This window comes from Dendrobates tinctorius, unplaced genomic scaffold, assembly GCF_039654945.1.
Source record: "Dendrobates tinctorius isolate UK_male_01 unplaced genomic scaffold, ASM3965494v1 ptg000102l, whole genome shotgun sequence".
NCBI classification, from domain to species: Eukaryota; Metazoa; Chordata; class Amphibia; order Anura; family Dendrobatidae; genus Dendrobates; species Dendrobates tinctorius.
Window position 1 is genome coordinate 18,773,632 of NW_027361770.1, and position 144,179 is coordinate 18,917,810.

Genomic DNA, 144,179 nt, shown 5'->3' on the forward strand with positions numbered 1-144,179 from the left:
ATGAAGTGCAGATGTATGCTGTAAAGTGCAAGTACCAGGTATTAGTCCACTAAACCATTGGATTTAGCTGAAGTGCTTTAAGAAAAATTTTTTAAAAATTATTTGTTTTATAGAAATCAAAATTCAGCAAAATAACTTGAAGTGGTATTAGAACCTGACTAATAAAGTGCAAGTGCAGGTTGTAAAGTACGAGGTATTAGTCCACTGAACCATTAGAATAAACAGAAGTGGTTTGAAGAACATTAAAGGAATTGTTTGTCAATTTATTTTATAGGAATCAAAATTCAAAAAAACAACTTCAAATGGTATTAGAACCTCGCTCATAGCGGGCTATAAGGTGCAATTACAAGGTATTAGTCCACTCGACTATAAGACTGTAATGATGTTTTTTGTATGTATTAGTCCATTATACCATTAAACTTTAATGATGTTTTTTTTGTAAAGAAATTGTCTTTTCATTTTATTTTGTAGAGAGAAAATCAAAATCGGACATCAGAGAAAAAAAAAAAAAAAAAGGGCATAAAATTGGGTAAAAAGTAATAAAAGTGTATGAAAATCACAATAAGGATAAAATCAAATGAAAGCATCATAGATAATATTGAGGCCATAGGAGCCAATTGTCTTCAATTTATAGATCCAATAGACCTCTTTTCTGTTTAATGCTTGGGTTCTATTGGAAACGTGTTCAGGGATGTGTTCTATAGGAAAAATGATGGCTTTAGAGAAATCTCTTTGGTGAAATGAATCAAAGTGTCGTGACAGACCATGTTGTTGATATCCAATTTTAGTGTTGTGTCTATGTGAGTTCATTCTACAATGAAGGGGTTGTGTGGTTCTCCCAACATACAATTTAGGACAAGGACACAGGATAACATAGATAACAAAGGCAGACACACAGGACAGGTGATTAGTGATGGTGAATTTTTCTGAGGTGAATGGATGTGAAAAGATGAAAGTATTATGGGCAATATTACTGCAAAGGCTACACCTGGGCCTCTGGCATCTAAAAATGCCTGGTGTCAAGCCGGTATGATTGTCGGGAGTATATTGGCTCAATCTGCTAGGGGCCAGATGATTTTTTAGTGATCTGGCCTTCCTAAATGTAACAGTAGGTTTGTCAGGAAGAACTTTATTAAGTACAGGATCTTTTTGGATAATGTACCATAGGTCCCCTAGTATATTTTTAATCTCCTTATGTTGGGAGTTGTAGGTAGTGATAAAATTGGCCTGATAGTTAGCATGTGTATCTTTTTCTTTAGATCTCCCACTTAAAAGAATTTGCTGGTTAAAATTTTTTGAAACATTATTAAAAGTAGAATGAACCAATTGGGAAGGGTATTTTTGAGCCAGGAATCTTCCCTTGAGGACCTCAGCCTGATTATTAAAATCCTCATCTTCTGTACAGTTCTTTCGGATTCTCTGAAATTGATTATGAGGAATGTTAAAAAGCCATTTAGAATAGTGGTTGCTCTTAAAATGGACATAACTATTGGAGTCTACCTTCTTAAAAAAAGTTTTGGTATAGATTTTGGAGTTTTTTATATAAAAGGTGATATCAAGGAAGTCCATCTGGGTATTACTAATGTGGGGGGTGAACTCCAAACCCCATATGTTGTTCTGTATGGAAGAAGTAAAGACATCAACTGGAATAAAACTGGTGTCAAAGATTAAGAATAAATCATCAATGTATCTTTTATATAAAACCACGCCCTCTAGAAATGAATCAATGGTAATAAAAGTATTCTCAAAGACCCCCATAAAAAGATTAGCATAAGTTGGCGCGACCCGTGATCCCATAGCGGTGCCTCTGATCTGATGATAAAAATCCCCCAGAAAAGTAAAAAAGTTATTATGTAAAATAAAATCCATCCCATTAAAAATAAAATCCTTTTGAGGGTCAGACAATCGACTGTCAGTAAGTAGAAATTTTTTAAAACCGCTCAAACCCAGTTGGTGATCAATATTGGAATACAAAGCAGATACATCAAATGAAATAAAAACATAAGAATCTTTCCAAGGTATATTGTTAGTTAGGTTGATCAATTGTGTAGAATCCTTTAAAAAACTGGGGAGCTGTAGGACATGAGGCTGCATGATTCTATCTATATAAAATGATAAATTGCTGGTGAGAGAGTCAATACCAGAAATAATAGGTCTTCCTGGTGGATTAATGGTACTCTTGTGTATTTTGGGTAAATGGTACAGGAAGGGAGTAGAGGGGTTCTTGACTGTTAAAAACTTCCTTTCATGGTCATTAAGAACCCCAGAATCATGCGCCTTTTTGATAAAATCATTGTAAATAACAGTAGCTTGGGGGATGGGGTTCTGGGGGATGGGCAGATAAATTTTTTTGTCAGATAAAATTCTAAAAGCCTCATTCACATAATCAGTTTTATCTTGAATCACTATCCCTCCACCTTTATCTGCAGATTTGATAACTAAATTCGTGTTTTTCTCCAATCTTTCCAATGCCACACGTTCTATTGAGGACAAATTCCGTTTTACTGGTATATTTTGTGTAGGTAGTGTATTAAGACGATCCAATAGAAGATCAGAGAATGTTTCTACATGATGTCCTCTACTTTCTAGTGGGTAGAATGAGGATTTCCCTCTGACATCAAGGTGGAAGGAAGAGACCACTGTGGTGTTAGAAGTGTCAGGGTTAGAATGAACTTTTTTGAGTTCAAAATGTCTCAGTAGGGTAAGTTTCCTAATGAATTTTTGGGCATCAAGATATAATTCAAAACCACTGCTTTTATTTGTGGGGCAGAAGGAGAGTCCCTTGCTTAATAACCCTTCCTCATCCGGGGACAGGGGGTGAGATGATAAATTAAAAACATTTGATTTTATGGATTGTCGCTTTTCCCTTTTTTTCTTTGCTCCTTGGCCTCTGGCTCCTCTATAGGATTTTTTCTTTTTAGTGTGACCTTCTGAAAAAAAGAAGGGATATCTCTTTTTGCTTGGGGAATGGGATTGCATGCAGCTGGTAAAAAGGACACTGCTGCTGATGAACCAGCAGCTGAGTTGTCAATAATGACCTGGTCATTAATGATCAACCTCTTTTCAGTAGAAACAGCAGGGAGTTTGTCTATACAGGAGGTAGTAGGGTTGTCAATATTAAGAACAATGAGATCAGTGGTGACCGGAGGATCAAGATCAAAGACCTCAGTAGTGTCTAATCTTGCAGGGGTGAGCGGGGGGGTCAAAGAAAGGTAGGGGGAAGGAGGAAGACCTCCTTCTATCAATAATTAGTGCTGCCATGTCATTGGCAGAATTAGGAGTGACATTAACAGTGGGTATGGAAGTAGGGATTTCCCCACTTGACTTGAAGGAATTGATGTTGGAGTCCATCAATTCAGAAAGGGTACATGTGGGCATAGTAATGGTGGAAGGAGTAGGTGTAATAGGTACAGCTGGCCCAGGGGGATCCCTCGGTTTGCTTCTAGGGTGCTGGTTTTTCCCTCTATTGCTATTAATAAAGACTCTCCCTGGGTTGGTATTCATGGAGGAGTGAGTCTGAGTGTTAGGAAAAAAAAAGGGGGTGTTTTTTAATGTGAGAAAAATTTTTAAAGTGAGAAGAGTTATTAGGAACTACAGAGCTTTCTTCTAGAATGGGTGAGTCAAGGGTAATGGAGGAAGGGGACTCTCTGTCCCTGCTCAATTTCTTTGACTTTTTTACAATTGTATCATGCTCCAAATTAAGAGCTGCAATAGAAATGCTAGAATTGATTTTTCTAAAGAGAGGGTGATCAGAGAAATTGGATAACATTGCATTAGTTTCCAGTACCTTTTCTGCTGCAATCTGAGCAAGAGTAGTCCTTTTCTTATGTAGGCAATGTAAAAGCCTCTGCATACAGTCATACTGAATATCCTCCCATTCATCTGAGAATGCAAGATCTTGCGGAAAAGGTGTCTGTAAAGAAATCCTGAGTCCTTTAGGACAGATGTGTTCGTCCATATATATAGCTAGAAATCTAGCATGTAGGCTGTTGGAGATTTCTTCTTTGATGGAATCTTCTAAGGTGTGGAAAAGGGTCCTCATGCTCCTGGTGTCGTCCTCCGAAAAGGCTACTTGTGGGGTCTCCTCCTGGTTGACCGGGTGGATTTTGCCAACCACCTGTAATATGAGGCGTTCTCTGGAGAGAAGGCGATGATTGAAATAGTCCATAACGGATCCTGGACAGTGGAGCAGCTCCTGAGAAAATCACCGACCGCTGAGCCCCCGCCAAGGGACACGAGTGAACTGTGAATTGAAAGGAAAAATACAGGGCGCATCCACTGTGTAAAATCCGTATCAAAAAACACATTAACAGAGAAAAAGGAAGGTGCTCACCTATTGGGGTTGTGAGGAAGTCACAACACCCATAAACGCATGAGAAGCAGCAGCAAGTCTGCACAGGGTCCAAGGACAATTTTGCAAAAACGGCGTGAAAGTGCAATGAAGACTGCGCTTGCTTCTGGTGGAGTACAAGGTTCTTTATTCAGCCAACGCGTTTCCTGAGCCTACTGGCTCACTTCATCAGGGCAGATTACATTGAAAGATAGTGAAACATTCTTATAGAGAAAAAAAAAAAAAAAAGGAATTGGCGCCAATGCAGGGTTAAATGACATCAACAAAGGTCAAAGAGAAAAAAAAAAAAAAAACTCAAAAACAATGAAATTTTATTACAAACATAAAAACACTACAATAAAAGTGTATTAAAATGAGAAAAAATATAAAATTATGCAAAAATAAAAATAGAACAGAGTGCTATGGATCACGGGGTAAAAAGTGGCTAAGGTTAATGAAAAAAGGGGGGGGAGGGGGGAGACCTCAAGGAGTATTAGAACCTGGCTCATGAAGTGCAGATGTATGCTGTAAAGTGCAAGTACCAGGTATTAGTCCACTAAACCATTGGATTTAGCTGAAGTGCTTTAAGAAAATTTTTTTAAAAATTATTTGTTTTATAGAAATCAAAATTTGTAAAGTACGAGGTATTAGTCCACTGAACCATTAGAATAAACAGAAGTGGTTTGAAGAACATTAAAGGAATTGTTTGTCAATTTATTTTATAGGAATCAAAATTCAAAAAAACAACTTCAAATGGTATTAGAACCTGGCTCATAGCGGGCTATAAGGTGCAATTACAAGGTATTAGTCCACTCGACTATAAGACTGTAATGATGTTTTTTGTATGTATTAGTCCATTATACCATTAAACTTTAATGATGTTTTTTTTGTAAAGAAATTGTCTTTTCATTTTATTTTGTAGAGAGAAAATCAAAATCGGACATCAAAAAAAAAAAAAAAAAAAAAAGGGGGGCATAAAATTGGGTAAAAAGTAATAAAAGTGTATGAAAATCACAATAAGGGTAAAATCAAATGAAAGCATCATTGATAATATTGAGGCCATAGGAGCCAATTGTCTCTTCAATTTATAGATCCAATAGACCTCTTTTCTGTTTAATGCTTGGGTTCTATTGGAAACGTGTTCAGGGATGTGTTCTATAGGAAAAATGATGGCTTTAGAGAAATCTCTTTGGTGAAATGAATCAAAGTGTCGTGACAGACCATGTTGTTGATATCCAATTTTAGTGTTGTGTCTATGTGAGTTCATTCTACAATGAAGGGGTTGTGTGGTTCTCCCAACATACAATTTAGGACAAGGACACAGGATCACATAGATAACAAAGGCAGACACACAGGACAGGTGATTAGAGATGGTGAATTTTTCTGAGGTGAATGAATGTGAAAAGATGAAAGTATTATGGGCAATATTACTGCAAAGGCTACACCTGGGCCTCTGGCATCTAAAAATGCCTGGTGTCAAGCCGGTATGATTGTCGGGAGTATATTGGCTCAATCTGCTAGGGGCCAGATGATTTTTTAGTGATCTGGCCTTCCTAAATGTAACAGTAGGTTTGTCAGGAAGAACTTTATTAAGTACAGGATCTTTTTGGATAATGTACCATAGGTCCCCTAGTATATTTTTAATCTCCTTATGTTGGGAGTTGTAGGTAGTGATAAAATTGGCCTGATAGTTAGCATGTGTATCTTTTTCTTTAGATCTCCCACTTAAAAGAATTTGCTGGTTAAAATGTTTTGAAACATTATTAAAAGTAGAATGAACCAATTGGGAAGGGTATTTTTGAGCCAGGAATCTTCCCTTGAGGGCCTCAGCCTGATTATTAAAATCCTCATCTTCTGTACAGTTCTTTCGGATTCTCTGAAATTGATTATGAGGAATGTTAAAAAGCCATTTAGAATAGTGGTTTGAGCAGCCATGGTCACACGAAGGCGACGGTGGAAATGTGTCACAAGAGGTGGATGATGTTGAGACACAATTGCCAGAAAGTCAGGAGGAGGACCAGGGTGCGGAAGTGGGAGTCGAGGTGGTGGATGATATTATTATTACTATTATTAGTCATTTTTATAGTGCCATTTATTCCATGGCGCTTTACATGTGAAAAAGGGGCATACATAGACAAATACACTAAACATTAGCAATACAAGGCACACGCAAGTACAGAAGGAGAGAAGACCCTTCCCATGAGGGCTTACATTCTACAGGGGATGGGTGTGGATACACTAGGAGAGGGTAGAGCTGGTTGTGCGTTTCAGTAGACTGAGGATCTCTGCAGGTTGTAGGCTTGTCGGAAGATTTTGTTCTTCAGGTTCATTTTAAAAGTTTCCTTGGTAGTTGGTAGTCTGATGTGTTTGGGTAGAGAGTTACAGAGTATGGGTGAAGCACGAGAGAAGTCTTGTATGCGGTTGGGGAAGAAAAGATGAGAGTAGAGAAGAAGATGTTGAGAGGATCGAAGGTTGTGTGTAGGTAAGTCCAGGGAGACCATGTCACATATTTATGGAGGAGGCAGGTTGTGGATGACTTTGTATGTCATAGTTTAAGTTTAAGGGTTTAGAGAGGACAGGCTTGGGGATAATGGAGAGACAGGTGGATTAGTTGGACAGCATAGTCTAGGATAGACTGTAGTGGTGAAAGAGTGCTAGAGGGGAGGCCAGAGAGTAGAAGGTTGCAATAGTCGAGGCGGGAGATGATGAGAGCATGCAAAATGGTTGTTGCAGTTTCTTTGTCAAGTAATGTAAGGATCTGGGAAATGTTTTTGAGTTGGAGTCGGCTGGAGGAGGTAAGGGCTTGGATATGTGGCTTGAAAGAGAGGGCAGAGTCGAGCATCACTCCGGGGCACCGACCATGTGGGACTGGGGAAAGTGATCAGCCATTAACATTGATGGATAGTTCTGGTGGAGGGATACAGTGAGATCGTTGAAAGATGATGAACTTTGTTTTGTCCATGTTCACTTTTAGAAAGCGAGCCAAACGAAGGACATTGTGTGATTTTGGTCAGTAAGGAGGTGATGTCAGGTCGAGATAGGTAGATCTGCGTATCATCGGCATAGAGATGATATTGCAATCTATAGGATTCTATGAGCTTTCCCAGGCCGAAGGTGTAGATGGAGAAGTAGTGGGTCCTAGAACTGAGCCTTGGGGAACACTGAAAGACAGGGGTCAAGGTGAAGTGGTGGTGTGAGAGAGGTAGACACTGAATGTCCCCTTAACAGTCTGGTTGTTTTTTAAAGACTCTGCCATAAGCCCAAAAAGTCAATTTGCACCTCTGGCCATGCCCGCATCAGCAGGGGTAGCAAAACTACCAGCCTGACCACCACCAGCATGATCAAGCACATGGCATCAAAGTACATGACTTTGTGGGCCAAACAACAAGCTCCAGGAACAGTGTCTGTGGATGATACCACTGCGTGCAAGCCAATCCCCTGTCCATGGTTCATGGGAAGATGCCTCCTGCCCTGCATCTGTCATCGTACACAAACTCAACTACCACCATCAAGAAGCACATCCACGTTCTTGTCCTAGCCCAGCGTTCAGTTGTCCACACCACAGTCCTTTGAATGCAAGTGGAAATACACAGCCAAAGCACCACAGGCCACACTACTAAATTCACACATTTCTTGTCTGCTTGCACTAGAATTGTTGCCTTTTAGGCTTGTGAAGGCAGAAGCTTTCTGCAACAAGGTACTTTGTCCCTAGACGCCACTATTTCTCCGGGACGCAAGTACAAGTTCCAATACATTACCCGGGGCCCCCTACCATGCTGGGAAATTCTACCTAACCAAAGACATGTGGACAAGTGATTGTGGGCATGAACGGTACATCTCACTGACGGCACACTGGGTTAACATAATGGAAACCAGGACCCAGTGGGACCTTGAGATGGAACACGTCCTGCTGATAACCAGGATTGCGGGCCCTACATCAATGAGGCTTGCCGACAGTCTACAGCTCCTGCACCTGCTCCTCCTCCTCTTCAGCCTCCATGTCCGAAATGAACACATCAGTCACAAGCTGGAAGCACTGCAGCACTGCCTCAGTCACGCGGCAACAGGCTGTGCTGAAGGTATTAAGCTTAGGTGACAAAACGCACAACACTAGAGAGTTTTGCGCAGCTCTGAAAGAGCAGGCAGATCTGTGGCTGACATCGCAGAACCAACAGCCAGGCATGGTCGTGTGTGACAATGGCCGGAACATGGTGGCGGATCTGAGGCGAGGCGAGATCATAAACGTACCATGCCTGGCCCATGTGCTTAACCTCATTGTTCAATGGTTTCTGAAAAGAGACCTTAATCTGCCGGATCTGCTTGGGATGGTACACGCAGTGACAGTTTAAATGCATGACGTGCATAGCCCGTCATAGTGCAGGAACTTACATCCTGCCATGATGGGCTATACACATCATTGGACGTTAAGGGGTTAAATCAAAATAAAACAATTCTGCTCGTGACAGCTTACAATCTACAATGAGATGGGGGAGATACCAACTACAGGGGTGTATTTACAATGATGTATTTACAATGTGAAGGGATTCAACTCGCTCACGTGCAGGGGGAGACAATCAGGAGGCAGGTTCCTTTAACGTTCAGGTGGTTTATTACATCATAAACCCATCAGGCAGCAAGTAACAAAGAAAATCGCCTTTAGCTCAGGCAAAAGCAAACAGAAATGTCCGTTAACTCAGGCTCAGACCTAGAGCTTCAGTACACATGGGAGGCTTAGTTCTCCCCACCTACAGCTGCCTGGTTCAGGAGCAGGCCACATTATAAGGGTGTAGCCACACCCACAAACCCAGCAGCTGACTGGTCACGTGACTGTGACCTCACCACAGGTCCTTGCAAAACCATAATACAGCAATATCTGTTATGCCTTACATTACGGAGACAAGCCATCTCTGAGACACATATCTTCCATCGATTATACAACCCTTAGCCACGCCACAAATGATAGTACAGAGGTTAGACGAAAGTCGTGGAGGTCTGCACTGTACTCACGGTCACGGAGCGCACGGCGTCTCGCTCTCTTGCGATCACTGGGCACATGGCGCCTCGCTTTCAGGCTGTACTGCTTTTAGTGTTGGGAGCCGACGGGAAAAGTCTTTTGCAGCACCAGTGCTCTAAGGACGGAGCACGCTGCTCAGCCTCCTACGTGCTGCTTGTCCCTGCCAAAAATCTCTGTTGTGTCCACTTTCTCTTAAGCTGGCCCCCTGCCTCTAGGTCACCACGTCTGTCTGCTGCAGTCTGTCGCAGTGCCCCTTGCTGCTCACATGCTGACAGCGGGGGACTCAGCCCTGCTTTGCATGTTTTTCTCCTCAGCTTCCGGCCAGGTTCCCTGTCTAAACATGCCCCCTCTTCCTGGGTGATGGGGCCTGCCTATTCCCTTATTCCTTCCCCCTGCAAACAGGGGACGCAGCCTTGACATTTCTGGACCCGGGGCAGCGCAGGTACCCGCATCCTGGTCTTCCTGAGTCTGTACATATCTGGCCAATTAGTTCTTTAATGCAAGCATCATAAAAGGCATGTTCTAATTTTCAAAAGCAAATTGTACATTACATCCAGAACAGTTACGCTTTGAAGGAATTTGTGGATCACATGAATCCACAAGAGGATACTAGTCTCATACTTCCAAATTTCGGTGGTAAATCATTGCCACACAGTTAGGTTGTCTCTTCCGACTTCTGTAACATTATTTGGTAAAAATTATGATAATTATTCATACCTATTTGCTTCATAATATATTCACCATCTTATTCAAGGCTTCGGAATATAATGTTCTAAAAGTGAAAGCAAGTTGGTTAAGTATGTGGTAACTCATTTGTGAAAGTAATTGTAATCTTTAATATTTCTCCATTGTGTATTCAGCTAACCACCTCATTGATCTTATTTAGTAGGTAGGAGACAGCAAAGAAAAGTGGAATGTAGGCCTGAATTGCTACAATTTGTAGGCCACAAATAGATCAGGTGTCTGACAGCCATACCAGACTGTTCAATATGTGGCCTGTTTTTGTATTTTTTTTCACCCCAAAATAGTGTATAGACCTAGGGTAGCAGACAGCAAAAAAGTGGAATAGGCCTGAAAAGCAACTATTTGTAGAGCAAGATAGACTAGGCGCCTGACAGAGATAACAGACTGTTCAATATGTGGCCTGGAGTTTTTTTTTAATATTTTTACCCCAAAATAGTTACAGACAGCAAAAACAGTGGAATATAGGCCGAAATGCCACAATTTGTAGACCACAGATAGATCTGGCATCTGACGGAGATAGAACACTGTTAAATATGTGGCCTGGATTTTTTTGGGCCCACCAAAATTGTGTCAATAAGTAGGCTATGACACTATTAAAAAAATTGTTGGAGTACTAAAATTGTAAAATATTTAGTGCAATGATATGCTATGTGTGTGGCGTACAAAGCACAGTGATAAATATATGAACTTTAGCTGAATATTTTTTGGTCAGCAAATGTTAAAAAAACGTTGTAAGACACTCCAAAAAAAAAACTACAGTACCACAAAAAATGCCAGAATTTTCTGCGCACTCAGATGTGAGACCTGGGACAGACAAAGCCGCTTTAAATTGCTGGATTTTCTCGCTGTTGTATTAAAATGATCTGGCTGTAGTCTACAGTGTGAACAAATAAATGTAGAGAAAAAGGGGGGGCAATAACGCAGGAAAGTCGTGCAGATAGGACTACGCGTTTCAGCGGTAGAACCCGCCTTCTTTACGGTCCAGAATCTAGTAGATTGTAGATTCTGGACCGTAGTCCTATCTGCACGACTTTCCTGCGTTATTGCTGTTTTGAACTGTTTTGAACTGCTTGGACCATTGCATTTTAATGGATTTAGGAATAAAAAGAAAAAAATTTTTAACAGCATCCTGGATTGCTCACGTTATTGCTGGACTTTGCTTTGTCGTTGTTCACATTTGTATGGATAGACTCCTACATCCAGATCCGGGCACAACGGAGTTAACCAGGTCAGCTGAGGTTCCAGGTGGTTCACAGGAGTGAGCTGGTCTACATTGTTGGATATATATATATATATATATTATATAGGCAGCACCAGACATTAATGGAACCTTTTGATGTATGCAGTGAGATCTATATACTCACATACAGTGCCTACAGGCCTTGCACTGATGTGGATATGCGCACATAGATACCTAGCACTGCAATCTATATACCCCCTTAATTAGCCCTTAAAAGGACTGTTCGTTTAGCTGGATTTGTGGATTGAACAATGGTAGACCACACTAACTAACAAAAGCACAAATCTAAAGCCTATCTCAGCAGCAGCTCTCCCTACACTATCTGATTCCGAAGCTGAATGCACCGAGCAGTGTGGCGTCCGGTCTCTAATAGACCTGATCATGCTGTGTGGCCAGCCAATCACTGTAATACCACAACAAACATAGCTTTGGCATTACTGTGCATGGCAGACAATCCCTGCATATTGATTGGTGCTCTAAAGATTTCCAAAAATGCAATCTACCGCCGAATAATCCCGGAAATGCTCGGTGCTCGCCGAATACAGTGATATTCGGGTGAGTAACAAGTAGTGACGAGCACGTTCGTTCATCACTACTGTTGAACAATTGTAAGCGATGATCTGATGCAGGAGTACAAGAGACAAGCAAAAAAGAGTTGACACTGAATGAGCACCAAATTTTGTAGTGCAATTTCTGCAATTTCTGTAACTGTTCATAATTCGCAATAGTGTTTACACATGTATTAGTTATTTCAATTATTGCTAAGTTTCCTCGAAAGAAATATCAGACAATTGGCATAACAAAATATTCAGCATCTTTATATTTGTAAAAATAATAGTTTCAAAGTACTGAAACTTTTATGCATTAATTATATGTAGCAGTAAAAGGAAATCTCTTTGGTCTCATAGAAACAAAGGCAAACTTAAAATTGTCATTGTCAGATTTGAATTCTGTGAATTCAGCAGGTCAAAATCATTAAGAAATGGCTAATTTCATAACTAAATCTGACAACTTTAGAAAATATGTGCAGCACTTATTTTTAAAAACTACTTTTTACTTTATTTTTAGTTCCCTTAAGGGATTTTTAGCCTGTAATCATCCAATCACTTATACTATATACTGCGAAACTACTAAACACCAAATTTACAGTCATAGGTGCCAATGGTACCCTGCAATAGCATTATGACGGCAGGCAATGGGAACTGATACAAGCTAGCACTGGCAACAGCTACTCTGAAACACCACTGTCAGAGATTGTCAGCAATATTTAAATGGTTAACAGTAGAGTTGAGCGACTTTTGGTTTTTTAGGGTCGAGTTTCGTTTCGTGAAACCCGACTTTTCCAAAAGTCGGGTCGAGCAAGATCGGCCAATTATAGGGAAAAGTCGGGGTCGTCCCGAAACACGAAACCCAATGTAAGTCAATGGGGAATAAAAGTCGTCAGTGAGAGGAGGACAGGAAACACACCTACAGTGCCCATTTGAATGCCAAAAGCATCAATTCTTCTTACTTAAACTTGTCAACCTTAATTAACTTCATAATACAAGTTACGCACTGAAAAATGGGGGTTATTTGGCTAAAGTTGCGGGGGGTAGGGCTGTCTCCAGGTTTTTATGTGCCCTGGGCGAAAGAGCGCCCCTTTAACACATACCACAACTCATCATGCTCCGATACGGCAGAGAAATAGCGGTATAGTACAATGAAAAATACTTAACTTTTTACATCTCATGACGAGGCCCATCTATTTCTCCATACAGAATCATTGGTCCCATATAATGTTTGAAACAGTATATGATGAGCTCCACATAATGCTACAGTATATGTTGGTCCCCATGGATGAAGCTCCACTGTCTTATGGGCCCAAATAATGCTCCAAACATAATGGGCCCCATTTCTAATGCTCTAGTGTATAATGGGCCCTGTAAATGCTGCTCCAGTGTCTGATGTCCACCTTTGTAATGTTCCAGTGTATGGTAGGCCCCATCTATCATTCTCCAGAGTATAGTGCTCCCCAAAAATTGCTGTCCCAACATTGAAAACAATCAAATAAGTCTCCTCGCTAGGGAATCCCTGTACTAGTCTGGACTCCTCGTCGTCCCCATCTTCCATCTCACTGCACAGTATTTCAACCTTGCAAGTGCTGTGATCCTGAGCAAGCAGGGGGGGCCCACTCGTTGGCGACGGCACTGGCACAGGGCCCCTGATAGTACGGTGGTGTGTCTGATGGCGGGTGGGCCGAACCTGCACTTTCATCTGCAGCTTCCTCTTTGTCACGGTGTAAGATGGAACTGTATATGGGAAGGGTAACCTGAGTTTCATCAGGGTCAGATTCAGGCCGTGTAGCATGCGAGGGGAATGTAGTGGTCTGGGTCAATGTACCAGCAGATTCATCGAGCAGTGGCTGGGCATCAGTGCACTTGTGTCGCCCCCAGGAGTACGGTCGCCACAGTGGCATTACCTTCCTCCTAGGGAGTGTGATGTCATGCTTGGGAGCAACGAAGGATCTCTCTAGCAGGTTAACTGACTGGGCGGCGTTATTCCCACGAGTCATGACCCTCCAAACAGCGTTCATGAAGGCAAAGTGTTTGTTTTACGTGGGCAGTATGGTTGCAAAGCTGAACCTTAAAGGAATGTCCAGAAGGGCACCACCAGGAGTGGAGCCTACGGTTAAATTCGACTCCACCTGCGAAACCTCAACCATGCCAGCTACAGAACAGATGCACACATTGCAAGCTTAATTCCGTTAATGAACGAGACTCCGTCATGCCCCGCGGTCCGAGTCCGGCTTACTAGAGAGACACGTGAGGCTCTGGCACATGAGATTGGCCAATAACTGGTGTGTCATGCCCTTACATGTCCGTGGCTGCATGTGCGCTACACTGAAAAGGCCAGCGTTTGTCGCTTACAGGTGCAGATAACCCGCTGAACAACGTTAGTGATGGGGATCACTGAATACAATTATTACCCGCGAACGATGATTTCCCAGTAAGTGCAGGTCAACTGCAGTTCCAGAATTAGGCCTAACCGTCATTCCTGAAAAAATGAAAAACTTACGTGTGCAAACCACAGGTGCTGTAGCTTGCTTAACAGCTCGCCAGCCGTTATCACGCCCAGTATGGATTACACGTGATTGCGCAAAGGTGAGAAAGGGTACCGTATCCCCGGATAACATGTATGGATAGCGTACACATTCAAAATATATGTCTATACATCAGGAGGCAGGCTCAGACGGTGTTAGGCCCAGTATGGATTGCACGTGATTGCACAAAGGTGAGAAAGGGTACCGTATCCCCGGATAACATGTATGGATAGCGTACACATTCAAAATATGTCTATACATCAGGAGGCAGGCTCAGATGGTGTTAGGCCCAGTATGGATTGCACGTGATTGCACAAAGGTGAGAAAGGGTACCGTATCCCAGGATAACATGTATGGATAGCGTACACATTCAAAATATATGTCTATACATCAGGAGGCAGGCTCAGATGGTGTTAGGCCCAGTATGGATTGCACGTGATTGCACAAAGGTGAGAAAGGGTACCGTATCCCCGGATAACATGTATGGATAGCGTACACATTCAAAATATATGTCTATACATCAGGAGGCAGGCTCAGACGGTGTCAGGCACAGTATGGATTTGACGGCCCAGACTACACAGCGGAGGAGCAGGGAGAGGTAAAGATTGCAAATGCTGGGGCCCTGCCCAAGCAAGGGGGGCCCACTCGTGGGCGTCGGTACTGGCACTGGGCCCCTCATAGTACGGCGGTGTGTCTGAAGGCGGGTGTGCACCACCACCGTCAGAGACACTTGATTGCACTATGAGGGACCCTGTGCCAGTGCCCGCGCCCAAGAGTCGGCCTACCCACCTGTCCAGGGCAACGGCACTCGCACGGTGTCGTGCGCTAGGTGGTGACCCCGGCCATGGGGGGGGAGGCAGCACAGTTAGGGAGTTTTAGAAAGTGGCATATGTTGATGCTGGACATTCAGCTGATGCAAAAGGCGAAATAGGTCAAGTCCCAGGAAGAGGTGGACCAAAGCAAGCCATTTTTCTGTCACCCTATGTGTCATCAGGGGAAGGTGGGACAAAATCCTTGGAACCCATGCATGGTTCATTTTAATGAAGGTTAGATCATCCACATTTTGGGTTGACAGACTGGTCCTTTTTTCTGTCAGGATTGATCCAGCTGCACTGAAGACTCTTTCTGATAGACAATTGCAGCTGGGCAAGCGAGCTCCTGTAAGGCATATTGTGCCAATTCAGGCCAGGTGTCCAGTTTAGCGGCCCAATAGTCAAAGGGGAATGACCTGTGTGGGAGAACATCGATATGGGAGGAAAAGTAGTTTGTAACCATAGTTGACAACTGCTGTCTCCTGTCACTTTCCATCGATGCAGTATTACCAGTTGTGTGAGCGGTCCGTGAAAAATCAGTCCACAACATTGTCATGAAACCCCTGTCTCCAACGCCACTTCTGCTGTGTGCACCATGAACACCTCTGCCAAGCTGCCCCCGGCCCGTACGGCTCGTGTGAGAACCATCACCGCTGCTGTGTGCTGGGAATGCCTCAAGCAACCGATTTACCAGAGTTGCTTGTTTATTAGCCAATATTAGGTCAAGGTTCTCCTGTGGCATGATGTTTTGTAATTTGCCTTTATAGTGTCTATCCAGGATGCTGGCCAACCAGTAGTCGTCATCGTTCATCATTTTGGCAATGCGGGGGTCCCTTTTTAGGATCTGCAAGGCATAATCTGACATGTGGGCCAATATTCCCGGTGTTAATGATGCACTACAAGTGCTGGGTGGAGGAGCACTTTCTGGCAAATCCACATCCCTCCAGTCATGCACAAACCCTGTACCAGACCTTGCCACGCCAACATTTTCACTTGCCCCACGAGATGCATCCTCCTCCCCTAAGTAATCATCCCCATCATCATCCTCCTCCTCCTCTTCTTCCTCCACCTCGTCCAGGAGAGGTCCCTGAGCAGACAATGGCTGAATGTCATCAAGGATTCCCTCCTCCTCTTCCTCCTCATCAACATTGGCTGCAGACGCCTGCTCCTTAAGGTGCGTCAAAGTTTGCATGAGCAGACGCATAAGTGGGATGCTCGTGCTTAGGATGGCGTAGTCTGCGCTTACCAGCCGTGTGCATTCCTCAAAACACTGAAGGACTTTACAGAGGTCTTTCAGCTTCGACCACTGCACACCTGTCAACTCCATGTCTGCTCTCAAAGTGCCTGGCCGTGTATCCTCCCACAAATGCATTATGGCCTGCCTCTGCTCGCACAGCCGCTCCACCATGTGCAGGGTGGAGTTCCACCTTGTTGCAATGTCGATAATGAGGCGGTGGTTGGGAAGGTGGAGCAATCGCTGCAGCTTCTGCATACGAACGGAGTGTACAGGCGACCGGCGGATGTGCGCGCACAGTCTTCGCACCTTCTGGAGCAGGGCTGTTAACTCCGGATAATTTTTGAGGAAGCACTGCACCACCAGGTTCAAGGTGTGAGCCAAGCAAGGTATGTGGCTGAGTTTTGAAAGGGCTATGGCTGCCACAAAATTACGGCCGTTATCACTAACTACCTTGCCTGCCTCAAGATGTACACTGCCCAGCCATGACTCAGTTTGTCGCTTCAAATACTCGGCCAGCACCTCGGCGGTGTGTCTGTCGCCCAAACACATCATCTGCAACACAGCCTGCTGATGCTTTCCACTAGCTGCTCGATAGGGGGACACCTCGTGTGCAACAGTGGCAGCTGCAGATGGAGTGCTCGTACGACTGCGCTCTGTGGACGAGCTTTCGCTTCTGGAGGAGGAGGAGGGTCGAACGCCTACAGCCAACTGTTTACTATGCCATGGGCTAGGCAGCACTGTCCCACCACTGCTGTCCCCTGCGGACCCTGCATCCACCACATTAACCCAGTGCGCAGTGATGGACACGTAACGGCCCTGGCCATGACGACTGGACCATGCATCAGTTGTGAGGTGCACCTTTCCACTCACTGACTGCTTGAGTGCATGGACAATGCGGTCTTTTACATGATGGTGGAGGGCTGGGATGGCTTTGCGAGAGAAGTGGCGACTGGGTAGGTCATAGCGTGGTACTGCATAGGCCATGAGTTCGCGGAAAGCTGCGCTTTCCACCAACCGATAGGGCATCATCTCAAACAAGATTAGTTTGGCAATGTGGGCGTTCAAACCCAGTGTACGCGGATGAGAGACTGAGTACTTTCTTGACCTACTCATAGTGTCTGGGAGGGTGAGCTGGACTTGAGAGCTGCATATGGTGGAAGTAGCGGTGGACAGGGCAGACTGAGAGAGGGTTGATGATGGTGATGGAGTTGGTGTTCTTTCTGATGACCTAGATTCAGTATTTCGTTGATATAACAGTGGGATTCCCTGACTGCTGTGGCCTTGCAACAACACCTCAACATTTGCTGCTGTGCTAACTGGTGGGCTTACAGTGGGGGAAACAATGTAGCGTTGTTGACTACCTTCTTTGTGATCAGTTGCACATGTGGCACTTGAGGTTTGGTGTTGTGTCCACGCTTGCAAGTGCATGCTGGTTAATTGTCTAAACATGCAACTGGTATTCAAATTTTTCAGATTTTTCCCTCGGCTAAAGGTCTTTGCGCACTTCTTACAGATAACCTTGGCCTGATCATGAGGATTTTGTTTAAAAAAGTGCCACACTGCACTCTTCCTACTTTGGCAGACATTTTGTGGCCTAGCATGCTGTGATCTTTTGACCGTCTGGACAAGCTGTCCAGCAACTCTTTTGATTTTTGGAACCTGTCTTTGGAGTGCTCCGGGCCTGCCAGATAACAACTGTTGCGATGTCGATGTCTGCTGTGGATGCTCCTCCTCATCTGAGCTATTGGAAGCAGCACCCTCTTCCCCCAATGGATGCCAATCTGGGTCAACAACTGGGTCATCTTTCACCTCCTCTTCAATGTCATGTGCACCTTCCTCTGTGTCACCGTGTATGGTGGTATAGTGTGCGGGAAGGGGCACCTGAGTCTCATCAGGGTCAGAATCTGGCTCTGTACACTGCGAGGACAATGTAGTGCTCTGAGTGAATGTACCAGCAGAATCATCTATCAGCGGCTGTGCATCAGTGCACTCCATGTCAGATTCATCTTGGCCTGGGTAATTCACCATTTCACTTGATAATCCAGGCATGGGATGTGAAAACAGCTCCATGGAGTAACCAGTAGTATGGCCTGCGTCATCCTTCAATCTTGGTTGGGGTGAAGGACACAAGGAAAGGTGTGGTTCATGAACATGGGCCTCCAATGACGACTCAGTGCTTTTATTTTTTACAACTTCAGAAGAGGAGGCGATAGAGCTGGAGGCTGAGTCAGCAATGTAAGACAAAACTTTTTCCTGAAGCTCTGGCTTTAAAAGCGGTTTGCCAACTCCTAGAAAACTAAGCCTTCGAGGCCTTGTGGAGCCAGATGATGACGCAGGCTCAACACCTCCTGCATTCGGTCCTATTTTGCTTTTGCCACTACCATCAGATCCACCACCAACACCATCATTACCAGCTGCCAACCCCCGCCCAATTCCACGGCCTCTTCCACCAGCCTTCCTCATTTTCTGTAGAAATGTAGACAAAATCCAACAAACTATATAGTAATGTAAAACAAGGTACAAGGTGTCTATAGGACAGGGGAGATTTTGAATTTCTGCAGACACTTGTGGACACTGGACACTTTTGGATTGTGTGAGGCCCACTGAATATCAGAGCGCTATGTCACAGGCTCGATGGCACAGGTGTGAAAAAAGTGACTACAGGATAAGGGAGATTTTGAATTTCTGCAGACACTAGTGGACACTGGACACTTTTGGATTGTGTGAGGCCCACTGAATATCAGAGCGCTATGTCACAGGCTCGATGGCACAGGTGTGAAAAAAGTGACTACAGGATAAGGGAGATTTTGAATTTCTGCAGACAATAGTGGACACTGGACACTTTTGGATTGTGTGAGGCCCACTGAATATCAGAGCGCTATGTCACAGGCTCGATGGCACAGGTGTGAAAAAAGTGACTACAGGATAAGGGAGATTTTGAATTTCTGCAGACACTAGTGGACACTGGACACTTTTGGATTGTGTGAGGCCCACTGACGCTGTATGGTGTGAAAAAATGCACGCTCAGTACCTCTGCAGGACAAAAAAAAAAGTTGGGATTGCTTTTAAAAGCAGTTTGCAGAGCAGTGGGTAAACAGCAATGCAGCTGTCAGGAAGCCTTAGAAGGCAGCCTAACAACCAACACCGCTGATCCACCACAATATAGCCTCCCCTTGCACTGCACACACAGTGACTGGTGTGTTGTACAGGCAAAATCGCTAGCAGCAGAAGCAGTTTTTTTTTCTTCTTCCCTGCCTAACGCTCTCCCTACAGAATCCGCAACCTCTCCCTATGCTAAGATCGGCAGTAGTAAGATGGCGGTCGGCGTGCACGCCCTTTTATAACCCCTGTGACGCCCACCAAAGCAAGCCAATCACTTGCATGCCCTTCTGAAAGATGGTGGTGACCCCTGTCTATGTCATCACGTTGCCCACAGTGTCCGTGGATCCTGATTGGCTGAAAAAGAGCGCAAAACAAACTTTTGAAATGCGACTTTGGCGCGTAAGTCGCCGACCTCGTGGCCGACCTCATCCTAGGGTCGGGTTTCGTTTCATGAAACCCGACTTTGCCAAAAGTCGGCGACTTTTGAAATTTTTCGACCCGTTTCGCTCAACTCTAGTTAACAGTAGTGATCTCAGTTTGGCTCCAGCAGCTGCTGTAGGACAGAGAGGCTAGCTATATTATAGCCACCATCTACTACATGTGGAAACAGCTAAGCTCTAGAACCATCTCTACACACAGGCACCTCAGCAGTCATCATCTTCACCAGTTTCCAGAGGTGGTGCAGTCTAATGGGCAGCTTTCCCAGGACACACAGTGTCTACTATGTGATTCTATAGCTGCTTTCCCAGTGTAAGTATACTAGACTCAGAATGAGACTCCATAGACTTACACTGAGAAAGCGACTTCCGGTTTACACATAAATAGGGATGAACGAGCATACTCATGAGGATTCGGTACTCGGCGAGTAATGCGGTACTCGAATCCTCGTGAGTATTTCACTACTCGCCTCGCAATATTCGCAACAGTCCGCACAGTCCCCGCACAGCCCTGCACAGTCCCGCACAGCACGGCACAGTCTTTGCACAGTCCCCGTACAGCCCAGCACGGCCCACCACAGTCCCACACAGCCCAGCAGAGTCCCGCACAATACCTGCAAAGCCCTGCACAGTCCCGCACAGCACGGCATAGTCCCCGCACAACAGCCCAGCACGGCCCACCGCAGTCCCACACAGCCCAGCACAGTCCCGCACAGTACCTGCAAAGCCCTGCACAATCCCGCACAGCATGGCACAGTGTTCGCACAGGCCAGCACAGTCCCACACAGCCCAACACAGTCCCCTCACAGGCCAGCACAGTCCCGCATAGCCTGGCACAGTCCCCGTACAGGCCAGCACAGTCCTGCATAGCCTGGCACAGTCCCTGCACAGGCCAGCATAGTCCTGCATAGCCTGGCACAGTCCCCGCCCAGTCCATCACAGTCCCCGCTCATTAATCGCATTTCCCATAGACTTACATTGGACTCGGTACTCGTTACGAGTACCAGAGTATTAGGAGATAATCGTAACGAGTACAGCGAGTCCGAATACTACAGTACTCGCTCATCCCTACACATAAACCCTAGAGTGAGCCGGATAGTCTCATTTCAGGTCACATGGGCCAGTAGAGGACTTCAACAACTCTGGAAACTGGGGAAATTAGCGATTTTAATACACTTACATACGATCACATGTAAAAAAACAAATGACAGAATAAACATTTTGGTTAGACTTTTAATAAAACAATGGTTACTATGTCTGATGTAGAGAAATGAGAAAGAAAAAAACCTTTTAAAGAGTGATATGGATAAGAGGCTGCAATGGGTTAAGCCAGAAGTGGATTGGCTTCTTTCTAGTAAATATGGTTTGTCTAACACAGATATTCTGCAGCAGAAATTTACTGAATTCACTGCAACAAACAACAAACCTTTTGTGAATTCCTCTTCTTGGAGAATCAGTTTTATATCCAGGGTGCATCTCGACTGTGCATACAAATAGGATGAGCTGATATCGACATTCACAGCAACATGCAAACAAAGTTTATCCAACCCTGCCTAAAATCCCTGCCAAGGATAATAATGATACAATTACCTTGCCTTCCATTAAGGAAAAGAAAATGAGTTCTTCAGATGGATGACCTTCTCTTTTATGAAAATGTTTATTTTAAGTTTGGAATAAAAAGTAAAACCGCAACAAGAAAAAAATCATAGCCTGCTGCTCCGCTCCATTCATATTGAAGGACCCAGCAAGGCAGAGACTTTTCTAGGCTCCAGTTCAACTTTAATTCTGCATAATAACATGGAGACGAAAAGCGGGCAGACATTTCAATGCAGTAATCCAATGTGCAAAAACAGCAAGACGTACTTCCATCATAATGAAGGAAGAAAGCAGATGTGATTAGTTTACCCTGAGATATTTTCTAGCATTTATTAAAGCCTTTTCTGAAGGTAATTTTGGGTGTTTAAATTCATGTTGGGTAAGTAAAAGCGGTTGTATATAGGGAAATTAAAATGATTGCAGCTGAGATGTGATGTAATAAAACTTCAACTAAATTTCTTAAAATAATTTTGATTGAAAAATGTGTCACACTGTTGAATAGCTATAATGAGATATTTGATTGAGAAACACTAAATTATCAATTTATACACTTTATTCAATGTAAATACTTATGCCCCCCCCCCCCCAAAAAAAGAGAAAAGTATTCAAGGAGTGATACCTTTATTGGCCAACCAGAGAAATTATATTTGCAAGCTTTCAGGGCTCAAAAGGCCCCTTCATCAGGCTATATAAATTCTCTGGTCAGCCAATAAAGGTATCACTCCTTGAATACTTTTCTCTTTTTTGGGGGACTTAAATATTTACATCGATTTTTCTGGCTAACACGGTACCACAATATTATTTTGTATTGTACAACACACTTTATTCACAATTCATACAAAAGCAGTGTACCTCACATAGAGGACAGTTCAGGCTACCAGAAACTATAAGGCTGAGTTCACACGTGGCGTTTTTTTCGCGTTTCCGCGGCAGTTTTAACCGCGCGATTTTGCCGCGAAAACGCGAAAAATAAGCCTCCCATGCATTCCTATGGGATTCCGCAATGCTGTACTAATGCTGCGGTTTTTACCGCGGCGGAATCGCTTCGCGGTAAAAACCGCAGCATGCTCATTAATTTGCGGAATCGCGGCGATCCCGCACCCATAGGAATGCATTGTTCCGCTTACCTCCCGCATGTGGCTGTGCACACCATGCGGAAAGTAAGCAGAACATTTGCGGATGGTACCCACTGTCCGGAGGAGAGGAGACTGTCCTCCGGGCTTTGGGTACCATATCCCTGTAAAAAATAGAATTTAAAAATAAAAAATATTGTTATTCTCACCCTCCGACGTCCCGCGCAGCCTTCCCACTTCTCTTCAAGCTCTCGTTCCCAGTAGTCCTTTGCGAAAATGCCCGCGATGGCGTCCGTTCTCGCGGGATCGCGAAGTCTCGCGGTCATTCGCGCGACGTCATTGCGAATAATAATAATAATAATCTTTATTTATATAGCGCCAACATATTCCGCAGCGCTTTACAGTTGAACAGTTTCAAACACAACAGTCATAAGTAACAACGTTAACAATACAATAATTAAAGCGAAATAAGACGACCCTGCTCGTGGAGCTTACAATCTACAATGAGGTGGGGGGGATACAAAGCACAGGTTTGTATTTACAATGATGTATTTACAATGACGGTCCAGCCATCTTCAGGGGGTGGGGGTTAGATGGAGATAGTGAATGGGCTACACACACACAAACATGACTTTGATTACTGAATGTGATAGGCCGCTCTGAACAAATGTGTTTTGAGCGAGCGCCTAAAACTATGCAAATTGTGGATGGTCCTAATATTTTGGGGTAGAGCATTCCAGAGGATTGGCGCAGCACGGGAGAAGTCTTGGAGTCGGGAGTGGGAGGTACGGATTAGGGCAGAGGTTAGTCGAAAGTCATTTGCAGAGCGCAGCGGTCGGTTAGGCCGATAGACAGAAATGAGGGAGGAGATGTAAGGGGGTGCCGCACTGTGGAGAGCTTTGTGGGTGAGAACAAGTACTTTGAATTGTACCCTGTAATGAATTGGCAGCCAGTGTAACGACTGGCGAAGAGCGGACGCGTCTGAGAAACGATTAGCCAGATGGACAACCCTGGCTGCTGCATTAAGGATAGACTGGAGAGGGGAGAGTCGAGTGAGAGGGAGGCCAATTAATAGAGCATTACAGTAGTCTAGGCGGGAGTGGATCAGGGCGACAGTGAGAGTTTTTGTTGTTTCCATGGTGAGAAAAGGGCGGATTCTAGAGATGTTCTTTAGGTGTAAGCGGCATGAGCGGGCAAGAGATTGTATATGGGAGGTGAAGGAGAGATCGGAGTCGAACATAACACCCAGACAGCGCACCTGCTGTCGGGGTGTTATTATGGTGCCACCCACAGAGAGGGAAATGTCAGATTTAGGGAGGTTAGTAGATGGTGGGAGCAGAAGAAGTTCAGTTTTGGAGAGGTTGAGTTTCAGATAGAGAGCAGACATGATGTTGGAGACTGCAGACAGACAGTCAGTGGCGTTCTGTAGTACAGCGGAGGTAAGGTCAGGGGATGATGTGTACAGTTGTGTGTCATCAGCATAAAGATGGTACTGAAAGCCAAATCTGCTGATGGTCTGTCCAATTGGGGCTGTATAGAGAGAGAAGAGAAGGGGGCCAAGGACTGAGCCCTGAGGTACCCCAACAGTGAGAGGAAGAGGAGATGAAGTGGAGCCAGAAAACAGAACACTGAAGGAGCGGTCGGAAAGATAGGAGGAGAACCAGGAAAGAGCAGTGTCCTTAATGCCTAGTGACTGGAGCCTAGAGAGTAGGAGAGGATGGTCAACAGTGTCGAAAGCTGCAGAAAGGTCGAGAAGAATGAGCAGAGAATGGTCACCATTACGTTTTGCTGTCAGAAGGTCATTGGTCACTTTGATGAATGCAGTTTCTGTCGAATGTAGGGGGCGGAAACCGGACTGTGAAGGGTCTAGGAGGGAGTGAGTGGAGAGGTAACGGGTAAGGCGTGAGTATATCAGGCGCTCCAAGAGTTTAGAGATGAAGGGGAGATTGGAGACTGGTCTGTAGTTGTTTGTGCAGGATGGGTCAAGGGTGGGTTTCTTTAGTAATGGAGTAATGATAGAGTGTTTGAAGGAGGAGGGGAAAATGCCAGAGGAGAGGGAGAGATTAAAGATTGTAGTTAGGTGAGTTGTGACGACTGGGGAGAGAGACTGGAGGAGATGTGAGGGAATGGGGTCGGTTGTGCATGTAGTTGGACGAGAAGAGGAGAGGAGCCTGGAGACTTCTTCTTCTGTGATGGGAGCAAATGTGGAGAGTGAGCCAGGGGAAATGCAGGGAGGGATGGGAGTCACTGAACTTGGTGATTGGGAGCGGATTTCCTAACGGATATTGTCTATTTTCTCTATAAAGTGGGAGGCCAGGTCATCAGCGCAAATGTCTGTGATAGGGGCTTGTGCTTTTGGCCTGAGGAGGGAGTGAAAGGTGTCAAAAAGTTTCTTGGGGTTGTTGGATAGTGAGGAGATCAGGGTGGTGAAGTAGGTCTGTTTGGCGAGGTGAAGGGCAGAGTTATATGTCCTTAACATAAATTTGAAGTGTATGAAGTCTTCTGGTGTGTGTGTTTTCCTCCATAAGCGTTCAGCACACCTAGAGCATCGCTGGAGAAATCGGGTTTGCGATGTGAGCCAGGGCTGTTTCACTCTGTGTTTGGAGGTTCTGAGGGTGAGGGGAGCTACTTGGTCAAGGGTGCTTCTAAGAGTGTCATTGAAGTGATGTACAGCCAGATCAGGACAGGACAAAGAAGAGATTGGGGACAATGATGAGTGTAGGGAGTCTGAAAGTGTATGAGGGTTAATGGCTTGTAGATTTCTGACTGAATGGTAGGTAGGAGGGTGCTGGGGTGAGCGAGGATTTGTGAGTGTAAAGGAGAGAATGTTGTGGTCAGAGAGGGGAAGCGGTGAGTTATCTAGGTGGGAGATTGAGCAGAGCCGGGCGAAAACCAGGTCCAGGGTGTTACCGTCTTTGTGTGTTTCAGAGGTTGAGAGCTGAGAGAAGCCTAGAGAAGTGGTTAGTGATAGAAGCTGGGATGCAGATGTGGAAGTGGGGCTGTTAATGGGGATGTTGAAGTCTCCCAGGATAAGGGTTGGTAGTTCTGAGGACATGAAGTGCGGCAGCCAGGCAGAGAAATGGTCCAGGAAGTGGGTGGGTGAGCCTGGGGGCCGGTATATGACCGCTACTCTGAGGGAGAGGGGACGAAAGAGCCTGATGGTGTGGACTTCAAAAGAAGGGAATGAGAGTGATGGAACTGAGGGGATGACCTGGAAAGTGCATTGTGGGGACAGGAGTATGCCGACTCCACCACCAGGTCTATTTGTCGGTCTCGGGGAATGGGAGAATTGTAAGCCACCATGGGAAATGGCAGCAGGAGAGACAGTGTCAGAATCCTGAATCCAGGTTTCCGTGAGGGCCAACAAATTCAGAGAGTTTTTCAGAAAGTAATTGTGTAGGAAAGGAAGCTTGTTGCATACAGACCGTGGATTCCAAAGGGCACAATTGAAAGAAGGAGATGAAGGAGTGCAAGTGATATTAGTAAGATTATTAAGGTTTCGATGTGAGGTAGGGTAGGGGTTGAGGTTGGGGGATGGTGGACCGGGGTTGGGGGAGATGTCCCCTGAAATCAGTAGGAGCAGGAAGATAAAGAGCAAGTAGTTTTTGGAATTGTATGAAGATTTTATGTGCAGTGTGTTTGGGCAAGATGGGCTGAGGCTTTTTAAGAAGGTGAGAAGTGCATGGGAGCTGTACATGGGAGAAGCAAAGAGAGAGGAGCTGATGTATATGAGTCGTGATGGAGGGGGGATTGGTCGGTGAAAGTGGATTGCAAGAGAACATAGGAGGATAGGAATAAAGCACATGGTTAAAAGGGACAGCAGAGTGAGGGTTACCTGACTCCTGTCCTGACTAACTGCCATGTAATAACTGCTGTATCCCGACGCTTATCTTCGTGAGTTTTAAGTACAATGCACCAAATGATTTATAACAAAGAATTAGCAGACACATTAAACTATGTTTCTAGATGGTAAAGCAGCAGATGACACAGCAGACAGCAAGCAGAGGGAATTTTTACCATTAGAGTCTATTGCAGCAGATGAGACAGCAATCAGAGGTGGGAAGTTGTACCATTTGAATATGTTGCAGAAGACAGCAAGCAGAGGGAATTTTTACCATTAGAGTCTATTGCAGCAGATGCTCGCGAATTACCGCGAGACGTCACGATCCCGCGAGAACTGACGTCATCGCGGGCATTTTCGCAAAGGATTACTGGGAACGAATGCGCGGGACGTCGGAGGGTGAGAATAACACCATTTTTTATTTTTTTTTTACATTCTATCTTTTACTATAGATGCCGCATAGGCGGCCTCAGTAGTAAAAAGTTGGTCACACTTGTCAAACACTATGTTTGACGAGTGTGACCAACCTGTCAATCAGTTCTCCAAGCGATGCTACAGATCGCTTGGAGAACGCTAGCATTTTGCAAGCTAAATACGCTTGCAAAATGCTAGTTTTTCCGCGGGAAAATCGCGGGAATTTAAAATGCGATTTTCCCGCAGACTGGAATTCCGGAATTCTCGCGGTAATTTCCGCGAGAGTTCCGGTACGTGTGAACTTAGCCTAAAACTATAAAAATATGGTATATAAATGCCTAATTGAACAAAATCAATAACTAGCAAATCAGTAAAATGACCTACATATATGTTATGATAACAAGCTTAAGATCCCTCAATTGAAGTGTCTAGTGCTTCATAAGTAACAATATTAAAATAAATATATCTCAATCCTTTGCTAAGTAGTGGCCTCACAGTGAGGAAAAAGTCAGACAACTAGCTCCAAACCATAATAAATAAAGGTGTAATACCTATTGAATAATAGCAGAAGTGCGGGGAGAATGGCAAAACCTATTATACTTACCACCTGTAATAATGGCAACATGTGCATGATATTTGGCCCAACAAATTTGTGAGGTAATATCTACTAGTGAGGAGTAGCAAGCCAAATAACATGGACAGAATCAAGAAAAGTGCCCTCAAGCAGTAGAGAATCGTGCCCCAAATAATAGAAGACCAATTCACCTTGGAATCTGGACCCTGGAGTAATGATCTCTCACCCCAATGCATGTTTCACCACTGGCTTGTTCCGGGGGCATGGCTAGGTGAGGGGTGCTAATATATGCGAGTGCGCAGCCTATGAGAGTGGATGACAGACCTGAGGGACGCACCGGCTTGTTGACACATGCTGCTGATTCCACGCCCCCGATATAGCGTAACTTCCTGGAGTATGCAAGGTAACACACAAGAGTGGAATGCAAGCAGTCAACGCACTTGCATTTCCAGAAACTTGCTGGGGTCTGGGAAAACAGCGCATGCATGCTGCCAGCATAAGCCCGGTAACATGCATAGTGCAGTGACGCTGAAAGAACAGAAGAACCTATAACATGGGCGGCATGGTGGCCCAGTGTTTAGCAATATAGCCTTGTATTGCTGGGGTCCTGGGTTCAAATCCCAACAAGAACAACATCTGCAAGGAGATTGTATGTTCTCCCCGTGTTTGCGTGGGTTTCCTCCCGGTACTCCGGTTTCTTCCAACATTCAAAAGACATACTGAAAAGGAATTTAGATTGTAAGCCCCATCTGGGACAGCGAGGATAATGTCTGCAAAGCGCTGTGGAATTAATGGCGCTATATAAACAAGTTAAATAGTTGAATAAAATAACAGTGTGAATAGGATAAACATCCTTCATTAAGGTAAAGTGCCGAAGTGCGATTCATAACCCAAGATTATATGGACAATTATAGCGTAGTGAAACTGTATGTACAAAATATGGAAACATCTATAAAGAACAATAAATTGTAATAAAGTTTATAAAGAGAGGTAGTGTGAATGAATAAAGTGGCAAGTGCAATGTAAACCCTATATGTGCAAGTGACCAGGTTAAAAGGGTGGTGGTAGATGAGCCGAAACTCTAATACTATGATATACCATGATAATATTACCTGTGGATGCAGTACTATAATATAAATGCTGAGAACTTTTGAGCCAAAAGCTAGTGAAGCAGGATGTGATAGGGCGACCTGTTAAATAAACAGGGTTCCATAATAAATAAAAGGGAACAATAAATAAGGGGCAATCCCCAGGTATAGCACAATAAAGAGGGCGTAATAGGTACTTGGAGCCAGTGTACAACAATAAAGAATGGAAAATAGAAAAAAAGGAATGTGTGAACACTAATCAAGAATTAAAAAATGAAATTAAAATAAATAATAGAATAAATAAATGTATCACATGCAATAGATAATAATAACATAATTGAGTTATAATGAATAGACAAAACTAAAATAAAAGTAAAATTAAAAATAAGTCCATAATCACAGATGGTAGTGTCACTCTTGTACATGAAGGGTTCAAACTGTGCTTGAAGGTATCCAGGTGAGTAATGCAGGAACTGTAGGTTGTCTGAGATCCAGATAAGTATTACAGATAATGTGAATGCAGGAACTGTAGATTGTCCGGGATCAAGGTCATTGTCAGATGTTAATATCAATGAGGACGCGAGTTGTCAGATGTTAGTGTCAATCTACTCTATGCAGAGAAAGAAGTCCACAATCAGGAAAAGGCGGCCAAGGAATATAGAATCATAGAATCGTAGAGTTGGAAGGGACCTCCTGGGCCATCTGGTCCAACCCCCTGCTCAAAGCAGGATTCGCTAAATCATCCCAGTCAGATGTCTGTCCAGCCTCTGTTTGAAGACTTCCATTGAAGGAGAACTCACCACTTCTCATGGCAGCTTGTTCCACTCATTGATCACTCTAACTGTCAAAAAGTTTTTTCTAATATCTAATCTGTGTCTCCTCCCATTCAGTTTCATCCCATTGCTTCTAGTCTTTCCTTGTGCAAATGAGAATAAAGTTGATCCTTCTTCAATGTGACAGCCCTTTAGAAATTTTTTTAGACAGCTATTAAGTCTCCTCTTAGTCTTCTCTTTTGCAAACTAAACATTCCCAAATCCTGCAACCTTTCCTCATAAGACATAGTTTGCAGACCTATGCAGACCATTCTGGTCGCTCTTTTCTGAACTTGCTCCAGTTTGTTGATGTCTTTTTTAAAATGTGGTGCCCAAAACTGGACACAATATTCCAGATGAGGTCTGACCAAAGAGGAGTAGAGGGAAATAATGACTTCACGTGATCTAGACTGTATGCTTCTGTTAATACATCCTAGAATTGCATTTGCCTTTTTTGCTACTGCATCACACTGTTGACTCATATTCAATCTGTGATCTATTAATATAACTACAAAGAGTAAAGAATAAAAATAAATAGATATCAACATTAAATATCATAAAAACAAGGTTAAAACAATGCCAATAAATAAAACAAAAGATCCCCACCTCTAAAAATACATGATACCAGATTATAAATACGCCGCAAAACCGAAACTCTCATTAAGACCTTGAAAACTTAAAATAACAAGTAGTGTTGAGCATTCCGATACAGCAAATATCTGGTATCGGCCGATATTAGCTGTATCGGAATTCCGATACCGAATACCGATATTTTTTCAATATCGGAATCGGAAGTTCCCAAAATGCAATGAACCACTGTTGTGGCTCTGATTGGCTGCCGAAATGACGTCATCATGATGCGCGGTCTGTGCGCATCATGATGCGCCGTCAGTTCGGGCCTTCCGGGGGGTCTGTGCCGACTGCCCGGGGGTCTGTACCGGCCTGCCGGTGGTCTGTGCCGACTGTCCGGGGGTCTTTGCCGACTGCCCGGGGGTCTGTACTGGCCTGCCGGTGGTCTGTGTCGACTGTCCTGGGGTCTGTGCAGGCTGTGGGGGTCTGTGCAGGCATCGTCCGATGGGACTACAAGTGTTGAATGTAAAAAAATGTAAAAAAAAAACAAAAACATACTACATACATACTACATGCTACATACATGCTACATACATGCAACATACATACTACATATATACTACATGCATGCAGCATGCATACTACATACATACTACATACATGCTACATACATGCTACATATATACTACATGCATGCACCATGCATACTACATATATACTAAATGCATGCAACATACATACTACATATATACCACATATATTCTACATGCATGCAACATACATACAACATATATACTACATGCATGCAACATGCATACTACATATACTGTATACCACATATATACTACATGCATGCAACATACATATATACTACATGCATGCAACATACATACATACTACATATGTTATGGAATCAAAATCTGTTTTTTCTGACAACTCTATTCATCTGTGCACAAACTATGTCAAATTAATTGAAAGACCCAGTGGATCTTGTCCCATTACCATGTTGACTACAGTCCACAGATGGAATGTAGAACCCTAAGGTCACCTCTACTTTACCAGCATGATGAATTAATAGGAAAAGCATGTGCTTTTGATGGAGCTGTTCTTTTATTGCCAAAATAACAAAATAAGATCAATGACTCACAATGGAGAAATAGTAAAGATTACAATTACTTTCACCAATGAGTTACCACCAACTTCACCAACTTGCGTTCACTTTTACAACATTATATTCTGAAGGAGGATGATTGATGTCATGCTTGGAAGGGAGGGTGATTGATGTCATGCTTGGAAGCAATGAAGGGCCTCTCTGTCAGGTAAATCAGCACACAGCACAGTTCTCACTCCAGGCCAGCAGAGGGAGCTCTGAACCAAACTGGGGGAGGAGCTGCTCTCTGGGGCCAGGAAATGGAAGTTAGTTCATTTCGTGTGGAGAGAGGAGCTGGAGGATTGAGCAGAATTCAGGCTCACTTCTAGCTGTAGCGCATGTTCTGGAGTCCAGTATCCAAGGTTGTATGGATGCTGAAGGTCCTGCAGCAGAAACCGGAGCAACAAGAGGCTGTAAATACTCTGTTCCCAGTCAAGACTCGGAGGCACAGCAGCAACTTGTGTGAGCCAGAAATAGGAGGCTACAGCTGTCTGCCATACGAGGGGAGTTCTAAAGAGAGCAAGCAAGGGGAACTTCAGTGTAACTCAGTACTGCAAGTGCCTCAGATAAGCTCTAGAAAGGAGACTACACAACCCATCTGCATAGAGAGATTCCTAAGTTGCTCCCAGGCTGATCAACTCCTGTTCCATCTGTAATCTGGATCCTGGACTGCACTTACAAAGCAAATTAAAAAGGTAAAGGAAACTGCACCCTGTTGTGTCATTGCCTTCTTCCTGCAACCCCTTCAGCACTGCTACATCTCTGTGCCTAACACTGCACCCTCTTCCTCAACACCTATTACTACTGCCCTGGGACTACAGCTCTACCTGTGGGGAGCTCTTACATCTTGCTGCCTTATACCATCTGTCCCAGAGGATCTGCATGCAGCGCCTGCTTAAGCCATTCATTGCCGAACACCACAGGTGGCGTCACGTATCATCCACCTATAAACTTTATTCCGCTACGTTTCACCCCTTTTGCATGGATGCCCAGGGCCACGGACCGGGTCACCGCCACTTTGACATGTCCCTCTGAGACACCGGCCCGGTACCAAGTAACCCCACTGCGCTGGCGGGCGATCCACATTCACGGCCTTTTTTGTACATTGTGGGCAGCTATTATCTTCATCTTCTTGGTGGGAATTTTGGAAAGTTTCAAGTCGTCATCAAAACCATCATCGTCCATATCTTGTAAAGAGGAAATCTGTTGTTTCACAGATTTGGGGTTAACTACGTTTCTTGGCATTCCTTTAAAAATGCAATAGACTTGTCTTATAAGACACTTGTCTTATCTATTGCATTTTTTCTAGGCTGTATTGTGCATAAATATGTGACTTCAGATTTTGTATTAGTCTAGCCTGATGAAGAGACCTGAGTAGTCTCGAAAGCTTGCAATGTGTTACCATCTTTTCAGTTAGCCATTAAAAGGTATCAACTACAAGAGGACTCTCAATCCTGAATATTTTAAAAATATTATCATTTGTTTATAGTTTAGTAAAATATGAAAAATAATTTTAAAAGGTTTGGTATTTCCACTTTTAAACAGCAGGGGGAGCAGCTACTGAAATTTGACAAACACCTAGTGTTGTGTCCCACGGATGGAACAACCTGTAATGTATATTTCTCTGTGTTTAGTTTTTCATCCAATCAGCAAAATTCCCTGTTGTTGCTAGGTAGAATTAGACTGTGTGAAAATTGTCCCTATGTCCCTCCTGTAGTTGAGGTCTGTATTAGGTTGCTCCTCCCTTCTTCTTCAGTTTATCCTACAGTAGCCATTACTCCAGACGGATGTGTACTCCCCTGTACAGATTACATCTTTTTACCTACTGTCCATTGTAAACTAATATAAGATTTTGGAAGAAAACAGCATCGTTTTTCCTGGTCTTTCTACAGCTGCATTGCCAGTGGAGTTAAAACTTCCTGAGGACACCTGGTGGTGTAAGTACAAGTTACACAATTATCTAAGAAGCTGATAGTTAGAACACTCTGGATTCGCAGCCAGCAGGAAGAGTCAGAATACCTAGTGTACAACCAGCTCACAATACAACTGCAGTAAATAAGGGCTGAGGCTGCTGACATGGGTGCGATGTCACTCCTCTCCTCTCCTCCTGGGTAGTTGCTAAGGAATAAGAGAGGATGACATTTCTCATGAGCGTCTTAGACTATACCCTTTATATGGACATGTGCATCTTTGGCAACCTATTTCTCATGGGCATCTTTTAGGCCGAGCTTCAGACGCGCATCTGTTACACCTGTCTGACGGGCATCAAACGCATTCTGGTAATTGATGGTGGGTAAACGACTAATCATTGTAGGCTGGATCCTGGATCTCATACCTCCCATAGCTCCCCTGTAATTAATCCTGTACATTCCCATTCCTGCCGTCACCATGCAGGTGACTTCATCCAACGACTCGTCCGTCATATTTCTGCTAAAAACCTGCATCTTCCCACCTGCAACTGTGTAGGAAACCATGTTATTGTTTGCAAGGGTGTTTATGATTGCCATAAAAAAATTTTTTTACACAGTATGTTGATGTGTACCCCCCAGGGGGAAATGTTTGTCAGTCCATAAACTTACTGCATGGTCATTACAATTATAGGAGACACGCTCCTTTAAACTAGAAAACATTTTTCGTTGGCCATCCTCTACATTTCTTCCTTGGGGGATTGGAGTGTGTGCAAATTGTGGGCAAGCCTTGTATTCACTCCATGGGCAAACTTTAGTTGACTGTAAAAAATCATAATAATGGGAACTTTGGTTGCATGTGGCCATCCAATACATGGGTTAAAAAATGATTGGGGTGGGGGCGTGGCCTGGGCTCTGAGTATGTAAGCAGCAAGAGCTCTAAGCTCCCACAGTCACATTCTAAAGCTACAAAATAAGCGTGCATAGGGTTAACTAAAATAACCTTGCTGGACCCTATTTTATTTATGAACTTTGGGTGCCCATTTTGAGACAAAAAGCAGGACTCTGGTCCAAAGAGGACTGAATAAATAAGCTTTTACAAGTCTGGATGGCTGCAATGCAGCAGAAGCTGAGGGACATCACCCCACAACCTCTGCCCTCCTGTGAAGAGACCGGAGTGCCAGCGCAGGCTTTACTGAAGCCAGGATTGATCTGGAGGATCATTATTGGTACTGAGGACTTTATTTGGAGCCCCCAGTAAGGCACAATGTAAATCCAGCTGTCTGCACGGCTTTCTGTCTGTGGTGTGTGGAGGATAACAGTGTGGCTGTGGCGGAGGGATACAGACTCTTGCATGTTCATCCCTGCTGATTACACCTGAGTGCTGCTGAATTCTGACTGCTGTAACATCAGGGTGAGGTTAGTGGGGACAGAGGAGCTTCCCTTGACATATTCTAGCGTGGCACGCTGAAGAGGAAAGCAAAGACACCAGAGGGGACTCTTTATTTGCCAAGGAGCTGAAGGGCGGAGGGACACCACCGGACTTCTAGACCCCAGAATCGGCCAAGAACAGCGCTATACAGACTTATAAAGGACCGGATCAGAGGCAACTAGCACCGGGGGAGCCACTAAAAACTGCTGAGGTGAGGCACACCTGAAATCCGGTCACTAGAACCTGACGCTGCACACTGATCACAGCCGCAATAGAACTCAATGGGAAGTAGTTCCGGCTGTGTCCAGCCTGTCAGCATGGCAGAAATCTGACATCACAGGCCCCGCAGCACACAGCAAGTGGCCCCCCGGTACTACAGACTCAGCTATACCCCAGAACTGTGCGGCGCAGCAGGTAGTCATCCCCAAGAGTACTGAGGAGAAGGAAATAGATTGCAGGGAGGGCCCTCACTCTCCTAACACAATAAAGGAATACTTACTATTCTGCACTTACCAGCAGCGCAGACTTATAACACAATAGTGACCGCAGTTTCAGGCTGGTAACCCCGGTGCCCTATACTCATCTGTGCAGTGCACCATAATAGAGGATTATCCATTCTTCAAGCAAGGATCAGAGCTACAGTGGACTGCTTGCATTATTAATGAGGAATTGTGTGATTTTTGGCGCTCTTACTGAGGGTTTCTCAGTTGACTTCTTTTCTGAAACTTGTTTTTAGACCATTTTACTTAACTTGTCTGATTGATCAAGCTAAAATGGTCATAGATCTGAGGCCAGGGAAGGCTGCGTGGCAAATTAAGATGCAGTCAAGCAGGGGCAGAATTAATAATAGCTCACACAGGGTGATGAGGCACAATTTGGGGGCATATTCAAAATCCTATGAGGATATCGCTAATGTGTTAATCCCCACAAAATCTAGGTCACCTTTGAAAAGAGGTGAGCCTAAAACACCTTATATAAAACAATCCCATAACCCTGCACCTGTCAAAGCTGCAAAAGGGGGATCAGGTATCAATAACCCATTGACCAAAACACTTCCTAAAACACAACCTGAAACACTTCAAAAAAAGAAAAATTTGGGGGGACACATTAAAACTCTTCCTCCAAATCAGCTCCTCACAGAGGAAATGGACACTTCCAAATCAAACAAAAGGAAGGGCACAGACGATCAGGAAAACACCGAGAGTCTTTCTTCTGAGAACTCTGACAGTGTCTCAGCTGACTATACCCCAAACACAAGCCCTGAAAGGCAGAGGCCTAGAAGGGACACTGGAGGTCCATTTCCTTTGTTTGAGGTTCCCCCTCCATCCATCAACCTGGGGGAATGCAAGGGGTCCAATAAACAAGCCACCGAAGGATTCATGGTGGATCTCTTCCAGTCCTTCAGTGATGCCGTAAAAATAGGGTTTGAGACTCAGGCTAAAGCCCTACAGGAAACTTGCAGGAATCTTAGCCAAAAGGTTGGGAAATATGAGGTAAAGATGGTACAGGCGGAGAAGGACATAGTCTACCTCTCAAAGGAAAATTCTCTCCTCAAAACTGAGGTTATTTCCCTTAAAAACAAATTAACGGATCTGGAGGACCGAAGCAGGAGAAATAACTTAAAAATACGAGGTATTCCTGAGTCGGTCTCCCAGGCAGATCTTTCAGATTACACTAAAAATGTTTTCAAAAAATTATCGCCAAAATTGACAGAATTAGAAGTAAATATTGATCTTATACACCGCCTCCCACGTCCAAAAGGGGTCCCACAGGAAAAGCCTAGGGACACTATCCTCAGAGTCCATTTTTTTGAAACAAAGGAGAAGGTTCTAAAATCTCTGAGAGAGAGGTTCACCTCCAGAGCCATATAAAGATTTAAAGATTTTCCAAGACTTCTCCAAAGAGACAATGGACGCAAGAAGGTCCTTCAGAGATTTGACCTCTAAACTTAAGGTACTGTCACACTTAGCGATGTACCAGCGATCCCGACCAGCGATATGACGCGGTCAGGATCGCTGGTACATCGCTAAGTGGTCGCTAGTGAGCTGCCACATAGGCAGATCTCACTAGCGACATCGCTGGGGACGGGGGTCGCTACTTACCTGTCACACCAGGCGATCCTGCGTCCTCCCGCCCGGCTCCACGCGTCGCTCGTCCTCACAGCAGGAAGCGCCGCAGGAAGCTGACGATGAGAAACAGTCCAGGACGTTCTCGCGCGATCAGCGATAATCAGCGGGGGAGCGGGTCGTAGGTAAGTATCAGACATAGCGATATCGCTAGCAATATCGCTATAACGTCACTAGTTATAGCGATATTGCTAGCGATATCTCTTAGTGTGACAGGCCCTTTAGAGAGCTCAGAGTGTCATATAGATGGGGTTTCCCTACCAAGCTATTAGTCTGGTATAATGACAAAAACTACCCCATCTACACTCCACACGAGGGTCAGAAGTTCATTAAATTTCTGATGGATGACCCAGCATTTAGGGATAGGGATTAGGACTGATTTTTATCTTATGTTCGAATTTCCATGGTGTATACTATTAATTTCCTTTTCATGAATATGAATATCTTATGACCCATATTTACGGTTTATTGATGTCACTGTGGGAACTTGCCACTTAATTTTTTCTCACTTTTTCCCCCACACTAAGGTGAGACACCAACCGGTTTGGAGTCCTCCAGGAGAACGCTCAAGTTCCTATTTTTTTTTTTCTGTATTTCACTGTTTTGCTTGTTTCCATTTTTCTGTTTTGATATTGCACTCTAACGATGAAAATCTTATCATACAATGTTAGGGGGCTCAACAGTCCGAATAAGAGGTATGCGGTATGGAAGGAGATCAACCGAACCCGTGCCGAATTGGTATGCCTCCAGGAGGTTAAACTGGCCTCCGATCAACACCCGATCTTCCAGCACAAGAACTTTCCACACATGTACAAGTCACTGTCCACAAAGAAAAAGGCTGGGGTCATTACACTGGTAGGTGGCACCGTTCCTTTTCAGCTCATCAAAGAGATACCAGACTCGTTGGGCAGGTTTCATATACTCATATGCTTACTCCATGAAAGGCCATGCACAATAGTGAATGTATACGCACCTAACAAGGGACACATTCATTTCTTGAACAAGCTAATCAAAAAAATAGACAAAGTCAAAACAGGTGATCTGATCTTACTAGGCGATTTTAATATTGTCCCAGATAGTAGCATGGATTCGTCCTCATTAGTTCGCCACAAGGTTCCAGCTTTGAAAAACTGGTTAATTCAAAATGAGCTTTATGATGCTTTTCGTTGCTTGAACACATCGTCTCGTGAGTATTCTCACTTTTCAGATGTACATAAGACAGCATCTAGAATCGATCTACTACTTAATATATTTACTTTAACCAAAATTAAAGATATACGGTTCATGCAAAAGACCATCTCGGATCATACCCCGGTTCTCGCTGAGTTCCTCGTGGGTCCTCCCTCTGACAAGCCATTCTGCTGGAGACTTAACCCAGCCTTGTTATATATAACAGAGTACAAGCAAGAGATAGAAAACGTTCTCTTAAACTACTTCAAGGAAAATGTATCTGGTGAAGTAAATCAGCTCACGGTCTGGAAAGCCCATAAGGCGGTCCTGAGGGGATGCCTTATGCAGATCCTCACTAAACATAAGAGAAATAGGGAAAAAATTACAAACCTACAGGCCCAAATTAATGATCTAGAAAAAAAACAAACCAACTTGAAAGTTCCTTCCCAAACCATCCAGGCTGAGATTTTGAGACTCAGACAGAGTCTGAGATCTGAAATCTACCAGGAATACGATGCAGCCATCAAAGCATCTAGGTATAAATCGTATACATCTCTCAACAAGCCTACCAAGTTTATGATGAGGAAACTAAAAAGAGAAAGAATCAAAAAAAGGATAATTAAGGCTACTTTCACACATCAGGTTTTCGGCGTCAGGCGCGTTCCGGCGTCGTGACGGAGCGCCGGATCCGGCAAATGTTTAGTAAAACCGGATGTGATGGATCCGGTTTTCTGCCGATCCGTCTTCCGCTTGACAGCCCAAACCGGATCCGTCTCATCCGGTTCATCTGGTTTTCAATCCGTTTTTCGACGGATTACGCCGGATCCGGTTTTTAAAATCGCCCCTTGTGGCCTTCCGAAAGGGATTGGCTACTGAAAAACTATATATAGCGTGTTCCTACAGCCCTTCTTTGACAGGTTGTAGAGGAGAACGTGCAGGTTGGAGAGAAGAGCAAGTTACTGGCGAAGATGGATGTTGTGATTGGAAATATTTTGAAGAATTTGGCGGATTTTACAGCGGAGGTGAATCGTTTGAGGGTGATTGTTCTGGAGGAGAGAGCGAGACAGCAGCGCATCAGGCATCGTAGACGACGTTTGTGGATTCACCCCATCACAGCCAAGAGAATGACGCGTGGGGTCTATTCTACACTCTGCATGGACCTTCGACGAAACCCGGATAAATTTTTTGGATAGGTTCGGATGAAAATGGAGAATTTTGATTACTTGGTGGAGCGCATTGCACACCTCATAAGAAAATAGGACACCTATTGCCGCTTCTCTGTTTCACCCGCAGAGCGTCTGATGGTGACTTTAAGGTAAGCCACATTTATTGGATATGCTCGCATCAGAGCACACTTTCACTGCAATCTTGTTGGTGGTAGTTTGCATCTCCAAGTGTTAGAGCTGACTTTTGGTATGTAATGCTGTGATTTTAAACTAATTGATTGTTTTTTAATTCCCCACAGATTTCTTGCAACTGGAGAATCCCTTTCGTCACTGCATTTCCAGTACAGACTCGGGATTTCCACCATATCTGGAATAGTGAAGTACACATGCCGTGCACTGTGGGACTCCTTAGCTGAAGAGTTTTTACCAGAGCCCACAACAGAGAGGTGGATTGAAATTTCAGAAAAGTTTCAACAGATATGTCAGTTTACGAATTGCTTGGGCGCTGTGGACGGGAAACATATCCGCATTGTAAAGCCAGCCGGATCGGGATCGGAATATTTCAATTACAAGAAATATTTTTCAGTTGTCCTCATGGCCATCGCTGACGCGGAATACAAATTTATTGCTGTTGATATTGGGGCCTATGGCCGCTCCAATGACTCTCAAGTTTTCAAACTGTGAGCCATGGGGCGTAAACTATATGGAAACACCTTCCAGTTCCCACCCCCTAGACCGCCTCCGCCAACATCTGGCCCACCTATGCCATTTGTCTGTGTAGGGGATGAAGCCTTCCAGGTGTCAGAACACCTTTTGAAACCGTATGGTAGCAGATGATTGTCAAGAACAAAACGCATTTTTAATTACCGCCTCACAAGAGCAAGAAGAATGGTTGAATGTACCTTTGGTATTCTGACAGCCAAATGGCGGGTCCTATTGACTGCGATCAACCTCAAGACAGAAACTCTGGATGAGGTGATCAAAGCTTGCATGGCACTCCACAATTTTGTTATCTGCAAGGAACCCATTTCCATTGAGGACACCTCTGAAGAAACCACCTTGCAAGATTACCATGACATTACCACTAGAAGTTCTGTGGCGGTTTAAGTAATGAGGGACAATTTTGCACTATACTTTATGTCACCTCAAGGCAGAGTACACTGGCAGGATGACAGAGTGTGAAAGATTTGTGCCCTTAACCAAACTTGTGTACCTTCTGTACCAACAGTATATACCTTTGCCAACCAAAGTTGGCTATCTTGTCATGGTCTTACCTTTAGGCCACAGGTGTGTACCTGGCTGTGTTTTATGCAAAGTATTTCACCTTTTAACAAAAGTTGTGTACATTGTTAGGAAATCACCAACAATAAACACAACTTTTTAGGTGAAATACTTTGCTTCAAACACAACCAGGAACACAACTGTGGCAAAAAGCTAAAATTTACCCACAGTTATATACCTGGTTTTGAATACCTTTTTACCTTTGAAATACTCTGTATTTAACCTTTTTTTTTTAAACATAGTTCGCCGCAGAAAGAAATGACAGACAACCATTGTAAAACGATAATTTAACTTTTATTTAAAATATTTTTTTTGTAAAATGCTTTTAAAGTGAAAAAAACTTTTTTAATAAATGTTTTAAATCAAATGACCATTTTTTATTAAACATATTATAAATCTGTGTAGTGTGGGGTGGAAATACTGCTGGAGGGGCTGCGGGACACTTCGACACTGGGAGTGTGGAGAGAGGACTGGAATCGTGGTGGGGAAGGAACAGTTAGAGGTGAAGGTGTGGAAAAAGCTACAGAATCCGGTTTTTTGAGTCGGAGCATGCTCAGTAGCTCTGCCCACAAGCCACATATATAAAAGCATGACAGTGGGACCCTCAGCCACACCCAACATGCCACCCAAGACAGCAACCAGGTGCAGGAGAAGGCAGGAGACCACTGCAGCACCATCAGCACCACCACCACCACCACCCCAAATGGAGCAGCATGCTGAACAACGGGAGGGGAGTCCAGCAGCAGATGAGAGAAGGTAATTATCAAATCCCCCATTCCTCAAAACTAGGGCCATGGAATATCAAGATATTCATTGGCCCTTTGTTTCTCTTTATTCAACAGCCGCCCAAGAGATTCAGCAGCAGCAGCACTGGCAGCACTGGCAGCAGCAACAGCACCACCCACAGCCATGGAGTCTGGCCAGCAAGAGGACAGCACATCGTCTTCTGGGAGCCCTCCCTCGCATCGTCAGTGTTTGAATGTAAGTTTTTATTTCCAAAATCCATCATCTCTGGAATATATGTATATTCATTGCCTTTTATTTCAAAACAGGATTCACAAGCTGAAGAGGTGCTCCAAGAAGAAGAAGGAAGGGGTGGACAGACACCTGTAGTGGGCTCACAATTGGTAAGTTTTTTGCATCAAACGCAGAAACACAACATCACACTACACACAACACATAGAAAACAATGTTCTGCAGACCACACACAGCAAACAAATGCCTACATCCAAACACATAAATTTTTTTCTTTTCTTCTCTAGTCTTCACAATCTGGTGCTCGGCCAAGAGGTCCTCGCAGTGCCTCCCAGGGTCGTCGGCGACAGCAACGCGGCGGTTACCAGCGTGTAAGTATAATATTTAAGTTAAATTTTGGTACACTTTTTATTTCATGTCTTAAGTGTGGTGACTAATTTTGCTATTTTTCTCTTTTACTTTAACAGCCTTCACAGCGTGCTCCCGACTCAGACGGTGAGGATGGAGGAATAGATGTGGACCACCTCATCGATCTCGTCAGAGAAAGGGAGCCGCTATGGAATATGGCTGACCGCCACCATGCTGACCTGATCGTTACCCGACGACTCTGGGAGGAAATCTGTTCGCTCCTTGTGGCCCGCTGGGAGAACCTCGATGCTCGGGCCCAGATTAAAGAGCGTAAGTATATACAGTACCGGTTGCTTGATGTAAACCAGTGTTTCCCGAACTCCAGTCTTCGTGGTCCCCACGGATCATGTGTTAAAGATTTCTATTTACTATGGAAATCCTGAAAACATGACCCCTGGGGACCATGAGGACTGGAGTTTGGGAAACACTGATGTTGTATACTAACCACTTTGTCCTTTCTCGTTTCAGGGGACAGAATTGTGAAGCGGTGGCGGTCTGTGAGGGATCGTTTCAAGAAGGAGTTCAATAAAGAGATGTGGGCCCCGAGTGGATCTGGAGGACGCAGGAGCAAGTACAAGTACGCACGAGCCCTGTCGTTCCTCCGGGATACAATGGTCACCAGAAGGTAAATATTACACACCACATGTGAAAAAAAAATGTTTAGATGTAACAATTTTTTTTCAGCCAGGGCCATGCCATGTCACTATTTTAATTGTTTTTTTTCTCTTTATTCCACAGCACGGTGAGCAGCACTCGGGAGCCTGCATGATTGGACCCTTCTGAGGCGATCCCTGAGGAGACCGGCACCGAGGGACACTTCGACCGCCCCGGTACATCTGCACCTTCCCAGCCTTCCCACACATTCGACCCATCTGTCCCATCCACCAGCACAGGAGCATCGTGGCCGCCTACATTACATGAAGCTGCTGGTGAGGAGATCGCTTTCCCTTTACCCCACCCTTCTGCCCCTGCCACCTCTAGTACACCTGCGGGTACTGGGCGGCAGCGGCAGAGGGGTCAGGAAAAGACTTATGCGCCAGAGTTCTTGCATCTGAATGCATCTTTCCAGAACTGTCTAAAAGTCTTGTCAGAGCAAATCTCCGCAGGCTTTCAGCAGATCAACTCCAGCATTCTGGAGGTGAAGACACTTCTGCAAACCATGCATTCAGAAGCAAGATCTTCGCCAAACCACACCTTTTTCAGGTCTGTTGTGGAGCGCATGGCAACGCTCTCTCCTACCCAGCAGATGCATGTAATGCATTCGTGCCACGGTGCTCTACAGCACGTTACCTCCCAACCTCCTCCTCCCACCCCAGTAGTTCCTCCACCTGCACCCCCTCCAGCCACTTTCCATCCTCCCCCTTCTATTACATACCAGCCACCTCCCCAGTACCAGCAACCTCCCCAGTACCAGCAACCTCCCCAGTACCAGCAACCTGCCCCGTACCAAACTGCTTCCCCATACAACTTTCCATCAACATCATCTGCTCCTACAGTCCCTGCCCAACCCTCCACTCCACCGCCCACCACCTCTTCTGCCTCCCACATGTCCACCCATTCTGTAGCTTTTTCCACACCTTCACCTCTAACTGTTCCTTCCCCACCACGATTCCAGTCCTCTCTCCACACTCCCAGTGTTGAAGTGTCCCGCAGCACCTCCAGCAGTATTTCCACCCCACACTACACAGATTTATAATGTGTTTTTTAATAAAAATGGTCATTTGGTTTAAAACATTTATTAAAAAAGATTTTTTCACTTTAAAAACATTTTACAAAAAAAAAATATTTTAAATAAAAGTTAAATTATCGTTTTACAATGGTTGTCTGTCATTTCTTTCTGTGGCGAACTATGTTTAAAAAAAAGGTTAAATACAGGGTATTTCAAAGGTAAAAAGGTATTCAAAACCAGGTATATAACTGTGGGTAAATTTTAGCTTTTTGCCACAGTTGTGTTCCTGGTTGTGTTTGAAGCAAAGTATTTCACCTAAAAAGTTGTGTTTATTGTTGGTGATTTCCTAACAATGTACACAACTTTTGTTAAAAGGTGAAATACTTTTCATAAAACACAACCAGGTACACACCTGTGGCCTAAAGGTAAAAATAGTAAGACCATGACAAGATAGCCAACTTTGGTTGGCAAAGGTATATACTGTTAGTACAGAAGGTACACAAGTTTGGTTAAGGGCCCAAATCTTTCACACTCTGTCATCCTGCCAGTGTACTCTGCCTTGAGGTGACATAAAGTATAGTGCAAAATTGTCCCTCATTACTGAAACCGTCACAGAACTTCTAGTGGTAATGTCATGGTAATCTTGCAAGGTGGTTTCTTCAGAGGTGTCCTCAATGGAAATGGGTTCCTTGCAGATAACAAAATTGTGGAGTACCACGCAAGCTTTGATCACCTCGTCCACAGTTTCTGTCTTGAGGTTGATCGCAGTCAATAGGACCCGCCATTTGGCTGTCAGAATACCAAAGGTACATTCAACCATTCTTCTTGCTCTTGTGAGGCGGTAATTAAAAATGCGTTTTGTTCTTGACAATCCTCTGCTACCGTACGGTTTCAAAAGGTGTCCTGACAGCTGGAAGGCTTCATCCCCTACACAGACAAATGGCATAGGTGGGCCAGATGTTTGCGGCAGCGGTCTAGGGGGTGGGAACTGGAAGGTGTTTCCATACAGTTTATGCCCCATGGCACACAGTTTGAAAACTTGAGAGTCATTGGAGCGGCCATAGGCCCCAATATCAACAGCAATAAATTTGTATTCCGTGTCAGCGATGGCCATGAGGACAATTGAAAAATATTTCTTGTAATTGAAATATTCCGATCCCGATCCGGCTGGCTTTACAATGCGGATATGTTTCCCGTCCACAGCGACCAAGCAGTTCGGAAACTGACATATCTGTTGAAACTTTTCTGAAATTTCAATCCACCTCTCTGTTGTGGGCTCTGGTAAAAACTCTTCAGCTAAGGAGTCCCACAGTGCACGGCATGTGTTCTTCACTATTCCAGATATGGTGGAAATCCCGAGTCTGTACTGGAAATGCAGTGACGAAAGGGATTCTCCAGTTGCAAGAAATCTGTGGGGAATTAAAAAACAATCAATTAGTTTAAAATCACAGCATTACATACCAAAAGTCAGCTCTAAAACTTGGAGATGCAAACTACCACCAACAAGATTGCAGTGAAAGTGTGCTCTGATGCGAGCATATCCAATAAATGTGGCTTACCTTAAAGTCACCATCAGATGCTCTGCGGGTGAAACAGAGAAGCGGCAATAGGTGTCCGATTTTCTTATGAGGTGTGCAATGCGCTCCACGAAGTAATCAAAATTCTCCATTTTCATCCGAACATATCCAAAAAATGTATCCGGGTTTCGTCGAAGGTCCATGCAGAGTGTAGAATAGACCCCACGCGTCATTCTCTTGGCTGTGATGGGGTGGATCCACAAACGTCGTCTACGATGCCTGATGCGCTGCTGTCTCGCTCTCTCCTTCTCCCGAACAATCACCCTCAAACGATTCGCCTCCGCTGTAAAATCCGACAAATTCTTCAAAATATTTCCAATCACAACATCCATCTTCACCAGTAACTTGCTCTTCTCTCCAACCTGCACTTTCTCCTCTACAACCTGTCAAAGAAGGGCTGTAGGAACATGCTATATATAGTTTTTCAGTAGCCAATCCCTTTCGGAAGGCCACAAGGGGCGATTTTAAAAACTGGATCCGGTGTAATCCGTCGAAAAACGGATCGAAAACCGGATGAACCGGATCAGACGGATCCGGTTTTGGCTGTCAAGCGGAAGACGGATCCGGCAGAAAACCGGATCCGTCACATCCGGTTTTACAAAACATTTGCCGGATCCGGCGCTCCGGAACGCGCCTGACGCCGAAAACCTGATGTGTGAAAGTAGCCTAACACTTACATACAGATCGGGTTGCTCTGTCAGTGGGGTTATGGGCTCCAGTGTCTTCCGATCTGTATGTAAACTCAAGCTGCAGCAATAATTCACAGTGATCCTCAAATAGAGACTACATTGTGTGACCCTGAACCCGGCTCCAGGATGTCTTGCATTATATATCAGATATACATTATAATGTGAGGTCCTGCAGCCTGGTCAGTGCATGTAACACTATATATGTGCACATAGTATAGTACATAACACCTAGTACACAGATTAGTATACGGCTCATATATAACAGACCTGGGCAAAATGTGGAAATCAGACTGGGCAATTTGAGATAGTCAAACACCCGAAAACACTGGTTTGCAGGCTGCACCATAAGACCAACCTACATCCAGAGTTCACCATCATCTGAATCTTCAAGATGCACATAACAGTGAATATAATGGTGGAGGACAGAACCACTGACTCCTTCCACCAGTCAAGCATGTGTGTCTGAGACTGCAGATGCAATGATGTCACTACATCATTTCTGCTGTGCGGAGCTTCAGTGCACACAGTAAAGCGCCGAAGTAGAGCGCCGGGAAATGGGAGCGAGGTGAGTATGTTTTTTTTTTAATGTGTGTGATTTGTTCCTGTATATAGAGGATATATGATAGCTCATACTGTATATCGGGGGCTATGTGGGAAATCATGCTATATATATTGAGGCTCTATGAGGGCTCCTGCTGTACATAGGAGACTCTGTCAGGGATCCTGCTGTATATAGATGGCTTTGTATGGACTCCTGCTGTATATAGGGGGCTCTGTGAGGGCTCCTGCTGTATATAGGGGGCTCTGTGAGGGCTCCTGCTGTATATAGGGGGCTCTGTGAAGGCTCCTGCTTATATAGGGTGCTCTGTGAGGGCTCCTGCTGTATATAGGGGGCTCTGTGAGGGCTCCTGCTGTATATAGGGGGCTCTGTGAGGGCTCCTGCCGTATATAGGGGGCTCTGTGAGGGCTCCTGCTGTATATAGGGGGCTCTGTGAGGGCTCCTGCTGTATATAGGGGGCTCTATGAGGGCTCCTGCTGTACATAGGAGACTCTGTCAGGGATCCTGCTGTATATAGAGGGCTTTGTATGGACTCCTGCTGTATATAGGGGGCTCTGTGAGGGCTCCTGCTGTATATAGGGGGCTCTGTGAGAGCTCCTGCTGTATATAGGGGGCTCTGTGAAGGCTCCTGCTGTATATAGGGGGCTCTGTGAGGGCTCCTGCTGTATATAGGGGGCTCTGTGAGGGCTCCTGCTGTATATAGGGGGCTCTGTGAGGGCTCCTGCCGTATATAGGGGGCTCTGTGAGGGCTCCTGCTATATATAGGGGGCTCTGTGAGGGCTCCTGCTGTATATAGGGGGCTCTGTGAGGACTCCTGCTGCATATAGAGAGCTCTGTGAATATAGAAGGCTATGTGAGAGCTCATGCTGTACATCTGGAAACTATCTGGGTACTGTATATAGGATGCTATGTGGGGGCACATATTGTATAAAGGGAGAGCTGTGTGGGGGCTCTTCCTGTACCATCTCTTTTGCAGGGTACTGCTGTATGGAATAATGCAGTCTACTACACTAATTCTTACTTTTATTTGTAGTATATAGAGTTGAGCGATACCGTCCGATACTTCAAAATATTGGATCGGAATGGATCGGCCGATCTTTAAAAAAAAGTATCGGTATCGCCGATGCCGATACCGGAAGTCCCATTCAAGTCTATGAGACTTCCGGTATCGGAATTGGAAAAACCCTTTCCTGCCCTTGTACAGCCTCTCGGGGGTCTGTACGGGCCTTCCGGGGGTCTCTGCCGGCCTGCCGGGGGTCTGTGCCGGCCTGCCGGTGGGCTGTGCGGACTGCCCGGGGTCTGTGCACCCTGTGGGGGTCTGTACCGGCCTGCCGGGGGGCTGTGCCGGCCTGCCGGGGGGCTGTGCTGATGTCCGGGGGTCTGTGCACCCTGTGGGGGGTCTGTACCGGCCTGCCGGGGGGCTGTGCCGGCCTGCCGGGGGGCTGTGCTGATGTCCGGGGGTCTGTGCAGGCATCGTCCGATGGGACTACAAGTCCCATCGGGCGATGCCTGCTACCATGACAGTGATTGACACATTAGCCAATGATGGGACAGTAGTAGTCCCATCATCCGGCTGTGTTAAATGTAAAAAAAAAAAAAAAAAAACACTACATACATACATACCACATGCATGCTACATACATACTACATGCTACATGCTACATACATAGTACATATATACTACATATATACTACATGCATGCTACATACATGCTACATGCTACATACATAGTACATATATACTACATATATACTACATGCATGCTACATACATACATGCTACATACATAGTACATATATACTACATATATACTACATGCATGCTACATACATGCTACATGCTACATACATACTACATACATACTACATATATACTACATACATGCTACATGCTACATGCATACTACATACATACTACATGCTACATAAATACTACATACATACTACATATATGCATCATACATACTACATGCTACATACATACTACATACATACTACATGCATGCTACATACATACTACATGCTACATACATACCACATATATACTACATGCATGCTACATGCTACATACATACTACATGCTACATACATGCCACATATATACTACATGCATGCTACATACATACTACATGCTACATGCATGCTACATACATACTACATGCTACATACATACTACATACATACTACATGCATGCTACATGCATACTACATGCATGCTACATACAATACATTCATACAATACATACATAGACATACAGTACATATAACATAGAGTAACATACTTACCAATACTTGTCACATTGTTCCCTGAAGCCATTGTCATCTACGGAATAAATATTAACATAACAAACCACAAAAATACTCACCCATGATCCGAAGCAGTCCACGAGTGTGTCCCACGACGATCTTGGGTAGAGAACTGCAGCATCAGCTGATGCTGCCGCTCTCTACGGGCTGCAGGAATCCAATGACGGAAGGTAGGTATCCTTCCGCACTGTATTCCTCCGCCACTTAAAAAAAAAAAATCCCTAGTCTCACTTTATGGTAAAAGCTGTGTGGGAAATTCTCTTCCGCACTGTATTCCTCCGCCACTTAAAAAAAAAAAATCCCTAGTCTCACTTTATGGTAAAAGCTGTGTGGGAAATTCCCACACAGCTTTTACCATAAAGTGAGACTAGGGACTTTTTTTTTTTTAAGTGGCGGAGGAATACAGTGCGGAAGGATACCTACCTTCCGTCATTGGATTCCTGCAGCCCGTAGAGAGCGGCAGCATCAGCTGATGCTGCAGTTCTCTACCCAAGATCGTCGTGGGACACACTCGTGGACTGCTTCGGATCATGGGTGAGTATTTTTGTGGTTTGTTATGTTAATATTTATTCCGTAGACGACAATGACTTCGGGGAACAATGTGACAAGTATTAGTAAGTATGTTACTCTATGTTATATGTACTGTATGTCTATGTATGTATTGTATGAATGTATTGTATGTAGCATGCATGTAGTATGTATATAGCATGTATGTAGTATGTATGTAGTATATATGTGGTATGTATGTAGCATGTAGTATGTATGTAGCATGCATGTAGTATGTATTATGTATGTAGCATGCATGTAGTATATATGTGGTATGTATGTAGCATGTAGTATGTATGTAGTATGTATGTAGTATGTATGTAGCATGTAGTATGTAGCATGTAGTATGTATGTAGCATGCATGTAGTATATATGTAGTATGTATGTAGCATGTAGTATGTATGTAGCATGCATGTAGTATGTATGTAGTATATATGTGGTATGTATGTAGCATGTAGTATGTATGTAGCATGCATGTAGTATGTATGTAGTATACTGTATATGTGGTATGTATGTAGCATGTAGTATGTATGTAGCATGCATGTAGTATGTATGTAGTATATATGTGGTATGCATGTAGCATGTAGTACGTATGTAGCATGCATGTAGTATGTATGTAGTATGTATGTAGCATGCATGTAGCATGTAGTATGTATGTAGCATGCATGTAGTATGTATGTAGTATGTATGTAGCATGCATGTAGTATATATGTAGTATGTATGTAGCATGTAGTATGTATGTAGCATGCATGTAGTATGTATGTAGTATATATGTGGTATGTATGTAGCATGTATTATGTATGTAGCATGTAGTATGTATGTAGCATGCATGTAGCATGCATGTAGTATGTATGTAGCATGCATGTAGCATGTAGTATGTATGTAGCATGCATGTAGTATGTATGTAGTATGTATGTAGCATGTAGTATGTATGTAGCATGCATGTAGTATATATGTAGTATGTATGTAGCATGTAGTATGTATGTAGCATGCATGTAGTATATATGTAGTATATATGTAGTATGTATGTAGCATGTAGTATGTATGTAGCATGCATGTAGTATATATGTGGTATGTATGTAGCATGCATGTAGTATGCATGTAGTATTTTTTTTTTTTTTTTACATTTAACACATTAGCCAGATGATGGGACTACTACTGTCCCATCATTGGCTAATGTGTCAATCACTGTCATGGTAGCAGGCATCGCCCGATGGGACTTGTAGTCCCATCGGACGATGCCTGCACAGACCCCCGGACATCAGCACAGCCCCCCGGCAGGCCGGCACAGCCCCCCGGCAGGCCGGTACAGACCCCCACAGGGTGCACAGACCACCGGCAGGCCGGCACAGCCCCCCCCGGCAGGCCGGTACAGACCCCGGGCAGTCCACACAGCCCCCCGGCAGGCCGGCAGAGACCCCCAGAAGGCCCGAAATGACGGCGCATCATGATGCGCACACACCGCGCATCATGATGACGTCATTTCGGCTGTCAATCAACTTTGAACTTCCGATTCCGATTCCGGAATCCGATATGACAAAAGTATCGGAAGTCAGTATCGGAATTCCGATACCGCTAATATCGGCCGATACCCGATACTTGCGGTATCGGAATGCTCAACACTAGTAGTATACTATCAGATACCAGACATATAATGTAATATAATATATAAATGGTCGGGCTCTGCCGGTTCCCACAGTAATCACATAAACACAAGGAGGTGCTTTGCACACTTGCTGTCATGTGCCAACTAGAGTGTCAGCCACGTCTGCAGTGTTCTGTTCACTGACAGCTGACAATAGTTGTCACCTGACTGCAAGTTTGAGTGCGCTGGAACCAGCAGAACCATATCTTAACCACGGCTCTCATAATGAGGGCAATCTGGCTTGTTGCACGGAACCAGGTTGCCCTCATCATAAGCAGCATGCTGAGCAGGGAGGGAGCCCAGACACGTTTCTTGCACAGGGGCCCAAAGCTGTCAGTGACCGCCACTGATTCAATGTATGGCAAAAGTGACTCTAAATGATGATTATGCAGGTCAGTATAATAAAAAATGCATCCTTGATTTAATTATAAGTGGTGGACAAAATTCAAAAGTTTGTTAAAGAAATAGTTGGTTTATGCTCATTATTAGACATACATTTTGTGTGGTGATGACAAAAATCTCGGTTCTTGAGTTTTTTTTTAGTTTTATATCTTTGTATGGGTTAGACTAGACCTTTACAGATGTGGCAATACAAAATATACCTATTTTATATTTTGAGTAGAGTTGAGCGAAATGGGTTGGTCAAATTCAAAAGTCGCCGACTTTCGCTAAAGTCGAGTTTCACCGATCGAAATCCGACCATACCTTAAGGTCGGCTATGCGGTCGCTGACCCGAGCGCCAAAGTCACGTTTCCCACAATGCTTCCAGCGCCTTTTCTCAGCCAATGATGAAGGAAGCACACGGTGGGCAATGCGATGACATGGGCAGCGGCCACAACCATCTTAGAGAAGTGCATTCAAGTGATTGGCTTGCTTTGTGTGGTGTCACAGTGGCTATAAAAGCCCTGACCGCCGACCGCCATTTTACTTCTGCCGATCTTAGCATAGGGAGAGGTTGCTGCCGCTCGTTCTCAATAGGGAGAGTGTTAGGCAGGAAAGAAAAAAAAATCTGTGCTTCTGCTGATATAGATTTTCATTGTACAGTTAGTGTGCAGTGACAGGGGAGGATTTATTTGTGTGTAGCAGCGCTGGTGGTTATTAGGCTGCCTTATAAGGCTACCTGATAGCTGCATTGCTTTGTGCACACTGCTGTGCAGATTGCTTTTTTCAAAGCAAAAATACTTTTATTCTTTTTTTCTGCACAGTTACCGAGCATTCATTTTTTCACGCACCATATAAAGGTATACGATCCTCACACACTACCGTGTACCAGCTGGTATCACAGACAAATACATGCTATCTGTGTGTGACTCTGGAAAAAAATACTTAGAGATTTACACTTTTCCATGCATACACCGTATAGAGCTGTCCGCTTCTCAAACAGTATCGTATATCTGTTGTTGAGTCCGGAAAAAATAGACGGAGATTTAAAATTTTCCATACATACATTGTATAGAGGTGTCCGCTTCTCAAACAGTATCGTATATCTGTTGTTTGGATTACGGTCCAATCTATACAGAGACAGCGTGTGTGTGAGACTCCGGAAATACATATACGGACATTTCCATTTTTCCATACACCGTATAGAGCTGTCCACTTCTCAAACAGTATCGTATATCTGCTGTTTGGATTACGGTCAAATCTATTCAGAGACAGCATGTGTGTGTGACTCCGGAAAAAGTAGACGATGATTTAAAATTTTCCATACCTACACCGTATAGAGCTGTCTGCTTCTCAAACAGTATTGTATATCTGCTGTTTGGATTACGGTCAAATCTATACAGAGACAGCATGTGTGTGTGAGACATCGGAAATACATATGCGAACATTTTCATTTTTCCATTAACCGTATAGTCCGCTTCTCAAACAGTATCGTATATCTGCTGTTCGGATTATGGTCAAATCTATACAGAGACAGCGTGTGTGTGTGTCTCCATTAATACATACACGGACATTTCCATTTTTCCATACACCATATAGAGCTGCGTGCTTCTCAAACAGTATCGTATATCTGCTGTTCTGATTATGGTCACATCTATACAGAGACAGCGTGGGTGTGTGAGACTCCAGAAATACATATACGGACATTTCCATTTTTCCATACACCGTATAGAGCTGTCTGCTTCTCAAACAGTATCGTATATCTGCTGCTCGGAACACGGTCAAATCTATACAGAGACAGCGTGTGTGTATGAGTACGTAATTACATATACGGACATTTCCATTTTTCCATACACCATGTAGAGCTGTCCGCTTCTCAAACAGTATCGTATATCTGCTGTTTGGATTACGGTCACATCTATACAGAGACAACGTGTGTGTGTGTGTGTGTGAGACTCCGGAAATACATATACGGACATTTCCATTTTTCCATACACTGCATAGAGCTGTCCGCTTCTCAAACAGCATTGTATATCTGCTGTTCGGAATACGGTCAAATCTATACAGAGACAGCGTGTGTGTGTGAGGCCGTAAATACATATACGGACATTTCCATTTTTCCATACACCGAATAGAGCTGTCCGCTTCTCAAACAGCATTGTATATCTGCTGTTCGGAATACGGTCAAATCTATACAGAGACAGCGTGTGTGTGAGGCCGTAAATACATATACGGACATTTCCATTTTTCCAGACACCATATAGAGCTGTCCACTTCTCAAACAGTATCGTATATCTGCTTTTCGGATTACGGTCACATCTATACAGAGACAGCGTGCGTGTGTGAGACTCCAGAAATACATATACGGACATTTCCATTTTTCCATACACCGTATAGAGCTGTCCACTTCTTAAACAGCATTGTATATCTGCTGTTCGGAACACGGTCATATCTATACAGAGACAACGTGTGTGTGTGTGAGTCCGTAAATACATATACGGACATTTCCATTTTTCCATACACCGTATAGAGCTGTCTGCTTCTCAAACAGTATCGTATATCTGCTGTTCGGATTACGGTCTCATCTATACAGAGACAGCGGGGGGGTGAGTTCGTAAATACATATACAGACATTTCCATTTTTCCATACACCGTATAGAGCTGTCTGCTTCTCAAACAGTATCGTATATCTGCTGTTCGGAACACGGTCAAATCTATACAGAGACAGCGTGAGTGTGTGAGTCCTTAAATACATATACGGACATTTCCATTTTTCCATACACCGTATAGAGCTGTCCGCTTCTGATTCAGTAATGTATATCTGCTTTTTAGATTATGGTAAAATCCATACAGAGACAGCGTCTGTGTGTGAATATAGAAAGAAATAGACATAGATTTTCATTTTTCCATACATACACCGTATAGAGCTGTCCGCTTCTGATACAGTACCGTTTATCTGCTGGTTGTATTACAGTCAAATACATACTGGCAGAGCGTCTGTGTGTGACTCCGGAAACAAATATACAGAGATTGACATTTTCCCCAAAAACATATACAGCTGTACACTTCTGATACAGTACCATATATCTGCTGGTTGGATTATGGTCAAATACATACTGGGAGAGTGTCTGTGACTAAGGAATTATATATGGAGATTTAAATTTTTCCATACACCTTATACAGCTGTACGCTCCTCATACAGTACCATATCTCTGCTGGTATTTTTGGTACATTTTCCCAAACATGAGGAAGTATGGTGGAAGAGGCCGCGTACGTGGGTGGGGGGCACAGCTGGTACTGATGGTGGTGGTGGTGCATCTGCTGGTTATGCCAAAAGCACAATAGCAGCTAAGGCAGGAGGTGTTGAGCCTGCAGCATTGTCTGGCACAAGAAGGCCTGTAAGGTTCCCTTTTCTGGGAGTAAGTAAACCGCTTTTAAAGCCGGAGCATCAGGAACAGGTTTTGGCTTACATTGCCAAAACAGCCTCCAGCTCTATTGCCTCCTCTTCTGAAGTTTCAAAAACTGCAAGCACTGAGTCATCAGTGCAGGATTCTGGTCAGGAACAACACCTTTCCTTGTGTCCTTCACCCACACCAAAAGTGAAGGATTTGGCAGCCCACACTTCAGATTACTCCATGGAGCTCTTTTCAGATACCATGCTCTGTTATCAAGTAAAATCTTGAATTCCCCAGACCAAGATGAATCTGACATGGAGTGCACTGATGCACAGCCACTGCTAGATGATTCTGCTGGTACATTGACCCAGAGCAATACATTTCCCTCGCAGTCTACTGAGCCAGAATCAGACCCTGATGAAACTCTGGTGCCCCTTCCTGCATACTATACCACCTTACATGGTGACACAGAGGAAGGTGCAGAAGAAATTGAAGAGGAGGTAATGGATGACCCAGTTGTTGACCCAGAATGGCATTGATTGGGGGAAGCGGGTGCCACTGGCAATAACTAAGAAGAGGAGAAGCATCGGCAGCAGGCATCCACATCACAGCAGCGGTTATCTGGCAGGCCCGTAGCTGTACAAAAACATGGTAAAAAAACAAAAGAGTTGCAGGACAGCTTGGCCAGATGGTCAAATTAGCACAGCGTGCAAGCCCTGAAAATTTATACCATAGTAGGAAGAGTGCAGTGTGGCACTTTTTTGACCAAAATCTTATTGATGAGGCAAAGGTTATCTGTAAGAAGTGCGGAAGGACCTTTAGCCAAGGTAAAAATCTCCGAAATTTGAATACCAGTTGCATGCTTAGACATTTAATCACCATGCACTTGCAAGTGTGGACGGACTACAAAACCTCAGGTAGCACATGTGCACCTGCTCCGACTGAAGGTAGCCAGCAACGCTCCATCACTTCCCCCACTGAAAGCCCACCAGTAAGCACAGCACCAGCAAGAAATGTTGAGGTGTCGTCGCAAGGCCAAAGCAGTCAGGGAATCACAATGTTTTTGCAACGAATCTAAGCCATCACCACCAACCACCATCACCATCACCAACCCCCTCTCAGTCCGTCAGGTCCACTGCTAGTTCCCCCTTATGCAGCTCTCAAGTCCAGCTCACCCTACCAGACACTCTGAGTAGGAAAAGAAAGTACACATCCTCTCATCCACGTACACTGGCTTTGAACACCTACATTGCCAAACTGATTTCATTAGAGATGATGCCCTTCCGTTTGGTTAAAAGTGAAGCGTTCCGAGAGCTCATGGCCTACGCTCTCCCACACTATGACCTACCCAGTTGGCACTTCTTTTCTCGAAAAGCCATCCCTGCCCTCCACCTGTATATGAAAGATCACATTGTCCATGCACTCAAACAATCAGTGAGTGGAAAGGTGCACCTCACAACAGATGCCAGGGCCGTTACGCGTCCATCACTGTGTACTGGGTTAATGTGGTGGATGCAGGCTCCACAGGAGACAGCGGTGGTGGCACAGTGCTACCTAGCCCATGGTATGGGAAAAAAATGGCTGTAGGCAGTCGACCCTCCTCCTCCTCCAGAAGCGAAAGCTCGTCACCAGAGCACAGTCGCACGAGGACTCCATCCGCAGCTGCCAGTGTTGCACACGAGGTGTCCCACTATCGAACAGCCAGTGGTAAGCGGCAGCAGGCTGTGTTAAAGATGATGTCTTTGGGCGACAACAGACACACCGCGGAGGTACTGGCCGACTACTTGCAGTGACAAACTGAGTCATGGCTGGGCAGTCTACATCTTGAGCCAGGCAAGGTAGTCAGTGATAATGGCCAGAATTTTGTGGCAGCCATAGCCCTTGCAAAACTCAGACACATACCTTGCCTGGCTCACACCTTGAACCTGGTGGTGCAGTGCTTCCTAAATAATTATCTGGAGTTTATACAAAGAATGGTTGCACTCTATCATGCTAAGGCATGTCTATGTGGAATATATGTAATTAGAATTGCAATACAGCTTTAGAATTATAGAAAAAATGTATGAGACTGTTAGCATAAAATTTGGCCAAATATTATCTGCCCACCAGCCAACGTCAAGGCGGCCTCAAATCTGATGGGTACCTACACTGTGTGAATACCTCTCTAAGGCTGATGTCTGAATTCCTGGGTGAATGTGGACACCTCTGTCAGCAATGCCTGCATTTATGAGTAAGTAGGGACCTTCTATAATTACAATCACCACCTGGTGGAGGGCGGAGTGCTCGGTCAATAAGCTAACATACAAGAGACATTTGTCTCTTGTTTATCTGGAGTTAACAGCCCTGCTCCATAAGGTGCGAAGACTGTGTTCGCACATCCGTCGCTCGCCCGTACACTCCAGTCGTTTGCAGAAGCTGCAGAGATCGCTCCACCTCCCCAAGCACCGCCTAATCATAGACGTTGCAACAAGGTGGAACTCCACCATGCACATGGTTGAGAGGTTGTGTGAACAGAGGCACGCTGTAATGCATTTGTGTGAGGATGCACGGGCAGGCAGTTTGAGGGCAGACATGGAGTTGTCAGGTGTGCAGTGGTCAAAGCTGAAAGACCTCTGTAAAGTCCTTCAGTGTTTTCAGGAATGCACATGGCTGGTAAGTGCAGACGACGCCATCATAAGCATGAGCATACCACTTATGCGTCTGCTCATGCAAACTTTGACGCACATTAAGGATCAGGCATCTGCAGCAGAGGAGGAGGAAAAGGAGGAGGGAAGCCTTGATGACAGTCAGCCATTGTCAGCGAGGGCAACTGACCTGGACAAGGTGGAGGAAGAAGAATAAGAGGAGGGGGATGATTATTTTGGGGAGGAGGATGCTTCTCAGAGGGCAAGAGAAAATATTGGTGTGCCAAGGTCAGGTACAGGGTTTGTGCATGACTGGAGGGATGTGGATTTGCCAGAAAGTGCTCCTCCACCCACCACTGGCAGTGCATCATTGACACCTGGAACATTGGCCCACATGTGTGATTATGCCTTGCGGATCCTAAAAAGGGACCCCCGCATTGCCAAAAAGATGAAGGATGACAACTACTGGTTGGCCAGCATCCTCGATCCACACTATAAAGGCAAATTACAGAACATTCTGCCACAGGAGAACCTAGAGATAATATTGGCTAACAAACAAGCAATTCTGGTAAATCGTTTGATGAAGGCATTCCCAGCACACAGCAGCGGTGCTGGTTCTCCCACGAGCCGTAGAGGGAAAAATGGAAGAGGTGTTCGTGGTGCACACAGCCGAAGTGGCGTTGGAGACGGGTTTCATGACCATGTTGTTGACCATGTTGTTGTCGCTCACACGACTGATAATACTGAATCCATTGCAAGTAACAGGAGACATCATTTGTCAACTATGGTTACAAACTACTTCTCCGCCCATATCGATGTTCTCCCTCCCAGGTCATTCCCCTTTGGGCCTGTAAACTGGACACCTGGCCTGAATTGGCACAATATGCCTTACAGGAGCTCATTTGCCCTGCTGGTATTATGCTATCTGAAAGAGTCTACAGTGCTGCTGGCTCAATCCTGACAGAAAAAAGGACCCTTCTGTCAACCCAAAATGTTGATGATCTAACCTTCATAGCACAATATAGTGTCTCTGACGGGGGGGGGCCCTGTGCCAGTACCTCTGCCCATGAGTTGGCCCCCCTGCTTGCTCAGGGCCCCAGCACTTGCAATACTTACCTCTCCCTGCTCCACCGCTGTGTAGTCTGGGCAGTTAAATCCTTCAAAGGGACGGGCACTACAAATTTGGTGAACTGATCGATGATGGTTAAGACGTAGCTATGGACTGTACTGCTGGGCTCTACCTTCAGATGATCAATGGCTACCATTTGTAATGAACGTTGACTCACAATCGGATGCAGTGGTGCTTTATGATCAGCTTTCACAGTTTTCCTAGTCACAGACGTGTGACATTCCTGCCACCAGTTTTCAATGTCTCCTCTCATGCCAATCCAATAGAATCACCTACAACCTGTGGCTTCTGTCTTTTGCACTCCAAAGTGACCATACAGATCATGATAGGCAGTGAGGACCATGTCTACATCTCTCCCTGTGATCACAATTTGATGGAGACAAGTAACGGTGATGGGATCCACGCTACTACGATACAGCAACCCTTTCTTCACAAAGAACCGTTTTCGCAGTCTCCACAGACAAAGTAATTGAGGGTCAGCATTGCCTCTGCAAATTCTCCTGGGAGGTTTTCCCGTGATTAGTAATTCCCAAATTTCTGCAATCACTCCACTTTCCGTCTGTACTTGTATCCATCTAGTTTCCTGTAGCGGAGAGTCTGGACTGGCTTACTAAGACTGAATATATACGAAGATGTAAAAGTACCCCAACACTGTATACTGGTGTATGCTTCGAATACATTTCCCTTTTTCTACTTTTTATATTCTGGTGTAATCCATACTGAGCATGTGAGAGTTTGTGTCTGACTCTGGTAAACTATAAGGAGATTTAAAATGACCCCAACACTGTATGCAGCTGTACGCTTGTAATACTTACCCTTTTTCGACTTTTTATATTCTTGTCTAATCCATACTGAGCCTGTGAGTGTCTTTGTCTGACTCTGGAAATATAGACGGAGATATACAATTACCCCTAGACTGGATACACCTGGTATCTGCTGATACAGTACCTTTTTTCAACATTTTGGATTACGGTTAAATCCATACTGACTGATTGAGCATCTGAGGGTGACTCCTGAAATACAGTGGTTGGACAAAATAATGGAAACACCTGGAAACATCAACAAAAGTTAATTTAATATGGTGTAGGTCCACCTTTTGCGGCGATTACAGCCTCAATTATCCGAGGTATGGATTCATACAATTTGTGAATTGTTTCCAAAGGAATTGTAGCCAATTCTTCAGTTAAAACACTGTTCTTTGAGCGACGATGGCGGCGGAAATCGACATCTAACTTGAATCTCTAAAATCTGCCATAAATGCTCAATAATGTTGAGGTCTGGGGATTGTGGAGGCTAGATGAGATGCTCAACTTCATTACAATGTTCCTTGTGCCATGGGCACTGTAGGGGTGTTTACTGTCCTACACTCCCTGTCGACTTTGCTTCCCCATTGACTTGCATTGGGTTTCGTGTTTCAGTCAGACCCCCGACTTTTCCTGATAGTCGGCCGATTTAGTTCGACTCGACATTTGAGAAAGTCGGGTTTCATGAAACCAGACTCGACCCTAAAAAAGGCAAAGTCGCTCATCTCTAATTTTGAGCAATTCTTTATTTTTAACAGGATAAAAGTGTAATAATTCAAATGTTTATATTTTACTTGCCTTCATGTACGCATCCCTGATGATATCATGTCAGTAAGGCTGTGTGCACACGTTCAGGTTTTTTTTGCGTTTTTTTAGCGTTTTTCCCATGCAAAAATGCTTAAAAATTCATACATTATTACCAGAATGCATTCCGCAGTTTTTGTGCCCATGATGCGTTTTTTTTCCGCAAAAGAAATGCATCGCGGAAAAAAACACATCATGTTCATTAATTTTGCAGAAAATCTGCAGATTTGCCACTATGTTCATTGTATTAGGATGCTCCGGAAAAAAACGCGAAAAAAAGTGCAAAAAACGCAATAAAAATGCGAAAAACAAAACGCGGATTTCCTGGGAAGTAGTCCGGTTTTTCTCAGGAAAAATCTGCTTACGTGGGCACATAGCCTAACCCTGGAGATGCCATGATGGCTGCAGCCAGTCACTGAGCACAGCACTAATATTGGTTTAGTCATCATGAGCATTAGGGTCAGCTATTGCCTGGAGTGGTCATTTGTGCTGCATCATGTAAACATCAGTGCAGTGGCAGAAAGAGAAGGTGAGTAATGCTGGTTACTTAACATAGATGGTGTACATAAGGGTCCCGTTTCACATAACGACGCACCAGCAATCCCGACAACAAGACAACGATACGACCTGGTAAGGATCGCTGGTGCGTTTTCACACAGCAGCTATTCTGAACGATTCCAGCCTGCGTCTCTGAGTTCTGCGTCGCCAACAAGGTCGCTCTTCGGTGTCAAACACAGCGATGCATGCTGGCCAACTGGACACCAATGATCAAAAAATGGCCTAGGACTTTCGAGCACGATCAGCGATATCCAGCGTGGGGGCCGATCGCCGCTATGTGTCACATGTAGCGAGATCGTTGTTGCGTCACAAAATCGGTGACACATCAGCGATCTCGCTATGTGAGACAGGGCCTTAAGATTGAAAGATACAAAAACAAAAAAAAAATCACAAGAAAAAATTGCACTCAAAATCTAAATGAAAAACTGCAACGTAATTTAGTGAATTGTTGCAGGAGATCTTAATTTAAAAAATGCACCAAATACGCATCATGGGAAATTATCCTTAAAGGGGTTGAACATCACCATCTCACACTTTCTTTATGAGGTCAGGGAAGAATGTAATGGTAAATGACCTGGCTCAGGGATAAGGTTTGGCTTAAAATTGTGCCATGGGTATGAAGCACACATCATTATCTGTCCCTCTTTTTCTTCTTTGAATGTTGAGAGGTAAGGGACATCTCCTGAAATCCCCTAGTATTTTTCTTGTACACACACTAATACAGCTGTCAATGTGGGGGAACACAGTTTCCTACTAATTCTGTGAGGAATTGTTCTGCTTTGCAGAGTATCATGATTTTATATAGATATTTGTGTTGAAACAGATATACTGGCAAGAAACACAATTTTGGACATTAGAATCAAAATAGTTTTTGTGTTTCTCACTAAATGTCTTACTTTTTTAATATCTTGTTTTAAAATTGGCAATAATCTAGTAAACATCTTGAATAATTAAAAAATATTTAAAGCAATTTATCCACATTCACATTATCATTGTTCTAAAGTAAATTATATCTGGAGATTAAAGCTAAGTGCTTTTTGTTTATAAATAATTTACTGTAATCCAGGAATTTGTACTTTTTGTTAATGTGTTGTTTGGATTGCCATAAAAAAAGGAATAATTAATTGCCATTAGTTATTAAAACCAGTGACTCAACTTGTAAATTATTTCCAGTCTGAACTCCTTTCATTTTGGTTAAATAAAATATTTGAACAAGACTTAAAAAAGACAAAAGAAACCCAAACCAAAACCAATCGTTGAACTTGTATAACCATATTAAATGCGTTATATTATTTTAGACTGGACCAAGAATGTTCCAGATGATCCTCTGATTGTTCCAGGCTCTTAAACAATAATTTATCTTAACCCCTTAAGGGACCATCATACATATCTTTAGTTAAGGAGCCTTGTTATACTTGTAAGATTGTACAAGCTCAGAAACTGTATCCTTGCAATCACATTGTTAGCCCGGCGTTGATTGATAGTAACTCTCCTGATTTCATATCACATTGAGGTCGCTATCAGGACATGGTTGCAAAGAAACTACCGGAGCAATAGGCGCAGGAGGGCATGACTTTTGGGATGGGCAGATCTTTTAACTCCTGCAGTTTTGTTTGCATAGTGGTGTAGATTTTAAGCAGGAGTGTGTGCCTGGTGTGCCACTGTGAGAAGGGTGGGACTTATTTAGGTTACGTAACTCTGCCTCTTTTGTGAGGATGGTGGAGGCTGGTCTCTCTCTGTGAGGGGGGGGGTTTATATAGAGGAGGTAAATTGTCTTTCTACTTCTTTCTTTCACCAGATGAAATGGAGAAGACATCAGAGAGGGAAGTATAATACTGGGGGTTTATCACTTCATATTATAGCTGACTCCTACATCATGTATGGGATTAATATTACCTCTAAAATTCATGTAGCCACTCATGGGGTCATCATTTCACATTACAGATGTTAGGAGCACATTCACTTCAGACATCGTGTAGTTTCAGCTCTTACATCATGTATGGGATCAATATTACCTCAGAATTCATGTATCCATCACCTCACATTACAGATAATTTTAGGAGAACATTCATCTCAGACATCATGTATTAGTGTAGTATCAGCTCCGACATCATATATGGGATAGTATTACCTCTGAGATTCATGTGGCCACCATGTTCACTAGTGTGGCTGCTACAGGTCTACAGGGTCTGCCATTAACATGGTGGAGCTGGGTTTACTGGACACTGGTGAGAGGAGAGCAGTTGGGGGATGTTATATGTATGAGAGGACAGAGCATGGACACATACATTGTCTGCCATTAGTTGTGAGGGCACATGTTCTGCAGATAAGGGTGAGAGGGCGAAGTGTTGGGGGGATGGTGTGTGTTGAGGAGGAGTGGCTGCACTTCATGGCAAGGCTATGTGAAATAGCCTTGCTGTGCTGATTATTTTCTTTCCCCTTCCCATTTATAAAGTCTTGTGACCTGTATGTGACCTCATCTTTGCTATATTCTGATCAATTTCTGTGTACAGATTCAGTGCAACCAGGTTGCTTTCAATATATATGTGGTATCTGTGTAAAGGCTCCATCCAAATGTGCTGTATACTTATCATGGATACATACCTGAGGTACATGTTATCATTTCTCACTCTGCTATATACAGATCATGCTGTGTATAAAGATGCTGTGTATACAGGTTTTTTCCTTGCTGTACATATAATCTGCACCTGACTTTCAGCTTAGTTCTTTCTTTCTGTAGTTACGGCAGCTTTTAGTCCTCTTTTGTGGCACGCTTTCCTGCCTGATATATCCATCCTGTTTCTGTGTATTGTATCAGTGTATAACCACCAAGTTCTTATTTTATATTATATAAGATGGTGGATAGCACATGCCTGAATGGATTACCTGGAGCTTTAACATATATGTTTCATCATATATAAAATAAATATTCGGGGAGTAACTCAGCACAGGGCAAGGTGGTGAGTGGAGCACTAATAACTCAGCACATGGCGGGCAGTGAGTGGGCACTAATAACTCGGCAGGGCATTCAGTGGGAACTCCTAGTGTGATGATGCACCTTGCTCTAGAGGATATATCATGGGCCCAGTGTTCAGCCCTGTCTCGTCTATTGTATGTACATTGCGTGACTGATTGAGATAGAGGTCTTGCAGTCTGCTACACATACACCTATGGCTGCAGGCAGCTTATACTAGACCTACATATTATATTTCTTACAATTTATGTGCAGCTGGTGATTTGAGAGCCGTGTCTGTCGGTGACTGTTGTAGAGGAGCAGGCGGCTTCTCCTCATTTATTATTGCAGCATATAACATAACATTGCCCATCACTGACTATATCTGACCTTATGATGGGAGATTTTCCAGTATCAACCTGTTGCATACCTTGGTTATAAAATATAACTTATATGTGCATACATGGTGTTTCATCCTCACTTATGTACGTACATTTCAGGAACTGAATTAAAAACAACTATTTGTTTTTGGCATTTGGGGGTGGCATGGTGGAGCTGTTTGTTCTTAAAATTGAAAATGGATCCGTACTGAGAGAGGTCTCAACGTGACAATTTTTGGTATGGGCAACAGTCTGCTGGGTCCCCCTGAGCAATTTGCGGTGCAGCTGGGGGTGACATGGTGGAGTTGTTGCTGCAGTTTCAAAAATGGTGAACCTTCAATTCCTTTTTTTTCAGAGTCAACTTAATGTTGTTTAATGTTGTTCTGTGGAGGGGCAACCATCTTGGGTGGGGAACGGGTCTGTAGAGAGCCAGGTGATGGTAGCAGAAGGGGTAGTAGGGGGCCCGATTGGTGGGGCGGTTACCTACCCCTCCCCTCTTTTTGCTTCATTCGGTGGTCAGAGTATAATTTAAATGAAAGAGGTCTCTACTGGGCTGAGGTCTCAGCAGGACAATATAATTGGTAGCACCATTCAGTAGGTTCCTTCGAACTGGTGCGGTTGATGGCATAAGCAGGTGGGTCCTCGAACCAGTGTGGTGCAGTTGAGGGCCTAAGGTGCGGCTCTTGGTGCAAAAAAGCTGGTGCACGGCTTCCATAGACCCGCTTCCTTATTTGTCAATGTTATATTGATATATTCTTTTTGAAATTTAAATATGTTAATAAACAGGGCTGCTAATGTTGTTTAATGTTGTTCTGTGGATAGGCAACCATCTGTTATGAGTGGCGGAAGGCACTAAAAAAAAAAAAAAATTAAAGTGCCTTCGCCACTCGGGGTCCACCGTGCGGCAGATGGCAAAACCACTGCTAAGGGAGGCAGTGCACTACAGCGGTAGTGTGCACAGGGTTCTAAATCACCCAAGTGCAAAAAAGGCAGTCTCTGTTATGGGACACAGAGCTGCACAGAAAAATAATAAAGAAAAGGTAACGCTGAGCCTGTTAAACACACAGGGACACAGCGGCACACGTACGGTAGCCGAGCACAGGAGTAGTTAAAGTGGCACTACAACCAAACGGACTTACCGTGAATGAGCGTGTGCAACGCGTCGCAACTGCGAACGCCACAGAAGTCTGCAACCACAATAACGCAAGCGCGATGCAGGATGCTTTGCTGCTGAGATGGCTGAAGCTTGAGCGCGCTGGCGCTAGCACTGCTACTGGCTGACCCAATCACTCACACACTCGTAATAACCGAGGGAAGGGGTTTCATAATAAGTCATACACCAGACCAAGCATCCATCAACAAACATACAGCAGCAAGTATCAGAAAATGCTAGCGCATGGCATAACGGCCATGCGCACTTTTTATAGTGACCGGGACCTTCCGGAAATCTCCAGAGACCTGAGCTGAACCAATGGAATCAGGAGCAGGACCTGACTCCTGAACTCCAACCAATGGGAGCTCATTCCAGGAGCATGCTCACAAGCTGGCAGAAAGGACTTAGCCTCTGGAGATGAATGTGAGGATCTGGATCTCTGCATTAGTATGGCAGGACACAGATTCCTAACACCATCTTGGGTGGGGAACGGATCTGTGGGGAGCCAGGTGATGGTAGCAGAATGGGGAGTGGGGGCCGGTTACCTACCCCTCCCCTCTTTTTTGCTTCATTTGGTGGTCAGAGTATAATTTAAATAAAATGGGTCCCTACTAGGCTGAGGTCTCAGCGGGACAATTTAATTGGTAGCACCATTCAGTGGGGTCCTTGAACTAGTGCGATTGAGGGCATATGCAGGCGAGTTCTCGAACTGGTGTGGTGTATTTGAGGGCCTAAGGTGCAGCTTTTGGCGCAAAAAAGCAGGTGGCTTCCATAGATCTGCTTCCTTATTTGTCAATGTTATACTGATATGTTATTTTTGTAATTTAAATATGTTAATAAACAGGGCTGCTGTTGCCTATTTATCCAGGGTGACCATTATGGTATGGTCCCCTGGTCTTCAGAAGCATTTATAGCCTATAAGACCCTGTTAGGGTAAAGTCCCTGGGGTCATGGCAATCAAATTTTGCATGCTTAAAAAATAAATAAATAAATAAATATATTGCAATTGGCTCCTCCAAGCTAGGAACAGTTACTGGAGGGGAGGGAAAAGAAAAGAGAGAAAAAAACATGCTATTCAATACAATCTGTCACTTCAAGGACCCTCTCTTTTGTTCATGTGACTTGAGAATGCTGAGGCACGAATTTTGACTGTTTATATTGACCAACTCTTGTTTGTTTTAAGGTTGTGTTTTGGATAAAGCAGTGCATTAAACTGAAGAACAATATACCTAATCTGTGTGCCCTTGAGTCAGTGGGGAGTGACTAAAGGCCCTGTCTCACATAGCGAGATCGCCGAAGCGTCACTTTTTGTAACGCAACAGCGATCTCGCCAGCGATCTCGCTACATGTGACACATAGCGGCGACTGGCCCCCCTGCTAGATATCGCAGATCGTGATCAAATGTCCTGAGCCATTTTTCATCATCGGCATCCCACTGGCCAGCACGCATGGCTGTGCTTAATGCCGACGAGCGACCTCGTTGACGACGCGGGAGTCATCAGAAAAGCTGCTGTGTGACAAGGTACCAACGACCACTGAGGTCGTTAGGATAGTTTCACACTAGCGTTTCACTGACCTGCGTCAGTCTGCGCACGGCCACCGCTAAGGTCCGCCCCCAGCCGTGCCTCCCCCCAGCTGCTCCGCCTATGAGTGCATGACGCTGCATGCGACCTGCGTACCCTATCTTTAGCATTGGGTATGCAGGCCGTGCACAGGTATGCGTTTGCCAGTGCATGCATCCTTTTGACGATGTGCCGACCTGTGCCAAATGCACCGTGTGTACGCATGTCCCGGCAAACGCATACCTGCGCACGGCCTGTGTACCCAATGCCAAAGATAGGGTACGCAGGTCACATGTAGCGTCATGCGCCCATAAGCGGAGCGGCTGGGAGGAGGCGAGGCTGGGGGCGGAGCTTAGCGGCTGCCATGCGCAGACCGACGCAGGTCAGTGAAGCGCTACTGTGAAACTAGCGTTATACGGATCGCCGTCAGATTGCTGCGTCGTTGAAGAGATCTGCCTGTTTGGCAGCTTACTAGCGACCATGTAGCAATGCATCAGCGATCCTTACCAGGTCGTATCATTGTCGGGATCGCTGGTGCGTCGCTGTGTAAAACAGGACCCTAAAGGTGAAGTAATCAAGCAAGATGTTTTCCCTGATGATTTTAACCCAGTTAGAGCAGTTAACAGAGAATGTCATCAAGTGCATTAAAACAATCAACAATATCAACAATGGCGTGGCAGGGTTATTCATAATGCATTCATACATTTTTCTGCTATAGGTTTATTTCAATTACTATGTTGAAATATTATGAAAGTTATTTTAACCCCTTTACCCCCAAGGGTGGTTTGCACGTTCATGACCTGGCCAATTTTTACAATTCTGACCACTGTCCCTTTATGAGGTAATGACTCTGGAACGCTTCCATGGATCCCGGTGATTCTGACATTGTTTTCTCATGACATATTGTACTTCATGTTAGTGGTAAAATTTCATTGATATAACTTGCGTTTACTTGTGAAAAAAATGGAAATTTGGCAAAAATTTGGAAAATTTTGCAATTTGCAAATTTGAATTTTTATGCCCTTAAATCACAGAGATATGGCACACAAAAAACTTAATAAATAACATTTCTCATATGTTTCCTTTACATCAGCACAATTTTGGAACCAAAATGTTCTGTGTTAGGAAGTTATAAGGGTTAAAAGTTGACCAGCGATTTCTCATTTTTGCAACACCATTTTATTTCTACAGACCACGTCACATTAGAAGTTACTTTGAGGGGTCTATATGATAGAAAATACCCAAAAGTGATACCATTCTAAAAACTGCACCCCTCAAGGTGCTTAAAACCACATTCAAGAAGTTTATTAACTCTTCAGGTGCATCACAGGAATTTTTTGAATGTTTAAAAAAAATGAACATTTAAATTTTTTTCACAAAAAATTTACTTCAGCTCAGGTAACAGGAGAAACTGGAAGCAAAAGTTATTGTGCAATTTGTCCTGAGTATGCTGATACCTGATATGTAGGGGAACCACTGTTTCAGCGCATGGCAGAGCTCAGAAGGGAAGGAGCGCCGTTTGACTTTTTCAATGCAAAATTGGCTGGAATTCAGATCGGACACCATGTCACGTTTGGAGACCCCCTGATGTGCCAAAACAGTGGAAACCCCCCAAATGTGTGGTGAGAACTTTGAACCCCCAAGGGCTTCACAGAAGTTTGTAACGTACAGCCGTACAATTAAAAAATCATATTTTTTCCACAAAAATGATCTTTTCACCCTCAATTTTTATTTTTCCAAGGGTAACATGACCTCAAAAGTTATTGTGCAATTTGTCCTGCATATGCGGATACCCCATACGTGGGGGTAAACCACTATTTGTGCACATGGCAGAGCTCGTAAGGGAAGCAGCACCATTTGACTTTTTTTGGCTGGAATTGGGATCAGACGACATGCCGCGTTTGGAAAGCCCCTGATGTGCCAAAACAGTGGAAACCCCCCACAAATGACACCATTTTGGAAACTAGACCCCCAAGGAACTTATCTAGATGTGTGGTGAGCACTTTGAACCCCCAAAGGCTTCACAGAAGTTTATAACGCCCGGGCGTGAAAATAAAAAAAATCATATTTTTTCCACAAACATGATCATTTAGTCCCGAATTTTTTTTTTTTTGCCAAGGGTAACAGGAGAAACTGGACCCCAAAAGTTGTTGTCCAATTTGTCCTGAGTACGCTGATACCCCATATGTGGTAGAAAACTACCGTATGGTCACACGTCGGGGCTCGGAAGGGAAGTAGTGACGTTTTGGAATGCAGACTTTGATGGAATGGTCTGCCGGTGTCATGTTGCCTTTGGAGAGCCCCTGATATATCTAAACTATTGAAACTCCCCACAAGTGACCCCATTTGGGAAACTAGACCACCCAAGGAACTTATCTAGATGTTTGGTGAGCACTTTGAACCCCCCCAGTGCTTCACAGAACATTATAACGCCCAGGTGTGAAAAGAACAAAATCATATTTTTTCCACAAACATGATCTTTTAGTCCCCAATTTTTTTATTTTGCCAAGGGTAGCAGGAGAAATTGGACCACAAAAGTTGTTTTGCAATTTGTCTTGAGTTGGCTGATACCCCATATGTGGGGGTAAAACACTGTGTGCATGGCAGAGCTTGGAAGGGAAGGAGCACCATTTGACTTTTTCAACGGAGAATTGGCTGGAATTGAGATCAGATGTTATGTTGCATTTGGAGAGCACTTTATGTGCCTAAACAGTGGAAACCCCCAAATTCTAACTCCAACCCTAACCCCAATACACCCCTAACCCTAAATCTCAGCCCTAACCCTAACCCTAGCCCTAACCCTAATCTCAGCCCTAACTCTAGCCATAACCCTAGCCCTAACCCTAACCCTAATGGGAAAATGGAAATAAATAAAAAATTTTATTTTATTATTTTTTCCTAACTAAGGGGGTAATAAAGGGGGGTTTGATTTACTATATATGGCGGATTTTTATGTTTGGCAGCTAACGCACGTTAAAAGACGCTTTTTATTGTAAAAATAGTTTTTGCATCACCACATTTTGAGAGCTATAATGTTTCCATATTTTGACCCACCGAGTATTGTTTGGTCTTTTTTTTTGCAGGACAAGTTGACGTTTTTACTGGTACCTTTTTCAGGCACGTGACATTTTTTGATCGCTTTTTATTCTGTTTTTTGTGATGCAGAATAAACAAAAACCAGCATTTCATGAATTTCTTTTGGGGGGTGCGTTTACACTGTTCCGCGTGTGGTAAAATTGATAAAGCGGCTTTATTCTTCGGGTCAGTATGATTACAGTGATACCTCATATATGTCTTTTTTATGTTTTGGTGCTTTTATGCAATGAAAACAATTTTATATAAAAAATAATTTTTTTTGCATTGCTTTATTCTGCGAGCTATAACTTTATTTTTTCACTGATGACGCTGTATGGTGGTTCATTTTTTGCGGGACAAGATGATGTTTTCACTGGTACCATGGTTATTTACATCCGACTTTTTGATTGCGCATTATTGCACTTTTTGTTCGGCAGTATGATAATAAAGCATTGTTTTTTGCTTTGTTTTTTATTTTTATTTTTAAGGGGTTCGCTAAAGGAGTTAACTGATGGGAAAATTTTATAGGGTGGGTTGTTATGGACACGGCGATACTAAATGTGCACTTTTATTTTTTTTAAGTTTCAAATTAATGAATTTATTAGGGAATATTTTTTTTTTATTTAGCGATTTTTTTTATAAAATACTTTTACACTTTTTTTTTTTTTTTTACTTTGTTACATTGTCCTGGGGGGACATCACTATCAGGTCAGATCGCTGATCTGACACGTCACTCAGCGCTGTGTCAGATCAGCGATCTGACAGGCGCTGCACAAGGCTTCTCCGTGCCTGCTCTCTGCAGGCACTGAGAAAGCTGCCTCTCTGCAGGCCCCCGAAGGCCCCTGCTACCATATTGGATCCGAGGACCTGCAGGGAAGGAGGCCTCCAGAGCAGCGCAGGGGGTCTCAGGGAAGCACAGAGGGGGCCCCTTCCCTGACGATGCTTCCCTAATCCCCGGTACACTGCGATCTTGTTTGATCGCAGTGTGCCAGGGGCGGTCCGTGACTGCCTGAGGTCAGTGATTGTTTCGTGATGTTGGTCTACTAGGCAATGCTCCCACCTAGCCAGAATCCTACTCCACACTGATGAGAAGCAAAACCCCAAAACAGCTGTCTGTGGATGGATACCTGGCCTGGGTATTTCCCTTGTCATATCGGTCAACTCGTAAAGTGCTGGATATTGACTTATAGGGCCACTTAATATGGTGGTAATGGTGGTTTCCGAAAGGAGCCACTCCTTGGCTGGGTCCTTCCCTGGAGGAAGATCTGGCTAGTCCCGTGTTTAAGACTCTTAAATAAGGCTCCACGGACTTTATTTGCATATTAGTTTTTGAGGCATGACAGATGTCATTTTACAGGTATTCAGACTGTGGCTACCAACTTTATTATGGTTTATTTTTCACATTCCCCATGATGGGATCCTCATTGCAGGAAGTCTAGTGACTGTTATTTTGCTTTAGCTACAGTATTATCGATCATAATTTGGTAGAGTTACGTTGATAAGATTATTCTGTTGGAGCTCTGAAATTGTGTTACTTGTAGCCACAGTATTTCCTTAGCATGTAGAAATGGTTGATGGCGGTCGAGTCCATTTAAGGTGTCAAATGGCCTCTTGGTGGTGGTTTAGGAGTCGGGTGAAAGTTGAGGACAAGTTAAGATGGACTCATTTTAACTAATAGAGGAGATAAAAACCTCATGGTGGTGAACAGGCTAGGCTTTGGTGGCCAGCCTCAAGGACGTTGTAATGGTAATGTCAATCAGGGGTGGGCACAGTGGTTAATCACAGGAGTGAGGATAATAGGGTCATTGGTGCCCTGAAAGTTTACTGGCTATGCTTGAATGGCAAGCCAGGGCGTGCCGCCCCTTTTATGGCTGTCTGTCTTGGTGCTATATGTTAGACAGCTGAGGGTATCACAGTACTTGTGAATCCCAATGTGCAAGCACTTTCCCTGACTCCTACTGTGGTTGTTTAAATCTTGTGATTTAAATAAAGCTGTGGCCAGCTGTGGCCAGTTTGACAGTATTTATTCTAGTGCCTAGGTTTACTGTAGTTATTGTGAATAGTCAAGCAAGTTGAAGATTAAATGATCTCTAAAAAGCTTAAAGTTAAAGATTCCACATTTCCTTAGTATTTAAAGGAAAAAATGTATCTCTTTTCATCTTTTACATTTTAAAAATTATGAAAAGGAAAATGAGCTGATACAAAAGTTTAACCACCCTTGGAGATTTGTGTGCTCAGATAACTTTGACCAAAGTTGCAAATCTTAGTTAAGCTGTTAGGGTTATGGCTTGTTCACTACCATGGTTAGGAAAGGTGCAGGTGATGCTAAACTTGGGCCAAAATACAACAGCCATTTGTTCTTCTAAGCAGCTGCCTAACACTCTGAAAATAAAAATGATGGGCAAACACAAAGCAGGAGAAGGCTATAAGAAGATAGCAAAGTGTTTTCAAGTTGTCCTTTCCTTAGTTCAAAAACTAACTAAGAAATGGCAGTTAACAATAACAGTGGAGGCCACGATAAGGTCTGGAAGACCAAGCAAAATTTCAGTGAGGGCTGCTTGTAGAATTGCTAGAGAGGTAAATCAGAACCCCTACTTGATGATTCTGGAGTTATGGTACAGTGTTTTACTGTAGAAACCTTCACAAATATGGCCTTCATGGAAGAGCCATTAGAAGTAAACCTCTCCTGCATCCTCACCATAAAATTTAGCATCAGAAGTATGCAAAAGAATATCTAAATAAGCCTGATGCATTTTGGAAACAAGTCCTGTGGAATGATGAGGTTAAAATTGAAGTCTTTGGCCACAATGATCAGAGGTTTGTGTGGAGAAAAAAAGGAACAGAATTTCAAGAAAAGATCATTTCACCAAACAAATGGGGATGAATCAATTATGCTTTGGGTTTGGAATGCAGCCAATGGTAGAATATATATATATATATGTCAGAGACACCGCATTACACTTGCTCACAGAGCCAGTGCGCATGTCCTGAGTACAGAAACAGTGCTAATAGATACCTGTGGAGCAGGGCAGCAGAGGTGACAATGCGTGCTTCAGACTATTAGTGTCAGGGTCCAGTCAGCGCCGGAAAGTAAAGATGCATAGGATCTGCGGACACAGAAGTTAGCAAGCTGGCACAGGACCTATGGTCAGGTGACTGCAAGGGGGTGGGGCTTAGCGTCCTGCTTTCAGATATGACAGGACACCATACAACAACTCAGAGTCAGGCAAAACAGAGGTCACAACAGTACGGGCAAACGAGGCACAGGAGGGACAAACAGACGGGTAGTCAGACAAAGGCAAAGGTCATACACAAGAGGGCGATGTGGTACCAAGGTGACGATCAGAGAGAAGTCGGGTCACAAGCAGTCATACACGAGAGGTAGCGCAGTACAAGAGGGGCAGGCAGAACTCGTAACAGGGACAGAACCAGATCAAAACCAAACAAGCAAGCAAGATATCAGGCACAAGGCACACGTACGCACAAGGTCAACTAACTCAACCGAGGGCAGGAGTATAACTGACACCGGACCTAGGTCCAGTGAGCATAAAATAGCCGCCCTCTGCCAGAGAGAGGCGGAACAATTAACCCCCAGTCTGATCAGGACCGGCCAAAGAGAAACCACGTCCTGGATCATGACAGTACCCTCCTCTCAGTGGGGGGCCACCGGACCCCCAGGTCTCTCAGGGTACTTGGCGTGAAAGGCCCGAACCAACCGATCCGCATGGACCGATCGAGCAGGAACCCACGACCGTTCTTCAGGACCGTAGCCTTTCCAATGTACCAGATATTGAAGGGCATGACGGACCAACCTAGAGTCGACAATTCGTTCCACCTCATACTCCGACTGCCCGTCTACCAAAACCAGTGGTGGGGAAGCTGATGATCCCTCCCCACCGGACCTCACAGGTTTCAAAAGGGCCTTATGGAAAACATTTGGGATCCGCAGAGATGGCGGGAGCCGCAACCGAAAAGTCACCGGGTTAACTGCTTTGGTAATTACATAGGGACCTATAAACTTGGGTCCAAGATTCGCAGAGGGGACCATGAGCCTTATATTCTTGGTGGACAACCATACCTTATCCCCAATCTGAAACACTGGTCCCGTGGATCATTTTTTGTCTGCAAAAAACTTAAATTTGTCCTGGGCCCTCGTAATGTTACTCTGGACCTCCCGCCATACCTCCCCCAACCGCTGGATCGTCTCATCCGCCCCAGGACACCCAGAATTCAAACGGGAAAATTCTCCAAAATGAGGATGAAACCCATAATTACAGAAAAAGGGAGATGTACCCGTAGACTGGTTAATGCGGTAGTTAAATGCAAACTCGGCCAACGGTAACACAGAACACCAATCATCCTATCAGGCTGAGGTCAAGCAACGCAAAATTTGCTCCAGAGATTGATTGGTCCTCTCAGTCTGCCTATTAGTCTCAGGATGATAAGCAGATGAAAAGGACAGACCAATACCCAACCTCTTGCAAAAAGCCCTCCAAAATCTCGAAACAAATTGCACTCCTCTATCAGACATCACATTCAAGGGTACCCCATGCAACCGCACCACATGCTCAATGAACAATCTGGACAACGTTTCCTCATTAGGTAGAGCTGCCAAAGGTACAAAATGTGCCTGCTTACTAAACCTGTTCACCACAACCCAAACAACGGTATTACCCTTGGAGGGGGGAAGGTTGGTGATGAAATCCATGGACAAATGAGTCCATGGTCTCTCACGAATTGGCAGTGGTACCAATTCCCCGGCCGGCCGGTTATGGGGAGTTTTTGCACGGGCACAAACATCACAAGCAGACACATATTCCCCAACATCAGAGGCTAAAGCAGACCACCAGAATACTCTAGCAATGGCCTTCCAGGTAGCTGAGATCCCTGGATGTCCACCCAGAACTGAGTCATGGAACGCCCGGAGGACCTTGAGACGAAACTGAGCTGGCACGAAAAGCTTATCCACCGGCTTAGTCGGAGGTGCCAGAGACTGAGCCTCCCGAATCTCCCGTTCCGACATATTAGAAATATCTGCCACCACCACCCCAGGCAGAAGAATGGAGGACGGAGGTTCCGGGGGGGATACCGGATCTAGACTGTGTGACAAGGCATCCGCTCTGACATTTTTAGATCCTGGCCGAAAAGTGATCGAGAAATTGAAGCGGGAAAAAAAGTGACCATCTAGCCTGTCTGGGAGTCAACCTTTTAGCTGACTCAATGTAAGCTAAGTTTTTGTGGTCCGTAATTACTGTTATAGGATGGACAGCCCCCTCCAAAAAATGCCTCCATTCTTCAAAGGCCAACTTTATGGCCAGAAGTTCTCGATTCCCCACATCATAGTTTCTCTCCGCAGGGGAGAACTTCTTTGAGAAAAAGGCGCAAGGTCTCAAATTGGTCAAAGTGGCGGGTCCCTGGGACAATACCGCCCCCACCCCCACCTCTGAGGCGTCTACCTCAACAATAAATGGTTCCGACGGGTCCGGTTGAATAAGAACCGGGGCAGACATGAAACATTTTTTTAAAAACTGAAGCGCCGCTACCGCTGTGGTTGACCAATTCTTGATATCGGCCCCCTTTTGAGTCATGTCTGTGAGGGGTTTAACCACCTGTGAGAACCCCCTTATAAATTTACGGTAGTAATTGGTGAATCCTAGGAAACGCTGCAGAGCCTTTAAATCACAAGGCTGAACCCACTCGACAATGGCCTGCACCTTATTAGGATCTATGCAATACCCCTCAGCAGACACAATGAACCCCAGAAAAGACAGTTCCTGGACAAAAAATAAGCATTTTTCTAATTTAGCAAAGAGACAGCTCTCCCGGAGCCTTTGGAGAACTGCCCGAACATGACCAATGTGAACCTGTTTATCAGGAGAGTAGATCAATATGTCATCCAAATATACCACCATAAAACGTTCAATGAAATCGGAGAACACATGATTAATGAAATTTTGGAAAACCGCTGGAGCATTGGTCAGACCGAAAAGCATGACCAAATTTTCAAACAACCCTTCAGTAGTGAGAAAAGCGATTTTCCACTCATCTCCGTCCCGGACTCGGATAAGGTTATACGCTCCCAGTAGATCTAACTTTGAAGACCACTTAGCTCCGGAGAACTGATTGTATAAATCAGGAATAAGTGGAAGGCAAAACTTATTCCTCACAGTTATCTTATGTAACTCACGAAAATCGAGGTATGGGTGTAAACCTCCATCTTTTTTCTTTACAAAAAAGAACCCCGCCGCTACGGGAGAAACAGAAGGGCGAATGTGTCCCTTACGGAGACTCTCAGAAATACATTCTTTCATCGTGGCCCGTTCTGGACCCCAAAGGTTATGCAAGCGGGCTTTGGGCAATTTAGCACCTGGAACCACGTCAATGGCACAATCAAATGGGCGGTGTGGTGGTAAAACCTCAGCCGCCTTTTCTGAGAAAATGTCCGTATAGTCTTTCAGGCACTCCGGAATACCTTCCAGATCCACGGACGACAGACACCGTGACAAGACATTTTTCAGAACAATAGGGACCCTATTTAACAATGTCCTGATATTCCCAGTTAATTACAGGATTATGCAATTGTAACCAGGGGAACCCTAACACCAGTCCCGCAGGCAGGTTGTCCATAACAAAACATGAAATATGTTCCTGGTGTAAGGAACTCACTTTAAAGAGAAACTCTTCAGTGCGAAACATAGCGTTATTCTTAACCAGTGGTGTTTTGTCAATGGCAACAATGTGAATAGGAGTCTCCAACCTAACTGTCCCTAACTTACACCTGGCCACCAAGTCCGAGTCAATAAAGTTCAATGATGAATCGCAATCCACGAAGGCAGAAGTGGATGTGGAGATGCTCCCACAACAAAGTTCCACTTACAACAACATTTTAGAGAAGGCAGAAAAGGGTACCTGAGAGCCTGGGTGACCTCCATGACAATCACCCGGGCTCAGTCGCTTGTTGGTCAGTGGACCGGAGGGGCAATCCTTTTTCCAATGTCCAGAATCGCCACAGTGAAAACAGCATTTTCCCATGCGCCGTTGTCTCCTTTCATTTTCTTTGAGGTCGATGGTTCTCATCTCCGTGACTTCCAATGTATGACTGGCTCCCCTTCCTTGGGAGAATAACGGTCTTTCACTTTGCATCACTCCCCTTGCCCATAGCCTGCGATCCATTTGGATGGCCTGTGTCATAGCCTCTTCCAGGGAATCAGGCGGAGGGTGGAGAGCCAAGGCATCTTTCAGATGTTCAGACAGGCCTCTATGGAACAAACCCCGGAGTGCGGTGTCATTCCAGCAGACCTCAGCAGCCCAGCGTCTGAACTCTGAGCAAAACCACTCGGCTGAGTGCTTCCCCATGTCCTCAGCCATACGCATTCGATCAGGCTCATCATAAATATGCCCCAGGGCTTCAAAAAATGCATCCACATTCATACGCTCAGGGGCCATGGTCGGAAGGGAGAAAGCCCAAAATTGGGGGGCTCCCCTTAACAGACATAATGACCCCCACTCTCTGACCTTCATCCCCAGAAGAGTGTGGTCTCAATTAAAAAAAAAAAAGCTTACAGCCCTCCTTGAAAACTCTGAATTTCCTTTTATCTCCAGAAAAAGTATCTGGTAACTTAACCGGAGACTCAGGGGAAACTAATGTAACATCCCGAGCCCCCGATAAGAATACCCCCTTCACAGTGTCAGCGATCAGCTGCTGAGACTGAGCCAGGACTCGTTCTCCAAGGAGTTTCTGAGACATCTGAGTCAGGTGCCTCACCTGCTCAGAAAGAGCGTGCATAGGATCCATCACATACACAGGAGAATGGGAGCAGAGAAAACAAAATGGTATGGGTCAGTTATAATGTCAGAGACACCGCACTACACTCGCTCACAGAGCCAGTGCGTGTGTCCTGAGTATATAAACAGTGCTAAAAGATACCTGTGGAGCAGGGCAGCAGAGGTGACAATGCGTGCTTCAAACTATTAGTGTCAGGGTCCAGTCAGCGCCGGAAAGTAAAGATGCATAGGACCTGCGGACACTGAAGTTAGCAAGCTGGCACAGGACCTATGGTCAGGTGACTGCAAGGGGGTGGGGCTTAGCCTCGTGCTTTCAAATATGACAGGACACCATACAACAACTCATAGTCAGGCAAAACGGAGGTCACAACAGTACGGGCAAATGAGCCACAGGAGAGACAAACAGACGGGTAGTCAGACAAAGCCAAAGGTCATACACAAGAGGGCGACGTGGTACCAAGGGGACGAGCAGAGAGAAGTCGGGTCACAAGCAGAGAGTCATACACGAGAGGTAGCGCAGTACAAGAGGGGCAGGCAGAACTCGTAACAGGGACAGAACCGGATCAAAACCAAACAAGCAAGCAAGATATCAGGCACAAGGCACACATACGCACAAGGTCAACTAACTCAGCCGAGGTCAAGAGTATAACTGACACCGGACCTAGGTCCAGTGAGCATAAAATAGCCGCTCTCTGCCAGAGAGAGGTGGAACAATTAACCCCCAGTCTGATCAGGATGGGCCAAAGCGAAACCCCATCCTGGATCATGACAGATATATATATATATATATATATATATATATATATATATATATATTTATAGGGGTCGGAAGCACTAAATAGCAAATATATAGAAATGGTAATACAGCTAATGACAAGGGGAACATTTCATGGGTAGAGAGAAGAATGGATTAAGTAAAATGTCAACAAATTCTTGATGCAAACATATCACCATCTGTATTAAAACTAAAGTTGAAAACAGGATGTCTTCTACAAATGGATGATTATCCTGAGCACATGTCAAAATCCACAATAGACTACCTCAAAAGGTGCCAACTGAAGGTTTTACAATGGCCCTCACAGTCCCCTCATCCCCTCAGTGAAAATCTGTGGCTAAAAGTCAAAATAACAGTGCATGCAAGCCGACCCAGAAATCTCACAGAATTTTCCAAATAAGAATGGATGAAAATCCCTCAAAGAAGAAATGAAAGACTCTTGTCTGGTTCAAAAAGCACTTATAAGCTGTGATACTTTCAAAAGGGGTGCTACATGGTGCTAACTATTCAGCGTGCCTAAACTTTTTCATTGGCTCATTTTCCGTTTTGTAATTTTGTAAAATATAAGTGTAAAATATGAAAATATGTGTATTCTTTTGCCTATAATACAAAGGAAATGTGTTGTATTTAAATTTAGGCCTTTCAGAGATGATTTAATCTTCAACCTGCTTAACAGTTCACAATAACAGTAATTTTGACCAGGAGTGCCCAAACTTTTACAAAGTTTTAGTTCATGGCTTACAAAGTAATCTGGCAATCTGCTAATCAGCTGATGTATATCTAATTAATCAAGGTGTGTAAGCTTCTTCAGAGTGACTAAACTAATTACCAAGGAGACACCCCAATATATGTTTAGTTTTTTCTTCACTCCCTTTCTTAAAGAAATCTAGAAGTGAAACATGCTTTGGAGTGTCTCCTGTTTCTTCACACTTGTTGCTCTCTATACAGTATATTTACCCTTGTTATCTTGTTATGTGGTAATATTACAGTATCTTTGTAATTCATATAGTGATTTTCTTTCATCATTAGTTCAATTTTGTTTGTTTTTTGAATCAGATTCCACATGAAGTATTTTTCATTCTTCTTCCATAATTTGTTATCAGTTATAGAGTGTATTGCCTAAAATGAAAGATTTGGAATTGCATCGTGAAAGAAATCTACAATTTATATGTCGCATCCTGTTCTGAATCACTATGTAATAATTGTGGAATTATAAAAGGTCATTGTTCTGAAAAAAAGTTGATTTTAATATTCATTGTTTTGCTCTATCAAATGTGATTGTGTATAACAGTCCGATTAGATTTCTTGAGTTTTTCAAAAATATTTATTGACAATTAATAATCGAATGAAAGAAATTACATATGAAATAGTGTTGTATACGTACCAGTTTCTCTAATACTTTGTGTTGTTCTAGAGTGAGGATAGCATCTGGCAGATTCAAAACTAATGTCTTTCTTTTACTAGATGTCAGTTGTTGTTTTGGATGTCATAACAGTGTTTTGTTCTTTCTGAGTCTTTCCCAATCCCTTGGTATATTTAAAAAAAAATAAAAATATTCCTGTATTTTGAACTTGAATGTCATTAGTGAAAGTGTGCATGGTGTCGTATTCATTTGGAGTGTTAATAAATCTTTATGGATACAGTTGTGGCAATTCTGTCAGATAATACTCAGTTTCTTCCTGAAAATGATTGCAAACACAAATTCTTTGGTATTATTATCTTCATTTAATTTGTCTTAAATGAAAAAACACAAAAAGAATTGTCCTAAAGCCAAATTGGATATAATTCAACACCAAACATAAAAAAGAGGGTGGACAAAAGTATTGGCACTGTTCAAAAAATCATGTGATGCTTCTCTAATTTGTGTAATTAACAGCACCTGTAACTTACCTGTGGCACCTAACAGGTGTTGGCAATAACTAAATCACACTTGCAGCCAGTTGACATGGATTAAAGTTGACTCAACCTCTGTCCTGTGTCCTTGTGTGTACCACATTGAGCATGGAGAAAAGAAAGAAGACCAAAGAACTGTCTGAGGACTTGAGAAACCAAATTGTGAGGAAGCATGAGCAATCTCAAGGCTACAAGTCCATCTCCAAAGACCTGAATGTTCCTGTGTCTACCGTGCGCAGTGTCATCAAGAAGTTTAAAGCCCATGGCACTGTGGCTAACCTCCCTAGATGTGGACGGAAAAGAAAAATTGACAAGAGATTTCAACGCAAGATTGTGCGGATGTTGGATAAAGAACCTCGACTAACATCCAAGCAAGTTCAAGCTGCACTGCAGTCCGAGGGTACAACAGTGTCAACCCGTACTTTCCATCGGCGTCTGAATGAAAAGGGACTGTATGGTAAGTGACCCAGGAAGACCCCACTTCTTACCCTGAGACATAAAAAAGCCAGGCTGGAGTTTGCCAAAACTTACCTGAAAAAGCCTAAAACATTTTGGAAGAATGTTCTCTGGTCAGATGAGACAAAAGTAGAGCTTTTTGGGCAAAGGCATCAACATAGAGTTTACAGGAGAAAAAAAAGAGGGATTCAAAGAAAAGAACACGGTCCCGACAGTCAAACATGATGGAAGATCCCTGATGTTTTGGGGTTGCTTTGCTACCTCTGGCACTGGACTGCTTGACCGTGTGCATGGCATTATGAAGTCTGAAGACTACCAACAAATTGGATAAAAAACCTCGACTAACATCCAAACAAGTTCAAGCTGCCCTGCAGTCCGAGGGTACAACAGTGTCAACTCGTACTATCCATCGGCGTCTGAATGAAAAGGGACTGTATGGTAGGAGACCCAGGAAGACCCCACTTCTTACCCCGAGACATAAAAATGCCAGGCTGGCGTTTGCCAAAACTTACCTGAAAAAGCCTAAAACGTTTTGGAAGAATGTTCTCTGGTCAGATGAGACAGAAGTAGAGCTTTTTGGGCAAAGGCATCAACATAGAGTTTACAGGAGAAAAAAAGAGGCATTCAAAGAAAAGAACACAATCCCTACAGTCAAACATGGCGGAGGTTCCCTGATGTTTTGGGGTTGCTTTGCTGCCTCTGGCACTGGGCTGCTTGACCGTGTGCATGGCATTATGAAGTCTGAAGACTACCAACAAATTTTGCAGCATAATGTAGGGCCCAGTGTGAGAAAGCTGGGTCTCCCTCAGAGGTCATGGGTCTTCCAGCAGGACAATGACCCAAAATACACTTCAAAAAGCACTAGAAAATGGTTTGAGAGAAAGCACTGGAGGCTTCTAAGGTGGCCAGCAATGAGTCCAGACCTGAATCCCATAGAACACCTGTGGAGAGATCTAAAAATGGCAGTTTGGAGAAGGCACCCTTCAAATATCAGGGACCTGGAGCAGTTTGCCAAAGAAGAATGGTCTAAAATTCCAGCAGAGCATTGTAAGAAACTCATTGATGGTTACCGGAAGCGGTTGGTCGCAGTTATTTTGGCTAAAGGTTGTGCAACCAAGTATTAGGCTGAGGGTGCCAATACTTTTGTCTGGCCCATTTTTGGAGTTTTGTGTGAAATGATCAATGTTTTGCTTTTTGCTTCATTCTCTTTTGTGTTTTTTCATTTAAGACAAATTAAATGAAGATAATAATACGAAAGAATTTGTGTTTGCAATCATTTTCAGGAACAAACTGAGTATTATCTGACAGATTTGCAGGGGTGTCAATACTTTTGGCCACAACTGTATCTGATTCTGAAAAATTCATGCTGTCATCTGTAGTGTCATACGCAGATGAAGTAATACTAATTTGATGCACATTTTTTTCTCCCTATTTAAGGATAGGTTTGGGATCAGTATACCATTTAGTTCATTTGAGCAAGTCATAAAACCATCCTTGTATTGTAGCACTTACAGATTCTTATGAATTTAATATGTTGCAACTTTGTAACAGCAATTTACAGTTTGATTATATTTTTTACTTTCTCATCAAGCTTTGGAAATTATGGATATCTTTTACATTTCTTCAATAAATCTTATTTTTTAATAATATTTGCTTTTCGGTTTATCTCAGTTTGATTTCCTCTTGTTTAATTACGAAGTTCATAGGCTTGTAACACCATTCCGATAATATGGCATTCCATTGCCCCTGGAAATCACTAAATGTAGTAGTAGGCTGTTTTCTGATCCACAAATCTCATGAAATGATATCTTCCTTAATATAAGTGCATGATGTGATATGGTCTCACCGTATGCTTAAATCTCTTGTTGTGGCTACTTCTAAATTATTCATGTTAGATGTTACATTATTATTGTTATTTCCAAAATTAATTGTGGTTAAAAAGGGTTCTACTGCAGGACTGAATCTATCTTGCTTTGTAAGCTAGTATTAGGCATGTTGTAATATATTACATCCAATGATTTCTGAAAATAGTATAAACACAGGAAATGTAACTAATTAGGAGGATGATTGATGTAATATACAGTGGGGAAAATAAGTATTTGATACACTGACGAATTTGCAAGTTTTCCCACCTACAAAGAATGGAGAGGTCTATAATTTTTATTGTAGGTACACTTCAACTGGGAGAGACGGAATCTAAGGCCGGAGACGCACTAAATGCATGAAAAATTGGTCTGAGTCTCCCTGCCGAGAGTCACACGAGTGTAATGCGAGTGTCAAGTGAATACAATCTGATTTTTCACATCTAGCATCCGATTTACATCCAAATGCAGTGCGATTGCTATCAGACTGCAATGCAATTTTAACATGAGCTTTTACATACAGCAATTCTTTATGTCAATTACATGTCATTTTCAAAGCAAATATTCTTCACAATACACACTATATATATAGATATTAAATTTAACTACAGTAATTTGCGCACACCCACTGTACTAATTGTATTTGTCACAAACATCTATATATCTACCTATTCTATGTGTATTTACTGTATGTAATCCATCTCTTCTGTCCTGTCAGCTCCTGCAGGGATTTTACAGTACACAGCAGATAAATTGCCGGCTTTTCTTCTGTCTATGTAATATAAATACATATGTATGTGTGTGTGTCACTGATAGAGTATATAGATATATACAGTAGATGTGTATATATCTATTCTATCTATTCTATTCTAACCTGTCACTCTGTGATTTTACTGTATGCGGCACATGAATTTTCGGCTTTTCTTATATCTATCTATTTATCTATCTATCTATCCCATATCTATCCCATCTATCTATAATTATCTATCTATCTATCTATCTATCTATCTATCTATCTGTGACGCGACAGGGATAGGCAGTGTCCGAGAGTGGACCCTCTTGGTCGCGGAACTGAAGAACCCAGGGGTGAGCGCACCAGGTGGAGCCGACCCCTATACAGGGACCGTTTGGGGCAAGCCCACGGGAGTCAGACACCGTGACAGCCGGTACCAAGAGGGGCAGCTCAAAGGACCGGGATATGTTATAGGCAGGACCAGAGTACCACACAGGGCACAGTGGAATGGGACCGGAGTACTGGACGAGGTACAGAGTACAGCAGGTACCGGGAGGTGGGTACAGGACTGGGCACAGGATACTGCGCAAAAGACACGGAGAGGAACACAGAAGAGACAGGCACAAGGCAGGAGAACCAGGGCGAGAACCAGGACGGACACAGGAACGAGAGAACAGGACGAGGAGCGGACACAGGCAGGAACACCAGTACAGGGAACCAGATGGAGAACAGGACAGGAGGAATAGCTTATAGGGTCCCTATAAGTCGGCCGAGATTAGCGCAGGAGTGAGACACGATAATCAGGCAACCCCCATAGGGAGGAGCCGCCTGATAAACCCTGCGCTGATGGATGATTGGCAAGACAAGGCTGTGGATGCCCACTGCAGGGTTAAGAATCCTGCAGTGCACGCGCCAGTGGCCTAAGGTGCATGCGCCCACGGCCTAAGGTGCATGCGCGGCACAGCCGCTGGCCCGGAGGGAGGAGGAGAGGGAGCAAAGAGCGAGACCGCGCAAGGAGAGAGAGCAGCGCGGCAGGACGTGGCCCGGTCAGTGGAGGCAGCGGTGGACTCCGCCGTGGGAGGAGCGGCGGCGGGCACGACCACTGACGTGACAGTACCCCCCTCATTACGTCTCCACTTTCTGAGATTGGCCAAAAATCTTTTCAAAATATTTGGGGCATTAACATTCTTCTGAGGCTCTCAGGACCGAATCCTTTCCAGTCGATAAGGAAATAGGTTCTTCCCCTGACTCATGGCCAGGATGTCTTTTACTTCAAAGATGTTATCGGCCCCCAACTGGCTGAGGGGAAGGAATAGGTGCAGGGTGAAAGCGATTAAGAATGACAGGTTTCAAGAGCGAGACATGGAAGGCATTAGGGACCCAGAGCGAAGCCGGCAACCTCAATTTATAGGCCACGTTGTTAATACGTCCAAGTACCTCAAAGGGTCCGATGTACTGGGGATTTAACTTGTAAGAAGGGACTTTCAGGCGGATATGCTTGGTTGAGAGCCAGACTTTGTCGCCAGGATGATATGGTGGGAGATCCCTCCGTCTCTTGTCTGCATGCTTTTTAATCCGGACACTGGACTTTGCGAGAGCTTCCCTGGTCTCCTTACAAACTTGCGAAAATTCTGAGGCGAGAGCATCTGCTGCGGGAACCCGCAAAGACGTAGAGATGGGCAGCGGAACACCAGGGTTCTGGCCTGAAACCTCAAAGAATGGTGACTTGGAGGTGGATTCATTAGGATGATTGTTATGGGCGAACTCTGCCCAAGGAAGGAGTGAAACCCAGTTGTCTTGATGGGCGTTAGAAAAGTGATGCAGGTAGGATGTCAGTACCTGGTTAACCCGTTCCACTTGCCCGTTGGTCTGGGGATGATAGGCGGAGGAGAAATCCAGAGATATACCCATGAGAAGACTGAGAGCTCTCCAAAGTCGAGAGGTAAACAGGACTCCTCGATCAGATACAATCTGTTGCTGGAGACCATGCAGTTTGAAAATCTGATGAATGAAGATCTCGGCTAACTCAGTTGCCGAACCCAAGCCGGGCAATGGCACGAAATGGGCCATCTTGGAGAAACGATCTACTACCACCAGGATAGTAGTACATCCAGAGGAGCGCGACAAATCAGTAACGAAATCCATAGCGATTTGCCACCAGGGAGCTTCCGGAAGAGGCAGTGGGTGAAGAAGACCGGAAGGTAGGACTCTCTGTACCTTATTCTGAGCACAGGTCGTACAGGAGACTACGAAATCCATCACATCCTGGCGAAGAGAAGGCCACCAGTAATAGCGAGCGAGGAAGATGAAGGTCTTCTTGGTCCCGACGTGTCCTGCAATCTTGGAGGAATGCCCCCAGCTTAGCACCTCCAATCTTTTGCTTTGTGGAACGAAAGTTCTGCCCGGCGGGAGAGAGGAGAGACTCACGGGAGCCACGGTGATAACTTTGGCAGGCTCGATGATATGCGATGGGACCTCCTCCATCTCAGGCGTTTGCAATGACCTGGAAAGGGAATCTGCCTTGGTGTTTCTGTTCCCGGGTCGAAAATGGAGTTTAAAATCAAAGCGGGAAAAATACAAAGACCATCTGGCTTGCCTGGAATTGAGCCTCTGGGCTGACTGAAGATAAGCCAAGTTCTTATTGTCAGTGAAGATTGTAAAGGGGTGGACCGCTCCCTCCAGAAGGTACTGCCACTCCTCCAGAGCCATTTTTATGGCCAGCAACTCCCGATCTGCAATTGAATAGTTGCATTCAGCAGGGGAAAAAGATTTATAAAAGAACCCACAGGGAACCAGATGCCCCGAAGATGCCCGCTGGGAGAGGACCGCCCCGGCTCCAGTGGAGGAGGCATCCACCTCTAGGATGAAAGGCCTACTGGCTACTGGACGGTGTAGGATCGGAGCTGACGCAAAAGAGCGTTTCAGGGCGAGAAAGGCGTCTTCAGCCTCAGGAGGCCAAACGTTCGATCTTGTTCCTTTTTGGGTCAGGGCCGAAATGGGCTTGGTCACCGAGGAAATGTGTGGAACGAACTGCCTGTAGTAATTTGCAAAGCCAAGAAACCTCTGAATGGCTTTTACGCCGGCTGGACAAGGCCATTTGAGCACGGCAGAGAGCTTCTTGGGATCCATCTTCAACCCGGAGTCCGTGATAATATATCCCAAAAAGGGCAACAAAGTTTGCTCAAACAGGCATTTCTCAATCTTAGCGTAGAGCCGATTCTCCCGTAGGCATTGCAGAACCAGACAAACACTTCTCCTAAGGGAGGATAAATCGGGTGAATAGATGAGGATGTCATCTAAATATACCACGACACAGGAGTACAAGAAGTCCCGGAAGATTTTGTTAACAAACTCCTGTAACACCGCCAGGGCATTGCAGAGTCCAAACGGCATGACCAAATATTCATAATGGCCGTCTCGTGTATTGAAGGCCGTCTTCCACTCATCCCCAGCACGGATTTGGATCAAATTATAGGCCCCCCGCAGATCCAACTTGGTAAAGATCCGGGCCCCCCCGCAGGCGGTCAAAGAGCTCAGGAATTAGCGGAAGAGGATATCTATTTTTGACGGTGATATTGTTCCAACCTTGGTAGTCAATACATGGGCGAAGGGATCCGTCTTTCTTCCGCACAAAGAAAAAACCAGCACCCGCAGGGGAGGACGATTTCCAAATGAAACTCTTGGCCAAGTTCTCCCGAATGTACTCCGACATTGCCGAGGTCTCTGCTGGGGATAGTGGATAAGTTCTTCCCCTGGGAGGAGTAGCCCCCGGAACCAAGTCGATTGGATAGTCATGGGACCGATGCGGCGCAGGGACTCCGCCTCCTTTTTACTGAAAACGTCAGCATACAAATGGTAAGACGTAGGAAGCCCCGGAAGATCAGCCGGAATCCGGGGTGGTCGGGGACGGGCAATCGACAGCAGACAGTGTGCATGACAGCAGGGGCCCCAGCGCAGAATCTCCCCAGAGCGCCAGTCAAGAACTGGCTCATGCGACCTGAGCCAGGGAAGGCCAAGGAGCACGGCGTGGAACAAGTTAGGCAGAACGTAAAAGCCTATTCATTCCAGATGAAGTGCTCCAACTTGTAACTCCACTTCGGGGGTAACCATGGTGATGAACTCAGGTAGCGGTTTGACTTCCACAGAGGCGATCGCGCGTGGGTTTTCTAGGGTGACCACCGGAATCCGGAACTTGTCCACTTTTCGGAGCCGAATAAAATTACCAGCCGCGCCCGAGTCCACATACGCCTCCACAGATCTACGCTCCCAACCTAGAATAATTAGACCCAAAATGGTAAGGGGCAGAGAGGAATTAGGGTCACCTAGGGAGGCCTCTCTTACCTTGCCTAGGTGGAGGCGTTTCCCTGTCTCTCCGGGCAAGTACGCAAAAAATGATTGGCTCCGCCGCAATAAAGACACAGGCCCTGTGTCATTCTCTCCCTCCGCCATTGTTCGGACAATCTTATCCGATCTACCTGCAGGGGCTCAGGGACGGAACTAGTAGGCGGTGCAGAGGAATGTGGGATGGAAGCTTGATATAGCCTAAAGGGTCTCTACTCTCTAGCTGACTCGCGAGAGCGCTCAAGAAACTGTAAATCTGTGGCAAGGGATATGAGGTCCTCCAGGGTGGTGGGAGTGTCCTGACCGGCAAGTTCGTCCTTTATTTTGCCAGAGATCCCCCTCCAGAAGGCTCCCACTAAAGCCTCATTATTCCAGCCTAGCTCCAAGGACAGTGTCCAGAAGCGGATGGCGTACTGTCCTACGGTAAGGGAACCCTGATGGAGATTAAAAAGGGCCTCGGTAGTAGAAGCCAACCGTCCGGGCTCATCAAATACCTTGCAAAAAGTATCCAGAAAATTCTGTATACTCGATACCACAGAATCATCCCTCTTCCACAGAGGATTCAGCCAAGCTAAGCCCTACCCCTCAAGGTGGGACACAATAAATGCCACTTTGGCCCGGTCAGAGGGGTATTGTTGGGGAAGGAGTTCAAAGTGCAAACGGCACTGGTTCAAAAAACCCTGGCATAACTTAGGATCCCCGCTATACCTGGGGGGCTTTCCTAAACGTGGTGGCGGGTGAGATGCTGGGTACCGGAGTAGGCCTGAGGCGGCAGCAGAGGACTGCAGGGAGAGCAGTCGATCATCGACAGATGCCATGTAGCTCAGGATGCGTGACTGGGCATCAAGCTGCTGCGTGAGCTCCTGCTGGAGACCTGCTAACAGGGAGGCATTCCCTGGGTCGGAGGTCTGAAAGGTGGAAAGCCGTGTGTCCATGGACTTCATGAAAGACATTATTCGGGTTTGGTTCTCCCGCAAAGAGAGCAATTCATTTTGTGTAGCCGCCGCGGCACCAGCGGGGTCCATGGCCTGATTATTCTGTGACACGACAGGGATAGGCAGCATCCGAGAGTGGACCCTCTGGGTCGCGGAACTGAGGCCCCCAGGGGTGAGCGCACCAGGTGGAGCCGACCCCTATACAGGGACGTTTGGGGCAAGCCCGCGGGAGTCAGACACCACGACAGCTGGTACCAAGAAGGGTAGCTTAAAGGACCGGGGTATGTTATAGGCAGGACCGGAGTACAAGACAGGGCACAATGGAATGGGACCGGAGTACTGGACGAAGTACAGAGTACAGCAAGTACCGGGAGGTGGGTACAGAACTGGGCACAGGATAATGCGCAAAAGACACGGAGAGGAACACGGAAGAGACAGGCACAAGGCAGGAGAACCAGGGCGAGAACCTGGACGGACACAGGAACGAGAGAACAGGACGAGGAGCGGAGCGGACACAGGCAGGAACACCAGTACAGGGAACCAGACGGAGAACAGGACAGGAGGAATAGCTTATAGGGTCCCTATAAGTAGGCCGAGATTAGCGCAGGAGTGAGACATGATAATCAGGCATCCCCCATAGGGAGGAGCCGCCTGATAAACCCTGCGCTGATGGATGATTGGCCGGCAAGGCTGTGGACACCCACTGCAGGGTTAAGAATCCTGCAGTGCACGCGCCCGCGGCCTAAGGCGCATGCGCGGCACAGCCGCTGGCCGGGAGGGAGGAGGAGAGGGAGCAAGGAGAGGGACCAAGCGAGGAAAGAGAGCAGCACGGTAGGATGCGGCCCAGTAATTGGAGTCAGCAGCGGACCCCGCCGCGGGAGGAGCGGCGGGCACGACCGCCGACGTGACACTATCTATCCATCTAATATATATATACATATATACTGTATGTGTGTCACAGACATCTGTACAGTATATCTACCTATTCTATGTGTATATACCGTATGTAATCCATCTATTCTGTCCTGTGGGTTCCTGCTGTGATTTTACGGTACACAGCAGATGAATTGCTGGCTTTTCTTCTATGTAATATACATACATATACAGTAGGTGCAGAAAGTATTCAGACCCCTTTAAATGTTTGTTTCTTTGTTTCATTGCAGCCATTTGGTAAATTCAAAACAGTTCATTTTTTTTCTCATTAATGTACACTCCGCACCCCATCTTGACTGAAAAAACAGAAATGTAGAAATTCCATTCTTCCTTGCAGGTGCTCTCCAGTTCCATCAGGTTGGATGGTAAACGTTGGTGGACAACCATTTTCACGTCTCTCCAGAGGTGCTCAATTGGGTTTAGGTCAGGGCTCTGGCTGGGCCAGTCATGAATGGTCACAGAGTTGTTCTGAAGCCACTCCTTTTGTTATTTTAGCTGTGTGTCTAGGTTCATTGTATTGTTGGAAGGTGAACCTTCGGCCAAGTCCAAGGTCCATAGCACCCTGGAAGAGGTTTTCATCCAGTTTATCTCTGTACTTGGCCGCATTCAGGTTTCCTTCAATTGCAACTAGTCGTTCTGTCCCTGCAGCTGAAAAACACCCCCATAGCATGATGCTGCCAATACTATGTTTCACTGTTGGGATTGTATTGGGCAGGTGATGAGCAGTGCCTGTTTTTTTCCACACATACCACTTAGAATTATCACCAAAAAGTTCTATCTTCGTCTCATCAGACCAGAGAATCTTATTTTTCATAGTCTGAGAGTCCTTCATGTATTCTTTAGCAAACTCTTTGTGGGCTTTCATATATATGCTACTGTGGAGAGGTTTCCGTCGGGCCACTCTACCATAAAGGTCTGACTGGTGGAGAGCTGCAGTGATAGTTGACTTTGTGGATCTTTCTCCCTTCTCCCTACTGCATCTTTGGAGCTCAGCCACAGTGATCTTTGTGTTCTTCTTTACCTCTTTCATCAAGGCTCTTCTCTCACGATTGCTCAGTTTGGCTGGACGGCCAGGTCTAGGAAGACTTCTGGTGGTCCCAAACTTCTTCACTTTAAGGATTATCGAGGCCACTGTGCTCTTAGGAACCTTGAGTACTGCAGAAATTCTTTTGTAACCTTGGCTAGATCTGTGCCTTGCCAAAATTCTGTCTCTGGGCTCCTTGGCCAGTTCCTTTGACCTCATGATGATCATTTGGTCTAACATGCACTTTGAGCTGTGAGGTCTTATATAGACAGGTGTGTGCCTTTCAAAATCAAGTCCTATCAGTTTAATTAAACACAGCTGGACTCCAATGAAGGAGTAAAACCATTTCAAGGAGGATCACAAGGAAATGAACAGCATATAACTTAAATATGAGTGTCTGAGCAAGGGGTCTGAATTCTTGTGACCATGTGATATTTCAGTTTTTCTTTTTTTAATAAATTTGCAAATATTTCCACATTTCTGTTTTTTTCAGTTAAGATGGGGTGCAGAGTGTAAATTAGTGAGAAAAAAATTAACTTTTTTGAATTTACCAAATGTCTGCATTGAAGCAAAGAGTGAAAAATTTAAAGGGGTCTGAATACTTTCCATACCCACTGTATATATGTGTGTGTGTGTCACTGAATATATATCTATTCTATTCTAACCTGTCACTGTGATTTTACTCTACGCAGCACATGAATTGCCGGCTTTTCAAAGGACACGGTTGCGTAAAAATCGGACAGCATTCGCATGGTCCAAGTGCTGTGCAATTTTTTTCTCTCACCCATAGGCTTGCATTGGCGAGTCTCGGACAAGTCTCTCTGACATACGTTTGTATTCAAACATGCTGAATATGCCTGAGAAAATAAACGGTGATGTGAGCTTCCCCATAAATTAACACTGGTTCGAGTACTATGGGATGTTTTCTCACATAGCACTCGCCCGTAGTATTATACGGTAATGCGATGCCGGCCTAAAAATAAAAACAAAGTCACATTGTATGGTTTTTACATAATTAATTTGCAATTTATTGTATGAAATAAGTACTAAATGTAACAGAAAAACAGAACTTAATATTCAGTAAAGAATCCTTTGTTTGCAATTACAGAGGTCAGACGTTTTCTTTGTAGTTCTTGACTAAGTTTGCACACACCGCAGCAGGAATTTTGGTCCACTCCTCCATATAGATCTTCTCCAGATCTTTCAGGTTTCAGGGCTGTAGCTGAGCAAAATTGAGCTTCAGCTCCCTCCAAAGATTTTCTATTGGGTTTAGGTCTGGATTCTGGCTAGGCCACTCCAGGACCTTGAAATGCTTCTTATGGGGCCAGTCCTTAATTTCCCTTTCTGTGTTTCGGGTCATTGTCATGCTGGAAGATCCTACCATGACCCATCTTCAATTCTGTTACCGAAAGAGTGAGGTTGTTGTCCAAAATCTCGCGATACATGACCCCATCAATCCTTCCTTCAATACGGTGCAGTCATCCTGTTTTCTTTGCAGGCAAGCACCCCAAATTTTGATGTTTCCATACTAAGGACCATTGGGCACTCATTACGAATGGAAGAAAGGCAATTCCGACAGTTAAATAGGAAAGGGTTCTTTACAGTTGGAGCAGTCATACTGTGGAATGCCCTACCACATGAGGTAGTATTGGCCGACACTATAACAGCTTTTTAAAAAAGTGCTGGATGATTTCCTCTATACACATAACATTGCGGGTTATAGTTAATTTAGTGACAAAATGCACAATTGGTGGGGAAAGGTTGAACTTGATGAATCTAGGTCTTTTTTCAACCTATGTAAATATGTAACTATGAGTTAATCTGACAAATCCTAAAATTGACTGAAATATTTGGCTCATATTTGCAGCAACATCAATATCTTTTTTATCATTGGCCATAAATATTATTTCACACACATAAAGCAATGTTGGCAAGTTTTATAAAGAAGTCAGTCTAATAAAATCTCATGCTCCTGAAAAAGCTTGAAGCAATATTCTGCCTTGTTTCAGTGTGAAAATCTGATACAGCGTCAAGATGTTGATTGCTTCTGTTTTGTCTTCACTTCACTGACTTCGCTGCAGATACTTTATATGATATAGTAAGTTTCACATGCAATATAAATGTTTGCTTGCTTGCTTAATTCATTCATTTCATTGAAATTATAGATTTATATGATTGCAAGCTTTAACTTATTTGTATGATTCAGTAGGCAGATTGTTTAACACATGTAAGATCTTTCAGCAAGCAAGCATGCTCATATATTATTTTTTATCAGACATTAATGCGGTGTTCTTTATTTAAAGAAGTTCTCCACTGCTTGGACAACTTCTTCTCATACCCCATGCCTGGACCATGAGGCTGTGCGCACACGTAACGGAACTCTCGCGGAAATTACCGCGAGAATTCCGGAATTCCAGTCCGCGGGAAAATCGCATTTTAAATTCCCGCGATTTTCCCGCGGAAAAACTAGCATTTTGCAAGCGTAATTAGCTTGCAAAATGCTAGCGTTTTCCAAGCGATCTGTAGCATCGCTTGGAGAACTGATTGACAGGTTGGTCACACTCATCAAACATAGTGTTTGACAAGTGTGACCAACTTTTTACTACTGAGGCCGCCTATGCAGCATCAGTAGTAAAAGATAGAATGTAAAAAAAAAAATAAAAAATGGTGTTATTCTTACCCTCCGACATCCTGCGCATCCGTTCCCAGTAATCCTATGCGAAAATGCCCGCGATGACGTCCGTTCTCGCGGGATCGCGATGTCTCACGGTAATTCGCGATGACGTCGCGCGAATGACCGCGAGACTTCGCGATCCCGCGAGATCGGATGCCATCGCGGGCATTTTCGCAAAGGATTACTGGGACCGGGAGCGTGGAGAGAGGCGGGAAGGCTGCGCGGGACGTCGGAGGGTGAGAATAACAATATTTTTTATTTTATAATTCTATTTTTTACAGGGATATGGTACCCAAAGCCCAGAGGACAGTCTCCTCTCCTCCGGACTGTGGGTACCATCCGCAATTGTTCTGCTTACTTTCCGCATGGTGTGCACAGCCACATGCGGGAAGTAAGCAGAACAATGCATTCCTATGGGTGCGGGATCGCCGTGATTCCGCAAAATAATGAGCATGCTGCATTTTTTACCGCAAAGCGATTCCGCCGCGGTAAAAACCGCAGCATTAGCACAGCATTGCGGAATCCCATAGGAATGCATGGGATGCTTATTTTTCGCGTTTTCGCGGCAAAATAGCGCGGCTAAAACCGCCGCGGAAACGCGAAAAAAACGCCACGTGTGAACTCAGCCTGAGTGTTTACACCACTGGAGCGGTGCCAGCATGGGAGGTAAGTATAGGCTTTTTATTTTTATCAGGGGCAAACATTTAGATCAAGAAGGGGTGGTCCACGTAGTGGACAACCCCATTTAAAATGTGACTTACACATAAGGTCAAAATTGTTGGCACCCCTTATTTAATGACAGAAAAACCCACAATTGTGACAGAAATAACTTGAATCTGACAAAAGTAATAATAAATCAACAATCTATGAAAATGAATAAATCAAAGTCAGACATTGCTTTTCAACCATGCTTCCACAGAATTTTTTAAAAATAATACTCCTGAAATAGGCCTGGACAGAAATGATGGTACCCTTAACTTAATATTTTGCTGCACAACCTTTTGAGGCAATCACTGCAATCAATTGATTCCTGTAACTGTCAATGAGACTTCTGCACCTCTCGACAGGTATTTTGACCCACTCCTCAAGAGCAAACTGCTCCAGTTGTCTCGGTTGTCTCGGTTTTTAAGATTGGCTTTTCCAGACGGCATGTTTCATCTCTTTCCACAGGTGCTCAATAGCATTTGGATCAGGGCTCATAGAAGGCCATTTCAGAATAGTCCAATGTTTTCCTTTTAGCCATTCTTGGGTGTTTTTAGCTGTGTGCTTTGGGTCATTATCCTGTTGCAAGACCCATGACCTGCGACTGAGACCAAGCTTTCTGACACTGGGCAGCACTTTTCTCTCTGGAATCCCTTGATAGGCTTGTGATTTTATTGTACCCTGCACAGATTCTAGACACCCTGTGCCAGATGCAGCAAAGCAGCCCCAAAACATAACAGAGCCTCCTCCACGTTTCAAAGTAGGGACAGTGTTCTTTTCTTGATATGCTTCATTTTTCCATCTGTGAACATAGAGCTGATGTGCATTGCCAAAAAGTTAAAATTTTGTCTCTTCTGTCCATAGGACATTCTCCCAGAAGCTTTGTGGCTTATCAACAAGTAGTTTGTCAAATTCCAGTCTGGCTTTTTTATGATTTTTTTCAACAATGGTGTCCTCCTTAGTCATCTCCCATAAAGTCCACTTTGGCTCATACAACGACGGATGGTGTGATCCCCTGACGAAGCCGTACAGGTTACGGCGATACGCGTGGGGTAATGGTCTTGGGTATGGCATTCGTGTATCTTTATTTCCATTGCGACCATTGATTGTCTTGGTGAAAGTTTTAGATATTGTTTTGCCTTACTATGTTAAGGGTTAATACTAAAATCAGAGTTGAAGTTTCGTTTTATCCATTCAATGTAAGGTTTCGTTTCTCCGTTTTTGCTGCTGTAAGATAAATTTTTATAATTGGCATGGGCTGTCATGAAACCAGATTGTTCTCATCAGGTGCAAAGATAAAGGAGGTGGGAATGTTAAACTCTGAAGAATATGCCATTATACTACTTTCTATTTGGATACGGACTTATATGTAGTTTCCGGTTTTCTTGCAATATTATTGGCTTATAAAGTGAAATGATGCTATTGGTACTTGAGAACCTTGCATAATTAAGCAAAAGATTATAAAAGATGTGACTAAAATAAAGGGGCTTAGTGATCTGCCTCGATCCTCCCGTACAGAGACCCCCGTCTCCGTGTGGTCATTTGAGTTGCTAGCAACACTGGAATAATTTGGAAATCACTGGCTCAACCGTGAAGGGTTAATTTAGCCCTCCCAAAATAGCTACCTCGACAGTGGCGCCCAACGTGGGGCCCCTGAATAGGGACGCCTCTGCCCCCAGAGGACAACAAGACAAAGGACCCTCGGAGCGGACACAGGTGTTGGAAAATTGGGACTGATCACCCCCCACAACCACGGTAAGTTGGCAGTTATACTGTTCAGACTGACCATTGGTGTGGTTTTCCTGTGCTTGTTGCTGCAAAGAGGATCTGAGGTTTGTCCCCTGGTGGGGTGATTCATGGGTGGAATCATATAGAGGTGTAGTCCCGTTGGGGGCCCAGTGCTCGAACCGTACCTCATAAGGGACGGACACCTGGATTGACCAGTGATTGTGGCTCTCTTTATAGTCAAAATATCCTGAATTCCCGATCATTATTAGTAATTGGGCGTGGTCATGTGATCGAAGATGGGTAGGATACGTAACTCAGGTATATATAGATAGATATATATAACCAGAGGTGTCCGGAGGGATAGTCTGAGACGCCCTCCTTTCACTGAGTACCGCGAATTTTGGGCTTCCCAGAGGGGGTTGACCCTGTGGAACAAACGGAGACGGCCGCTCCAGTATTGTGCACAACTCAAGTAAGGGTATTTAGCTCTAAAGGAGAGAATTATGTTTCAGGTGAAGACTGTGGAAGAAAATGAAAAGTTTGGAGTTGTGTGAAGGATCAGATACTGTTAGTCTTATGATTCAAAGACAAGGAAAGAAATCTGTCAGGAATGCAGGAAAAATATTTTCGATTCTGGGATTTCCTAAGGGCGGGAGGTTGTAGCCTACGCTATGGGATGAAGGAGTTAAAAGGTTGACTGATGATGGATTACTTAAAGGCGCTGAGGAATTCCGTGGCTTGGCACATGAATTGTATAATGAAGGTTATGTGGAAACTGAACAGCAAGTGAATTCTGATTGTTTCTGTTACTGCTATGTTGAAGAAGGAAAAATTGTCTATTATGACAGGGACGGGATGATTTGTGGTTCAAGCAAGTGACTGTGGTTTGACAATGTGATTGATTAAAGAAGGAACTAAGATTGATATTAATGTGTTAGGGAAATAGTTAAAAGTGATGATTTGAAAGAAGAGGTCTCCCTGCTAGATGACAATTGTACAAGGAGACCGAGAGTCGCAGCCCCCACCTCTGCTGATGGCACCTATTATCATTGCTAGTGGTTGAGTATCCACCCCTTCCATTTACCAGCTCCAGAGGAAAAAAAAAAAAGTTTTCAGACTTTAACCTGCTCTGTTCAGGAGAGAGAGAGAAAAAAAAAAAAAAGCAAGCTAGTAGCTGCAGCTGCTTCAGTACCCCCTCCCATCTTAGCCCACACCGCATCTGCGAGCACACAGCAAACTCTGCCCCCTCTCAAACTTCAGCTAGTGGGAATCCTGCTCCTCAGCCCCTCCCTGCTAATTCTCGTTACTGCTCAGTTTGTAATCTCTCTCATATGCCCTGTAAATTTACTAGGGGTAGATTTATTATCACAGTTCCGCTCCTGAATACAATTCCAAGATGATGGTCAGATGGTTTTTTTTGTTATAAAATCTCTATGTAGATGAAGACAGTGAGGAAATCTGTATTTTGCATGCCCTTCTTACAGTTATGATGGCCCTGATAGGCCAAGATCCACCCCCAATATTGCCTGAGGATCAATGACTCACCCCATACCTCTCAGAGATACCATCTAAACTCCTGTCAAAAGGGCCAAATGATATAGGGAAAATGCCAGTAGAACCAGTAAGTGTTTCTCAAACCTGGTGCCTAATCCACATACTCTTTTGTCCCAAATACCCCAGGATGCTGCTTGGTTTACAGTTATTGATCTTACCAAAGCCTTCTTTAGCATTCCATTACACAATGACTGCCAGTTTCTATTTGCATTCACTTAGCAGGAACGACAGTTAATATGGACAGTTATGTCACAAGGGGCCCAAAACAGTCCAAACCAGGTTGCAAAAAATATCAGCAGGTGTCTTTTGCTATTGCTGCCACTGTTAGCCTCCTTAAAGCATCTGGCAGCACTGAACTGTCGGGTTTCGGCCTCGAGACTTCAGTTCTGTCTTGGTCAAGTGATATTCTTGGGTCACTGTCTCCTTCAGGGTGCCAGACACCTCGCAGAAGAAAGTAAAATAGCTGTCAGCTCCCTTCCTTTCCCAAAAGATGAAACTGAACTCCAGCGTTTTCCTATGCACTTATTGTTGTCAGTGGATACCGGATGCATCCCGCATAATGCAACCCCTTTACAACGCCTTGAAAGACGGTATAATGAACTATAAGGAAAGATGGCAGTGATGAGGATTACCTCCAACATGATTGTTCCCAACTTCTGACTGAAGAATCAGCTACTCCACGAAATGTCTGTGAGAATCCACTCCCAAATCCCGATCTGGTGTTATACACGGATGGTCCAAGATATGCTGACGAGTTTGGTAGATTCCACTCGGGATATGCCGTTACCACAGAGGACACTGTAGTGCACGCAGCTGCGCTCCCACCCTCACAGTCAGCACAAGAAGCAGAACTCCAGGCTCTGTCTACTGCATGTACTTTGGCCAAGAACAGACGGGCTAATATATACACGGACTCACGGTATGCATTTGGTATTGCTCACGATTTTGGGGCTCTATGGGCCAATCGAGGGTTTATTACTACTGCCAGAACTCCAGTGAAAAATGCTGAAGATGTTAAAACCCTCATGGACTCAATCAAATTACCTACTCAGGTGGCTATTATCAAAGTTAAGGCGCACGGTCCTAGGACCAGACCACAGACTGTTGGCAACACATTTGCGGATATGCAAGCAAAAGCCGCCGCTCTCTTATCTGTTGAACCAACCATACCAACTATGGTGACCACACACTCTCAGCGTAAACAGTTACAAGAAGCATTGACCCTACAAGAACCTGATGATCTACAACAGACTGAAGTTTTCTGTCGGACCCCGCGAGACCGCTTAATGACGATGCAGAGAATGTCTCCAAAGGAAGAGGTGAAGCAATGGAAGACTGATGGGGCACGAATGGATAATGGTCTCTGGAAAAAGGACCAACTCGTGTGTCTCCCTAAGCGGATGTACCCTGCTATTGCCACATGGGCACATGGACCTACACATCTAGGAAAGAATCAGGCCCTCGCACTGGTGCAAAAATTCTACTGGGCCCTGGTTCTCCAGTTGGAAGCATTCCCTGTTACCAACATGACTGTAAAGACCACATCGAAGAAACTGGTGATGGAAGTTATATGCAGATATGGGGTTCTAGAAGTTGGTGAAAGTGATCAAGGTCCGGCCTTTTCTTCTCATGTGTACTAAGAACTTCTGACAATGCTTGGATCCACTGTAGCCCTACATACTCCGTACCACCCACAAACCAGTGGGGAAGTTGAGAGGTTGAATGGCACACTGAGGGGACAATTGACTAAAATGATGCAGGAGACTACGGCTCCATGGCCAGAGCTCCTACCCATTGTACTATACCACATTCGTACTACCCCTATTGCAAAACATGGCCTGTCCCCATATGAGATATTGTTTGGTACTAGGCCCCCAGTTGCAAATTTCCAGCCTCAGCAGTTATCAGAAGAGACTGACCGTGTTGTTCAATATGTTATTCTGCTTAGTAAAAATCTTGCTAACACCTATGTTCTAGTTTTCTTTTCTTTTCCAGATTCAGCAGAAACTGGCACCTGTCACAACCTGAAGCCTGGTGATTTGGTAGTCGTGAAGAGGCATGTCAGGAAGCACGGACTAGAACCCTTGTATGACGGTCCCTATGAAGTCCTCCCCATCACCCAACAAGCCAATAGCAATTGAGGGGACATAATGTTTTGGTTTTTCGCATTTTCCATATTATTATTATTGGTAGAAGTTAAAGTTACAGTTAGAAGATGTCCAAAGACTCAGATCAATACGATAAAGACAATGATCGTACTAAGGACAGTTGGTGGTCAGACACCTTCTCCTTTCTCAATCCAGCCAATTGATTTAAGGGAATTGGGGGCTGGATAGCTGGGATCTTACAAAGCTTGTTGCACATTGCTGCCTGTATCCTTGTTGTATATGTGATACTAAAACTTGTTCTTTGGTGTATTTCTGTATGTATTATGAAATTCTGCACTAAGCCAGCTAATGATGATACCAAAGGTGTTGTTGCCCCTGCTCTTCTCTGCACCGATCTCAAAAGGCTACTTGATGAAGATGTTGAAGCCAAGCACATGCCTACCTACAAAAGTTCCCTACCACCGTCTTCAAAAATTGTTATTCGTGAACTGCAGTATACAGCGGGGATGGGTGCGCCGCGACAGCCATGACTGGTAACATGGCATCAGTCATGTGAAGACCAGTACCCCTCAAGCTGTTAGCTTGGGATAGCACCTCTGATTCTGCATATGTGTTAAAAAATTTTATCTAGGGGGGAATGTTAAGGGTTAATACTAAAATCAGAGTTGAAGTTTCGTTTTATCCATTCAATGTAAGGTTTCGTTTCTCCGTTTTTGCTGCTGTAAGATAAATTTTTATAATTGGCATGGGCTGTCATGAAACCAGATTGTTCTCATCAGGTGCAAAGATAAAGGAGGTGGAAATGTTAAACTCTGAAGAATATGCCATTATACTACTTTCTATTTGGATACGGACTTATATGTAGTTTCCGGTTTTCTTGCAATATTATTGGCTTATAAAGTGAAATGATGCTATTGGTACTTGAGAACCTTGCATAATTAAGCAAAAGATTATAAAAGATGTGACTAAAATAAAGGGGCTTAGTGATCTGCCTCGATCCTCCCGTACAGAGACCCCCGTCTCCGTGTGGTCATTTGAGTTGCTAGCAACACTGGAATAATTTGGAAATCACTGGCTCAACCGTGAAGGGTTAATTTAGCCCTCCCAAAATAGCTACCTCGACAACTACATGTCCTGGCACCACTGACATGTGGAGTTAACTTCTCTTTCCCCTTCTCCTTGCTATCTGGGCTTATTAGGGTCCTAGCATGAAAACTATATAACATGAATTTTTGTTTGTAACCACAAACAATGGGCTGGGCTTTGTTTAGGGTTATTTAGTCCTCATGAGCCTGGAAATAGGGAGGTATACTGCTATAGTGTCACTGGATTATATGCTCACATTATATGTACTTATACGTATGACATTTTTGTATTGATATGCATTTTAGGTACCATGGATGCCGTAGTTTTGTGATTTTATCATGTTTTTATTGTGTATAACTCTTTTGTATCAATAAAAATTACTTAAATCAGTCGTCACTTTAATTGGTGCAGTGTGTGCTTTTTTTGCAGTGGTGCTTTTTCTTTTCCCTTTTCTATTGTCATTATTCCACTGCAGCGGCACCTGGCCATATCACTGATGTTGCTATCATGCACAGCTGAGTACGCCCACAATTGTATCTTGTATTTTGGATGGTGTGATCTGACACTGATGTTCTTGAGCTTGAAGTTCACCTTTAATCTGTTTAGAAATTTTTCTGGGCTCTTTTGTTACCATTCCTATTTTCCATCTCTTTGATTTGTCATCAATTTTCCTCCTGCGGCCACGTCCAGGGAGGTTGGCTACAGTCCCATGGAGCTTAAATTTCTGAATAATAACATGTGCAACTGTAGTCACAGGAACATCAAGCTGCTTGGAGATGGTCTTATAACTTTTACTTTAAACAAGTTTGTCTATAATTTTCTTTCTAATCTCCTGAGTAGAGTTGAGCGATACCATCCGATACTTCAAAGTATCGTATCGGATGGTATCGGCCGATCTTTAAAAAAAGTATCGGTATCGCCGATTCCGATACCGGAAGTCCCATTCAAGTCTATGGGACTTCCGGTATCGGAATAAGAAAAACCCTTTCCTGCCCTTGTACAGCCTCTCTGGGGTCTGTACGGGCCTTTCGGGGGGCTGTGCCGGCCTGCCAGGGGGTCTGTGCAGGCTCCGGTGGTCTGTGCCGGCCTGCCGGTGGTCTGTGCAGGCTCCGGGGGGCTGTGCCGGCCTGCCGGGGGGCTGTGCAGGCTCCGGGGGGCTGTGCCGGCCTGCCGGGGGACTGTGCAGGCTCCGGGGGGCTGTGCCGGCCTGCCGGGGGGCTGTGCCGGCCTGCCGGTGGTCTGTGCAGGCTCCGGGGGTCTGTGCAGGCATCGTCCGATGGGACTACAAGTCCCATCGGGCGATGCCTGCTACCATGACAGTGATTGACACATTAGCCAATGATGGGACAGTAGTAGTCCCATCATCCGGCTAATGTGTTAAATGTAAAAAAAAAAAAAAAAAAAAAAAAAAAATTACATGCTACATACATACAACATGCATACTACATACATGCTACATTCATACTACATACTACATACATGCTACATTCATACTACATGCAACATACATACTACATATATACTACATGCATGCTACATACATACTGCATACTACATGCTACATACATACTACATATATACTACATGCATGCTACATACATACTACATGCTACATACATACCACATACATACTACATGCTACATACATACTACATATATACTACATGCATGCTACATACATACTACATGCTACATACATACTACATGCTACATACATACCACATACATGCTACATATATACTACATGCATGCTACATACATACTGCATGCTACATACATACTGCATGCTACATGCATGCTACATACATACTACATACATACTACATGCTACATACATACCACATATATACTACATACATACAATACATTCATACAATACATACATAGACATACAGTACATATAACATAGAGTAACATACTTACCAATACTTGTCACATTGTTCCCCGAAGCCATTGTCGTCTACGGAATAAATATTAACATAACAAACCACAAAAATACTCACCCACGATCCGAAGCAGTCCACGAGTGTGTCCCACGACGATCTTGGGTAGAGAACGGCAGCATCAGCTGTTGCTGCCGTTCTCTACGGGCTGCAGGAATCCAATGACGGAAGGTAGGTATCCTTCCGCACTGTATTCCTCCGCCACTTAAAAAAAAAAAAAGTCCCTAGTCTCACTTTATGCCATTGCTGTGTGGGAATTTCCCACACAGCAATGGCATAAAGTGAGACTAGGGACTTTTTTTTTTTTAAGTGGCGGAGGAATACAGTGCGGAAGGATACCTACCTTCCGTCATTGGATTCCTGCAGCCCGTAGAGAACGGCAGCAACAGCTGATGCTGCCGTTCTCTACCCAAGATCGTCGTGGGACACACTCGTGGACTGCTTCGGATCGTGGGTGAGTATTTTTGTGGTTTGTTATGTTAATATTTATTCCGGAAAGACAATGGCTTCGGGGAACAATGTGACAAGTATTGGTAAGTATGTTACTCTATGTTATATGTACTGTATGTCTATGTATGTATTGTATGAATGTATTGTATGTATGTAGTATATATGTGGTATGTATGTAGCATGTAGTATGTATGTAGTATGTACAGTATGTAGCATGCATGTAGCATGTAGTATGTATGTAGCATGCATGTAGTATATATGTAGTATGTATGTAGCATGCATGTAGTATATATGTAGCATGTATGTAGTATGTATGTGGTATGTATGTAGCATGTAGTATGTATGTAGCATGCATGTAGTATGTATGTAGTATATATGTGGTATGTATGTAGTATGTATGTAGTATATATGTAGTATGTATGTAGTATATATGTAGTATGTATGTAGCATGTAGTATGTATGTAGCATGTATGTAGCATGCATGTAGTATGTATGTAGTATATATGTGGTATGTATGTAGTATGTATGTAGTATATATGTAGTATGTATGTAGTATATATGTAGTATGTATGTAGCATGTAGTATGTATGTAGCATGTATGTAGCATGCATGTAGTATGTATGTAGCATGCATGTAGTATGTATGTAGTATGTATGTAGCATGCATGTAGTATGTATGTAGTATGTATGTAGCATGTATGTAGTATGTATGTGGTATGTATGTAGCATGTAGTATATATGTAGCATGTATGTAGTATGTATGTGGTATGTATGTAGCATGTAGTATATATGTAGCATGCATGTAGTATGTATGTGGTATGTATGTAGCATGTAGTATATATGTAGCATGCATGTAGTATGTATGTAGTATGTATGTAGTATGTATGTAGCATGCAGTATGTATGTAGTATGTATGTAGTATATATGTAGTATGTATGTAGCATGCATGTAGTATGTATGTAGTATGTATGTAGTATATATGTAGTATGTATGTAGCATGCATGTAGTATGTATGTAGTATATATGTAGTATATATGTAGTATATATGTAGTATGTATGTAGCATGTAGTATGTATGTAGTATTTTTTTTTTTTTTTTTTTTTTTTAACATTTAACACATTAGCCGGATGATGGGACTACTACTGTCCCATCATTGGCTAATGTGTCAATCACTGTCATGGTAGCAGGCATCGCCCGATGGGACTTGTAGTCCCATCGGACGATGCTTGCACAGACCCCCGGACATCAGCACAGCCCCCCGGCAGGCCGGCACAGCCCCCCGGCAGGCCGGTACAGACCCCCACAGGGTGCACAGACCACCGGCAGGCCGGCACAGCCCCCCGGCAGGCCGGTACAGACCCCGGGCAGTCCACACAGCCCCCCGGCAGGCCGGCACAGCCCCCCCGGCAGGCCGGCAGAGACCCCCGGAAGGCCCGAAATGACGGCGCATCATGATGCGCACACACCGCGCATCATGATGACGTCAGGCCGTCAATCAACTGAACTTCCGATTCCGATGCCGAATTCCGATATTGAAAAAATATCGGAAGTCGGTATCGGAATTCCGATACAGCAAGTATCGGCCGATACCCGATACTTGCGGTATCGGAATGCTCAACACTACTCCTGAGACAACTCTTTCCTTTGCTTCCTCTGGTCCATGCTGTGCGTGATACACATCATGTCACCAAACAGCACAGTGAGTATCTGTAGCCCTCTGTACTCACTGATTCCAAGACTGTAGACACCTGTGACGCTAATTAGTGGACACACTTTGATTTAACATGTCCCATTTGTCACATTATTTTCAGAGGTACCATCATTTCTGTCCAGGCCTATTTCATGAGTTTTATTTATTTTTTTTTTAATTCTGTGGAAGCATGGTTGGAAAGCAATGTCTGACTTTCATTTGTTCATTTTAATAGATTTTTTATTTATTATTTCTTTTGTCAGATTCAAATTATTTATGCCACCATTGTGGGTTTTTACTGTCATTAAACAAGGGATACCAACAATTTTTACCACGTGTGTAAATGGACAGGGATTTCAATTTATATTTACAATATACTATAATACATGAGCACGTAAGCACTAATTTGAAAGTAAATTGGGAGATGATCAAAGAATATCCAAGGTACTATAATCCTGTGGTGGTATGCCTTCAACATAAAGTGAATCAATAAAATATTCCTGTGGGATGAGCGCAGTAGGAATGTGTGAATAAAGCTATGATTTTGGAGAGGGGGCAGCCTCTGAGAAAGAACAGTAAGAATGTTAAGTAACAGATGATGAATAATAAAGTAACTTGGCACTCAACTGAATAATCCTTTGCAAATTAGATTTATTTTATAATTTATTGCAGTCCTGGAAACGTTTCGGCCTATTATCGGCCTTCCTCAGTCTGCCGACTGCTATCGCGAAATACTAATCCGGTACCCAAGTAAGGATTCCTATGGAGATTTCAGAATGTCATGTTGATCTAAATGGTATCTCCTATTATTATAAGAGTGGATATACTGATTTAAATGCCTTGCAAAAAGGAATATATAACCATACATAGAGAAATGTATAAATCTCCTTGGAGGTATCACGGACGCTTAATCTGTTTGAAACTAGTGCTGTATAGTCCAGGAGGTAAATGGGTCCATATAAAGCTTGTTTAGATATGGAGGTGGCATACACAGGTGGGACGCGGACTGGCCAGCTGACGAGCGGGGGAATACCGCGTCCCACCTGTGTATGCCACCTCCATATCTAAACAAGCTTTATATGGACCCATTTACCTCCTGGACTATACAGCACTAGTTTCAAACAGATTAAGCGTCCGTGATACCTCTAAGGAGATTTATACATTTCTCTATGTATGGTTATATATTCCTTTTTGCAAGGCATTTAAATCAGTATATCCACTCTTATAATAATAGGAGATACCATTTAGATCAACATGACATTCTGAAATCTCCATAGGAATCCTTACTTGGGTACCGGATTAGTATTTCGCGATAGCAGTCGGCAGACTGAGGAAGGCCGATAATAGGCCGAAACGTTTCCAGGACTGCAATAAATTATAAAATAAATCTAATTTGCAAAGGATTATTCAGTTGAGTGCCAAGTTACTTTATTATTCACTTTGGTCTGGGTAACCTACTTGCGCACCCTGCGGTAGTGCCACACTATATTTGACAAAGTAACAGATGATGAACCTTTAACTTGTTAGATAATAATAGTATTATGGAATCTGAATAATAATTCAGCATTTGTAAATAGGGATGTGGAGTTAATTTTGCTGTGCACTAGCAGATGAACACTGATTAGGCTATATAAGAGGTGAGTTGGTTGGTGAGCGCCAACATTTTCTCACAAGCACAGGTGCAGCGGTACATCATCTGTCTCTTACTATTCTTACCGGTATATTTATTACAGTGTTTAATTTATACTGCACGTTCACATATGCCACAAGATTCTTTGGTTCTCATTTTTCAACATTTTCTACAGTTTGTATACATATCCCTGGAAAAGGTTGAAATTGGTTGAAATGTTGGATCAACATTATTTGTAAAATTAATGGTCAGATGAATTAAAATAAACAAGAAGCATTTGATTCTTATAAATATTTTGTTGCCTGGGGTTCGCAACATTGTTTTTACAGAATGTAAGGCCTTCGCCAGAAAACAAAAGTCTCAGCGGTAGTGTGTGCTTGCCAAAATAAGAGCAAATGTATATGCAAAGAAAAAATTCTGTCATATAATAATAATATAATTTTATTTCTATAGCGCCAACATATTCCGCAGCACTTTACATTTTAGAGGGGACAGACAATAGACATATTGTACAGACAATAGTCATTACTGACAAACAATCATTACATAAATCAACTGATACCAAAAGGAATAAGGTTCCTGCTAGCAAGATTACAATCTATGAGGAAATAGGGGAGACACGAAAAGTGGGTGGTCATGTAATTTAATCCTATTTTTTTTAACTGTATAGGAAAGCAACCTACTGTTTTGTTACAAAGGGACGCTATGCCACTACATGCTCTTACACTTTTATGTCCGAGCTTTCTGTTATAGGTATACATCATGGATATATGGCTCTGACAAAAGGCTCTGCTCTTGTGAAGTGTAGAAGAAAAAAAAAAAGCTGTGAAAAAGATGTTATAGATCGAAACGCGTCGCTGGGCTTTGAGCCGATTCAGTGAGCATGCCGATTTACCTGATGCTTTTAATGGAAAAATAAAATTGAAAATTTTATGGGAGCCGGAATTAATTTTTGTTCTATGCTGCAACGCGCTTGATCCGGTGGAGTTCCGTGCACCCCTAGCATACCGGTGAGCTGGTTCCTTTTTCTGTTCTCTCTTGTGTAGTGTGCCCATAACCATACTGTTACTGTTTGGTTCTTATAACAGTATGGATAAAGCAAAGATAGTCCCTATCCTAAAGATTTTTCTAGTACTGATTTGCACATGAATGAATTGCTATGTGCCAGCTAATAATAGCATGCATGACGCCATATGTAATGCAACCAAATGTGATTGGCTAACATACAGTTTAGACCAAACAGTTATTTAGAAGTTATCATGGATATAGCAAAACTCTTGCTACACCATCCAAATTGTTTCATATTAAAATCAACCAATATTCTACCATAAATTTGGTTATGATTAACAACACTATTGAACTAAACTTTTTATAAAAAATATAAAACTCTATGAACTATTCTCAAATAAAACTGCTGGAACCTGCCCTTTATGTGGCCACATATTTTTAAAGTGTACTACCCTTTTTTCAATTTGTAATCAGATTTTAGACTGGTCTTTTATTTTAATTGGTCATATATGTTATTTATATGTTATTTATGTGTGTAAGTGGGTAAAATATGAAGTTCTTGCTTACTTTTGCTGATCTCTTGATACACAGTATAGATTATTTCAATATACAAATAAAACTATTTTTTCCTTGCAGTTTTCATACTGTAGAAGCTACGGAGGTAGATAAAAAAGGCTTGTTGTGACCTTTACAAATTTAGCTGCTGAAAGCAAAATTTCCTTTCTCTGTTTACTCCTGTCTTTAGAATCTTTTTGCTCATGTCAAACAAAGCATACAATATGCCTTGGGCAAACTTTATAGGCTTGTGTGATCTGTTCTCACCTTCAAATACCAGTAACAAATTATGTCAAACATCAAAAGCCTGCATTTGGCATATCAAATGTACCATATCTGTAAAGTATAAAATGTTGTTAGGCACAGTAAAAGAAAAAGCATGTGTTTATTATAAATATATATCGAGCCTTGAAAAAGTATCCATACCTCTTGAACTTTTCCACATTTTTCACGTTATACCCACAAGCTTAAATGTACTTTATAAAGATTTTATATGATATACCAACACAAAGCAGTAAGTAGGTTCACCTTCCAGCAGGACAATGACCCTAAACGTTCTGTCAGAGCTATAATGGTTGGTTGAGATCAAACCATATTCATGTGTCTGTCACAGCCCAGTCCTAAATCACACTGAGATCTGTGACAAGACTTGAAGATTGCTGTTCACAGACGTCTCCATCCAATCTCACTGGTCAAGAGGTAGTTATCATAGAAGTATGGGCAAAACTGTCAGCCTCTAGATGTGCAAAGCTGGTAGAGACACCCCGAAAAGACTTACAGCAGGAATTACAGCAAAAGGTGGTCCTACTAAGTATTGACTCGGGGAGGGCTGAATACAAATGCACTTCACAATTTTCAAATTTACATTTTTTTTAAATAATTAAAAAACAAAGTATAATTTCCTTTATACTTCACAAATACTTGATACTTTGTGTTGGTATATCTTCTAGAATCCCAATAAATACAGTTAAGTTTGTGGATGTAGCATGAAAAAATGTGGAAAAGTTCATGGGTGTGAACACTTTTTCAAGGCACTGTATCTATAAAAATATTTATATGGTAACACACACAAAATAGTACCTATGAAAAGTTTGGAAACACCTATTTCTATTATTGAAATGTGCACATTGTAGATTGAGACTGAAGACAGCAAAACCACAAAGGGACACATATGGAAACAAGGAGAATAAAAAGATTTCTAAAACAAACCAGATTATGTTATAAACCTTTGATTCCTCAAAGTACCCTCCTTTTACTCTGATGACAGTTTTAAACACTTTTGGCATTCTCCTCATATTTGTTCCTTTGTGTTTTTACTGCATTAAGTATGAATCTACAGGGTGGACCATTTATATGGATATACCTAAATAAAATGGGAATGGTTGGTGATATTAACTTCATGTTTGTGGCACATTAGTATATGGTAGAGGAGAAACTTTTCAAGATGGGTAGTGACCATGGTGGCCATTTTGAAGTTGGCCATTTTGGATCCACCTTTATTTTTTCCAATGGGAAGAGGGTCATGTGACACATCAAACTTATTGAGAATTTCACAAGAAAAACAATTGTGTGCTTGGTTTTAACATAACTTTATTCTTTCATGAGTTAAGTTTATGACCACTTATAAAATGTGTTCAAATTGCTGCCCATTGTGTTGGATTATCAATGCAACCCTCTTCTCCCACTCTTGACACACTGATAGCAACATCACGGAAAAAATGCTAGTCTAAGGGGGTCAGATTCCATGTAGGAATGACACCCATAATGTGGTGGTGCACCATCATGTAGCAATTTCAGATATCCAGTGGCATTGAAGTTTCTATTAATGAAGAATGGCCCCACTATCTAAGAATGTACTCCATATATCACACCATACCATCAATTATGGGTGTCAGGTCCGAGTATTCCTACATGAACAGTTTCCTAGAAAGTGGATTGGTCGCCATGGGCCAGTTGAATGGCCACCAAGGTCTCCCAATCTGACCCCCTTAGACTTTTATCTTTGGGGTCATCTGAAGGCAATTGTCTATACTGTGAAGATATGAGATGTGCAGCATCTGAAACAACAAATACTGGAAGCCTGTGCTAGCATTACTTCTGCAGTGTTGCTATCAGTGTGTCAAGAGTGGGAGAAGAAGGTTGCATTGACAATTCAACACAATGGGCAGCACTTTGAATAAATGTATAAGTTGTCATAAAGTTACATTAAAACCAAGCACACCATTGTTTTTCTTGGGAAATTCTCAATGAGTTTGATGTGTCACATGACCCTTTTTCCATTGAAAAAAATAAAGTTGGATCCAAAATGGCTGACTTCAAAATGGCCACCATGGTCACCACCCATCTTGAAAAGTTTCTCCCCTCCCATATACTAATGTGCCACAAACAGGAAGTTGATATCACCAACCATTCCCATTTTATTTAGGTGCATCCATATAAATGGCCCACCCTGTACAGTATGCACATTCCAGTAAAAACAAAAAACTTTCAAAACTTCACAATTTATTCAGTATTTGTATTGCCTGTGCTATTGTGAGTAGAAATGAGTGAACTTTTCAGGAAAATGTTCACCAATCTCAAAAACAACATGAACGTAGCACATTCAGATTCGTGTTCGGTTTCACGAGCATTTTTACTCAAAGTCAGCAAAATTTGGTCACAGTTCGGTCACATTTCGGTAAATCTTCAATGCATATGTAATGCACACACCTGATGTATGTAAAAGTAAACAACACAATTTTATTGACACCCTAACACATACAAAAACTAAAACCATTTAACCCCTTAGTGACAGAGGCAATTTGGTACTTACAATTCTGACCATTGTCACTTTATAAGGTTATAGCTCTGGAACGCTTCAATGGATCCCACTGATTCTGAGATTTTTTTTGTGATATATTGTACTTCATGTTAATGGTAAATTTTCTTTGATATGACTTGTGTTTATTTATGAAAAAAATGGAAATTTTGCAAAAGTTTAGAAAATTTAGCAATTTTCAAACTTTTTTTTTGCGCCCTGAAATCAGAGAGACATATCGCACAACATAGTTATTAAATATTTCCCACATGTTTATATTATATCAGCACAATTTTGGAAGAATAGTTTTTTTGTTAGAACATTATAAGGGTTAAAAGTTTACCAGCGATTTCTCATTTTTCCAACAAAATTTACAAAACCATTTTTTTTAAGGACCACCTCACATTTGAAGTGAATTTTGGGGGGTCAATATGACAGAAAATACCCAAAAGTGATACCATTCTAAAAACTGCACCCCTCAAGTTGTGCAAAACTACATTCAAGAAGTTTATTAACCCTTCTGGTGCTTCACGAGAACTAAAGCAATATGGAAGGAAAAAAATGAACATTTTACTTTTCTCACGAAAAATTTACTTTGGAACTTATTTTCACAAGGGTATCAGCAGAAAATGGACCACAAAATTTGTTGTGCAATCTCTCCTGAGTACGCTGATACCCTGTATGTGGGGGAAAGCCACTGTTTGGGCACATGGCAGGACTCAGAAGAGAAGGAGCACTGTTTGACTTTTTGGATGCCATGTCGTGTTTGGAGACCCCCTGATTTACCTAAACAGTGGATATCCCACAATTCTAACTCCAACCCTAACACAGCCCTTACCCCATCCTTAACCCAACAGACCCTTAAACCTAATACCAAACCTAACCATAACCCTAACCACAATCCTAACCCCCACACCACAACCCTAACCCCAATGCAACCCTAACCCCACCGGAGCCCCAACCCTAACACTAGCCCCAACCCAAACCCTAGCCCATGACACTAGAATTTATGTTTTTAGGCTGCAAACTTCCCTTTTCAATATGAATAATTTTTTAGTTTCTGGTGCTTGTTATCATGTCATAATTTTCTCTGTTCCTTGAGAGCAATATGTATTTTTGGTGAAAAGCATTGTGCTTTATAACGGTATTAACCTATATTGTATGTGTCAATTCTGCTGCTTCATGCTTCTAGTTTGACAAGTAGCAACCATTATACATGTTGTATTTATTTGAGGTATTAATAATAAAAACTTTTGATGTCTTTTTCTACACGTTCCTTGTGCTCTGGTCTGTGGGCTCTGAGTTATTGTGCTTCATGCGGAATGTGATCTGCGTTTTTTGAGGACTAATATGTATGCGTGGTCCATGTATCAGTGGCTATGTGGACCTAGGTAGACCTTTACATTGATGGCTTTGCGCAGTGCATACGTTCGTGCAGGGCAGGGGTGCCCCGCCTGGAAAAATATTGGCAGCTGGGAACCACGTACTGTGATTCTTGTGATCCCAACATATTGTTAGTCCTTACTTGGGAAGCCACGTGTAGAATATGGGATCCATTGTTTGGGGGATGTATAGCTGAACACTTCAATGGGATGGTGTGGAGTTGCTCGGTGACACTGCTGGTGGTGTTGTCACATCCTCTGTTTGCCAGTTAGCCCTGTTGCACGGGAGAGAGAGGAAGAAGCTAAGACAGCAGCAGGAGAGGTTCAGATCTTTCCTGGCTTCTCAGTTGTGTACTCCACTGCAGCTTGTGCTTTGCATTCAGATGCTTCATTGTGCATGTGGTGCTCAGGTTAAGAACATTTATGCCTCCCTTCAGTCTCTGTCAGCATAGCATACAAACCAACTGTGTATTGTCTGGGATCTCCTGTGAGCTGGCTTTGGTTTGCTCAATTCATTGGTATGATGGCCAGTAGAAACTGACGTACTGGCTAGAAGCCAGACGTGGTGCTTTTGTACCATGCTCCCTCATTTGCTGTGCAGCTGGGCCAGTGTGACCACCACATCTTCCCCCAAACTGCCCACATCAATTGGATGGCCTTGACTACATGTAGGATCTAGGACCAAAATCATCCTTCATCACATCATTGCACCTCTCCAGTCTAACCGTAATTCTACTGCCCTACTAATCCACTTCTGTCCTCATTACGACTTTGCTTCTCCCTTCTGCAAATCTCTTCATTGTCTCCCAATTTCACAACATATTCTCTTCAAGCTACTGACACTGCCCTACAAAGCCATCCATAATCTGTCTCCCCTGTATTTCTCTGAACTAATTTCACGATATCTCCCACCACGTAATCTCTGGTCCTCCCAAGACCCCATTCTCTAGTCCTGAACAATCATACATTCTCATCCAAACGCCTGCAAGACTTCTCCCGAGTGTCCCCCATCATATAGAATCAGGGCCAGTTATAAGCAAAGTGGGGCCCTGGGAAAAGGTTTAAAATGGGGCCTCAAATGCTATCATATTGCGAGTCCCGAATCTTATGAAAAAAAAAACAAAAAATGGAGTTCTATACACAGTTGTAAAAAATTATCAAAAAAATCTTTATTAAGTATTTTATACATATACTAGCTGAAGAGCCCGGCGTTGCCTGGGCATAGTAACCAACTGTGGTTACTTATAACAAATTATAATGATTATATTGCACATAAAAACATTTCACATCATATATTCAACACAACTGATTTGCAACACAAATTAACTAAACGATTACCCAAGTATTGATAGTAGAGATGAGCGACTTTGCCTTTTTTCGGGTCGAGTCGGGTTTCGCAAAACCCGACTATCGCAAAAGTCGGGTTGAACGAAATCGGCCGATTATTGTGAAAAGTCGAAGTCCGACTGAAACACGAAACCCAATGTAAGTCAATGGGGAAGAAAAGTCAGCAGTGAGTGGAGGACAGGAAACACACCTACAGTGCCCATTTTGCCAAAAACATCAATTCTTATTCCTTAAGCTTGTCAACCTTAATTTACTTTATAATAATAGTTAGGCATTGAAAACTGGGGGTTATTTGGCTAAAGTTGTGGGTGGGTAGTGCTGGCTCAAGATTTTCGTGGGCCCAGGGCCAAAGAGTGTCCCTGGGCTCCTTTAACACATGAGACAATTCATGATCCTTTGATACGGCAGAGAAATAGCAGTACAGTACAATGAAAAATACTTAAATTCTTACATGACGTGACTGCTATCCATTTACATTCTCCAATAGCTCCAAAAACAGACAGTATATTCCTCCATACAGTATTATGGGCACCGCATAGTGCGCCATACAGAGTAATGAGGCCCATATATTTCTCCATACAGAATCATTGGTCCCATATAATGTTCCATACAGTATATGATGAGCTCCACATAATGCTACAGTATATGTTGTTCACCATGGATGAAGCTCCAGTGTCTTATGGGCCCAAATAATGCTCCATATATAATGGGCCCCATTTCTAATGCTCCAGTGTATAATGGGCCCTGTAAATGCTGCTCCAGTGACTGATGTCCCCTTTGGATTGCTCCAGTGCATGGTGGGCCCCAGATATCATTCTCCAGAGTATCGTGCTCCACAAAAATTGCTCCCAACCTTTAAAACAATTAAGTCTCCTTGCTAGGGAATCCCTGTACTCTGGACTCCTCGTCATCCCCATCTTCCATCTCTCTGCACTTGGACTGTTTAGGCAGAGGGCGTACAGACGTGATGTCATCGCGCTCTCTGACCAGAATGTCACTGTCAGGAAAAATGTTTGGTTTCTGGGGGCAGTATGTTTGCAAAGCTGAACCTTAAAGGAATGTCCAGAAGGGCACCACCAGGAGTGGAGCCTGCAGCTTAATTGGACTCCACACAGGCAACCTCCACCATGCCATCCACAAAAAAGCTGCACAGATTGCATGCTTAATTCCGTTAATGACCGAGACTCAGGCATGCCCCCGCGGACCGCGTCCAGCTTACTAGAGGGACACGCGAGGCTCTGGCATGCGAGATCGGCCAATAACAGGTCTGCCATGCCCTTACATGTCCGGGGCTGCACGCATGCTACAATGAAAGGACCAGCGTGTATCGCTTACAGGTGCGGATAACACGCTGAACCCCGTTAGTGATGGGGATCTGGGATTACAATTCTTCCCCGCGAACAAGCATTTCCAAGTAAGTGCAGGTCAACCGTAATTCCGGAATTAGGCCTAAACGGCATTCCAGAAAGAATGTGAAAAAATTAAGTGTCCAAACCACAGGTGCTGTAGCTTTTGCTTAAGAGCTGGGCTCCTCTGCTGAGTAGCACACAGTTCTTACAGAAACAGGCGGCATAGCTTGGTTCACGGGTGGCCAACTCTGCTGAGTAGCATACACAGTTACTAGGCCCAAAGTATTAAGTGGTGTAAATGTAGTCAAAAACTGGTTCTTTCATAAACAGGCAGCATAGCTCGGTTCACGGGTGGGCTCCTCTTCTGAGTAGCAGACACAGTTACTAGGCCCAAAAGGTTTTTCAGGACAAAATGCAGTAAAAAATTATTAGAAACACACACGGTGTAGCTCCTTCACAGGTGTACTAAACCGCTGGCTACCAGACACCGCTACTATGCCCAAAAACTGTCTATTATCATTGAAAACCATTATTAATGTGAAAAAAAAATGCTTTTGTTTAACGAAACGCTCTCGAACGGAAACTCGAACAGCAGAATTTTAATCAAAGTGTTGTAGTTCGACGAATGGATCTAACACCGCCCAAAACAGCTAGAATTTGAACTTGGCCAACAGTTCCACTCAAACACCACTCATCTGTAATCAGGAGGCAGACTCAGACGGTCTCAGGCACAGTAATAATAATAATAATAATAATAATAATAATAATAATAATAAATTTTATTTCTATAGCGCTGACATATTCCGCAGCACTTTACATTTCAGAGGGGACTTGTACAGACAATATACATTACAGCATAACAATAATCACATAGATCATAACAGATACCAAGAGGAATGAGGGCCCTGCTCGCAAGCTTACAATCTATGAGGAAAAAAGGGGAGACACGAAAGGTGGGTGGTAACAGTTGCCCTGATTGTATGGACCAGCCATAATGTTAAGTGTGTAACAGTAGGGATGCAGAGGGCTAATGGATGCATAAAGTATGTGGGAACATGATGCGGGGAACCTGGTTATGGTAAAAAAACTTTTGGCTGTGCCACACAGGGATGGATTAGGTTAATATGTTGAGGCGATAGGCCAGTCTGAATAAATGCGTTTTCAGGGCACGCTTAAAATTGTGGGGATTGGGGACTAATCGTATTGACCTGGGAAGTGCATTCCAAAGAATTGGCGCAGCACGTGTATAGTCTTGAAGACGGGAATGGGAGGTTCTGATTATTGAGGATGCTAACCTCAGGTCATCAGCAGAACGGAGGGAGTGGGTAGGATGGTATACTGAAACAAGGGAGGAGATGTAGGGTGGTGCTGAGCCATGGAGGGCTTTGTGGGTGAGGGTAATAAGTTTGTACTGGATTCTGGAGTGGATGGGTAGCCAGTGTAATGACTGGAACAAGGTAGAGGCATCGGTGTAACCATTGGTGAGGAATATGATCCTGGCAGCTGCATTGAAGACAGATTGGAGGGGGGAGAGTTTGGTAAGAGGGTAGACCAATTAGAGGGGAGTTACAATAGTCGAGATGAGAATGAATAAGAGAAACAGTAAGAGTTTTTGATTGTATGGACAGTATGGATTCGACAAGATTGCAGAAAGTTGAGAAAGGGTACAGTATCACTGGATATCAGGTATATATAGTATAGTTTAAACATTTAAAATCTCCGTGTTTATTTCTGGAGTACGACAAAGACACTCACAGCCTCAGTAGGGATTAGACAAAAATCGAAAAAGTAGAAAACAGAAAATGTTTTTGAAGCATACAGCAGTATACACTGTTGGGGTATTTTTAAATCTTCATATATATTTCTGTCTCAGTAAGACAGTCCAGACTCTCCGCAAGAGGAAACGAGATGGATAAAAGTACAGACATAAAGTCGAGTGATTGCAGAAATTTAGGAATTACTAATCACGGGAAAAACTCCCTGGATATTTCTCAGAGGCGATGCTGACCCTCAATTACTTTGTGTGTGGAGACAGCGAAAACAGTTCTTTGTGAAGAAAGGGTTGCTGTATCGCAGTACCGTTGATCCCATCACCGTTACTCATCTCCATCAAATTTTGATCACAGGGAGAGATGTAGACATGGTCCTCACTGTCTATCATGATCTGTCAGGTAACTTTGGAGTGCAAAAGACAGAAGCCACAGGCTGTAGGCAATTCTATTGGATTGGCATGAGAGGGCACATTTAAAAATGTGGACAGGAATGTCACACGTCTGTGAGTAGGAAAACTGTGAAAGCTGATGATAAACCACCACTGCATCTCATTGTGAGTCGACGTCCATAAGAAATGGAAGCCATCGATCATCTGAAGCTAGAGCACGGCCAGCCGGACAGGGCATAGCTACGTCTTAACCATCATCTATCAGTTCACCAAATTTGTAGTGGCAGTCCCAGGGAAGGATTTAACAGCCCAGACTACACAGCGGAGGAGCAGAGAGAGGTAAATATTGCAAATGCTGGGGCCCTGCCCAAGCAAGGGGGGCCCACTCGTGGGCGTCAGTACTAGCACTGGGCCCCTCATAGTACGCTGGTGTGTCTGATGGCGGGTGTGCACCCCCACCGTCAGAGACACTTGATTGCACTATGAGGAACCCTGTGCCAGTGCCGGCGCCCAAGAGTCGGCCCACCCACCTGTCCAGGGCAATGGCACTCGCACGGTTGCGTGCGCTAGGTGGTGACACCGGCCATGGGGGGGAGGCAGCCTAGTTAGGGAGGTTTAAAAAATGGCATATGTTGATGTTGGACATTCAGCAGCTGCAAATGGAGGAATCGGAGATTTCCGAGGAAGAGGAGGACAAAAGCGAGCCATATTTCTGGCAACCTATGTGTCATCAGGGGAAGGTGGGACAAAATCCTTTGAAACCCATGCATGGTTCATTTTAATGAAGGTTAGATCATCCACATTTTGGGTCGACAGACGGGTCCTTTTTTCTGTCAGGATTGAGCCAGCAGCACTGAAGACTCTTTCCGATAGCACACTAGCAGCAGGGCAAGCGAGCTCCTGTAAGGCATATTGTGCCAATTCAGGACAGGCATCCAGTTTAGAGGCCCAAAAGTCAAAGGGGAATGACCTGTGAGGAAGAACATCGATATGGGAGAAGTAGTTTGTAACCATAGTTGACAACTGCTGTCTCCTGTCACTTTCAATCGATGCAGTATTACCAGTTGTGTGAGCGGGACTTGAAAAATCAGTCCACAACATGGTCATGAAATCCCTGTCTGCAACGCCACTTCTGATGTGTGCACCATGAACACCTCTTCCATGTTTCCCCCTACGGCTGGTTGGAGAACCATCATCGCTGCTGTGTGCTGGGAATGCCTCAAACAAACGGTTTACCAGAGTTTCTTGTTTGTTAGCCAATATTAGGTCAAGGTTCTCCTGTGGCATGATGTTTTGGAATTTGCCTTTATAGCATGGCTCCAGGATGCTGGCCAACCAGTAGTCGTCATCGCTCATCATTTTGGCAATGCGGGGGTCCCTTTTTAGGATCTGCAAGGCATAATCTGACATGTGGGCCAATATTCCAGGTGTCAATGATACACTGCGAGTGCTGGGTGGAGGAGCACTTTCTGGCAAATCCACATCCCTCCAGTAACGCACAAACCCTGTACCAGACCTTGCCACACCAACATTTTCTTTTGCCCCACGAGAAGCATCCTCCTCCCCTAAATAATCATCCCCATCATCATCCGCCTCCTCCTCTTCCTCCACCTCGTCCAGGAGAGACCCCGGAGCAGACAATGGCTGACTGTCATCAAGGCTTCCCTCCTCCTCTTCCTCATCCTCCTCGGCTGCAGACGCCTGCTCCTTAATGTGCGTCAAAATTTGCATGAGCAGACGCATAAGTGGGATGCTCATGCTTATGATGGCGTTGTCTGCGCTTACAAGTCATGTACATTCCTCAAAACACTGAAGGACTTTGCAGAGGTCTTTCAGCTTTTACCACTGCACACCCGACAACTCCATGTCTGCCCTCAAAGTGCCTGGCCGTGTATCCTCCCACAAATGCATTACAGCCTGCCTCTGTTCGCACAGCCTCTCAACAATGTGCAGGGTGGAGTTCCACCTTGTTGCAACGTTGATAATTAGGTGATGCTTGGGAAGTTGGAGTAATTGCTGCAGCTTCTGCATACGACTAGAGTGTACGGGCAAGCACAGTCTTCGGACCTTCTGGAGCAGGCCTGTTAACTCTGGATAATTATTGAGGAAGCACTGCACCACCAGGTTCAAGGTGTGAGCCAGGCTAGGTATGTGTCGGAGTTTTGAAAGGGCTATGGCTGCCACAAAATTACGGCCGTTATCACAAACTACCTTGCCTGCCTCAAGATGTAGACTGACCAGCCATGACACAGTTTGTCGCTGCAAGTAGTCGGCCAGTACCTCCGCGGTGTGTCTGTTGTCGCCCAAACACATCATCTTCAACACAGCCTGCTGACGCTTACCACTAGCTGTTCCATAGTGGGACACCGAGTGTGCAACACTGGTGGCTGCGGATAGAGTGCTCGTGCGACTGCGCTCTGTGGACGAGCTTTCGCTTCTGGAGGAGGAGGAGGAGGCGGGTCGAATGCCTACACCCAACTGTTTCCTATACCGTGGGCTAGGCAGCACTGTGAACCCTGCATCTACCACATTAACCCAGTGCGCAGTGATGGACATGTAACGGCCCTGGCCATGCCTACTGGACCATGCATCTGTTGTGAGGTGCACCTTTCCACTCACTGATTGCTTGAGTGCATGGACAATGCGGTCTTTCACATGAAGGTGGAGGGCTGGTATGGCTTTGCGAGATAAGAAGTGCCGACTGGGTAGGTCATAGCGTGGTACTGCGTAGGCCATGAGTTCACAGAAAGCTTCGCTTTCAACCAATCGGTAGGGCATCATCTCTAACGAGATTAGTTTGGCAATGTGGGCGTTCAAACCCAGTGTATGCAGATGAAAGGATGAGTACTTTTTTGCCCTACTCATAGTCTCTGGTAGGGTGAGCTGGACTTGAGAGCTGCATATGGTGGAACTAGCGGTGGACATGGCGGACTGAGAGAGGGTTAATGATGGTGATGGAGTTGGTGTTCTTTCTGATGGCCTAGATTCAGTCTTTCGTAGCAATAACATTGTGATTCCCTGACTGCTTTGGCCTTGCATTGACATCTCAACATTTGCTGCTGGTGGTGTGCTAACCGGTGGGCTTACAATGGGGGAAACGATGTAGCGTTGCTGACTACCTTCATTCGGAGCAGTTGCACATGTAGCACGTGAGGTTTGGTAGTCCGTCCACGCTTGCAAGTGCATGGTGGTTAAATGTCTAAGCATGCAACTGGTATTCAAAATTTCTCAGATTTTTCCCTCGGCTAAAGGTCTTCGCGCACTTCTTACAGATAACCTTTGCCTGATCATTAGGATTTTGTTCACTATGGAAGACATTTTGAGGCCTTGCACACTGTGCTAATTTGACCATCTGGCCTAGCTGTCCTGCAACTCTTGGTTTTTGCAACCCATTTTTGGACTGCTCCGGGCCTACCAGATAACAGCTGTTGCGATGTCGATGCCTGCTGCAGATGCTCCCCCTCCTCTTCTGAGCTATTGGCAGTGGCACCCTCTTCTCCCAATGGATGACAATCTGGTTCAACAACTGGGTCATCCATCACCTCCTTTTCAATGTCATGTGCACCTTCCTCTGTGTCACCATGTAAGGTGGTATAGTATGCGGGAAGGGGCACCTGAGTTTCATCAGGGTCAGATTCTGGCTCAATACACTGTGAGGACAATATAGTGCTCTGAGTGAATGTACCAGCAGATAAATCTAGCAGTGGCTGTGCATCAGTTCACTCCATGTCAGATTCTTCTTGGACTGGGTAATTCACGATTTGACTTGATAACCCTGGCATGGTATGTGAAAAGAGCTCCATGGAGTAATCTGTAGTGTGGCCTGCCGCATCCTTTACTTTTGGTAGGGGTGAAGGACTCAAGGAAAGGTGTGGTTCCTGACCATGAGCCTCCAATGACGACTCAGTGCTTTTATTTTTTGAAAGTTCAGAAGAGGAGGCGATAGAGCTGGAGGCTGTGTCAGCAATGTAAGCCAAAACTTGTTCCTGAAGCTCCGGCTTTAAAAGCGGTTTACCTACTCCCAGAAAAGGGAGCCTTCGAGGCCTTGTGGAGCCAGACGATGATGCAGGCTCAACACCTCCTGCATTAGGTGCTATTGTGCTTTTGCCACTACCAGCAGATCCACCACCAACACCATCATTACCAGCTGGCAACCCATGCCCACTTCCACGGCCTCTTCCAACACACTTCCTCATTTTTGGTAAAATGTACCCAAAATACCACCAGCAATATGGTACTGTAAAACAAGGTACAAGGTGTATATAGTATTGGGGAGAATTTGAATCTCCCTACAGACTTGATGACACTGAACTAATATCTCAGGCCCAGTGTAGATTACACCTCAATATAACAGGCTGAAATTGGATGGTGTATAAAATGTCTATATAGGACTGGGGAGAATTTGAATCTCCCTAGAGATTTTAGCAAGCTGACAATGATGCTCTCAGTCCCAAGTATGGCAGCAGGCAGCCTAATAAGCAGGACTGCTGCACACAAAAGTGTGGAAAAATGAACGCTTGGTAACTGGCAAAAAAGAGGATGAAAAGTATTTTTGCTTTTAAAAAAGCATGTTGCACAGCAGTGTGAAAACAGCAATGCAGCTATCAGGGAGCCTTATAAGGCAGCCTAATAACCAACAGAGCTGATGCAGCAAAATATAGCCTCCCCTTGCACTGCACACTAACTGGTGTGTTGTACAGGCAAAATTGCTAGCAGCAGAAGCAGTTTTTTGTATCTTCATCCCTGCCTAACGCTCTCCCTACAGAATCAGCAGCAGCAGCTCTCCCTATTCTGAGATCAGCAGAAGTAAGATGGCGGTTGGCGTGCATGCCCTTTTATAGCCTCTGTGACGCCAGACAAAGCAAGCCAATCACTTTCATGCCCTTCTCAAAGATGGTGGTGACCGCTGCCTATGTCATCGTGTTGCCCACAGTGTGTGTCCTCCATCATCGTCTGAAAAAGGGCGCTGAAGCATCATTTGAAACGCGACTTTGGCGCCATGGTCGCCGACCTCATGGCCGACCTCACGCTATGGTCGGGTTTCGTTTCATGAAACTCGACTTTTGCGAAAGTCGGCGACTTTTGAAATTGACCGACCCGTTTCGCTCAACTCTAATTGATAGTATTTTATTTTCAACTCATTCAAGATTTTTGGTTTGAACAGATTTTTGGCAGTTCCAACTCTTGAACAGACCACATAAAGTTGACCATGAGAAAAGAATGGAGATTGCAAATCGATCCCTACTACTTTCAAGGACTGTCCCTGAGCATTGTTAATGGACATTGCAAATAGCAGTTGAACTGGAAACTGGAGGTGTTAAAAATAAAAAAACAAATCAGATGGAATGAGTGGAATTCTTGGAATGAAAATGTCCTCTCCTTTGGCACATCCTGTTTCTGAGCTGTGTATCTAACCCTGTCCTGTGTGATCATGTCTGCTGAGCTGTGTACCTAATCCTCTCCTGTGTGATACTGTCTGCTGAGCTGTGAATCTAATCCTATTGTGTGTTACTGACTGCTCAGCTGTGTATCTAATCCTATGTGATACTGACTGCTGAGCAGTGTATCTAATCCTATCCTGTGTGATACCGTCTGCTGAGCCGTGTATCTAACCCTATCCTATGTGATACTGAATGCTGAGCCGTGTACCTAATCCTATCATGTGTGTCACTGACTGCTCAGCCATGTATCTAATCCTATCGTGTGTGATACTGACTGCTGAGCCATGTATCTAATCCTATCCTGTGTGATACTGACTGCAGAGCTGTGTATCTAATCATATTCTGTGTGATACTGACTGCAGAGCCGTGTATCTAATATTAATCTGTGTGATACTGTGTGCTGAGCTGTGTGTCTAATCCTATCTTGTGTGATACTGTCTGCTGAGCCGTGTATCTATTCCTATCCTGTGTGATAATGACTACTGTGCTGTGTATCTAATCCTCTCCTGTGTGATACTGACTGCTGAGCAGTGTATCTAAACCTATCCTGTGTGATACCATCTGCTGAGCCGTGTATCTAAACCTGTCCTGTGTGATACTGACTGCTGAGCCGTGTACCTAATCCTATCATGTGTGTTACTGACTGCTCAGCCGTGTATCTAATCCTATTCTGTGTGATACTGTCTGCTGATCCATGTATCTAATACTATTCTGTGTGATACTGTGTGCTGAGCTGTGTATCTATTCCTATCCTGTGTGATACTGACTGCTGAGCTGTGTATCTAATCCTATCCTGTGTGATACTGAGTGATGAGCTGTGTATCTAATCCTGTCCTGTATGAAACTGACTGCTGAGCCATGTGTCTAATCCTCTCCTGTGTGATACCATCTGCTGAGCCGTGTATCTAATACTAATCTGTGTGATACTGTGTGCTGAGCTGTGTGTCTAATCCTATCCTGTGTGATACTGTCTGCTGAGCTGTGTATCTATTCCTATCCTGTGTGATAATGACTACTGAGCTGTGTATCTAATCCTATCCTGTGTGATACTGACTGCTGAGCCATGTGTGTAATCCTCTCCTGTGTGATACTGACTGCTCAGCTGTGTATCTAATCCTATCCTGTGTGATACTGACTGCTGAGCCAAGTATCTAATCCTATCCTGTGTGATACTGACTGCTGATCCGTGTATCTAATCCTCTCCTGTGTGATACAGTCTGCTGATCCGTGTATCTAATCCTATCCTGTGTGATATTGTCTGCTGAGCCGTGTATCTATTCCTATCCTCTGTGATACTGACTGCTGAGCTGTGTATCTAATCCTATCCTGTGTGATACTGACTGCTGAGCTGTGTATCTAATCCTATCCTGTGTGATACTGACTGCTGAGCCATGTGTCTAATCCTATCCTGTGTGATACCATCTGCTGAGCCGTGTATCTAACCCTATCCTGTGTGATACTGAAAGCTGAGCCGTGTACCTAATCCTATTATGTGTGTTACTGACTGCTCAGCCATGTATCTAATCCTATCCTGTGTGATACTGACTGCTGAGCCGTGTTTCTAATCTTATCCTGTGTGATACTGACTGCAGAGCCGTGTATCTAATACTAATCTGTTTGATACTATGTACTGAGCTGTGTGTCTAATCCTATCCTGTGTGATACTGTCTGCTGAGCCGTGTATCTGTTCCTATCCTGTGTGATAATGACTACTGAGCTGTGTATCTAATCCTATCCTGTGTAATACTGACTGCTGAGCTGTGTATCTAATCCTATCCTGTGTGATACTGACTGCTGAGCCATGTGTCTAATCCTCTCCTGTGTGATACTGACTACTGAGCAGTGTATCTAATCCTATCCTCTGTGATACCATCTGCTGAGCCATGTATCTAACCCTATCCTGTGTGATACTGACTGCTGAGCTGTGTACCTAATCCTATCTTGTGTTTTACTGACTGCTCCGCCATGTATCTAATCCTATCCTGTGTAATACGGATTGCTGAGCCGTGTATCTAATCATATCCTGTGTGATACTGTCTGCTCAGCCGTGTATCTAATCCTATCCTGTGTGATACTGACTGCTGAGCAGTGTATCTAATCCTATCCTGGGTGATACCATCTGCTGAGTCGTGTATCTAATCCTATCCTGTGTGATACTGACTGCTGAGCTGTGTATCTAATCCTATCCTGTGTGATACTGTCTGCTGAGCCATGTGTCTAATCCTCTCCTGTGTGAAACTGACTGCTGTGCTGTGTATCTAATCCTATCCTGTGTAATGCCAACTGCTGAGCCGTGTATCTAATCCTATCCTGTGTGAAACTGGGCTCGCTCTACAGTCTGTGTCAGAGGGTGGTCTGTGTTGGCAAGGTAATAAATTGTGTTATTTCCAGCTTTACAGAAGGACGATAACAACAAAGAAATGATAAGAATAATCGGCCAAATTGTTTGGTGAATTGGAACGTGCAGGGTTAAAATTTCACCTCACAACATAGCCTATGACGCTCTTGGGGTCCGGACGTGTGACTGTGCAAAATTTTGTGGCTGTAGCTGCAACGGTGCAGATGCCAATCCCGGACCTACACACATACAAACATACATACACTCTTTCCCCATTATGTACATAGGGGAAAAATTGTTTGGTGAATTGGAACGCGCGGGGTTAAAATTTCACCTCACAACATAGCCTATGACGCTCTCGGGGTCCAGACGTGTGACTGCAAAATTTTATGGCTGTAGCTGCGACGGTATAGATGCACATCCCGGAGATACACACATACAAACATACACACACACACATTCAGCTTTATATACAGTATTAGACTAGCTGAAGAGCCTGGCGTTGCCCTGGCATAGTAACCAACTTTGGTTACTTATAACAAATTATTATGATTATATTTCACATCATATATTCAACACTACAGATTTGCATCACAAATTAACTAAACGATTACCCAAGTATTGATAGTATTTTATTTTCAACTCATTAAAGATTTTTGGTTTTTCCTTTCAGTGCAAAGATGAACAGATTTTTGGCAGTTCCAACTCTTGAACAGACCACGTAAAGTTGACCATGAGAAAAGCATGGAGATTGCAAATCGATCCCTACTACTTTCAATGACTGTCCCTGAGCATTGTTAATGGACATTGCAAATAGCAGTTGAACTGGAAGCTGGAGGCGTTAAAAATAAAAAAGCAAATCAGATGGAATGAGTGGAATTCTTGGAATGTAAATGTCCTCTCCATTGGCACATCCTGTTTCTGAGCTGTGTATCTAACCCTATCCTGTGTGATCATGTCTGCTGATCTGTGTACCTAATCCTCTCCTGTGTGATACTGTCTGCTGAGCTGTGTATCTAATCCTATTGTGTGTTCCTGACTGCTCAGCCGTGAATCTAATCCTATCCTGTGTGATACTGACTGCTGAGCAGTGTACCTAATCCTATCATGTGTGTTACTGACTGCTCAGCCATGTATCTAATCCTATCCTGTGTGATACTGACAGCTGAGCCGTGTATCTAATCCTATCCTGTGTGATACTGACTGCAGAGCTGTGTATCTAATCCTATTCTGTGTGATACTGTCTGCTGAGCCGTGTATCTAATACTAATCTGTGTGATACTGTGTGCTGAGCTGTGTATCTATTCCTATCCTGTGTGATGCTGTCTGCTGAGCTATGTATCTAATCCTATCCTGTGTGATACTGACTGCTGAGCCATGTGTCTAATCCTCTCCTGTGTGATACTGACTGCTGAGCCATGTATCTAATCCTATCCTGTGTGATACTGACTGCTGAGCAGTGTATCTAATCCTATCCTGTGTGATACCATCTGCTGAGTCATGTATCTAATCCTATCCTGTGTGATACTGACTGCTGAGCAGTGTACCTAATCCTATCATGTGAGTTACTGCCTGCTCAATCATGTATATAATCCTATCCTGTGTAATACTGACTGCTGAGCCGTGTATCTAATCCTATTCTGTGTGATACTGCCTGCTGAGCCGTGTATCTAATCCTATTCTGTGTGATACTGCCTGCTGAGCCATGTATCTAATACTATTCTGTGTGATACTGCGTGTTGAGCTGTGTATCTAATTCTATCCTGTGTGATACCGACTGCTGAGCTGTGTATCTAATCCTATCCTGTGTGATACTGACTGTTGAGCTGTGTATCTAATCCTATCCTGTATGATACTGACTGCTGAGCTGTGTATCTAATCCTATCCTGTGTGATACTGACTGCTGAGCAGTGTATCTAATCCTATCCTGTGTTATACTGGGCTCCCCCTGCAGTCTGTGTCAGAGGGTGGTCTGTGTTGGCGCGGTAATAAATTGTGTTATTTCCAGCTTTACAGAAGGACGATAACACCATAGAAATGATAAGAATAATGGGCCAAATTGTTTGGTGAATTGGAATGCGCGGGGTTAAACTTTCACCTCACAACATAGCCTATGACGCTTTTGGGGTCCAGACGTGTGACTGTGGAATATTTTGTGGCTGTAGCTGTGACGGTGCAGATGCCAATCCCGGACATACACACATACATACATACACACACTGTCATGGTCACGTGTGTCAGGACGCAGATGTTTCCGCAAGGCGAACCCATGTGACACACGTGACCCTGGATACACCGCCTCCAGTGGGGCGCATTTAAATAATAATACGTGCAGGTGGATACGCCGCCTCCACCTGGCGAATTTAGGTATTACACGTTAATAAACATTCTGGAAACCCCGCCTCCAGTATGGCGAATTTAAATAATAAGGGGGACCTGGGAAACATTAACAATGGTGGGCCCTGCTATAGGGAAAAGGGAATTGGAGACCTCCTGAGCTCCCCTGAGCCAGTGTCCCTGCACTCCTAACATTCCCTATGCCGGTTTCGCACCGGGCGCCGCACGCGTACCTTAACGCCCTTGCTCACCCTGACCCTAAACCCTCACTAGGGAATGGGTCGGTGCGGAGACTAATCCCACCACTGCACTAATAACACACATGAGGAAAGAGACAATACAGGGGAAACACCACTTAGCTTTGCTCTGTTGCGTGCGCTCCTAGCAACAGAGCCCTCCACCTGAGTGCATCTTCTCCTCCACCCGGATCCATCACCATAACAGGATCCTTCACCTTAGTGCAACCTTGGAGCAGAGTCCAACACCAGTTGCAGCTGCTTAGAACCAGAGTCCCAAGGACGAGTTCAGCTGCTGACACGAAGTCGAGCATGCTCGAGTCCAGCTCAGCGGCCAAGTCCCACATGGTGAGTGCCACTCTCCATAGTTACCACTCCACCAGCCCACGCAGACACTTCCCGCTGACACCATCACTGCGACCCCACCACGCCATGCCAGCCCTTCGTCCAGACACCATAGCTGCAACACGTCCCCCTGGCTAAGCTGCGCAGGACTCCTCACCAGCTCCATCCTTCATCCAGGCTCTCCAAAAACAGAGTGGACACAAACTCACAATATCACAGGCAGTGATTGCACACCTCTAGCACACCTTTATAGGGTGTAACACCTGATCCCTAATTAAGTGCACAAAAACCTAAAGTGCAATACTGCTAACCACCACCGGGGACAGTCAAGACACCTTGGAACTTTCCAAAGTAAAAAAAGTTCACCCAGTGCAATTTAATACCGCCAGATCCAACACTGGATCATGACAGTACCCCCTCCTTAATGAGGGGCCTCTGGACCCTCAAGACCACCCCTCATTAGGGAAACACCTACAGCGGGGACGCCCAGATCCTGAGTTCACCCCACCATTACCTGACACTTCAGGTTTATGACAAACGCACCGCTGGTATTGGCAATAAAGTTCATTTTGGAGGCACCACTCATCTCCACAGCGCCGACCTGGGGAACGAGATTATGTATGTGTATGTATGCTAAGAGCTGATCAGACTCCACAACACATTTCCAAGATGTTTTTTGGTGGGACCCATACATGCTCGTTCACACACAGGTCCGGACCTGAACGTTTATTGCACACATACATTTGTCATTTTTTGGTGAACTCACTCTGGACTTGACAACAGAGGCGTCCCCCTGTGTCACCACACTCACACCCCCACTATTCACCAAGGGACACCACCCTCCAACCCTTTCACCATGAGGACTGCACCTCCTAGGGTTGGTTAATGGCGAGGGTTGAGATTTGTCCCTACTCCCCCGCAGCACACCTGCTGCTCACACCAGGAGGAGAGGGAACGTATATGGAGGAAATATACACTCACTGGCCGCCTCCACACGGCCAGGAGGGGCGGCTTCTACGGTGGTATTTGATTTGGCGTAAGCCCCGCGGACTCTACACCAGTCTGCTCATCACTGGAACGCACCCCTTCACCTCGGGGAACACCAAGCAGCTCCATGGGGCACCATTCCTCCCACCTGCCTTGGTACACCCGCGTGCATGAGCAAGTCCCGCTCCCCAGCAGCGACTCTAGGGGCTTTTAGCCAGATCACAGCCGCCATTTTTTTTTTCCTCTGGTTATCTGAGCAGAGGCCCCAGACCGTGATAACTGCTGCTGCAGCGGCTCTAACACACCTTGCCGCTTCCCACTCACATCAGTGAGGCCCGGCAGCAATACTCAGCGGTCTCCACATAGCCAAAGCTCACTAGAAAAAAAAAAACTGTAGGGCCTGTGATAAAGTCATGGTCACGTGTGTCAGGACGCAGATGTTTCCGCAAGGCGAACCCATGTGACACACGTGACCCTGGATACACCGCCTCCAGTGGGGCGCATTTAAATAATACGTGCAGGTGGATACGCTGCCTCCACCTGGCGAATTTAGGTATTACACGTTAATAAACATTCTGGAAACCCCGCCTCCAGTATGGCGAATTTAAATAATAAGGGGGACCTGGGAAACATTAACAATGGTGGGCCCTGCTATAGGGAAAAGGGAATTGGAGACCTCCTGAGCTCCCCTGAGCCAGTGTCCCTGCACTCCTAACATTCCCTATGCCGGTTTCGCACCGGGCGCCGCACGCATACCTTAACGCCCTTGCTCACCCTGACCCTAAACCCTCACTAGGGAATGGGTCGGTGCAGAGACTAATCCCACCACTGCACTAATAACACACATGAGGAAAGAGACAATACAGGGGAAACACCACTTAGCTTTGCTCTGTTGCGTGCGCTCCTAGCAACAGAGCCCTCCACCTGAGTGCATCTTCTCCTCCACCCGGATCCATCACCATAACAGGATCCTTCACCTTAGTGCAACCTTGGAGCAGAGTCCAACACCAGTTGCAGCTGCTTAGAACCAGAGTCCCAAGGACGAGTTCAGCTGCTGACACGAAGTCGAGCATGCTCGAGTCCAGCTCAGCGGCCAAGTCCCACATGGTGAGTGCCACTCTCCATAGTTACCACTCCACCAGCCCACGCAGACACTTCCCGCTGACACCATCACTGCAACCCCACCACGCCATGCCAGCCCTTCGTCCAGACACCATAGCTGCAACACGTCCCCCCTGGCTAAGCTGCGCAGGACTCCTCACCAGCTCCATCCTTCATCCAGGCTCTCCAAAAACAGAGTGGACACAAACTCACAATATCACAGGCAGTGATTGCACACCTCTAGCACACCTTTATAGGGTGTAACACCTGATCCCTAATTAAGTGCACAAAAACCTAAAGTGCAATACTGCTAACCACCACCGGGGACAGTCAAGACACCTTGGAACTTTCCAAAGTAAAAAAAGTTCACCCAGTGCAATTTAATACCGCCAGATCCAACACTGGATCATGACACACACACATTGAGTTTTATATATTAGATAGTACAAAAAATCTACCTCAAAGAAACGAAGAAAAAAAGGAAAACATGACGCTAGTAAAACACATGCGTCCAAGGCATTAATACGTATACATAGTGAATATCATCATGGTAGTAAAAAGGCACTTTAAATCATAAAGGTATCAGTGCATCTTATCAGCCACAATAATTACAAAAATTAAAAAATAAAAATTAAATTTTATTTGCAATTGTCTTCAGCGCAGCTGGTGGTGTCCTGATGGATAAGCGCATCCAGCTGTCCCCTGAAAGTGTAGACCACCTAACTTTCATAAAAATGAACAAGTCATAGATATCCAATGACTTTTACACCCCATTCATGGACTGGGAAGACTAGGCGAAGGTGTCATTTTTAGTGTGATGCATTGATCCCACGTTATTGCAGTCTGTGACATCTTTGTCATGGTTTCTGTGCCTGCTGTTGCTCCTGCTGCTGATGTTGCAAGCAATTTTTTTTATGAAATGTGGAGATTCAAAGTTGTGTCTCCTTCTGGTGGGTTGCCTGTAGTGAAAGGTTGGTCAGAGGCCTATAATACAGTTTCTATCCTGTGGAAATTGATGCCATTTTTGTGGTGTATGACAATAATTTTTTGAGATGTGGAGACTACAAGTTGGGTCTCTATCTGGTGGGTTGCCTGTAGTGGAAGGTATGTCAGAGGTCTATTATACTGTTTCTACTCTGTGGAAATTAATTCCACTTTTGTAGTGTGTGAAAACAATTTTTTGAAATGTGAAGACTCTAGGTTGGGTCTCCATCTGGTGGATTGCCTGTAGTGGAAGGTTATGTCAGATGCCTTTTATACTGTATTATATTCTGTGGATATTGATGTCACTTCTGTGGTGTGACAATTTTTTTGAAATGTGGACTTCAAGTTGGGTCTCCTTCATGTGTATTGCATTTTGAAGTAGGGCTCCCAGGCGGCCAAACCTGTACTTCCTTTCACTCAACTACCTGTGTTACTTTCCTTACATTTTTATACCAATTTGTACTGTATGAAATTGTATGTTTGTGCAATCTGAGTGTGGCTGGGAAAAACAATTCGAACTGTTGCATGAGGTACTGTATTAGGGCTCCCAGCAAACAAGACTTACACCACTTGGTTAACCACCTGATCTTCATTTAAACTTCAGTTCCAAGCTGTAAATGCTGGTCTAGACCTTGATACCTCATGCATGTTCCATGGCTGACTGCTGGTTTGTCATTTGCAAATTTCTACTGTCGGTCAATTGATGATGCCACTTTTCGTGGTTTGTGCCCCTAATTTTAGTTGTTTGGGAAATTTTTTGTCACCCTTTAAGGTGTTGGGTATTTGTTTGGTTTGGCTTCCCATTGAATTTAATGGGTCTCGAGTATGTATATTGAATTGTTCGGTGAACATGTTCAGCAAACGTTTAAACACTCTGTTAATCGAACCCAACCAAGCCTTAAAAGGTTCGCTCATTTCTACTGCTGAAGTCTTCTAAATGGAGCAAACACTGCTTTGGGAGACTGTGCAGACCTCTGGAGCAACTTGTGTTGGAGTAACATGAATTTTGGTGAGTATGAATCTTTTTATATTTCAAAAAGCAGCCATGTCTAAATAATATTTTTTAAATTTATATCTGTCAACAAGCTAACGAGAAAACAATCACTGTTATGAGAATAATAAAAACATTAAGTAGTTTTACCCGTTAATGACCATCAATACGTCTTTTAACTGACCTGAGATACTGTATAAGAGAATAGCATACCCATGCAGGAGACAATCAAGCAGCTATCGACTGAAAACTATAGCTGACAACTTGCCGTATCAGCTGCGATCAGTGTTGTCACCGTCCATATCTGTTCAACCCCTTAGATGGTGTTGTCAATAATGATTATATCATATAAATGTTTAAAAGAGTGTGGCTTCTCCCTCTTTATCCCCATCGGCGCCCTGAGATCATGACTGTGTGGTCCTGTTGTTTTCCATGGCAATTCACAACCAAATAGCGGCCTTAGAGTCTACCAGCTATAGTAACCTGTTCAAAAGTCAGCGAATTTTAGGTGGTAAAAATCAACTTTTTCATTTCTATCATGCCACTTTGTATTAATAAAACCTACAAGAAGCAAAATAAACAAAAACCCTGCTAAAGCTAAATAAGTGAAAAACAAGAAGTGTTTAAATAACACAGGGTTCTTAGTAATACGATTTTTGATAAAAAAAAAAGCATGAAAGCCATCTTAGGCTAATTTCACACTTGCTTTTTTTTGCAGCGCGTTTTTCCCGCAAAAAAACGCATTGAAAAAACGGATACAAAAGCATAAAACTACTGCGTTTTTTTCAAGCATTTTTATGAGCATGCATGAAAAAAACGCAGCGTTTTTATGCGTTTGTATGCGTTTTTAGTGCGTTTTTACCGCGTTTGCGTTTTTTCCAAACATTAGGTGGCCCCTCACACTAACCCAAACCATGACTTTACTAACCCTAACCCTGACCCTAACCCTAACCCTGACCCTAACCCTAACCCTGACCCTAACCCTGACCTAACCCTGACCCTAACCCTGACCCTAACCCTGACCCTAACCCTGACCCTAACCCTTAACCAAACCGTACTTAACCCTAACCCAAACCCTAAACCCTAACTAACCCTAACCCTGACCCTAACCCTAACCCTAACCCTGACCCTAACCCTAACCCTGACCCTAACCCTTAACCAAACCATACTTAACCCTAACCCAAACCCTAAACCCTAACTAACCCTAACCCTGACCCTAACCCTAACCCTAACCCTGACCCTAACCCTGACCCTAACCCTAACCCTGACCCTAACCCTAACCCTGACCCTAACCCTAACCCTAACCCTAACCCTGACCCTAACCCTTAACCAAACCATACTTAACCCTAACCCAAACCCTAAACCCTAACTAACACTAACCCTGACCCTAACCCTAACCCTGACCCTAACCCTAACCCTAACCCTGACCCTAATAAACCCCCTTAACTAACCCTAACTCTAACCCAAACCCCTAAATTCCATGGTTAACAAAAAAAACCGCATGTGCAAAAAACGCATACATAAGCATGCCAATGCGCACATATGCGCACCCATAGACTTATAATGGGTGTCTTGCTGTAAAAAAACGCATTGCGCACGCATGCGTTTTTTTGAGGCAAGTCGGACGCCCAAAAATGCAACAGGATGCATTTTGTGCGCCCGAGCGCATACCGCAAAAAAATGCTTGCGCGCAAAAACGCATACAAACACGTGTGTATGCGCACATAAGCGCATCCCATGCAAAGTATAGGAAAAAAAAACGCATGCGTTTTTTAGCGCTAAAATCCCGCGAAAAAAAACGCAAGTGTGAAACCAGCCTTACCGTCGCCAAGGTGACCCTGATCGAGACGGTCCTACACTGTCTAATATTAAAACCTTACCATGTGTCAAAGTTGACCTCAGTGTGAATAAGGGCAGACTAAAGGACCTGGTCCTGACCTAAGGACACCAGCCGGGGGAGCTTTTAAATGTGATTTACAGCACAAGAGGGTGAGGCCGCACCCCGACTTGCACAGAATGCAAAAATACAAAGAAAAAACACACAAAAATTGAGCATAGCTAAAGTTGGTATACATGCAGCATATAAATGCATGTGTGATGGCTTTCATACTTTTTTGATCAAAAATCGTATTGCTAAGAACCCTGTGTTATATAAACGCACTTGCTTTTTTCTTACCGTATATACTCGTGTATAAGCCGACTCGTGTATAAGCCGACCACCTAATTTTTCCACAAAAAACTGGGAAAACATATTGACTCGTGTATAAGCCGAGTGTGGAATCCATAGACTATGCCCCCATATGCTGCTCCATAGTTTATGCCCCCATATGCTGCTCCATAGAATATGTCCCCATATGCTGCTCCATAGTTTATGCCCCCCATATGCTTCCCCATAGACTATTCCCCCATATACTGCTCCATAGACTATGCCCTCATATGCTGCCCCATGGAATATGCCCCCATATGCTGCCCCATAGAATATGCCCCCATATGCTGCTCAAAAGAATATGCCCCCATATACTGTTCCATAGACTATGCCCCCATATACTGCTCCATAGACTATGCCCCCATATGCTGCCCCATAGAATATGCCCCATATGCTGCTCCATAGAATATGCCCCTTTTATGTTGCCCCATACACTATGCCTCCATATACTGCTCCATAGACTATGCCCCCATATGCTGCCCCATAGACTATGCCCCCATATGCTGCCCCATAGATTATGCCCCCATATGCTGCCCCATAGAATATGCCCCCTTATGTTGCCCCATAGACTATGCCTCCATATACCACTCCATAGACTATGCCCCCATATGCTGCCCCATAAACTATGCCCCCATATGCTGCCCCATAGAATATGCCCCCATATGCTGCTCCATCGAATATGCCCCCATATGCTGCCCCATAGACTATGCCCCCATATGCTGCCCCATAGAATGTGCCCCCATATGCTGCCCCATAGAATGTGCCCCCATATGCTGCCCCATAGACTATGCCCCCATATGCTGCAAAAAAAATCCATACTCACCTCTCCTGGGTCCATCGCCGCTGTCTGCCGCTTCTTGTGTCAGTGACTGTTCAGCCAGCAGAGGGGCGGCATGCACTAATCACATCACCACGCCCCCTGCTGCCTAAACATCACTGACACAGGATGCAGCAGAGACAGCGGTGAGCAGCGATGGACCGGGGGACAGGTGAATATCGCTATACTCACCCATCCTACCGCGGTCTCTGCAGCCTCGCTCGCTTCTCCACTGTCTCCCTTCCCTTCCTGTCTTCAGAGGTCACATGGTACCGCTCATTACCACTCATGAATATGCGCATTTTCATGAATGGTAATGAGCTGCACCACATGACCTCTGAAGACAGACAGTGGAGAAGCGAGCGAGGCTGTAGAGACCGCGGCAGGACAGGTAAGTATGATCTCTGACACTCCCGCTCCCCCTCCCCCGCAGACCCCCAGGTATATGACCCGTGTATAAGCCGAGAAGGGAGCTTTCAGCCCAAAAAAATGGGCTAAAAATCTCAGCTTATACACGAGTATATACAGTATTTAGTTATAGCAGGGTTTTTGTTTACTTTGCTTCTTGTAGGTTTTTAAATGTTTATGGCCAAAGTGAACATGCATTTATATGCTGCATGTATACCAACTTTAACTAAGCTAAATTTTTGTTTGTTTTCACTTTGTATTAATTCCTGAAAAGCACCAGAAGGGTTAATAAACTACCTGACAGCAGTTTTCCATATGTCAGGAGGTGTTGTTTTTAAAATGGTTTCACTTTTGGGGGATTTCCAATAAAGTATATGGAACCCCTAAAGTCACTTCAAACCTGGATAGGTCCCTAAAAAATTAATTTTGTAAATTTCCATGAAAAAATGAAAAATTACTACTACAATTTTAAACCTCCTAAAATGCAAACAAAATAAAGTAATGTTTTACAAATGTTGCTGATGTAAAGCAGACATGTGGGAAATATTATTTATTAATGTTTTGCTATGGTTTGACTACCTGAATTAAAGGGATAATCATTCAAAGTTTGAAGATTGCTATTTTTTTACATTTTTGTCAAATTTCTGATATTTTTTATGAACAAACACAAAATGTATTAACCTAAATTTACCATTATCCTTAAGGATAATGTGTCATGAAAAAAACTATCTCAGAATCACTGGAATCTGTCAAAGTGTTCCATAGTTATTACCACATAAAGTGACACTGGTCAGATTTTTAAAATTTGGCTCTGTCACTATGGGGTTAATGTATATGCATTAAAAACACCAAAAGCAGAAATAGAAAAAATGACAAAGAGGTGAATCAACAGAGAGACCAGGGAGAATTTGTAACATTTCCACTAGAAAATCCCTTAACAACCGTAGAGATGGCCCTTCCTGACCACAGAGGTTGGCATCCTAATTAGCAACACAAGAGATGGTATCCCTGCTACTTGTGGTCTGGCCCTAGTAAACCCTGTACAACCCTAAAAAATCAAATCAATGGATTTTCTGTACCAAGAGGACAATAATACAACAGTAATATGATACAAGATAATATACAATAGTAAATCCAAAGCACATACTATAGAAGGAATGCAGAGCACTGGCACAGCTGTTGAACTTCGCGATAATGTGGCTAAATTCACACCAGGGAATATGGGTGCCATGTCCAAAGGGATTAAAAAGAAATTCAAAATGTCCATGAAGAAGAAAGTGAATAGGCACTCACGTCCCATACAAAATAATCCTTTATTGTGGAAACATAACAACCACAGCAGGCGGATAAAACAGTGGAACAAATATCAGACGATGGTTGTTTCGCGCTACATTGCGCTTCTACAGGTGATGTATGTTTCCATCATAAAGGATTATTTTGTATGGGACAGTTAGTGCCTATCAACTTTCTTCTGCATGGACATAATCTACAAAAAATATGGATATACCCAAAAAGGATTTTTTTCATATATTTTTTCACTTCTAATTGAGAGGCCATAGCTTCTTCACAGTTCTAAGGCTGCGTTCACACGTCGCTTTTTTTTGCATTTTCACGGCGGTTTTACCACACGATTTTGCCGCGAAAACGCGAAAAAATGGCATCCCATGCAATCCTATGCAATGCTGTGTTAATGCTGCGGATTTTCCCATGGTGGAATCGCATCGTGGAAAAATACGCAGCATGCTCATTAGCATGCTCATTATTTTGCGGAATCGCAGCGATTTCGCACACATAGGAATGCATTGTTCTGCTTACTTTCCGCATGTGGCTGTGCCCACCATGCGAAAAGTAAGCAGAACTTTTGCGGATGGTACCCACGGTCCGGAGGAGATGAGACTGTCCTCCAGGCTGTGGGTACCATATCCCTGTAAAAAATAGAGTTAAAATAAAAAAATCGGGTTATATTCACCTTCCGACGTCCCGCGCAGCGTCCCCAGGCTTCAGCGATACACACGGCAGCTCCCGTTCCCAGAAATGCATTGCGGCGACCTTTGCTGATGTCGCGTCTCGCGATACTGTAGCGGTCTCGCAAGACCGTGATGTCATCAAAGGTCATTTCGCAATACATCACTGGGAACGGGATTGGGGATGCAGCTCGGGACGTTGGAAGGTGAGAAAAACCCGATTTTTTATTATTTTTAACCTTAGAGCTTTTAACTACTGATGCTGCATAGGCAGCATCAATAGTAAAAAGTTGGTCACACTTGTCAAACACTATGTTTGACGAGTGTGACCAACCTGCCAATCAGTTCTCCAAGTGATGCTACAGATCGCTTGGAAAACGCTAGCATTCTGTAAGCTAATTACGCTTGCAAATCGCTAGTTTTTCCGCGGGAAAATCACAGGAATTTAAAATGCGATTTTCCTGTGGAATGGAATTCCAGAATTCCCGCGGTAACTTCCACGGGAGTTCCGCTACGTGTGAATGTAGCCTAATAGTACAGTGCAACTATTTTGTCCAATAATTAAAGAGATAATTTTTGGATAACTTATGAAAAAGCTATCACTTCTTCATTTAGCAAAGTGCAAAGCTCTCTATACTTCCAAAACAGTAATAATGCATACACACAACTACTGTATGTGAAATTGCCACAGCTTCTTTTGCTTGCCCCACCTGTTAATAAACAACAATAATGCATGCATCTGCCTCCCCAAAAGGGATAATTTGTATAACGTTTATGCAATTTAGGTCTGATACTGCAGTGTTTTAAATATTCTGTTAGTCATTACTGTTGTTCTTGAATAGAATAAGCTATGCCACTCTCACTTGACCAGGAGAAGGTGTGAGAAGTGTTGAAACACTTTGAAATATCTTACCCAGAAAACCTCATGTTTAGACCCAGGAGAGGCAGCCGAAATTGTAAGTTTGTCCTAATTTCTGTGAGATCATCTTCAATGAATCACTCATGGACCTAATCTGTGGTCTTTATATATTCTTTATATTGTTTTGGTTTTCTATATGTCTTTTTATTGACTCATCATTTTGTTGTTTTTGTAAGTACTGTACTTTTTGGTATATTAAATCTAAAAGTTTTATATGTTTGTCCCTTGCTGTTCTAAATGTATCACAGCACTGAAGATTAAGGCACTGATGAGGGGCAGTACCCCCAAAACACAGTGTCTGCAAATTAAGATTCTGGCTTGGCTTTTATCCTAAGTCATGTAACAAGACTTGTTAAAGGGTTGACATTGACTTTTAGGATTGCTATTTCCAATAGGTGGCACTAGAGTTCTAGTCCTCTTCCTCTCTGAAAAGACAATTTGCATAATTAGCACTGAAGAGGGAATGCATAACCTAGTTGTGCTACCCTGTGAATGCCAGAGTGCAAGAACTGTACTCATCAGGCACTTGGGAAAGCTTGGTGTTGTGTGTGCTTGTGTATTATTCAGTGCAGGCATCCTGCTGGCTAATCAAAATGGTGGGTGGTGGCAGTGAAAAGTGTGGTGTATGTGTAAACTATCTTTGAGGAGCGCTTAGATCATTATCAGCTTATTGCAATAGGTGAATTTATGAGTGAGTGTTAGAAGCGGAGTACTCCTTTAGAGTTGCATCCAAGTCACATACAGTGGGGAAAAAAAGTATTTAGTCAGTCAGCAATAGTGCAAGTTCCACCACTTAAAAAGATGAGAGGCGTCTGTAATTTACATCATAGGTAGACCTCAACTATGGGAGACAAACTGAGAAAAAAAATCCAGAAAATCACATTGTCTGTTTTTTTTTCATTTTATTTGCATATTATGGTGGAAAATAAGTATTTGGTCAGAAACAAGCAATCAAGATTTCTGGCTCTCACAGACCTGTAACTTCTTCTTTAAGAGTCTCCTCTTTCCTCCACTCATTACCTGTAGTAATGGCACCTGTTTAAACTTGTTATCAGTATAAAAAGACACCTGTGCACACCCTCAAACAGTCTGACTCCAAACTCCACTATGGTGAAGACCAAAGAGCTGTCAAAGGACACCAGAAACAAAATTGTAGCCCTGCACCAGGCTGGGAAGACTGAATCTGCAATAGCCAACCAGCTTGGAGTGAAGAAATCAACTGTGGGAGCAATAATTAGAAAATGGAAGACATACAAGACCACTGATAATCTCCCTCGATCTGGTGCTCCACGCAAAATCCCACCCCGTGGGGTCAGAATGATCACAAGAACGGTGAGCAAAAATCCCAGAACCACGCGGGGGGACCTAGTGAATGAACTGCAGAGAGCTGGGACCAATGTAACAAGGCCTACCATAAGTAACACACTACGCCACCATGGACTCAGATCCTGCAGTGCCAGACGTGTCCCACTGCTTAAGCCTGTACAGGTCCGGGCCCGTCTGAAGTTTGCTAGAGAGCATTTGGATGATCCAGAGGAGTTTTGGGAGAATGTCCTATGGTCTGATGAAACCAAACTGGAACTGTTTGGTAGAAACACAACTTGTCGTGTTTGGAGGAAAAAGAATACTGAGTTGCATCCATCAAACACCATACCTACTGTAAAGCATGGTGGTGGAAACATCATGCTTTGGGGCTGTTTCTCTGCAAAGGGGCCAGGACGACTGATCCGGGTACATGAAAGAATGAATGGGGCCATGTATCGTGAGATTTTGAGTGCAAACCTCCTTCCATCAGCAAGGGCATTGAAGATGAAAAGTGGCTGGGTCTTTCAACATGACAATGATCCAAAGCACACCGCCAGGGCAACGAAGGAGTGGCTTCGTAAGAAGCATTTCAAGGTCCTGGAGTGGCCTAGCCAGTCTCCAGATCTCAACACTATAGAAAACCTTTGGAGGGAGTTGAAAGTCCGTGTTGCCAAGCGAAAAGCCAAAAACATCACTGCTCTAGAGGAGATCTGCATGGAGGAATGGGCCAACATACCAACAACAGTGTGTGGCAACCTTGTGAAGACTTACAGAAAACGTTTGACCTCTGTCATTGCCAACAAAGGATATATCACAAAGTATTGAGATGAAATTTTGTTTCTGACCAAATACTTATTTTCCACCATAATATGCAAATAAAATGAAAAAAAAACAGACAATGTGATTTTCTGGATTTTTTTTTCTCAGTTTGTCTCCCATAGTTGAGGTCTACCTATGATGTAAATTACAGACGCCTCTCATCTTTTTAAGTGGTGGAACTTGCACTATTGCTGACTGACTAAATACTTTTTTTCCCCACTGTACATAGAAATTATGTGGCTCCATATCACAGGTCCTTATTCTGTTTCCCTCCAACCTAAATATTTGGAGGGGTCACAGAGGAGAATATCTTGCAACTTTGCAGCCCTTGTAAAGTACACTTGCCCCCCTATTAAAGCCCCATAGTGTTTACGTGCACTAAGATAAAGCAGTCAATACAAGAGAAGATAGTATTCTGCTACAGATGGATATGGACAAGTTGGAAACTTGGGCTGAAAGGTGGCAGATGCGGTTTAACAATGACAAATGTAAGGCCATACACATAGGAAGAATGAATCAATATCACCATTACACACTGAATGGGAAACCAATGGGTATAACTGACATGGAGAAGGACTTGGGGATCCTAGTTAATGATAAACTTATCTGGAGCAGCCAGTGCCAGGCAGTGGCTGTCAAGGCAAACAGGATCATGGGATGCATTAAAAGAGGTCTGGATACACATCATGAGAGCATTATACTGCCTCTGTACAAATCCCTGGTTAGACCGCACATGGAGTACTGTTGTTGTGAATTCTCTCTCTGGCTTCCCTCTGGTGATTACTTAAAGTAGTAGAGCTGGTCAGATTGACAGAGGGGTTGCAAGTTCTCTTTCTGGGCTCCCTCTGGTGGTTACTGGAGGTAGTGGAGCAGATCTGATTGACAGAGGCTTGCCACCTGATAATGAGGAAGACGATTGGAGATTTGGGGTTTCAGATTAGGATTTAAGACAGCCGACTCCCTCTATCCCTGCTGGTGATTTTCTTCCTGTGCCTCCTGAGGTCTTATGTCTCCTGCTCTGTCCCTGCATGTTCAGCTAAGTGGTTCATTTGCTACTCTGTTTGCATTTGATCTGGTTTTGTCTATCTCTGCTTTGTGCAGGTCAGCCAGCTCCGTCTGGGGCTGTGCTGAATCACCGCCCATATGTTACTGCTTGTGCCAGTTTGTTTTGTTCCCTGTTATATTGGTCTCTTTTTGCTTTGCTTTCAGAATATACCAGAGTGCTGATATAGTGGGGGCGAAGTCGTGCGACTTCAGTGCTTTTGTGCATCAGACGTGCTGAACTTTTGCAGGGTTTTTTTGCATGATTGCAGACAGTGTCATTCCTTTCCTGTCTAGTCAGTGTGGCCCCATCGTTTACTCAGTCTATTTTTCTGCCTGCGTGTGTTTTCATCTTGTCTCACCGACAATATATGTTTGGGGGCTAGCTATTCCTTAGGGGTCTGCTCCGGGACAATTTAGATTTCCCCTTTCTTGCTTTAGGCTTAGTTAGCTCTCCGGCTGTGCCGAGGCATCTAGGATCATCGTAGGTATGCTCCACAGCTACTGCTAGTTGTGTGGACAGAATCAGGGGTCTGCAATCCACTTAGTTACCAACCTCTCTGGTTTTCTGTGGCTTAGCCTGGGCCTGCTATCCTCCTCTGTGACCCATTCATAACATACTGTGTACAGTTTTGGGCACCGGTGCTCAGGATGTATATAATGGAACTAGAGCGAGTATAAAGGAGGGCAACAAAATTAATAAAGGGGATGGGGGAACTACAATACCCAGAGAGATTAGCAGAATTAGGATTATTTAGTCTAGAAAAAAGATGACTGAGGCGCGATCTAATAACCATGTTATAAGTATATAAGGGGATAATACAAATATCTCTCTGAGGATCTGTTTATACCAACGTAGGTGACGGTCACAAGGGGGCATTCTCTGCGTCTGGAGGAGAGAAGGTTTTTCCACCAACATAGAAGAGGATTCTTTACTGTTAGGGCAGTGAGAATCTGGAAATCCTTGCCTGAGGAGGTGGTGATGGCAAACTCATTCGAGTGTTTCAAGAGAAGGCTGGATGTCTTAATGGAGCGGAACAATATTGTATCTTACAGTTATTAGGTTCTTTATAAGGACGTAGATTTGGGGATTTATTCTGAAGGACTATAGGCTGAACTGGATGGACAAATGTCTTTTTTTGGCCTTGCTAACTATGTTACTATGTAAGATACCCATTTCATGGTCCCCATAAAGTATAATGCCAAAAAAGAGCCACCAACATAGAAACATAGTATGATATCCCCTTCAGTGAATTCCTCCACAGTACCCTCCACAAACACAGTATAATGACCCTACTGTACCCCCACAAAGCATGACACCTCACAGTACCTCCATACAGTATGATGCCTACACAATGACTAGTGATGAGCGAGCATACTCGTTGCTCGGGTGTCCTCCGAGTATTTTGGCATACTCGGAGATTTCGTTTTCGTCTTCTAAGCTGCATGATTTGGACTGCTAGACAGCTTGAATACATGTGTGGAATGCCTGTTTCTTAGGGAATTCCCACATGTATTCAGCCTGTCTACAAGTCGCAAATCATGAAGATTATACGATGAAAACTAAATTTCTGAGCACGCCAAAATACTCGGAGGACACCCGAGCATGCTCGGAAACGAGTATACTCGCTCATCACTAACAATGACCCAAACACAGTATGATGGCTTTAACACATTCCTTCCACACAGTATCAGACACCTCAGCCCTCCAAGCAAACAATATGATGGCCCCCTACAGTACTCTATACAATATCATAGCCCTTTATACAGTATAATATCCCTCCACACAGTATGATGGTCCCCACACAGCCTCCCATACTGTTTAATGGCCCCACACTGTATAATGGCTCCCACTAGCCCTCAATACAGTATAATGGCCTAACATACAGTATGATGGCCCTTACATAACCCTCCAAACAGTATAATTGCCCCAATATAGCCCTCCATTTTGTATAATGGCTCTGCACATAGCACTCCAAATAGTGTAATGACACCTACACAGACCATCTCATAGCATGATCACCTTAATGAGTACAATTTACTCATTGATGTAAAGATAAAATTAAAAAGATAAAAAAACTAGTTATTTCTATCCATTCCACTGCTGTACCAGTCTCTACAATGTGTGTTCTGAATTTGAGTTCGACACACAGGGAGAACAATGTAGAAGGCTGTATAATCCTTGCTTTCAATTGTATGTGAATCCAGGATGCAGGTTCTGTAAAATTTGCATTCAGTAAAGAATGATTTTTCACTAAAATTCCATGGAAAGAGGAGGAGGGAGGAGCTTCAGGCAGACAGACATTTTGCTAAAAGTTGTCTTGAATCAACAGTTACAGTTCTCCATTGAATTTTATAAGCACCAACTATCATATTCTACTCAGTAATAGGAAATCTGTGTTCACTGAAGATAGATTTTACACGTGAAATGAGAATTTTGAGAGTGAAAGATCACTTAAGGAGGAGAAAGTTTTATCTAATAAGATATAATACAGAGTTGCTTATTTTCACCTGTTCTATTAAATTATATGAAAAAAATACATTAAAATGACAGTTACTCTTTAACTACTTTTGGACTGCACATAGGGTATAAACGTCTGGGCCTAAACAGCTTGTACGAGAATGTACAACGAAGGGGCTGGGAGCTGGCTGCCAGACACAGCCAGACTGCCCACAGAGAATATAAACATTGTCTGTTGTGATTGGGTCACCGAGGAGGAAAGCAAGACCAAGCTAAGCCTCAGAAAACCAGAGAAGTTGGTAACTAAGTGGATTGCAGACCCCTGATCCTATCCACACAACTAGCAGTAGCCGTTGAGCATACCTACGATGATCCTAGATGCCTCGACACAGCCGGAGAACTAAATAAGCCTAAAGCAAGAAAGGGAAAATCTAAACTGCCCCAGAGCAGACCCCAAAGGAATAGATAGCACCCAAACATATATTGTTGGTGAGACAAGATGAAAACACAAACGCCGGTAGGAAAATAGACTGAGCAAACAATGGGGCCCACACTAACTAGACAGGACAGGAAAGGAAAGACTCTGTCTGCAATCATACAAAAAACCCTGCTTCAAAAAATGCCCAACACGTCTGATAGAAAAAACACTGAAGTCACTAGACTTCGCCCACTATATCAGCACTCTGGTATATTCTGCAAGAAAAGCAAAAAGAGGCCAATCTAATAAGGGACAAAAACAAACTGGCACAAGCAGTAACATAAGGATAGAAATTCAGCACAGCCCCAGCCGGAGCTGGCTGAACACACAAAACTGAAATAGACAAAACCAGATCAAATGTGAACAATAGCAAAAGAACACTTAGCTGAGCATGCAGGGACTGAGCTGGAAACTAAGACCTTAGGAGGCAGGAAAAAATCACCAGCAGGGATAGAGTGAGTAGGCTGTCTTAAATCCAGTCATCCTCCTCATTATCAGGTGGCAGGCCTCTGTTAATTAGATCAGCTCCATTACCTCCAATAACCACCAGAGGGAGCCCGGAAAGAGAACTCGCGACCCCTCTGTCAATGCAACCAGCTCCACTACCTTCACTAGTAACCAGAGGTAGGCCGGAAAGCGAATTCACAACAATTGTCTATTTCCGTGTTTACCTTCTTGATCACTGTATATACAGTCCTGAACCAGTACTTGCAT